Below are 144,179 nucleotides of genomic sequence, written 5' to 3' on the forward strand. Positions count from 1 at the left end.
CTTATGAATTATTTATTTCTGGAATTATCCAGTAGCATTTTGGGACTACAGCTGACCAGAGGTAATGGAAACCCCAGAAAGCAGAACCACGGATAAGGGGAATTACCGTATATCCATTTACAAACACAGCTCAAGTTAGGTTTCACTTACGTTTGCAAATGAAGCCAGGCTTAGGTCAGTTGTCAGGCCTGACTGCCTTCGTCTGCTCAGAGCTCCTTCAGGCCTGGTCTCCAGTTTAACTTGCCTTAGCAACAGTTTTAGCTCCAAGTACACTGACAGTTTAACTGGCCCGCCATAACACTCCTGGGTTCACCTTTACCTTCGCCTCTGCACTGTGACTCTTTTGCTTGCTTCAGCCAGATGTGATTCTACTTTTGCAGAAATTTGTTTGGAATGTTCTTTTGAGACTTCTTTAAAGCCTTTTTCCAACAAGCTGGTGACAGTCTCTACTTCCAAAAGTTCTGTGAGCTGTTTCTCCATCAAAAAAATTATATGAAGACAGGGATGGAGGATGGAGAGGCAGCCCCAAGAAGTAACAGCAAGACAGTGAGTTTCCAGAGATTCTTTCAGTTTACAGAAAACCTGAGAAATGGCCGTTGGTAACTCTTTGATGGCTGAAGGCATCTCTAAGATGCCTTCCACTTTATGAGCTTCCTACTCAACTTGAGGTGGAGAGTGGGGAATTGGGAAACACAGAGACTGCACCTTGAAGCAGGCTCAGCATCATGAGCCACAGGTCAGTCTAGAGCACCAGGACTCTGGGAAAAGCGTTGAGGATATCCCAGTCAATGCACAGGAAGATGGATTTAGAGTAAATGTGGGAAGATTACAAATTGAAAGTTTTGGAATTCTCCCAAATTCAAATTTAGCAATACTGTTAACAATAGGTCAGTGTCCACTTTTCAAAACCTCTTTACATCCTTTCTCGTTACTTCTCTCAATCACCATATGATGTAATTATTATTATTTGTCCCCTGTTTAATAAGCAAATTCAGTCTAAGAGAAACAGATTGCCTTACCCAACTCCACGCAGGAATGCAGAAAATGAGTTCTAACTGGGACCATCCCTCGTTTTCTCATGTGTCATTTCTGTTTTGTGACATTTTTCCCAACCTCAAGATTTAGAAAGAGGAAGCAGAGTCACTTTTCACATATCAACCATCTATAACTACATCAAAATCCATATCCTGTGTGATCCTAAATACTTACCTGAGGAAGGGACAGGAAGTCTCAACAATTGGAAAGCTGAGCAGTGAGATTGTTCTCGAAGGAAGAGCCAGTGGGAGACTCTGAGTGAGAGATTCCCAGAGGTCAGAGAGCTGGCCCACTGGCCTCAACACACAGGAACCAGCTGAATGATCAGGTAGGTACCTCAGTTTAGATCATAACTCTGGAGGTGATTATGTGTTTTGAAACAGTGAGCAAGGGAATCGGATTCTTCTAGCCCTAAGTGTAACTACCTCATTTTCCCTCCTGTAGCCCCAACTTCCAGCTTCCTTTCATTACCTCCTGCATCTTTGCTTCACTGCAGTACATTCCCACCCCGGGTCTCCCAGGACTGTACCTTTATGCTAGACCTGCACTGCTCAGCCCTCTACCCTCACCTTCATTTTCTTTCCAATAAAATGTTGGGTAAATACTACTCCACTTTCCTTTCTTACATGGAGAGCTTGTCCTGTCCCATACACAATGCTTCCCTTGCTCATATTGGCTTAGTTAATAATATAAATGTTTATTTAACTCATGCTGAATTCCAGGCACTAGATCATTGTAGCTCTAATCCTTAAAACCTACATCATTATATCCATTTTATACATCAGAATCTTGGAATTAATAAATTCAAGCGATTTTCATAAATAGTCACAGAATTCATTAGGAAAAATAAGAGGCCCAGAATAGCCAAAGCAATCCTTAGTGAGAAAAGTGAAGCAGGAGGCATCACAATACCAGTCCTTAAATTATACTTCAGAGCTACAGTAACAAAACGGCAGCATATTGACACAATGGTACAGAATAGAAGGCACAGAGGCAAACCCACATCAATGCAATTATCTCATATTAGACAAAGGTGCAAAAAACATACATTGGAGAAAATATAGCCTCCTCAACAAATGGTGCTGGGAAAACTGGAAATTAAACCCCTGTCTCTCGCTTTGCATAAAACTCAACTGGATCAAGGACTTAGGCATTAGAACCAGAGACACTGTGCCTACTAGAAGAAAAAGTAGATCCAACTATCTACCATGTTGGCTTAGGAATCACATCCCTTAACAAGACCCCTAAAGCACAAGAAGTAAAATCAAGAATCAATAAATGGGATGGAATCAAACTAAAATCTTCTTCACTGCAAAGGAAACAATTAAGAATGTAAACAGAGAACCTATAGAATGGGTGAAAATACTTGTCACCTGCACCTCAGATAGACAGCATTAATCTCCACAATATATAAAGAACTCAAAAAAAAAAAAAAAACCCTTAACACCCAAAACACAAGTAACCTGGTCAATAAATGGGCAAAGGAACTGAACAAGCACTTCACAGAAGAACTATAGTCAATCAACAAATATATGAACAAAATTCAATATCTCTAGCAATTAGAAAAATGTAAATTAAAACTGTGCTGAGAATTTATCTCACTCCAGTTGGTATGGCAATTATCAAGAATACAAGTAACAATAAATGTTGTCAAGGATGTTGGGGAAAAGGTACACTCATCCAGTGCTGGTGGGACTGCAAATTGGTGCAACCTCCATGGAAAGCAGTATGAAGATTCCTCAGAAAACTAAGAATGAAACCACCATTTGACCCAGCTATCTCACTCCTTGGCATATTTTATAGTTTGGATGTGAGGTGTTTCCCCAAAACTCACATGTGAGACAATGCAAGAAGATTCAGAGAAGAAATGATTGGGTTATAAGAGATTTAACCCAATCAGTTCATCAATCCATGATAAGGATTAACTGAGTGGTAATTGAAGTGGTAGTGTGTAGATGGGGGAGGTGGGACTTCTGGTGTGGCTTTGGGGTATATATTTGTATCTGGCAAGTGGAGAGCTCTTTGCCTCCTAATCACCATGTGAGATGCTCCCCTCTGCCACACTCTTCCACCATGATGTCTGGAGTCCCAAGGAATGAAGCCTGCTGTCTATGGTTGAGACCTCTGAAACTGTGAGCCTTCAAATAAACGTTTTCTCCTCTATAATTGTTCTGGTTGGGCTTTTTAGTAGCAGTGGCAAGAAAGCTGACTAAAGCAGTATACACCTAAAGGACTTAAAATCAGCATAGTATAGTGACACAGCCACATAAATGTTTATAACAGCTCAATTCACAATAGCTAAGCTATGGAGCCAACCTAGGTGTACTTCACAGATGAACAAATAAAGAAAACATTATATATATAATATATAATATTATATAAAATATTATAAAAAAGAATTAAATTATGGCATTTGGTAGTAAATGGATAGAACTGGAGACTCTCATGCTAAGTGAAAAAACACCAATGACCAGCTGTTCTCTCTAATATCTGGATGCTAACACAAAATAAGGGATGAGGGATAATAGAAGTTCATTGAATCAGACAAAGAGGAATGAAGGGAAGTGGGGATGGGAATAGGAAAGACAGTAGAATGAATTGGATATACGTTTCCTATGTTCATATATGAATACAAGACTAGTGTAACTCCACATCATGTACCACATACAAGAATGGGAAGGTATACTCCATGTTTGTATAATATGTCAAAATACACTCTACTGTCATGTATATCGAAAAAGAACAAATAAAAAAGAAAAATATCTAAAGAATCAACTTTAGATTATAATAATCCAACCACTCTAAAATAACTATAGTTATTTTTGGAATATTTACTTTTACTTTTCTTACTTCTATTTTATTAGTAATTATTTTTTTTATTTCAAAATAAGTTTAATTCATTGTAGCAAAGTTGGAAAATAAAAGCTCAAATAAATAATATACATATGAAATAGAAAATAAATAAATATTCTGTATATACTAATATGCAACCTAATCTTTGTTCTTTATATATTATGTCATTTCCCACTATGATCGTATTTTATGAATTTGGTGGCAATGAAAGCAAATACATACTTTTGTAGTTTGTTTTTCTGATCAGATCTAAGTGGATCATCTTTCTAGATTACTTTCTACTCTTATAGACATGACAGTATTAGTAATGCACTATATTAAAACATATGTATTTTTCCACTATTTAACATTTGCTTTCTTTCAAATTTTATACCATTTTAAACAGTGAGAGTCTTATTTAAATGCAAATAGTATTTTCCATATTTTGGACTGTTTCATTAGGATACATTCTGACCTCATCCAATGCCATCAATTTTTTAAGACTCCACCCACTATTTCTGCATTTAGACTGCAACATCAATCATCAGAAGTACAGAATAGTGTCAGGTACCACCCACACATCCTCATGGTGGCCAACCAGACAGTGTCTTCTTGAATCAGAAGTGGCTTTCCCTTAAATCGCAGCCGTAGGTATGTGTCAGGGGAGAAGGAAAGGTTTCTATTGAGAGGAGCACAGACTTCTCCCTCCTAGTACATCTCCATGATTTGTAAGGAAATTGGCTGTTGCCTGATCATTATTTTGTTTGTGAGTGGATGGAGAGACACAGGGACTAAGTCCTCCCGAGAGAAACTGAAGGTAAATGGTTGCCTTATTGAAACTGTATTCCTTGTCAATTGAAAGTCAACTGTTTGTCCACGGAGAGCTTCCAAATGTCAGATCCTCCTGTAGGCAGGTCTCCAACTTCTCCAGTTTGCTTCTACCAGTTCTCTAAAGCTGCTCCTTTACATAAGGCAAAGCCACAGACTGGGTTTTCCAGAGAAGGAAGACCAAGCCATATTCTAAGAGCCCTCGAGACAATGTAATGATTCTGAGATGGTCGGGAAAGTCGAGGGAGACATTGGCAGCGGCCCAGGCAGCACTGCCTCTGGGTTCCATTTCCCTACAGGAATAATCTGTGCATTCTCACATTCAACAAGTATTTACTAATTATATCACGTGATAAACTCCACAGTGAGGGGGACACAGAGGTGACTAAAACACAGCCCGGGTCCACCAGGAGGACACAGATTAGAGGAGGTCAGAGACCCAAGGAAACACCACTGCAGCGCATTAGACAGAGGGAGAATGGCGTGGTTCTGTGATGAGAGCCCAGTGCAGAATTTCTCTTTGAGGGCATGAGCGGCCTGATGTCAAATGCAGTGAGTTCTGTTGCTGGGGCAGGCCTCCCACCCCTCACTTGCCACAGCCCGGCAGCCCTGGGGACTGCCTTTCAACGTTGCAATTCACAAAAGGAATGTCTATCTGTGTGGACTTATTCAGAGAACTGCTATTAAATATAGTAAGTCAAGGACGGTCTCCTGGCCCAGTCTAACAGTAAGTAGTTTCAGACTGAATGTCCTGTCATGTGAAACCTCCACCTCTCTCCTTTGCATAATCTCTGCTTTTTTCAGCAGTCTCTAGTTCTATTGGCCTGAATGTCTGCAGCGGACAGGAAAAAAAAAAAAAAAATGATGATTGCAAAGAGGCCCTGGGAGCAGACTGCAGGATGTGGGGATGCAGTACACAGGGTCAAGGAAGGAAATCAAGAAAGGACATTGGAGACTCTGGTCCCCTGCTGCTCTTTTCAAAATCACAAGGCTTCCGACTTCAAAAGGCTTACTTCTCAAAGTCCTCCTTCACTGAACAGGCATTATTTTCCTTAGTAGAAGCAGAAATCTTTTTACCTTGAATTATACTTGGATTTGAGATGATCTCTTCTGGATCCCTTTCCTGGGGTTGGAAGCTCTTACCTCTTAGGGTTGCTTATCATCCAATCATCAGTAAATTTGGGATTAGAGAAGCCATACCGTGTTAATTTCTTCAAATGCATGTCTGTGTGTGATATATTAAGTTAGACAAAAAGTTAGACAAAAAACTTGAACCTCAACCTCTAATACATAATTACTATATTTGGGCCTAGAAGGGCTGGTAAAGAGGGAGAGGTAAAGCCCAGGAATCAGTATAACAGCGTTGGTGTTGGGGGTTAGGATCAAGGAGTGTGAATACCCAGGACAGAATTTTAGGTTTGCTAGGTTCATAGGAGCCAATTCTGAGTACCCTGCAAAAATGTTGGAAGCTAAGACTGAATATTTATCCACTTTGTAAAAATAAGGCGAGAAAATTTTTATGCAATATTCTAAGAGGTTTCCTGAAACCCTGCCGTGAGCTCACTAAGCCTTGTGCAGGTAGAGTATGCAGATTCATAATCACATATAAGATAGGTGAACTTCAAATAAAAGGATTAATTTAAAAATTGCCCTTGGATCTGTGAAATGCTTAAGGTTCAAGCAGAATCAAATCTGAAACCACCATCCAGGGAGATGTCCATAAACCCAACTCAAAAGACATTTACGCATCCAAGAATCTCACGGCTACCACCACCTACACACTGAAATTATCTAGTAATAAAAACATCACAAGAAGCATAAGAGAAAACTCAAAACATGAAAACAGTGGCAGGTAGAACACATGTGCAAATTAGTAGGCTGAGAATTGGAGATAATGCAACAATCTGAACACGGATATAATGAAAATAGGTTTTAAATAATCAAAGATACAAAAAGTAATTAAAACCAAAAATGAAATAAGCATATAGTAAGAATCAAAAAGGACAGCAAAATGAAATTCAGATCTGATTAAATCACACAGAATACAACCCACCAAGATTAAAAAAATAAATAAATAAATATGAAAGAGAGGTTAAAAGACATGTTGCCCAGAGTGGCATGGAAAGATCCGACATTCGTCTCATATGAGTTCCAGTAGGAGAGGTATGGGAGAAAGTTAGCATGCAAAAACAAATAGCTAAAAATGTTTTCAAAATTAAAGAAAGACATGAGATTTCAGACTGAGACTACTGTTGCATAAACAAAATCAAACCACACCTAGAAATATCATTGTGAATAAAAAAGTACCAAAGATGAAAAAGAAATGAGGAAATGACTAGAGATAAATGACAGATCACTCTTCTCTGTCATTATGTGGGATGCCAAGGTTTCTAGATGAAACAGCCGCTCCTTACTTCCCTTCCTCTGTTAAGACACTGAAAGAGAAAGCAACTTTCTCTGTCCCTGATTGTCTTCCTCATTAGAGCCTTCATCCCTAGCCTCCTGTCAATCAGGCACAAGGCTGTGTGTCAGGTACCAGGCATTCATGTCCTGATTTGCAGGGCATTCTGGTGATGCTTACTTTCCCTGTGCTGAAGGAAGCTTTTGCTAGCGGCATATGCTTCTGCATTCTGGTAGAAACAGGTCTACTACAACAACCTTGGGCTGGAACATCTCACTTGATAGCTGCTGGGTTTCAAGTTTGAGCTATGATGATTCAAACCCAAAAGATGGTGGAGAAAAGAGTTGGTCATTGATCATGAGATGCAAATAGAAAAAAAATAACATTTATAGTGAAGAAAGAGTTCAAAGAGTAGGATTCTTCATGAGGTTGCTTTGTTTCTTCTGGGATCAGCTGAAGACTTCAGGGTAGTAGAGAAATATTTACTATGAAGGTAGTTGGCTTTACAAATCACCTGACCCAACCCTTCATTTTATCCAACAACCAAGATTTGGATAAAATTTTTATGGTGAATGAGTGGTACAAACTATGGGCTGAACAACGCCATTGGCCTACCTAGTGAGTCTCCATAGCCAGATTCCCTTGCTGATGCAATAAAATTTTACTAGAACTTCTCTGTTCTGTTTATGCTTTTCTGGGATTCTCCTTACTTTCTGTTATCTTTTGATATTATAACTCTTAAATGTTTTCATTCTGCCTAAAAGCTACAGCATAAAAGGAAGATTTTGTGGAGTTTGAATGAATTGTGATTAGTTGTGATCCTATTAGAAAACAGTGAAATGATTAATAGACTGGAGAGTACCATTTGTTTGAATTTGTATTATTTCAATTACGTACTATGGTAAAGTGGGGAGACTTACTATTGTACAAAATTTAGGGAGAATGTATTATAAATAAATATCCAAAAAACCCTCCAAATCAAAGTTTAAAAGCTATTAACAAATTTTATCTTTTCTAGGGGGCATTTTCCTTGCCTCAGTCACAAGGTCATATTCAACATGTCAAAGAGAGGTCTTCAAGGTCATGAATATGAGTTACTCTTGGCCTCAGAAGAAAAGAGAAACCCAATGCTTCTGGCACAGTGAGATTAGACTTTCTGTGACAGGGTACTGAAATAAACTTAGAAATCTTTCATTTTGTACTTTCAATATGAGTCATTTTCTTCCTCCTGAAAATGATTTTCCTAAAGCCCAAATCAATAAATTTATACTAGCCGGTATTCTACAATGACCATAAACTTCATAAACTTCTCTAGGCAACGGGGCAGAAAGTCTTTTATATACATACATATATATAATTTCATATATATATTTTATAATATATGTACATATTATAAATTTTATATATTTTATAATTTTATCTCTCTCTCTCGATATATATATATTATATATATATATATATATAATATATATATTAGAAGGGAAAATGTGTACTCCTGTGCTCTTGTGCTAGCCTGAGTTAGTTAAGTCATATGACTATCTATACAGGCCATATTTCTATATTATGTTCACATTCATATTGCTTAAATATAAACATTAGGAATTTGAAGAATATTTTTTAAATGCTTTAAAAATATATGACTCATTTCTGTCTCATTAAATGATACTTCTTAAATATTTGGATTTAAAAACTACAATTAATCATTATGTTCTGCCACCTCTAAGTGCTAGACAAAATAACAACTTAATATACAAATAGCATCAAGTTTATTACTGTATGGGAGAAAACAACATGACAACCCATAAAGCCTTTCCTAATATTAATCTAATCCTCCCATGCTCTCCCTCCCTGTGGAATGTGATGGTCATCATTATACAAAGTACATGTATGAAGACTTGAATTGGATATCAATATACCTTATATACAGAGATATGAAAAATTGTGGTATATGTGTGTATTAAAATTGTAATGCAAAAAAGTACATGTATAATGGCATAAATTGGCATAAACATACTTTATATACAGAGATACGAAAAATTGTGCTCTATATGTGTAATAAGAATTGTAATGCATTCCACTGCTGTCAGCTGTCATGTATTTATATATATATAAAGTTCCTAATATTGCTTCCTGGATCTAGTCTTTGGGTCCCATCCAATGGGGAAATGTGCAACAGAAATGCATATGTAGGTTTTCCAAACACAAAAATAGCAATAGAATGCACCACAATCTCCAACTGAAAGTTACTCACATATCCATAAAGAGTGAATAGACAAAATATGTGATGTGTTCAGACAATAAAATACTACATAGCGACACAAATGAACAAAGTTCAAGTGCATGCAGCTCTATAGATCAGTTCCACGGCTTAATTTTGAGGGGAAGAAAAAGTCCACAAATAAAAGAGTACATACTGCATGATTCCATATGCATAAAGTCTCAATGCAGGCAAAACTAAAATATGGTGTTAGATTCAGGGCAGGGCTTACTTTTGAGGGTAGCCATTGGAAGGGGGCCTGAGAGCTTCTGGGTTACTGCAATGTTTTTTCTTGAGTGGACTTCTAATGTGTGTTCTCTCTCTCTCTCTTTTTTTTTCCTGTTATAATCAAATAAAGTTTTTAAAAAGTTACCTTTGCCTTCTTGCTACTGTCTAGTCATTGAACCTGTCACTCCTTCTTCATAGTAAAATCCCTTGTAAAAAGCCATCTCCCCAAATCCCCAGAGTCATCCCTAACCCCTCTACTTCTTTCCACACGATGGTGAACCCATCATTACAACCTGCTGGTCCTATTTTTAAAACACACCCTGAGTCTGATGGCTTCTCACCTCTTCCTGAGGACTCAGATACACTCTCCCCCTGGGATTAGTGCGATGATTGACCTACAGGGCACCCATACGTCTGTCTGTTCTCCACATGGCAGACAGCAGGAATTTTTTTAAGAAATCTAAATCAGACCACATCTTTCCTATGCTTAACTCCATTCTATTTTATTCCAAATAAAAGCCGGTGTCCTTACATGTCCACACAGGATCTGGCCTCTCAGCTCCTCTCTGACCACCCTCCTCTTTGCTTCCTGTGCTGTAAGCACATCAGCCTCCTCATGGTGGTTGGCATGCGCTTTCTTCAGGAATTTTACACTTTTAGGCCCCTCGGTCTATGACTTTTTAACAAGTACTTCCACTGCATGCTTTCTCACTTCTTTCGTCTTGTTCAAACTTTCACCCTCAATGTAAATTCCCCCGCCCACATACACAAAAATTGCAACCTTCTTTTCCCTTCCCTTGCATAGTTTTCTTCATAGTAATTACTACCACCTCACACTCGACATATTTTATGGATTTGTTATTGCATGTCTAGTCTCTCTTGTCCATAAGCTACACTAAGGCACTCACTACAGCCTCCTGAGGGTTTTCAGCTCTGATTTGTCAATTTGCAAATAGAAAGTTACTTAACCGTTTCCTTTCATGATTTTTATGTGTTGCTAAGTTTCAAACCCAGGGCCTCACATGGGCTAGGCAAGAGCTCTACCACTCAGCCACATCTCCAGCCCCAATTCCAGCCCCCATATTTCATTTTTAATCCTTCCCCACCCATTGGCCTCCTTCAGCCAGGTTTTCTTTCACAAATGGCATGACTATCTACTCAAATCACAAATGACTATCTACTCAAATCACAAATTTCGGAGTCGTTCTTGATGCCTTCCTCTACCTCACTAACTCATTCAGTTTGGAAAGCACTTAGCCAAGAACTATTAACAGGAAAGTCTAATGAGCTCATGGCAAGAAAGGATGGCTTCAACCAAGTCCAAGAAGGTACAGCAGATGGTTGATACATTTATTAGAACTACACATACACTGGACCTCTGAGTTCTGATTCTGGATTTTAAAAAGAAAATGCAGGTTTCCCAAAAAGGTAAACCAAAATAGCAACTGAATCACAGAAGCTCAGATCCTTGTCACAGCCTGTCTAGTCCTTACCCTCCCCTAGCCAACTCTCACTTGAATAATTTCCTCATTGGCCTCTTGAAGCAAGCAGCCACGTTGAAGGACTGAGGACATCCTCAGGACTGAGGACAGTCTGTAATTTCCAGGCAGCAACTCAGGGCCCTTAGTCACCTACCATAAGGAAACGGATCCTGCTAACAACCCAAATGTTTTTGTACATAGGTTTTTCCCAATTAAGCCTCCAGACGAAAATACAGCCTGCTAGTACCTGGCAGAGCCACCCAGCTAAGCCATGCCTCAACTCCTAAGCCACACCAATGTTAAAAACTGTGTTGTTTTTAGGTCATCGAATTCGTCGAAATTAGTCATAGAGTAATAAAAATGTAAGACTCACTGGGTTATTTCCTGGAATCTGAAGACAATAAAAGTTCACCTTTCAACCATGTTCCAATTTCAGCTCCCCCACTTACCAGCAGTAATGTCCTCTTGGTTTCCGTGTTTTTAAATGGCTTTGATGACAGAACCTGCCTCCCAAGGGTGTTGGGAAGGTGACATGGTAGCACAGGCAGAAAGGTAAGTTATTTAGAGCAGTGTAGCTGGGTATTAAGTGTTGGCACATTTGCCCAAGTAATGCTCTTTATCAAACTCAAGGAAGGGTGGTCTAGTGCAGTCAGAAAGTAGGAGAAATTAATATTTGTATAGACTACCCAGGAAGAACATAAATTAGTTCTACGAGTCTTTCTAAAAGTGAAAATATTTTCTATTAAAGTGATAACTCTATCTGGTAGTTTCCTCTACTGGTGATTTTTCACTTAACTTGAAAATGCAAAGAAAGTAAATCCATTTCAACCAAAGAGCAGCATCGTCCTTGTAGTTGTCCCACTTGAAGACACTCCCACTTCACCTCTCCGTAAATAACTTAACTCCTGCCTATGGTCTGAGTCTCCAGAGTGAAATAGCAGAGGGCCCATCTTTAAGGGGCTTGAAAGACCAGAGGAACAGGTGGAGCTGAAAACCATAACCTAGTCAAAGACATAAAATTAGATGCATTTTGGAGTATCCAAGATAGATTTATAGGCTTTTACTGCTTAACAGCAAGAATTTATTCCTCCAAACCAGGTATTCTGCAGGAAGACAGATCTTTCCCATCAGTTTGAAGGATTTCTTATATTCTTTTAAAGAATTCTTGCATACATTTTAAAGAATGCTTACATTCGGTTTAAAGAACATCTTATATTCTTATAAGAATATGTATATTTATATATACACACATACCTATATGCTATTATTCAACTCAATCTCCCATCCAGTTTCCTAACATGTAAGTAAGATAGCTATATGTGAATAATAAATAAATATGTCAAGTTAGAAAATGCTTAAAGGATAATTCTCTGATCACCAAATAAGCACAATGGCTGGTCAGGAACATGTGGCTTGGTAGCAGTAGGTAACTACAGCCCCTCCCGGGTGCACTTTTCCATGTGATTTTTGACAGTTTATTCATTCTGCTTAGACTTCAAATATAAAGTTGGCCCACAATTTTCTTTTTTTTTTTTTTTTTAGTTTAAAATGTTGCACTGCACCTTAAGAACACAAATTAAAATTTACCTGAATAAACATGGGCAGAAAAATTATGTATGGAGTAATACTTATCTTTTCTGAAATCTGGGTGTAGAAAGCAAAGACATATTCCATCAAGGGGAAGGAGAAAAGTAAGGAGGAAATACTTCAAAGATTTCTATATAGCAAACATTCTCAACCAGCAGGAATTTTGTCTCCAGGGGACATTTGACAATGTTTGGAGGAAAGTTTGGGTTGCTACCACTGGGTCAATGCCATTAGCTACTAACGAATAGAGGCCAGGGATGCTGTTTAAGCCTTACAATACCCGGAACAACTCTCTACAATAGAGAATGATTGGTTCCAAATACTAGCAGTGCAAAGGTTGAGAAATCTTGGTATCTACCATTGCCACAGCTAAGGAATACTTAAGATTATATTTGTATATATTGTTTTTGGTTATGTGAAACCATTTTCTTTCACGATTTAGTCATTAAAACCATAACAGTTTTAGGAACATAAAGAACTGACAGGGAAAGCAAACTTTCAAATAGCACATTATGTTGCTTTAATTAGTATTTGTATAGACTACCCAGGAAGAACTTAAATTAGTTCTACGTGTCTTTCTAAAAGTGAAAATATTTTCTATTAAAGTGATAACTCTATCTGGTAGTTTCCTTTACTGGTGATTTTTCACTTAACTTGAAAATGCAAAGAAAGTAAATCTTTTTTTTTTTTTTTTTTTTTTTTTTTTACTTTTTTATTTATTTAGTAAATCTTAAATGTTCTCACTACAAGAAAAAAAAACAATGTCAGTTGATGGCTATGTGGATGAGCTTGAGGGTGATCATTCTGCAACGCAGGCGTATGTCAAAACATCACACCGTACACCATATAATTTTTGTCAATTATACCTCAATAAAAGCAGGAAAAATAGAGTCACAGTTCAGTACTGAAGTATATGGTTAGACCATTAGACAATTATCAACTGAAAGTGGGAAACTCCCCTTGAAGGGGGATGGAAGCCTGATAAGGTAGTAACAATAGATTTCGGAATCAGAGAAGTAGAGTTTGCCTCCTCTTACTATCCCTTAGTATGTAGCCTTGAGCAACTTAACCTCTCCATTCTCAGTGTTAGCTCCATAGAACTATTAGAAGAATAAACACTAATGCAGGTTAAAACAAAACAAACTCTTGGGTGCCTGGAACACGGTGGATATGCCACAGGTCCCTTTCCACGTCACGAACTTATATAAGCCTTGTTTTTGCATAAAGCATCTATTTTGAGGTTACTATGTGTTTATAAACAAATTGATCCGAGAAAAAGCTTTCTTAAAAACTGTTTCCTTCTCCAAGAAGATAATGGGGCTGGCTATGTTCTAGAATCCTTAGATTCTATGACTCAGAGACTGAGCCTCTGTGGTTCTAGCATCTGGGCACAGTAGTCTCCCAGGGCTCCTTACTATGGACTCCATGTGACACCGGTGGAGAAGGTGTGGCTGCAATGTTCACTCAATCTCTTAATGCGTTCGACCACTGAACCATGGGGGAGTCATCCCAGGAGAAGAGAGGGGCCGATGTCATCACTGTACATCCAAACGAAACTGTATTGGCAGCACTTCCCTTCGGGCCTCATGTCTCTCTGCTGGATTTCCTAAAGGGAGAGCCAAAAATCTTGGGGGTAAGCTTTCTTCCATCCTGGGTCTTCCTGAAGAGGAGAAAAGAGTCCATTCTCCATGTACATCTGCAGAGGCATCATTGTGTGATGATTTCAAGGAGGGAGTCCATTCTGTTTTGTCTTCCCCCCCTCATCCTTCACCTTGGTGTATCCTTCTTGTTGAGTCTTGAGCAGTGCTTCTAGGGTGTTTGCTTGTATAAGGATCTGGATGGCCAAAATATATCATTATGCTATGCACACGTACATAACAACAAATCTTATCATTACGTGCAACTATAATGCACCAAGCAAATAAGTGTGGAAAAAAATAAATTAACTAATTAGTGAATTAATTATTTTGAAAAAGAATTGGATCATCAGCATAAGAACCAACATGTAGCCAACATATTTTGATAAATATGCAAAATAAAACTTTTATCTCAAAACACACAGTTTGTCTCAGGTCTTAGAAATGTTTTTGAGGGTTTGTTTAACTCTGAGAAATAGGTCTTTAATTAGCAACACCTCTAGTCCTGAAAAACCCTAGAGCTATTTCATGAGGAGTTGGCACTGGTCTTTGAATCCTAGCAGAGGGGAAGCAGGACATAAGTGCAATTTTTCTAAACATTCCTTGAGGAAGTGACCTTAGTGTGTGGTGGTGACATCTCCCTGGGAGTGAAGAAGCCATTAGAGGAGAGGTTAGACTACCCTTTGGGCTTGTATAGGTGTCCGGAGTCCTTTGAAAACTATATTCAAAGCTCTACAGTGAGATATAGATAAACATACACACAAGGAAAAAAAATCTTCATCATAAACACACCCAGGGAGAGTCGCATACATAGCCACATCTTGTCCAATAGTAAAGTCACTAAAGTGTGCTGCCAGAGAGGCATGGCCTGGGCACAAAACCACAAATAGTAGCAGAGAAGTTTGACCCCAAGAGGAGCCACTGCCCCTCTAAGACCACCATGGTATCCATCTCTCTGAATGTGCCTGAAAAACTAAGAGGGTTACTCTGACCTCTAGCCAAGCCCCTGGATGAAGGGGCGAGAAGACACCACATCACCCCAGTACATGCCACCAACTTCCAGGAAACAGGGATAAGTCGAACTCCAAAAGCATATACAAATGGCCCTTTGATACCTTCAGATCCCACAATCACAGATTCAGCCAGCCAAGGATTGAAACTACTCTGAAAAGAAAACCATTCTTGTGCTGAACCGGTGGACTTTCTTTCTTGCTGTCCCCTAAACCATACAGCATGACAACTATGTATATAGCATTCCTAAGTAACCTAGAGATGAGGAAGGTACACAGGAGGAGGGTGCAGGTTATCTGCAAATGCTACATATTTTGCCTCAGGGACCTGAGCGTCTTCGCATGATGGTGTCTCAGGTGTCCTGGAACCAATTCCCCATGGATACCAAGAGATCACTGCATTTAATGTGTGGAAAGATGTGAAAGGGCAGATGGTAAGGAAAATCATACGCTCTCCTGCTACAGAAGGGAGAATGCTTAAAGTAAACAGTTTGAAGTCCCTGTCCTCAAAGAGTGTTCAGTGTAGCTTTGGTCAGACATGTGCTCCAATCTGTCTGAGAGGAGAGAAATTTGTGCTACCAGGGAATACAGGAAACAATAAAGGAGACGAGTGATGGATTTGATTCCCAAGGACTCAGGCAAGAATGACGGGGGCGGTGGGGATGATTGAGCTGAGCCTCCTGGGCACCTGAGGGTGTGTATGTGGGGGGGTGCAAGTACAGAGAAAGGTATTCGGAGGAGGGAAGTACACCGTGGCTCAGGGACAGACCAGAGGGGCGGGGCACTGGTAACCTCGGGTACCTTTTTTCTTCACAGGGTATCCAGATCTTGCTTGCTCTGATCATGGTGGGCCTTGGAACTGTACTTCTATTTGGTTACATCAGTTTATCTAAAATCTTCCCCCTCGTTTTCCTCTCGGGATATCCGTTCTGGGGAGCATTTATTGTGAGTACTGTGGATTAGGATATTTGGAGAAATGGTTATAAAGATTGACCTGAAGTTATTTCAAGTCTTAGGATAATGGAGTTCAGAAAAAAAAATATGTCCCCTCCCTACTCCAGGAGACCATAAAAGGCAAGTGCCCACCACAACAAAGAAATTGAGTCCATTTGGACATTGTGCTTCCATTATCACAGGAATAACCCCCGCCCCCCAGGTGTTCACTGCTTACATTTCCAAAGCCCGTGGGTGTATAATAACATCATTTGCTCCTCACTCCCAATCTGGGAGGTTAAATGAAAAAAAAAAATCTTACTTTTTGGAGAAACTCAGTTTGAGATGAGGTACTAATCCAAACATTTATAGCTGGTGCTCTTAGAATCACAGACTCTCATAGCTTAAGGAGAATTTAAGATTATTAGAGCTTAACCTCCTTCTTGGCCCCAGAGACAACATTATGAATGCTACTCATGGAAGTAATCATAGAGATATCAATAATATTCTGAGTATATTATGGCTACCTCTAATCAATCTCCACAGCTGTGGTTCCCAATCTTGCACCACATAGTTAAAGACAGAACCACTAGAGCTTCGACACTGGGATATAGGTTCACAAGAGAGCAAGAACATTGTCCATTTCACTTCTTGTTATATTCTCAGAATCTAGAATGTTGCTTAAGGCAAAATATGCATACATGAATGAATGATTAAATGAATCAGTCAATGAACAGATGAAATAAGGAAAAAATGAGACCAGTGTCCATTGGAAAACCATGCTCTCTCTTTTTAAAATTTTTTTATTTGTTTTCATTAGTTATACATGACAGTAGAATACATTTATGTACTTTGATATATCATACATAGATGGGATATAATTTCTCATTTTTCTGAGTGTCGGTGTTGCAGAATCATATTGGTCATGTAGTCACATATATACATACAGTAATAATGTCTGTTTCATTCTACTGTCTTTCCTATCCCCATATCCCCTCTCCTCCCCTCCCATCACTTTCTTCTACCTAATCTAAGGTAACACTATTCTTCTTCCCTAGTGCCTCCCCCCGCTTATTGTGAATTAGCATCCACATACGAGAGAAAATATTCAGCCTTTGGTTTTGTGGGGTATTGGCTTATTTCACTTAGCATGATATTCTCCAACTCCAACCATTTACTGGCAAATGCCATAATTTCACTCTTCTTTAAAGCTGAGTAATATTCCATTGAGTAAATATACTACATTTTCTTTATCCATTCATCTACTGAGGGACACCTAGGTTGGTTCCATAGTCTAGCTACTGTGAATTGAGCTCCTATGAACTTTCATGTGGATTCATCACTATAAAATGCTTATTTTAAGTCCCTTGAGTATAAACCAAGGAGTGGAATGGCTGGGTCAAATGGTGGTTCCATTCCCAATTTTCTGAGAAATCTCCATACTGCTTTCTGTAGTGGTTGCACCAACTTGCAGTCCCACCAGCAATGTATGAGTGTACCTTTTTCACCACATCCTCACCAAAATTTATTGTTGCCTGTATTCTTGATGATTGCCATTCTGACAGGAGTGAGATGAAATCCTAGAGTACTTTTGATTTGCATTTTTCTAATTGCCAGACATGTTGAACACTTGTATTTCTTCAGTGAAGTGTCTGTTCAGTTCCTTAGCCCATTTATTGATTGGGTTGTTTGTGGTTTGGGTGTTTTTTGAGTTCTTTATTTATCCTAGAGATTAATGCTTTATTGGAGGTGCATGTGGTAAGGACTTTCTCCCAATCTGTAGGCTCTCTCCTCATGTTATTAGTTGTTTCCTTTGCTGGAAAGAAGCTTTTTAATTTGGATCCATCTCATTTATTGATTCTTGATTTTACTTCTTGCGTTTTAGGAGTCTTCTCCAGGAAGTCAGATCCTAGGCCAACAGGATAAAGATTTGGGCCTATTTTTTCTTCTATTAGCCACAGGGTCTCTGTTCTAGTGCCTAAGTCTTTGATTCACCTCGAGTTGATTTTTATGCAGGGTGAGAGAGGTTTAATTTCATTTTGCTACATATGGATTTCCAGTTTGTCCAGCCATTTGTTGAATAGGCTATCCTTTCTCCAGTGAATGTTTTTGGCACCCTTGTCTAGTTTTGATAAGCATAAACACAACATGTCTTTTCCGTCATTGGCATTTCAGAAATGACTGGTCATGTTCTCACTTTCCCAACACAAACAATATGATGTTGGGCATGCTTTTCAAACCACACATGCTCCACTGCAGAAAATCAAAGGGACCAGCTCCCCACTTCTCCATTGCACAACAGAATTCTGTGAGACTCCATATAATCTGCACACATGAGTTGCAATGAGGTTTTGGCCTGCTGTCCTTTAAATATCCACTCTGCATGGGAAAAAATGTTTTCTGAACACATAACTGTCTTCTTCATAGTGCAAAGGTTAGAGGGGTGGCATAGGTTATTATATTTGTGCTCAATGCTCTAAGAGAATTCCCAGGAGCTAGGGGAGATTTTAATGGAGAAATCATCTGGCCTGGGGATACCAGGTGCTGTCCACACAGGTACTCACTACTGAAATTGAAGAAAAGTGTTCCCGGGTAACAAAAAAAGCATGACCTGAGAGCTTAAGGCCAGGAAATCACCCCAAAGAAGACCAAGAGTCATGGTTGTCCAGCCTAGCTGAGGCCACACAGGAGCTGGAGTCAGGCTGCGTCTGCTCTTGTGGTCAGGTTAAGAATGGAAACTTCAATATGGAGAGGAAGGAAAATCCACTGGTTATTCTGAAAGGGCAGGGACATTTGCAGATATTATTGTGTTTTCTTAATGGGAAATAAATCCAAGAATGATAACAGCAAACCTGGGAGAATCAGTTAAGTGGAGATTGCAGTAATTCAGCAAGGGAAGATGGTACCCTGAACTAGCTGGACAGCAGAGGAGATAGACAGACAGACAGCTTGGAGGAGAACTTGGAGGCAAAGCTGACAGCTCTTGGTGATCTTATGGGGATGGGGGTGAAGCAGAGGAAGGCACCAAGGTGATTTTCTTATCTCATGGTCCTTGGACTCTAAGATCCAGGTAATCTCACAGGCCAATGTTAATTCCCACAGAGGAGGTTCTCCTTCTCTGAACATTAAAACAATAAGGGTCTCCACCCTGGGCGACAGAGTTCTCACTTTTCCTGGGTGGTACTAGACTCTTCATGCTTCTGAAAATTAAAAAAGTGGCTGGGTTGATTATACTAGGTTTCAGTCCCCATAACAGCAATTAGGGGGTCTTTTCTGAGAAAATCTCCTTTGCTACTCAGAACACACACAGCCTCTCCTCCCTCTTCCAGGCCCAAAGTCCAGGAATTCCTTTCTTTTCTGAGACCAGCTGAGCCAAATATCTGTGTGGTATCTTCTGAGCCTGCTTCTTCCAGATCATACTGGCAGAGAGCCTGTGTGGGTACTGAGCAAGTCCACCATGGATTATGCTTACATTGGTACCTATCCCCCATCTCCTTAACACTCAGGTGGAAAGACTGTAATGTCTGGGAGATTCACAGACAAATAGTTGGTAAATCCAAAGGAAACTGTATTGTAAAGTGGTCAGATACATCACCTGTTAACTTTTGTCTCCTGTCTTCTTGACAGTTTTTTCTTACAGGAAGCGTCACAGTAATCAATGAGAAATTAAAAAATACCCAGGTAAGTCACTTTTGTGATTTCTATCTAATTTATCTTCTATTCGCTTCTTTCTTGTAAATATTTCTAGTATTGAGATATGTCTCAGGAAGATATTTATACATCAAACTTGCAATTTCCATCATTCCTAGTTGTCAATGCCACCACTTAGTCCCACATTCGTATACTGGCTAACATTTCTCTGGTCAAGTAAACTCAAAATGTTGATTAATGGAAATCATTTTATACCTATGTAACTAAATGGTTCTTAACTGGGAGTAATTTTGTCTTTTCTCCACCCCCAGGAAATATTTCACAATGTCTGAAGACATTTTTGGTTGTCAAAACTGGGTAGGGGTGCCACTGGCATCTAGGAGGTAGAAGCTAGGGTTAGTGTCTGAGTGTCCCCAAAATGCCTAGGAAGCCTCCCATGCCAAAAAAAAAAAAAAAGAAAAAAGAAAGAAAGAAAGAAAGAAAAAAGAAAAGAAAAAAAGGACTAAAAATTCTACAGCACCAAGATTGAGAAAGCTTTCTCCAACCAAACCAACCAAGGAACCCAGTAATTCCTGCTTTCCAACCCCATCTCCACCTTCTATATGAACAGAGACTTTTCCTTCAAGATTGCCCAGGGTCCAGAGGTAAGGGTCTGGGCATTGATGCTGCATGATTCTAGGACTGAATCAAGGCACCCCACCCATGGCTGTGTCAGCTTGAAAAGAAAAGTACCAAAGTCTAGGGTTGTTTTTGTTCTGTTTTTGTTTGTTTGTTTAGGGTTAACTAGGATTTAGTTAAAGGCATGCTGATACTGAATATTCCTCTTCTTCCCCTCTAACCACTCTGATCTTACTTAAAGTCCTGGAGATGTGGGCTTCGCTTAAAGCCCTCTTATCTCTGTTCTTATGGTTCTCCACCAACTATTATAACTATTCCTATGGGAATAGTTATAAGCCATAGAGAAGTCCTAAGAGGATGAACACCCCCATCTCTTCCTGTGGAAATAAACACTAGCAATGCACTGAAGTTCCACGTGCTGTTCTCTTCTCTCAGTCTTGACTTATTTCCAGAGCTGAGAAATATATTAAGGTGAAGGTAAACTTATGGCTGACTCAAGGAGAGCTATGCAGATGGTAGGGCATGGGATGGCATGGGGACATCAGAGGACCTGGCTCTTCTAACAGTGAGATTACTCACAATCACTTAATTCTGAATCTCATTCATCTGTAAAATGGGAATGAGAGATGCAGCACCTTACACTGCAAACCTGTAATAAGGATCAGATGAGACTCAAACTGGGTGTGCTCTTTACAAAGCACAATACACATAAGGGTTTGCATATCCAGAGACCTCAGTCTATGAACTATCATATGAGAGCCAAAGAGAGAATGGAGAGCCTGGAGAGAATGGAGAAATGAAATTTGGGAGAGATGGCATATCTGTGTTAGAGTCTGTAAACAAGTCAGGATGGCGCCTGGCATTTTGCCAGAGAAATGTTAGAGTCTGTAAACAAGTCTGGATGGCGCCTGGCAAAATGCCAGGGGGAGTGGTTTGTGAAATAACGCCAGCGAGCCATTAAGAGTGGAGATTCCTTATTGGTTGATTGCTGTATCGAGTTTATGTTAATTAGATAAGCTGTGTGGAATGTATAAATGTATAAATACTCCTCCTGTCCTACTCCTGCTGTATCAATGTACACAAGTTGTTCGTCACCCCCCGGTTATTTTGCCCAGCCAGCCGGACTGCAGCATATCTGTATGTCCCTTTGCATTTTCTACCCAAATAAAAAAAGTTCACTTGCAATAAAAGTGACTTGGTAGACATTAAGTCATAAGTATGCTTTCAAATCTTGCAACACTAAGCCCCAGGAAGGGCATGATGTATAAGCGTATCAGCATTTCCCACCACAGCAGACACACACAATGCTATGAATACAGACACAGGAAATATCTGCCACATTTAAAATGAAAGTTTTGTTTTGGCCTTTAAAGGAACAAGATCAGTGCTGAGAGTGGGTTTGAAGAAAAGAATAAGATGCCCCCCTTTCTTTTGAAGGACCTCAAACGTATATCTCCTCCTCCCTCTCCAAAAATAATGGGCTTGAATAAAAGGAATTGAGTGAGACAATCTGAATTTTGTATGCCTTCTATAGCCGACGCTGAGATCAACAAAGGACATCTTTAAATCCCAGTTCAAACCATCTTCAAATATATGTTAGTGATTTAGTGGGTTATGTTTGAATCTCGTGGAGATTTCCATGTAAGCCCCATGATCTTTTGATCTCTGCAGCCTGACACATATTTGGATCACACTAAATATTTATGAAATAAATGAATAAATGCATACTACCCTAAAGGTAGGCAATGTAATTCTCATTTTCAAAGGTAGAAACTGAAATTCCAAAAGACTAAGTAATTCGTACAAGGTTCTTACAAAATGAGGATCCAAAATCAAGTCTAATTTCCAAGTTGAGATATTTTCTAACACACTACACCACTCAGAGATTATAAATGATGGTTTGCTGTGATAAAATGACCATTTTCTTCAACATAAACATAGAATATATCCTTGGCTGATTCTAAAATTGATTCATCTTCTGACTTTGTTCAATCAGAATTTATCTTATCAACCTTTCCTATCACCCTGACCTGCTAGAGTGATTCATCCCCTGAGGAGTGTCTAGAAAGTGAAAACCACCAAGAGTTTCTTCCAAGGTGTTTTTGGTTTGATTGGGTTTTTATTTATTTTGTTACTTTTTAAACTGCTTTCCAGATCCCAGGTATCGTTATCATGAATGTCATCAGTTCCGCGGTGGCAGTGGCCGGGATTGCTCTCATCCTCATCAGCTTCACACACCAACACAAGTTCTGCCAGACGCTTTCCCTTGATGGATCATGTGTCCTCGGTAAAACATTTTTCATTGTAAGTGATCTCATTTTGAATGAGGACTGTTCAATCTTATCTGAGCTGAATCCATGATGCAACCATGCATTGATTTTATCTATTTATTTTTTGGAGGTTATGGGGTACCAAAGATTGAACTCAGGGGCACTCCACCACTGAGCCACATCCCCAGCCCTATTTTGCATTTTATTTAGAGACAGGGTCTCACTGAGTTGCTTAGCACCTCACTTTTGCTGAGGCTGGCTTTGAACTTTCGATCCTCCAGCCTCAACCTCAACCTGGGATTACAGGCATGCTCCACCAAACCTGGCTGATGCACTGATTTTTATCACAATAATTGAAACAGTGCCAACACTTGAACTGACCTTTGAGAGCAATGGTCAACTGACCCATCCCACACTGTGAGATGCCTGTTAAGATGATTCACGATCAAATGTCTCTGGATTTTTAACTGTGGCTTTATTTCATGTAAGCCTATGACCTTGATCTAAAACGGTATTCTCTCTGAGTCTCAGTGTTTCTCATGTGGAAAATGAAGATAACAATGCCGACCATATGGAATTGTTATGAAGATTACTTAAAATAGTACCTAGTGCAGTGCCAATGGTCAATCATTTTAGGTATTACAATTATCATTTAACATCAATTGGATTCAATTTTGCCTTTTTAAAAGATTTACTTTTTCATCATCAATATAGAACAAAAATAATGAAAAAATTTTCCTAAGTGAACAATAAAAACAAAAAGCAGTTTAAAAAGTTGGGTATTTGAAGAGTGTTAGGATATACATCGTTTTATATAATTTGCAAGAATTTTATTTAATAAAGCAAATTAGATATATCCTTACCTAGAAACAGAGATACAATTTTAAATATTTACCTCATAAATAATTAGTGGAATTATTTTTAACCATGTCAAGATTCCAATAGGCCTTTCCCTGCAGTTTCTCAGGTAAGTCCTGAGAGTTCATCTTATCTCCACCAGCTGCGACCTGAAGGTTTGGGACTTAGAATGTTAAGGAGACTGGAACCAGTTAGGATGCAAGTGGAGTAATGCCATTGGAAGTTATCTTCCTCCCTAAGGAAGGAAAGAAAAAGTCATCCATTACTGAATGCAAGATCTTGGCCTGGTGGCTTTAGCTGTCACTGGATTGCTTTCCTCCGGGTTGATGGATCCTACTTGGGATGAATCCGGGGCCATCACGACTTGTGTGAGGCCCATTCTGAGAATGCCAAGCAGAGAGGAGGAGCCCAAATTAAGGAGAATCTGAGACATGCTGATGGGACTGCGGCTCTCTGATTCAGAGAGAAGGTAGGAGCTGCTGGCGTTCAAAACGTGATTCCAGAGGCGCTCGAGAGAGTGCGCATGCTCTGACTCCTAATTCAAAGAACCCTTCTCTGAAAGATACTTTGCTACCCTGAGGGAAATTCAGGAAACGAGATTCCAGCCAAAAAGATTCCTATCAAGGAACTGACTCTCAGAGATAATGGGAAAAGACGTGGATCTTGGAAGATAATTATTCTAAATATTCAGGGAAAGACTAAAATTAAAGGTTGTTTTTCTTAGAGCACATCATTCGTCATAGTGAAGATTTGTATGTAATAAGAACTTCACTCTTTGAAGACTTCAACATTATTGAAATGAAAAAAAGGAGTCACAATTCTCAAAAGAATATTTTTGGACCATCTATAAATCCTAATTTGTTCTTTATTAAATTATCTTAAAACATTTTTCTATTGTTGTCAAGTAATTTGGTCTTGAAACTAGCACCCTTTGAGAGAAGCTTTGTTTTTATTTGATCCAGGACAAAACTTGGTTAATAGTTCTCGATAAAGGATTAAATGCTGACGTTTGTGAAATAATGATTTTTTTTTCTTTTTAGATACAGCTAGTCTTAATGTGCACAAGTATCAGTTACCATAGTAAGTGGTTAAAGTTTTAGTTACCATAGTAATAACTGAAAATAGTTATATGAATTTTGCTGCTAGCTCTTTAGTTCACAAATTATTTTGCAAATAAAGGATGTACATCATGATCAGTGATCAGCCACTTTGCTTCTTTCAAAGGCTGATGGTAATCGGTCACTGAAAATTTATTTAGTTCACTCGCAGAGAGCAAAGTGCATAGTTTTAGTGCCTTCTTGTCTCCCAGAGACTAAACTCATTTGACAGTTTATAGAAATGGATACTCCAAAGAAGAAATTGGTCAACAAAGTTAGCAGAGCACAAAGAAATGAAAATTGATAACGCTGGAAGTGAAACTGGATGTCATTAGAAGATTCGAAAGTGGCAACTGCAAAGCAGAGACAGTTGAGATCTAGGCCTGCAGGAAACTACAGTGGGAAAGATGTTGAAGGTATAGTTAGTTGCTTCCACATCTTAATTTAAATTGTGCTAGGAACAGGAAGCCATTGACAGCCAAAATTGAAGACTAATCAAAAACAGATCCCAGTTTGGCTAGCTAGCATTCAGACCCAAACACTGAGGTTAGCTGTTGCACTGAAAGAAAGTGGTAATAACAATGAAACTGAAAATGAGATTTTTACTTCCAGTAAAGACTGGTTTCATTATTTCAGAAGTCTGCATGAATTGATTAATATTAATCTATTTGGTAAAGCTACAAGTTCAGATAAAGACACTACTATGAAATTTACACTCAGATTCTAAGATACAGGCATTTCTACTGTCCAAAAAATTGTGGAGGATTCAAATGCAGTGTTCTAGAAGATAGAGTGGGCTGGGAAGGAATTATGATACTGCTGCTATTCAAGAGGCCGTTCTAGAAAAGACAGAGGAACTTAGTGAAGGTGAACCTATTGGCATAAATGATAAAAGTGGTTGTGACAAAAGATGAACATACCTCAGAGGAAGTAGATGCCAATAAAAACCCTTCACATCAAACCCTCAGAGATACTTCAAGACCTTGAAAGCAAAACTGATAAAAATTTGGGGTTCCTAAGGCCAAGGTGTAGGAAAGATGCTCACTGCTTATTATAAGTAAGATGAAGGCAAATAGTGTTTAAACTACTCTTGATAAATTATTTACATTTTTAAAAACACTGTAATTTATAGATCTTAATGTTTTAACTGACAGTGAACTAAATACTAGTTTTACATTACAAAAAAAGTTACATTATATTGTCTTTACATTTAATATCAAATCAAGAATTTAATTTTTTTCTGTTTTTTTCTCTTTAATTTTTATTTTTTGTTCATGATAGTTGAATATAATTTAACTTATTTATACAAAAATGGAATACATCTTATTCTAATTAGGATCCCAGTCTTGTGGTTATACATGACGTAGAGATTCACTGTGGTGTATTCATATAGGTACATAGGAAAGTTATGATAGAATCATCCCACTTTCTCTCCTATTCCTTCCCCCTCCCCACTTCCCTTTGGAAGAATTAATTTTTGATTAATTTTAAGGTCACAGAACAATCATATATTTTCCCAAAGACTTAGATTGCATTGTGCCTGCATTAAAAAAATTATATATGTTCTCCTATCTGCTATTCTGTAATTTCTTGCTGCACACACCAGCCACTTCCTGCAATCTCACTCACCCAGGATCATAAGACCAGCTTCTTCCTGCTTTGAATGGTTTCAGTCTAGTGTTCACCCTGTTCTATCTACCTAATAAACTCACCTTCACACTTAAATCTCAGTTAAATCATCATTTATTTAAAGAAATCTTTCTTTACCATACCTCCACTCTCAGACCTGGTCACATATTCCCTTATAACCGTGTATGACCCACCATACTTCTCATAGAACCCACTGCAATTTACTCAAGCAATTATCTAATTAATTATTACTATTTGCCTCCTTTACAACTATGCAAGTTTCATAAAACCAGGATCAAATCTCTCATGGTCCATCACTGAATCCAATAACTTACACGCAGTAGGGGGTTAGGGATGTAGCTCAGTGGTAGAATGCTTGCCTAGCATGCATTGAGACTCTGGGTTAAATCCTTAGCACCATATACCAAAAAAAAAAAAAATGTATACAGTAGGATCTTCATCCATTTGAATTTTATAAACAAATAGTGAATATCTAAGCGTTGGGATATATTGCAAGGATACCAAGATTCAGAGAGGTTCATTCACCTGCCCAAGGGGAAGTGTAACCTTGCACCCAGTTGTATCCAGCTTTTTCTTTCTCAAGAGTTTAAACTTTTTGATGCCATACTCCACCATGCTGCCTCTCAATCTAAACATTCCCTTCAAGGGAAGTGCGTAAAATGTTGATTTTTGAGCATACTCAGCTTGCAGATGTGTTTTCTGTGACTGACACTGGTGAACAAATAACTGGAAAATCATTTTACTTCAAAAAGTGTGTATATATAGCTTCCTTAAAAAAGTTAAAAAAAAAATCATGTGTCACAGTGCCCAGATTTCCACATGGCAACAATTGGCTGGAATCGAGTAATGGATGCCTTCTCTGAATACCATTACTCCCTATTGTCTCCCCTCCTGTTTTGCTCAAAATGGTATCCTGGTCCCCATAGGTACTGGAATTTGTAACCACTGCCTTATCAGAAAGATATGAAAACTATGCAATATCTAATGGCTACAAGACCATCCAAGATATGAGTTTACCCAAACTTGTTTATAGAGGGTGTAAGAGATTCTGGACTTAAATCTTTAAAATGATACAACTTTCATTCCAATTTCCATTCATTTCTCCTCCTTATTTGCAGGGAATTTTGTCAATCTTATTAATTATCACCATGGCAGAGCTTGGCATCTCTGTGACTATCGCGTCCTTCAGAAGCAAGTTATGGACAAGTTCAGATGAGGTGCGTTTAATGTTGCTGTGTGAACAGAGTCCTGTGGGGACACTCTAAGGTGACTTCTGGTCTACTGGTGAGCAGAGTAGAGCTCAGATGCTGAACTGAAACTTGTAAATTTGGGAAGATCAGTGAGGGACAACCTTAGGATTGAAAGGCACCCCACCTTTAGGATGGCTCTGCTTTCCCTTCTTTCCCTATCTGCTATTCTGTCATTTCTGCTCCTACACAGTTCCTTATCTTCCTGCCAAAACATATAAAATGTCAGACTTCATGGGAACCCATAAATCCTGGGATACAGAAAGCTTACACTTGGTAATAAGAAGGTATGAGACCATTCTCTCGCCAGAGAAGTGGAAAAAAATATCGATAGCATTACCATTTATCATCATCATCATATTGACTAAATGTTTAATATGTCAGTCATTATCGTAATCACTGGGCATCAACTTAATTTTACTAACACCATGAGAACACCTTAACATTGGAAGGAACCAAGGTACCAAGAGGTTAAATAACCTCTCCAGGATCACAGAACTTCAAGAGTCTGGCTTGGGGATTCAGCTCCACAGCCCACTCTCTAAGTTATAAATACCAGACCAGGCTCTGTGTTTAGCAGGATTTTTTTTCTGTTTTTTTTTTTTAATCAACTCCATAGCAGTAGAATCTACAAAGATTATTCAGTGATCTTTGACAAACTGTATACACCTCTGTTGCTGCCATCACAATCAAGGCAGTGCAATCCTTTCGGCCTAAAAGTTTTACTTTTTGCAGTCGATGTCCTCAGCATCTAGATTAGTTATGAGGTTCCCAAATGTCATAGACATGAGAGCTCAGAGAATTTTCTCTGGCTGGCTACTCTCACACAGAAACATGCTTTTGAGATTCATCTATGCTGTTGCATCAATTGAAACCTTCTTCCTTTTTACAGATGGGTACATCCAAATTTGTTCATTTACCTTTTGTGAGGGGGGTGTACTGGGGATTGAATTCAGGGGCACTCAACCAATGAGCCACATCCTCAGTCCTATTTTATATTTTATTTGGAAACAGGGTCTCACTGAGTTGCTTAGTTTTGCCTCACTTTTGCTGAGGCTGGCATTGAACTCAAGATCCTCCTGCCTCAGCCTCCTGAGTAGCTGGGATTATAGGCATGCACCACCGTGCCCAGCTTGTTCATTTACCTTTGATAGATATTTGGATTGTTTAAGGTTCTAAACTATTATATCAATCAATTGCTATGAAGATTTGCATTCATGTCTATATGGACATATAATTTCACTTCTCTTAGAGTTTCATACCCAGGATTGAAAGAAAGTAAGAAGATGACTAACACATCTTCAAAACGATTGTACCATTTGTTCATTAGCAATACACGATAGGTGGAGTTGCTCCCTATCATTACAAACACTTGAATTTGTCAGTAGTACTAATAATTTGGCTAGTTTAGTGGATTTAACATGCCAGTGCTATGATTTTTCACAGCCTGTTGCTTGCCTTTTATCTTTTTAATGTTTTCTTCCAAGTAAAATGTGATAAAGTTCAATTTAACATTTATTTTTCTGGTTAGTCTTTTTTTGTGTTGTAACAAATACATGATAAACTTTATTTTGCATTTTCTTTTAGAAGTTTTAGTTTCAGCCTTTATGTTTAGGTCTATGATGCATTTGAGCTGACTTTTGTGTCCAATTGTGAGGTAATGGTAGAATCAATGCATACACCTTCTCATGGAGTTATCCAGTTGTTCTAACATCAATTTTTGGAAATGCAATTCTTTCTCTCCATTACTTTAGTCCCTTTGTTGAAAACTGACCACTTACTCAGTAGGTCTTTTTGGAAGTTCATTTTTTCCCACAGGTCAATATGCTTCTAGGTATTCTACATTGTGTATATATATACACATGCACACACACACACACACACACACACACACACACTGTTTCAATTTCTAGAACTTTAGAATAATTTATAATGGTAAAATATACATTACATAATGTCATTTAAATCATTTTTAAGTCTACAATTCAAGGCATTAAATAAATTCGTAACACTGTATGACCCTCAGCATTTCCTATCCCCAAAACTTTTTCATCATTCCACACACAAACACACTAGCTTTAAATCCCTCCTCTTCCCCTCCCCTCCATATCTTGGGTAATCTCTGTTTTATCTTATGAAGTTACCTCTTCTGGGTACCTCATGTACGTGGAATCATGCAATATTTATCCTCCTGCATCTGGCCTAATTGACTACACAAGTATAATGTTTTCAAGGTTCAGCCATGTTGTAATACATATGGAAAATTTCATTTCTTTTATGGCTGAGTAAAATCCCATTGTGCATATATACCAAATTTTGTTCAGCCATCCATCTGTTGAAAGACACATTTTTCCTGTTATAAATAATGTGCTATGAACATTAGTGTTCAAATATCAGCCTAACTCCATGCTTTGGAGATAGACCTAAGAATAGAATTGCTAGGTCATATGGTAGCTCTATGCTTAAACTTTTGAGAAAGTGCTCAACTATTTCCTACAGTGGTTGTTCCATTTTACATTCCCATCAGCAGTACATAAGGATTCCAGTCACTCCTAATTTCACCAACACTGGTTATTTTCTGTTTATTTGTCTTTATAATAGCCATCCTAATGGGTGTGAAGTGGTGTCTCACTGTGGTTTTGATTTGCATGTCCTTAATATCTTGTGATTTTAAGCAAATTTTCATATGTTTATTGGCTGTGTACAGATTTTTTTTGGAGAAAAATCTCTTATAGAAATTTTCCATTTTTTCATTGAGTTGTTTGCTTTTGTTGTTATTGAATGGTATTGTTCTTTATATGTTCTTACTATAAATCTCTTATTAGATATATGATTTTCATTTTTTTCTATATTTTAATTTTTTTTAGTTGTAGTTGAATGCAATATCTTTATTCTATTTTTTTTTAATGTGGTGCTGAGGATTGAACCCAGGGCCTTGCACGTTCTAGGCAAGTGCTTTACCACTGAGCAACAACCCCAGCCCTGATTTTTAAATATTTTACCTCATTTTCTAGCCTTTTTATTTTTATTTTTACTTTTTTTTTTTTTTGGTACTAGGAATTGAACTCTGGGGCACTTGGCCACTGAGCCATATCCCTGGTCCTATTTTGTATTTTATTTAGAGTCAGGGTCGCCCTGAGGTTGCTTAGCACCTTGATGAGGCTGGCTTTGAACTCATAATTCTCCTGCCTCAGCCTCCCAAGACACTGGGATTATAGGCATGCACCACCAACACCCCTGGCTATTTTTACTTTCTTGACAGTAATCTCTGATGCACAAAAATTAATGATTTTCATAAATTTGATTTATCTATTCTTGTGTTCATGGTTTTGGTGTCATATCCATGAGATCATTGCCAAATCCAAAGTCATGAATATTTCTCCCAAGTTTTTCTTCTTTGAATTTTATAAGTGTCACTCCTAAGTTTAGTCTTTGATCCATTTGGAGTTAATTTTTATGCATGTTGTTTGTTTAATTCATTCTTTTGCTTATAGATGTCCAGTTTTCCCAGCACTGTTTGTTAAAAAAGACCATCTTTTCCCTCCATGGAATGATTTTGGCATTCTTTTTGAAAATGAATTGGTCATATTTGCAGTGGTTTCTTTCTGGTTTCTCTCTTCAGTCCATTGCTGCCATGTGTGGGTTTACAACTGTGTGTCACTAGTCTTGGGAAATAAAGATAATAACCTCCTAGGGATGTTATAATGATGACTTGAGATGACTTTAGAACTTCCTCTAGTGCTTTGATCATCACTTAGTTATGCTTAAGAATGAGTCAATTTTAAATCATAACACTTAAGTGCTTGAATACATGGGATATTATAGTTCATGTCTCCAAAACTTTCTTTCAGCAAATTAAACAAAAATCTAGGTGGAGATTAATAAAAATACAGAAGTTCCATATATCCTCATACAAATAGTGTGCTAATAGAGATAAAATAAAAATGTAGAAAACAAATTGGGAGGATGGGTACTAGGAATATATAGAGTAAGAGAATGTATCGATTCTCATTCTTGGTCTACCATTAACCAACTAGGCCAACGTAACTCATTTAATCACTGAGCTCCAATCACTTCTTCATAGAACAAGTAGTCTATTCTGACTCCATGAACAACCTCAGAATGGGAGCGGGCTGATAAAAATCAGCAGGCTAGGTTGCAATGACAATTTCATCATCATCATAAGCAGTCGCAGCATATCATCCAGGAAAAGAATGGGAAGCACTGATCAAAGGTTGTATCAGGCCGTATCCCATAGCTGTTTAAAATACTCCAATAGATCTCTCAACCAGAGCAATGTATATACAGGCAACATATATACAAATCCTAATTCTCTAGCCTAGCACACCATCTGACAATATCGACCTGCCTCCCACATGCCATCACACCGTGCTCTGTCCCAACCTTCTGTTTTCATTATTTCTATGATCTGGATTTCGTCTCCTGTCTTACTTCATCTGTTGCTGGAGGAATCTCTACTCATCTGTCAAGATGTAGATTAAATATCACCTCTTCTATGAAGCATGCACTTATTCTCTCAGAATTAGGTCATCTTCTATGTTCTCATAAAGCACCAAGTGTCTATTTCTATAATAGCACTTGCTGAATGGTTTTATTGTTATCTACTTATATGTTGTTCTACCTACAACTGTGAGCACCTTAAGGGCCAAACTCACGTTTAGTCATTTTGATGGATAGCATTTAGTTCATCCATATGACCAATAAATCTTTATAGATTAAATCTTTATATGTGAAGATTGACTAGGTGATTTAAAATGTCTTAGAAGTTTGTAATATCAAGGATGGGGAAAATATTTGAAGAAATCTTAGTCAAATGGCCTGGTTCAGTATTTGAGATAATAAGGGGTTATCACTGTCCAAAACAATACTAATAAGTTGATGGTAAAGGTGGGTGGGTATTTGTTTGATGACTCCTCGTTCAGATGTAATTTCCAACCTAATATCTTGAGTCAGAGATGAAAGATAATCTAGAATGCCAAAATAAAATAACACCAAAGATGATTCTGTCTTATTAATGCTGCCAACTCCCCTTGGTTTTATAGGTTGTGTTTTTCTTACCTTCAGATGTTACTCCAAATAGTGAACAACTTGACCCAGAAGAAAATACTGTATTACAATTTGAGCTTCAAGAAGAATCTCCTGGGACTGATAGGACATTGAACAGACAAACTGTTTTCATTGGAGGCTATTCTTTCTTCAAGTTAAGGGTTTTAAAAAGTCCTTTAGTCCACCATTGCACGTTACCAACGTGTAATAAGTGTAAGGGTAGTAAGAGCACATCCTCTGCACCTGTTCCGGAGGAAGATAAGGTGAATGATCAAGACATGCAATATGTTATGACACAATCCACCCAAACAGAAACTCAGTTACCTCAGAAAAAAGCCTTACCCACCAAAGATTTTCTAGCCCCGCCCGTGCAAACATTCCAAGCTTTGCCTGCTGATGACTTGCCATCTCAGGCTCTACTAATAGAAGCCCCTCCTGAGCCGGTTATGCTATATGCAACCCCACGATCACATATCAGCCAATCTCTCGATCTGACATTTGAAGACATGCCCTCTCAAGATGTGCTCACTGAAGAAAGACCATCCCAAGACACAATTTTCCAAGAGATAACATCCACACAAACAACATCACAAGACACGGTCTACAATGCTCTGTCAGCACAAGCCACCCCATCCTACTCCATAAGGTCCTCTAAGATAAAACAGCCATCCCAAGATCTTGAACCACAAGGCATTCCCCCTCAACACCAGCAGTCTTTAGAAATGCTATATAGAGACATTCGAGCAGAAGTCATGGAACAGACCCGGGAATGGAAATCTCAGGACCAACACCCAAGACACTTTTTCTCATTCCATAAACCCAAAGATGGGAAGCACCACCGAAAGAGATTTTCCTTAGAACTGCCAGGAAAAGGCAAGCAATCCCCAAGGAGATATTCTTTAGACCTACAAAGCAAAGGTGGGCAGTCTCTAAAACGGAAATCCCTAGACCAGAAAATCAAAGCCTGGCTATCTGCAAGGAGGCAGTCTCTAAAAAAGCAAGCTAAATATACCCAAACCACAGAACAATTCTCAGAGGAGCCAGCTGAACATCTTCAGACAGAAAGGAAGCCATTCCCGAAGGAACAATCTAAACATAGAGAAGATAAAGAACAGCAGGTGGCTATGGAGCAAATCCCTAAGAAACAAACTCAAGTCAAACAAGCTGAAGATCAACAGGTTCAAGAGGAAGAATCCCCAAAGGAACAATTTCAAAATAGGCAAGCCAATACCCCGCAAGTTCAAATAAGGAAACCTTTAAAGCAGATGTACCAAGATTCGGACACCTCAAGCCAGGAACACAAAGATGGGCAATTCCTCCCAAAGCCATCTCTGCAATGTAGAAAACAGCATTGGCAAAACTTTAACCAGCAATCTGAAGACTGGAGAGGTCAAGGTAGGAGAAACAAAGATTGGATAGCACGAGACTGGCAATCAGAAAAGCAGCATGCCCTACACCAGAAGACCCTAGAGATTTTGGAGAAACAATCTCTAAAGCAGAAAGGTCTGTGCCAGGAAATCCTATCCCAGGGCACTTCAGCCCAATATAACCTAAGCAGGCAATTTCAAGGTAAAGACCAAAAAGAGACTCAATCCAAAGTTGCACTAGAAGAAGATAAGCCAATAAAAGACATCAAAGAAGGGAAACCAACGAATCTGCAACTAGAAGAAATGAACCCAGATTTCCAACCTTCTTCTAGCCACAGTTTAGTACAAGACACAGATTTAAACTATTTGTCCAACATAGATTCAGAACAAGAGGTACAACATTATGCTTCAGCTAGCTCAAACTCGTACAAAGATTTGAATATAACTTCTAGCTCATGTTGGTCAAAAGAACAACCGCAATCTGAAGAGTCTGACTAACAGGCAGAATCTACCCAACTATCACGCTGCCCCCAATAAGAGAAGCTAAATGAAGGAGAACAACAGAGTCTTTCCTATGTTCTCAACTGTGGTCGCCATCTAATTCGCTCACCAGAAGATGAAGAGCACGCAGAAAACTCCAAAGAATGCATTCTTATTAGAATAAAATGACAACAAATGACATGTTAATACTATATCGGAATTTTCTGGGAGTGAAGGAATAAATCGCATGTCAACTTTTGTCGTCATATTTAGTGTTTCAATTTATAATCGCCAATTCATTTTAGAACTTAACACTTAATAGACTCCTTCCTGCAGAGCCAACATTTTTTAGCCTCCTCCTTTGTATCCTAGAGAGAGTCAGAAAGTCAACTAGAAGTTTTCAGGATCTAGAGGTGTGCAAGAATCAGAAGAGTCAGGAATAAAACTCACCCCCATCCTTCCTGTTTTGGTGTTTCCAGTTCTCCCATTTATTCTCCTTCCCTGAATTTGTGTCAAGGATGTAGTCCCTAGGTCGACTCAGTGTTCAACCAGATGGAAGGTGACAATTAAGACAGGATGTGTGGAGGGGGGGGAACAACACACACCTAGAGACAGGAAGGTAGGGGTAAGGGAAGGGCGGAGGTAAATACAACCACCTGTAATGTGCTGAGTGTTGCTCTAGGTCCCTTTCACACACCTGTATTCACAGCCCAACGTAATCTCATTTCTGTGAAGAAAGCCATCAATTATCCATTTTTTTCTCTTTCCTCCTCTCAGATCTACCTGCCCTTTCCAATAAATATCTGGAAATATCCAGAGATTTGCCAGGTTGTATCATTATCATTCAGAGGAGAAGATCTAGATTTATTTGTAATTTAAATTTAAAAAAAAAAAAACCTAGAGGATTTGGGGACTCCTAAGCAAGTGGCAGTTGGTCCTCCAGAACTCTTCACTATGGAGATGGATCTTTTTAAAGGGGAAAAAACAGAGAAAGATGAGAAACTTAAAAAAAAAAAAAAAATGAACGCCAGCTGCAGTAAGATAGGAGAGAAGGAAATTAAAGAGCCTTTCTTGGAACTACTAGAAAGACTAATTCGGTTGACTGTGAATCAGAGACTGTGGTCTGATCATTTGGGACATCATAACTTCCCTAGAATAGCTAGTAGTAAGAAGTTTGAAATAAAACCTTGATTTGGAAAATTTTTTAAAGAAATACAAAGATATTATACACTTTTCCATAAACCATCTTCAGAGTAGAGTAATACCCATATAAAGAGTGGGTTTTGGAAAGTTGGAAAATAAGAAGGAATCTAAGGATTTAGGAATAAAGATAAATAGTAAACAAATTCATGTCATGTCATCCATTTGTAAACATCTAAGGTTTCATTAGCAGAAGCCTATAGAGTTTCACAGTCAATCCCAAATAGAAAAATGGGGTAAAATAGCTTCTAGGCTGGCATAGCGATATTTTCAATGTTCTTATAGTTAAGCTCCTGGAAATACCTGTTGCTGATAAAAGAAACCAACCAAAATGAACTTTGGAATGAAGAATTTGGCCACTGGGATTAGAATGGTAATAATAGAAATAATACTTATTGTTTTATTTTTTATTTTAGTAGAATTTATTTAGCATCTACTATAGTCCAAGTACTTTATCATTCACTCAGAATAACCTTACGAGACAATTATTATCCCATATAAGAAATTTAACAGGTAATATATACATAAGTTATTATCAATATGCAAGTTCATAGATAATTTAGCCTAAATACTATAACTAGAAAATAAAAGGACTTGGAATTGTGTCTAGACTTTTTTTTTAACTCCCAAATTTGAGTCTTACTGCATCACCAGAATTGGCCTGTATGAATTAAAACATAATAAATAAGCTATCTTTCTTCATTTGTCAAATACTATGAGAATGTTATTCTAGTCATCATGCTTAGGGAGGGGGGAAAATAAACCAGAAAACGTCTAAAGTGTTGTGGGGCAAGTGTCTCAGAAAACACACCAAGTCCCACTTTTGTCCAAATTAAAGAGTATTTATTTCGACCGGCCAGGACTGTTTCCTACAGGACCAAATTGTCTCTGCAGAAAACAGTCTGGAGCATCAACATTTTAGGGTATTTAAATGCAAAAACCACATCAGGGTTGGCATACCTGCAAGAAAGCAGGAGTACAGAAGCAGAATCGTGCAGTTAGCAAAACAATGCAATGGATACATTGGTATCTCCCACGGGACTTTCCGGGTTGGCATAGCAGCAAACATGCAGAAGGGAAGTAGGTCAAGATGACCCTAGTTGAGGACAAATTAGAGAATGGTTACTAATGTGTAGACAACCAATCTCTGACAGGGTACATTGTCCAAGAAAAATGGGAACCAAAGAGAGAACAATTTTACATTGTATAAAAATTGCCATTTTGTGTTGCCAAGTATGCTATGGTAGGTAACTATTAGTGGGTACAAAGATGGGGTTTTCCCATGGGAGAAGTATTCCTGACATGATATGGAGTCTCAAGGTAAAATGGAGTCTGTTTGGTCATTGCTCATATAGCCTGTCTGATAACACAGAGTACAGCTAAGCCATGGGTAGTAAGGGTAAAATAATACCTTTTGAAGTGTTTTGGAGGAGAGTTTGCTAAACTCAGAGAATACTAAACTAGCATCAGGTAGTTTTATGAAAAATGGTCACCATGAGGATTCCATGTCCATGGAAAATTGAATGAGTGAAGGGTAAATTCAAAGAAAAGAAATTTTAAGGGAATGAGCAGTGTTTACAAATGTTCTCACTAGTAAGTGCCTAGAAGTTGATCACATTGGTGACAATAGGAAATTCAAATAAAGATCTGATCTCTATGGGAAATACCAAAGGTGACAAGACAAAATGTAAAAAAAAAAAAAAAAAAAAAAGACACAAATTCTTTTATTTTATCCATATCCCTGCAATTTGACAGTGCAGCTCCTTCCACACAGACATGGGGTCTATGTCCTTACATTTGAACCTGGACGGTCTACACAGTTGTGTAGGCCAAGGGAACACTAGCATATGACTCAGATGAAAAGCATCTGTGAATTGGAAGAGAACCAGGAGTCTGCTGACTGTCCGACACATGACCGAGGACATCCTAATTCATCCAACTCTGGACACTCCATCAGTTGGCCACTCAAGTGTGGGAGAGGAGTTGGTAGAGATGAGCCGAGTTTGAACAGGACCAGAAGAACCAACTATGGCTCACAGAAGTGTCAATGAAGTAACAATAGTAGTTGTTGGAAGCCACTAGGTTTGGGGTAGACTTACACAGGGAAAGCTACTAAAAATCAGGTGAATAAAAGAAAAGAAAAACAGTGATAGGCTACAAGGATGCTATGTGTGCTTCCTAAATTGGCTAATTAGATCTTTAGCCTAAGAGACTTGGTCCTCCACCTGCAGAAAACGAGAAATTTTTTATAGTCGCCGTTTAGTTGGGAACTAAGATGTCTTTATAGGTCATCTGGTCTGATCTGGTCTAGAGAAACATGAGGAAGCTAAAATCAGCATAGGGGAATATGACTTTTCCATGGTGACAATGTGTTTCTGATCAAACCAAGACGACTAGTGAGTTCCTCAGATCCACAGTCCTGGGCAGCTTACTTTCTAACTTTCTTGGGATCTTGCCCAGTCCTGAGATTCTATGACTCTGTGACTCTATGATTCTATAATTCCAAGCCCAAGTAAACAATGCCAGCGCTCCAGACAGGCCTGGAACAGGAAAAGAACATGGTCTAGACTGAAAGACCAACTAAAAAAATTTTTTTTTTCATTTGAAAACACCAACAGTACCATCATGAACTCAAGGGATACACACAGTCCTGTGTTTCTGGTATTTCCTCCAGAGATCAACCAACCAGAATATCATGAAAATGTCCTCTCAGCCACCACCTACGCATCTCAAAACCTCTTGCAGAAATTACTTACTTCAAAACTGAAGATCTTAGGGGTAAGACTTGCCTCTCTGTGTGTATTCTACTAAAGGGGCAGAGGGAAAGAATAGAAAGAAATATCTGGTGGCACATGTTTTAAGGTAGGAGTCAATTCCAAATTTTATGTCCACTCAATTCAGAGAGTATGAATTATATTTCTATACCAATACGCATGAGATTCTGCAAAGAGGAGAATACAAGATGAATAAGTCAAGGTCCCTAGGCTCTTGAAATTCACATTCTCCATACTGACCAACTATTAAATTTTTCTAGTTGATTTCTGAGAGAAGAAATGGGAAAAAAAATCAACAAAAAGTCAACAGGACAGAGTCTATGTCTTGGATTATTGCAATTTTCCCAGTTTTATATTTTTTCCGATCAAAAATCAGAATTCAAAGCCTGGCATGAAAATTACATGTAAATTTGCATACAGCTGTTGCAGAATATCCTCTTAATACTATTAATACTCATCTCTCCATTCATCCAGCTAACCCATGCCATAAATATTAATTTTCTTTTTTTTTAACCAATCCCTCTTTAGGACAATGTAGGGATTCGGTTATGTTTGAGATTATAATTTGTCCATATCTGAAAACATTTGTCCTCTCAGGCCTCATCCTCCAAGAATAAAAAAATAGAAATTAATTTTTCAGAAAAAATATAATAGAAAAGTAGAAAAAGATGGTCAAGTAACATGAAGAAGAGAACCATCAATGTAAACTGCTTTAGCATCTATTCAATTATAATGAAGTCCAAAATTGTGCTAAACAATTCAAAGTACTTTTCAACGGAGCATCTAATAGGAGCTATAAATGGTGGTAGTGATGGCGGGTCAGATAGAGAACAGTTACTTCCAACTAAAAGGACAAGACAATTTTATGGCAATTTTGGCATTTAACATGAACTCTAAAGAAGTGATGGAATTTCAACAAGTGGAAATAAAAAGAGAGGAAGGAGGCAGGAAAGTCTAAATGGGAAGCACATCCTAAACAAATGCATATGGTAGCAGGTTAGGAATGGCAAAAGAGTGCTGGGAGAGGTCAATCAAGGCTTCAAAGACTCAAGAAGATTAAAAAATAGGAAGCAACCACCATGGACAAATAAAACCCACAGGATATCCACACCATGCAAGAGTATTCATTGGTAAAAGAAATGAGCTGTCCAGACAAGAAGCGACTCAGGGAAACTATAAAAACTAGGGTTCAGTGAAGGAGGACAGTTTATAAAGGCTACCTATTGTATGATTCCAACTATAAGGCATTCTGGAAAAGACAAAACTATGAGATAATGAAAAGATCAGTCAGTGCCACCCAGAGGTTCTAGGGGAGACAGAAAGGGATGAATAGGGTAGCTCAGAGGATTTTAAGGTCAAGAAAATGATTGTGTATAAAATTGTAGCACTACAATGGTAGACTTTTGCCAGAACTCACAGAATGTGCAACACAAAATGAAGTCTAACGTGATCTCTATGGACTATAGTTGATGAGGTGTCCATGTTGGTTCATCAGCTGTATCAGATGTCCCTCCATCATGTGAGATGGTGGTGGTGGGAAATGCCAGGATGAAGGGGAAGAGGCAGGAAGAGGAAGGGGAAGAGATGTAGGAAACCTCTTAAGTTTCTAATCAATTTTACTGGAACCTAAAACTTTTCTAAAAAATAGTCTATTGATTTAAATGAAATGCTAAATATGGTAAATGTCATGTATATTTTGCCACAATAAAAATCAGGAGATAACATATTTGTGTGTTTTGGTACCGGGGATTGACCTCAGGGGCACTTACCACTGAGCCACATCCCCAGCTCTTTATTTCATATTTTATTTGGAGACAATTGCCCAATTGCTTAGGGCCTTGCTAAGTTGACGAGACTGGCTTTGAACTCACCATCTTCCTGCCTCAGCCTCACAACCTGCTGGGATAACAGGCATGAGCCACTGTGCTAGACATGAAATAATACTTAAAAAATAATTTAAAAAAATTCAAAAGCAACCATGAAGGTACTTTGAAGACCCAATATTCAATAATTATATGTTCCCTCTTTATGAGATTTGATAATATAGACAATTAGTTTCCAACCTATAAAATTACTGAAACTACTTAAAGTGCTTATTTCATAAAGTATATAACAAGTTCCTATGCCTCAATGTGGAATCACTGACCCACATTTTTGAGGAGGAAGAATACTAGAAATCTGTTATCTTTAAAAACATTTCTCTGAGAGAATCTAATGCCCACAGGATTCAGGAATTACTATTCAAACAATTCTGGAGAGTAATATAATTTGGAGTTGTTTTGGAATTTTACTTTAGCACTGACTCAACATGTGGATAAACAAGATAGGTGCAGGAAAGCCAGTTAGAAAATCCTAATAATTGAGATGAATGAGTGGTGGCTATTGAGGTGAATGAACTTTCTAGATTCCAATAATAAGAGCAGTATTTGCCTCTATAATACTTACGATCTTAAGAAGTCAGAATGTGTCCTCCTAAAAGAGCTCACTCCCAAAAATGGAATAAAAGGGCTGGGGTTCTCTTTACCCAGTATTTTTTTAAACTTACCAAAGCTTCTGCAGAGCAAAGAAAATGATTAAGAGTGTGAAGAGAGAGCCTACAGAATGGGAGAAAATCTTGGCCAGCTACTCCTCTAATAGAGGATTAATATGGGCAGAATATATAAAGAACTCAAAAAAACTTAACAAAAAAACAAACCAAATAACCCAATCAATAACTGGGCAAAAGAACTAAACTTTTTTGAGAAACTTCTCAAAAGAAGAAACACAAATGGCTAATAAATTAAAAAAAAAAAAAGAAAATTCAACATCTCTATCAACCAGGGAAATGCAAATCAAAACTGCAATAAAATTTCATCTTTCTCCAGTCAGAATGTCAGGATCAAGAATAAAAACAATAATAAGTGCAGGCAGTATTGTGGGGGAAATGGTACACTTGTACATTGCTTTTAGGACTGCAGATTACTGCGACCACTCTGGAAAGAAGGATGAAGATTTCTCAAAAACTAGGGATGGAACTACCATGGTGACTCAGCTACCCTACTCCTTCATATCTTTCCAAAAGATTTGAAGTTGGCATACAGTGGTGACACAGCCACCTCAATGTTTATAACAGCACAATCACAATAGCTAAATTATGGAATCAACCCAGGTACTTGTCAATAAATGAATGAATTTAGAAATTGTGGTATACATATACAGTGGAGTTCTAGTCAGCCATAACAAAGAATGAAATTATGGCACTTACCAGTAAATGGAAGAAAGTGGAGAATATCATGCTAAAGGAAAATTAGCCAAACTCAGAAATTCAAAGGTTGCATGTTTTCTCTGATATGCAGAAGCTAGAGTAAAATAAAGGAAAGGGGAAGGGAGATGACATAAAGATAGAGGGCAGATCAGTAATGTAGAAGGAGATGGAGAAGCAGAGTGGAGGGATGGGAAAGGGGAGGCAATGAAGAATGAATTCTTTAAAAATCATAATATGTGCACATATAAGTATACCACAGGGAATTTCACCTTTATGCATAAGTAAAAAGAACCAAATATAAATTAATAGATGAGTGAAAAAGAAGTCTAGTAGAGGAAAAGGAACATGGAAGGGGAGAGAAAAGGGGGAGGGAAATGGAGACATCATGAACTGAAGTCTAAGTCCATTCATGGACAAGTTTGTCAGGATGAACCCAACTACTGCGTATGGCTATAAAGCTCTGATTTTAAAAAGTGTAGGTCTAGGCTTCATAAAAATGTTCTCACTTAGGGCTCTACTAAAAGTGATAGTTGCTAAGGCAGCAAGTGAGATCACTCAGACTGAGAAGGTGGACTGAAAGTAAAAGAGGGCAGAGGACACAGACTCCTGTTCTTTATGCCATAGTTTCTGTTCTTTATGTCACTTTCGCGGTCTTCCCTATCACTTGTCAAGCTGCTGCTTGGTGTTGCATTGCATCACAAGTGAGGCACAGGAGGGAAAACAGAACAAAATACAGAGTCCAAGAAAGCTGTAGGCCTGGGAGGGGGACAGTACTTGAGCAGGCTGAGCATGGGTCATAGGCAGGGGTTTTCTGACAGTCCACTTCTCCCTGAGGCAGGCTGGTGCTGCAGTTTAAAATTGAGTGCTCCTCCAACATTCACTCATATGTGATAAGGAGATGGACAGCTTATGAAGACACAGGTTTCTTGGTTTCCTCCTGGGGATTCTGATAAGTACAGGATAAGACTGACACTTTGCATTTCTGGCTCACAAGAGATGCCGAGGTTGTCATCCATAGGTCACATTTTCAGGAACATTGACTTAGATCATTTTCCCAATCGCCAAATATCACAGAGGAATTCAGCACATACCTGTGAGCATCATAAAGGGACTTTGACTATTATTTTATTTTTCATAAGAGAAGGTAAATTGCCAAATCTTTTTAATCAAAAGAAGATGTAAGTAGAAGGGAATCCCATCACTTTGGTTTTTTTCTCACTATGATTTTTCCCTCATTTACAGGCTACTCAGATCCTGATTGGAATTATAAACTTTTCTTTTGGAATTATTTTTCTTTTCACCTTGGTACCTCCTTACCCAAGGTTTCCTTTTATACTTCTTTCAGGATACCCATTTTGGGGCTCTGCTTTGGTGAGTATAATCAGTCAAGTTCAATTTGAAGCCATGCCACCCAGGATGGCAGGGAATTCCTGGTTATGAAATAAACTACATTCAGGAGTGTGATGGGCTTTGAAAAGAATGACCAAGAAAAAAAATTATCCTCAGTGAAATTACTTCCCCATTAAATTACCAAAATTACTGATTTCCCGGCTTGAAGTCTTGAAATTCCTCTGGGAAAATTTGGGTCTTGTAGTTGTTTTCTTTTCATTAATTTATCAAAATTTGTTGCTAATATAATCTAGATCCAAAGGTTAGTACAATGAGAGTCCTTCAAAGGACTCCCAGTCCAGGCCAGGGAGAAAACTTGTCCATGGATCACATGAAGGTAGTATGAATAAATGATCTCACACAGGTGTAGGAAGTACTCAGGTAAACAGAGGCAAAGGAACAACTTCCTCCTTAGAGAAATGGAGAGGCAGAGAGGGGAGCGTGGAGGATCTATTTAATAAATAAACGTTCAATAAACGTTACTTTAGCATCTAATTTAGCACCAGAGAATGAGTGGAGTTTAGGGGTTGCTTATACAGGCAGTCCCCAATCTCAAGGTCCCAGTTGAGTGGAGAGTCAGACAAATTACCATGGAGTGATGAGCGATGACAGGGGTCATAGGAAAAGCATCTAAAAGTGTAAGGGACATTGTCCAGAGCCACTTCCTGTCTGAGTTGTAAAGGATGTTGAAGATATATCCAGGGCCTTGGGAGCAAGGGATAGGAGTGTCTTGTTGCATGCCAAGGGGGAAATAAATGCAAAAGGCTGGAGGTGTGGGGAGCAAGAGTTTAGCACAGAGGGTGAGAGTGCAGGGAGGCCGTTGGAGAAATACCAGCAAGGAGGCTAGAAACTTAAACTTGGGTGGGCAGTAATGGGATTGGAAGTTTCCACTGGACAATAATGCTACCATATTTGGCTCACCTTCATGAAAATTCTTGGGATATGTTTTTGTTCAGAATTAAGAGCATATTAGCTACCAACCCCAGATTAGGTTGTAAGAAAGATGGAATCGGATCTTATTGGTGATAAGTTGATGTGACACCTAGTGTGTCATGACAGCAAAGCTGCGTCCACACAATAGCCGTAAAAGGAAGATGAGTGAGAAAGCTTAAGGTCCCCTAAGGTTAAAAGAAAATCTCATGCTCAAATAAGTAGCAAAGCCTGGAGCCAATGTCCAGTGCAGTGTTTTTGTCCTTTGTCCTGTGTGGACAGTCATCCAGACAGCTTCCCCTTCTCGGGCCTGGGAAGACCATGTGAACTCAGGAGGAGGATGCAAAGGGAATGTGTGGACACCCATCAGCTAACCATGGCCCTCATTAGGATATTTATTCTCTTTCACAGTTCATTATGTCTGGAGCCTTTCTCATTGCGTTAAAAAGGAAAACCACCGAATCCATGGTGAGTGATGTTTCCCCTTGATTAAAAACTTACAGCTTTGAAATTATTCATCCTACCCTTGAAAGTGAATTTTGAAAATCCCTAGGTGACCATAATTCCACAAACGGTCAAGTACTCATACCACAAAATGGCATTTGCTTCCTGCTTTCATGGAATCGTAAGCTCAGAGTGCCAGAATAGTGTTTTCTGGGTCACCAAGCCGAATTCTTATTCTAAATGTGAAGACGCTGAGGCACAGATATGTTAGGCAACTGGTTCAATTTCCTCAGTCGCTTAATGGTAGAATGCATCTCCATATTCCTGCTAGTCCATCACTCAGTCTTTCTGGATATTTAGTGCCTACTGCATACCAGACACTCTGACAGACACTTATTTGACCACAGGAAAGACATACTGTAGAAAACCTAATTAAGTCAGAAGTAAAATCTAGAAATCAAAAGTGTTGCTAAAGAATGTAAAATTATAACTTATAGATTCATTATATCTAGAATAGGTCTACCCAAAGATTCAGAGATATTAGATATTAATTATAAGCCAATAAATGATTTTTCTGAATCATTCATTGACTTATTAATAGGAGTAAATGTAAATATATAAAAAGAATATCTCCTATAAGTTTGTGGCTTGAAATAAAAATTGCAGAGAAATGCAATGTTCAGTTTGACACAAGAGTCTTGAAGTGAAAATGCAAATGGACCCTGAGGTCTAAATGCAGTGGAACACAGCTACCCCACAAAGCCCTGTGTCCCAGGGCTCCCATTTGAATGCACCCCTCCCCATTCAAATGGAAATCATCGTGGGTGCAGAATGTGAGGAGGAGGAATGTATTAAAAATTCACTGGATCCTCTTATTCTGTGGATGAGGGCTGAATCCCAAAGAAATGAAGCTAGCTTGTGACACTGTGACATTGACTAGAATCCTGCTCTCCAGCCACCCTCTCATTGCTTTGACAATAGCACAGGCTGGGCCTAAGTCATTGTGTTATGCTCTGATTCTATTTCAGGCCAAAGTGAGCCGGGTAATGAATTTTCTTAGTGCCGTGGCAGCAGCAGCTGGAATCGTTCTCCTCACATTTGGTTTCCTTCTAGATCGAAACTACATTTGTGGCTATTCTCCAGAAGGCATTGGGTGCGGTGAAATTACTGCCCTCTTGGTTGTAAGTATGCTGCAATTTTAGAGTAAAAAAAGATTTCTTAGCACCTAATTAGCACTATCCAGATAATACTGTGGATACACAGGTCTTGTCTTTTACTCATAAACATTCAGGAAATCCATAATATTTGATAAGACATTCTATGACGCATTATGGAACAGAACAATGAATACATTACAACACCCACCTTTAGGAATCCACACAGGTGGAAAAGAGGTAAAACATCTAGACAAGTGAGCAATGTACTAAAAGTGATATACTAAAAGAAAAATATAGGCACTGCAGTTTGGTTTTGGTTCATAGTCCTAGAAGTACATTAGAATTTTAAGCCAAATGTTCTTCTGGTTTTTGACTTGGCTTTAGTAACTTAGGTTAGGCTTCTGATAGAGCATGGTAGATTGAAAATGGGCACTTATTTCTGCTCTTCCCAAAATACTACTAAAGTTAGTGTAAAGGAATGTAAAAGGTGTGAATCCACCTGAAGAGAAAAAGGTAGTCAACACATCAAAAATGGTGAAGAGGGACAGAGATGTAGGTCCATGATGGAGTGAAGCGTTTAGCATATACGGGGCACTGGAATCAACTCATGGTACCCCCCAAAAAACTGCTGAAGACACTAAAAGCTACCCAAAGGAGGTCCTAAGAGAAGTTAGATGTTTCACATAGAAGAGTCTAGGAATACTGAGCTGGTGGATGCACTTCAACCACAGACATCAGGGCGGAGAACAGAAAATAGGGAGACTGGTTCAAGTAATGGTGGATTGGGCTGTTAGCATCAACTCTTCTTTAAAACAAAAATGCTAAAATCAAAAAGCAATCTAACAAAAACCATCTTAAAGGTATTAAAAAACCAAAAGTCAGCTGGAACTGCAGGGTGAGTTCTGTAGCCATGGAATGTTAAATAGCACCAAAGCTGCCATGTCTTCCAGCTGGTTTGTCAACACTGCCCATCTGGAATCTGATTCCCAGCACAAGCAGAGGGAAAGAGAAAGAAGTCAAGGCCCAAAGTCCACATGAGGTAGAAATACCTGGAAGAGACCTTCTCCACGTTGAACTAAGCCCTTGATGGAATTCTGTACTCTTCTTCAATCAAGGATAAAAGGACATAACAAAGTACCCTGTCCCATAATGACAGAGAAATCTTACTGCATAATGTACGTAAGGAACATATAGCCATAGATCAAATGCCCTGTCAGCCTCTTCCCGCACCCACTCCAGCTGGGATTTTAACTTCCAGTAGGGCATCAAGGGGGCAAGGCAAGAATTACAGACAGAGGAGAGAAAGAGGAAATAATGACGGAATATTTTTGGAACCAATAAAATGATTAACCCACAAGTCCCAGAAGCCTAGTGAATTCTGGACACCTGGACACATAAATGAAAATGTAAACAACAAGGGCAGAGAAAATTTCAAAGCAACAAGTAAAGAAGACCAGTTGTTTCCAAAAGATAGGTGATTTTTTTTTTTTTATCTTGGAGAAGATAGTAACTAGAAGGAAAAATAAGGGAGCTGGAGTCTCCAGAGTGTTGTTTCATCTTTACATGCCAAACAAACTAAGCCAAAACTATTCTGGCATTTGCTAATTCAGACCCATGTAATGCTTCACAGACTTCTATACCAAGGGAATGACCTGGATGCTTAAGTTTAAAAAGCTCACCTTCACCTAATGTTGAAGCACTCAACATCTTACCATCTATTAAAACTGAAATATGTAGATCTTAATGAGTTTTCCTAAAATATTTGTATATTTGTATACCAAGTTACTTTCCCTCTTTCTATACTGTGAAATCACTATGTCCAAACACCAATAAGAGTAGGGGGTTAAGTACCACGTCCTTGAGAGCAGAGGGTCTACATTTATTGTTTGAAATCTTTCTAAATGACTGATTTGCCTATTTCTCTCCCGTTTATTTATGTATTCACTCAATTGTGTATTTATATCATTATGGACTTGTATGAGTGTTTATTTAATACTTTGAGTTATAATTTAATATTGTGCAAATTAAGAAGATTTCAGCCACTGAGAACTCTTTGGATCCTGTGATCCTTGTACATTCCCCTATTTTGTGAAAGGATTTATTTGTTCTAACATTTCCATAGTTTCAGGCACTACAAGATTCTCTAGGTTCTTCTTGTATATTCCCTGCACAAGGCCTTAGAAGCACTCATTCATCCAGAGGAGCCCACATTCCTTCTGTCAATAAATGGTACTAGAAGCCAAGATCAGGTACTAGATGTGCTTGTTTTACTGAAATACTATTGTTTCGTAGACTCTCTCAGCTGACAGATAAGAAATACCTCTGCAAAAACCCAACTTATTCACATATCTATAAATATTTCTTAATGTGCTCAGAACTATCTATATTGAGCTGGACATGAGTTCATAATGATGCATTACCATGTGGATCATCTTAGCCTCCCCTACTGGTTATTTGGAAACTACCTCCCACTAGTGGGAAACCTGTCTCCCACCATCCTCCAGCCGTGCACTTATTTTTTCAATTATGTTCTGTACATGCAGAGTGGTGTCAGAATTGTTGACCGGAATCTCCATGCTGGACGCAGTGTTGATGAGCAGCACCTTTACATTCATGCTAATGGACTTCTTCAGCTTCCCACAAAACTCTGCTAAACACCTTTTACTCCTCACCCCTTCAGTGAGCTTATTTCATCTGCTTGTCATACAATTAAATGACTTTGCTACAGTCTACATTCTAGAGTCACCAATCTACATTCTAGAATCACCCAATCACCTAAAATATGTCATTTTTAAACTTGCATACATTAAGGTTCAGTCTTTTCAACAAGTTACTAATCTTCATGGAACCAACTTTTCTGTTTTTTTCTTGCTTGTGCTTTTTTTGTTGTATCTAAGAAATCATTGCCTGACCAAAGGTTAAGAAGATGTACTCTTATACCCTCTTCTAAGGTTTTTATTGGTTTAGGTCTTCCATTTGTCCTTTGAGTGTGTGTGTGTGAGTGTGTGTGTGTGTGTGTGTGTGTGTGTGTGTGTTGTGAGGAATGGGATTAGTTTCATTCTTTTGTATGTCATCTAAGCACCATTTGCTAAAAAGACTTGTTTAACCTATTTTATTCCAAGCCACATCGATGAATATCAATGGAGCATGACTGTAAGGGCTGATTTCTGGGCTCTAAATTCCATTCTATCACTATAGCCTACCCTGTGTCAGAACCACAGGGCCTCTATCTCCATAGCTTTGCAATAAGTTCTGAAAACAGGGAATACAAGTTCTACAACTTCATTCTTCCTTCTCAGGATTATTTTTGACTATTGTGGGTCCCTAAATTTTTATATGAGTTTTAGGCTCATCCTGTCAATTTCTGTCAAAAGAAAATTTCAGATGACATTTTTTAAGAGGTTGTGTTGAATTTTTAGACAATTTTGAGGGTTATTAGCATCTTAGCATGACAAGTTATATCATTATGATATATGATATTATATCATTATGATATATGATATATTATGTCTGTACTTCATAAACCATGAATCTGGGATATCTCCTTATTTCATTTAGTTTTTAAATATGCTTCACCAATGTTTTATATTTTCAGTATACAAGCCTTGCAGTTTTTTTAATAAATTCATTCCCAAGTATTTTATTCATTTTGATGTTATTATAGCTGGAGTTGTTTTCTTCATTTTGTCTTCTGAATATTCATTGCTAAGGTGTAGAAGTATAGTTAATTTTTTTTGTGTTGATACTGCATCCTGAAATCTTGCTCTCCTTTATAAGTCCTAAGAGTTCTTTTTAGAAGATTCCTTCAAATTTTCTATACACAAGATCATGTAATCTAGAAATAGCTGGACCTGTTGCTTTCCAAGCTGGATGGTTTTGCCTGCTTTTTCTGTCTTTATTCCCTGGTTAGAACACCTAGCACAATCCAGAATCAGAGCTGTAAAAGCAGGCATATTTGTCGTATTACTGAATTTAGGGGGAAGCATACAGTCTCTCACCACCAAGTTTGATATCAGCTGAGGGTTTCTGTAGGTGGACTTTACCGAGTTGAGGAAGTTCTCTTCTATTTCCAGTTTGTTGCATATTTTTACCATAATTTTTTAATTTACTCAAATGCTTTTTCTTCATCTTTTAGTAGGTTGCTTTTCCCCCCTGTCTTAAATAAACCTTGCATCCCTAAGATAAACCCCATCCTGTTTCAGTGTACAATCCTTTGTTGTTATATTGTGAGATTCAGTTTGCTGACACTTTGTTAAAGATTTTTGCACCTATATTCACAAGGAATATTGACACATAGTTCTTTTTTTTTGTGGTGTTGCCACAGCCCGGCTGGCTAGGCAAAATAACCCAGGGGGGGGGGGGACGAACAACGTGTGTACGTTGATACAGCAGGAATGGGAGCCGTTTATTGTAAGACAACAGAGGTATTTATACATTCCACACAGCTTATCTTAATTAGCATAAACTAGATATAGCAGTCAACCAGTAAGAAATCTCCACACTTAATGGCTTGCTGGAGTTACTTCACAAACCACTCCCTCTGGCATTTTGCCAGGCGCCATCCAGACTTGTTTACAGACTCTAACATAACATAGTGTCTTTGTGGTTTTGCTTGTGGTTAATACTGGATTTATAGACTAGTTGTAAAGTATTCCTTTCTCATGTTTTTTTTGGGAGGCTTTGTAAAGAAATGGTATCAGATTGCCTAGAAACATCTCATAAAATTCAAGATAGGCCTGGACTTATCTTTGTGAAAAGTTTTTAATTCCTTGACGTAAATATGAATTCTAATTTTCTATTTCATCTTGAGTCAGTTTCTAATAGTGTGTCCCTTATTGTCAAAATAAGTGAATGAAAGACTATGACAATATTGACTGTTCAGAAAGACAGTCATGAAGGTCCCATGTTCGTAGAGTTGCCAACCCATGATCTAGAAAGTTGAACTAGCAGAAAAGGGAGAAAATAGCCAAGAGACTAAACATATCACAACTGATGGCAACTGACCTTTTCAGAGGAGGCACTTTTGTTCCAATAGTTTTGAATGGAAGCATTGTAGCTGCTAATTCTGAGGAGCCAGAGCCATCTACCCACTGTCCCACCTTCTGAAATATCTGCTTCTAGACTTTCTAGAGGACCGAAGCCTGAAGTCTGTAAGAGACGTGGTGGTGGTGGTGGTGGTGGTGTTTTTGTGAGTGGGATCTCATCCATGAAGGCTCAGTGTAGTTCCTCTGATGCAAAATAGCCAGTTTCTTGCCTAACATCACCAAGATTTATTAGATTAGATGACAGGCAAAGGAAGATGGTCCATACCGATTAGTGGAAAACACTGACAAACTTATTATGTTAATCAGTGTTAACAGAACAGGGTAGAGTCGAATCATGCATTGAGATATGATATAATGTAGAATTTCTATGGATTTAGTCAAGGATTGACAGGGAAATAGGAAGATACTAAATATTGTGAGGACCTTGAAAAATTGTCCCATGCCTGCTGACGGAGAAATCAGCAGCTCCTCGGAGGTGGAATGTGGGAAAGAAGAGTCTTTTCTAAAGTCAATTTCTTAAACACAGAGAAGACTGAGGACAGTTTCTGTAAGGTTTTAATGCATAGCCTCACTATTTCTTCTAGAAAGAATATTGGTTTGGGAGGCATTTTACTTATTGGTCCTTGTGCCTGGCTAAGAAAACAGGATCATAAAATTGATACACAAAGGCATAGACAGAAAGGATGGGTAGAGGCAATGCTTTAGCAGACCTTCATGAGTCAAAACGAAACAAGAACAACTCTGAGAAGACGGTGAAGAACTTCCGGGGGATGTGATTCCTGGGGGCAGGAGGCAGAGGGGACAAACCCTGAGTGACAGAAAGTGCTGAACTTGCCCCATCAGCATAGACATGCAAGTCCCCACAGGGAAACTCAAGGGGCTTCCGTGGAACAGGTGCTAAATGAGCTCCAGGAGCAGGACCCTGATGGTGGGGGGTCTTGGCTACACCCCTGAGGCCTCCACAACCATCAAGCACCCACTCACAGACCACCAGGGAAATCTACAGCAGTTCAAAGCTGGGTTTATTAAATATGCGGAAGAAGACAAGAACGTAGGGTCTTGGGCTCAACAGGGGAAAGTAGAGCGGGTACTTGCAGGGTTTCATCAACTGAATTTATTCATAAAGAAGTTTTCAGGAAGAGTAACATTAGACCTGGTTAAAAACTGGTTAGAATTTACAAACTAGGGAGTATACAAGGCCAGTCGATGGTATTATTCTTGGAAAACATGAATTAACATGGAAAAACTGTTGCCTTATCTTTACTCTAAAAAGACATCAAATAAAACCTGGAACTGATACCTGGTTATACACATCATGCTTTGGTGCATTTTGTAAATTTGCTGGTTCATAGTATAGTTGTTTTTAAATTCATGCTTTCTGTTCAGTTCTCAGTGATCTTAAGCAAAACTAAAAAAAATTAAGAGACAATGGAAATTACAAAGTGGAAAAAGAAGACACAGCTAGATTGTCAAGTGACTCCTGTGTCAGCTGACTTCTAACAAGTGACAACAGGGGTCAGGAGACAGCAGAATGACATCAGTGTGCTGAGAAAAACAACCTTCAACCACTCACCCATTTTTTTTCCATTCTTGTAAGAATGTAGTTGAGAAAAAGAGATAAAGGATCTCAGAGATAGAAAAAAATTGAATCAACCTCCTGAAGACCTATTTAGGCATAAAAGGAATAATAAGGAATAAACTCTCTGGCTGAGGATATCGCTCAGTTGGAAGAGAGCTTGCCTGGCTTCAATACCAACACCACACACACACAAAAGAATGAACTCCAAATAGGAAAAAATAAAAACCAGCACAAGATGCAAGAAGGAACTAAGGTCAAGAAATGCCATGAATATGTGAACAAATGTAACTGGATATTGCTTACAGAAAGTAGTAACAATTACAAGTACTAAGATTAAACCGTAAGGACATGTTTAAAATAACAGAAAATACTAATATATAAGTAGAGTAAGGGGCAAATGGCATTTCTTCTATTTATATTTGCTAAAGGTAAACATAATAGTTTTATCTGAGCAGAGAATAAAGGTTTTATAAACTTTCGACTTGGTAAGCTAAGTATGTTTTAAAGTTTACAATATCATCAAAAGTAAAAACCTCATGAGCACATTGGCACACACCTGTAATCCCAGCAACTGGGGAAGCTGAGGCAGGAGGATTGCAAGTTCAAGGCCAGCCAACTTAGTGAGGTCCTATGAAACTTAGTGAGAACTTAGTGTTTTTTAAAAAGGGGTAGGTAGGGACTGGGGATATAGCTCAGTGGTAAGGAAGCACCCAGTACCAAAACAAACAAACAAATAACAAGACAAAAAAAATCATAGACCTAATATACTTAGAATACTATACTCAACATAATGCACATTTTTGTAGAACATACAAAAAAAGGAAAATAAGCACACATTAAATAAATAAAAACATTCTAGATCAACACCAAAGTTCAAGCCGAATAGTATATGTTCTATGCAATAAACCTTGAGCAATCATAATAACCTCAAAACCCCTATGTGACTATGTATTAAGATGCTTCCAAATGATGTGGGAGCCAGGGAAAAAGTCATAATGGAAATATGACAATGCTGTAAAGTGAAGGACCAAAAACTTGTGGGCAGGAGTTAAGCACCACTATTGAGGCAATTCATAGTATCTCAAAAGCTAGATACTATAAAATAGGAAATGTGTAAAAATTTATGGTCCAACTATTGAGAATTAGAAAAAAGACAGAAAATTACTCCCCCTCCACCCTACCCCTCAAAAGCAAGAGCATACATTAGCGAAAAAGAGAGAAAAGAAATCGTGCAAATACTAGTAAAGATCAAAACAATCAACAATGTTTTTTTTGGAAAATGCTAAAAATATGTAATTTCTTTTTTCCACTTCTGGTTATGATAGAGTATAATCAGGACACCTCTCTTAGGAGAGGTGTTTTTGTTTGTTTGTTTGGGGGGTTTTGTTTGTTTGTTTGTTTTGTTTTGGTACTAGGGATGGAATCCTAGGATGCTTTACCACTAAACCACATCCCCAGCCTTTTTTTCATTTTTTTTTTTTTTTTGAGACAGGGTCTTGCTAAATTTCTTAGGGTCTTGCTAAATGGCTGAGGCTGGCCTCAAACTTTAGATCCTCTTATCTCAGCCTTGCAAGAATCACTGGGATTATAGGCACAGTCACTTTAAAACTGATTAAGATATTAAAAACACCTGGCTGTTGGAATGCAGACAAGGAAACCACAGTGACTAGGATCTGAGGAGCAAGGATCATGTCAAGAATTGTCCACACAAAGCCAGTATTCTCTACCACTTTTCTCCTTGAGGTATTTGCTGATTCCTAAGATTTTCAGGGTACCTAATCAGAAGCCAGGCTGATAGGAAGCTAGGAGACTGCAAGGCCAAGCAGAGACTCCTGCAGTTGGGCATGGCTGGGGTACACAAGCATGTATTCAGGGTCCCCCAAGAAAGAGTAGGGAAGACTGGCAAATACCCCAGGATTTCATTTGTGAAAGAACAATACACCCTGAATCCAAGGATAAAGGAAAGAAGCCACTCTTCACAAAACTGAAATCAGACCACGCAGGGAAAAACAAATTTATAGAAAATTAAAAAGGATAAAGATAACAAAGATTAGATTAAAAACTAATGAAATATGAAACACACTAGACAGATCAATAAAACTAAAAAGACTGATGTTTTGAAGAGATTAAGAAAATTGATAAAACCTTGCTAATTAATCGAGAAAAAAAGAGAAAACTCAAACAATATCAGGAACTAACAAAGGTGCATCACAACAAACACAACATCCATTAACACATGAGGTCACCATGAACAATATTATAAAAATAATCTGACACTGCAGACGAAATTCACAAATGCCTTATAAAAGCCCAACGACCCAAACTATGTCAAACCCACCTGTCACAACAAAGGAGAAAAGAGAACATCTGATAATTCTTTAGTAAAGATTCAAATCTATAATTTAAAACTTTCACCCAAAAAAAGAAAGAAAAAGAAAATCAATCCAGGAGCAGATTAGTTCTTTCAAATATTTAGAAAAGGAGTAACGGTAACATGAACAAGTACTTATATGGTGCTGTCACAATCTTTGACACTAAAATATGACAAGGACATTGCTAAGAATAAGACAATTATAGGAAGTTCTCTTTTATTAACCTTGTGTAGACATCCGAAATAAAAGATGAGGAACCAAACTGAGTGATACACGCGAGAATTCATCACGGGCTACTCAGTCAAAACCAGAATTACAGTTGATTTCACATTCAAAAATTTAGCAGTAATAGACCTTAATGTGAAACAGTAAACTATAAAGCTTCTAGACGGGGAGAGAAGATTTAGGAGAACATATTCATGACTGGAAGTACTCAGAGTATGAAAAAGACTAACAAGAATAAATAAATAGGAATGCTTTTTTAAAAATTATTTTAAGTAAAAGGAGCAAACAAACTAAAACTTCTTCATCAAAGTCATCATTAAGAGAGTGGAAATCAAAGCACACAGTGGAGGTAATTTTCCCCAATATGTATATCTAACGAATGACCCAGATGTGGAATAGACTCTTGAAAATTAGTAATAAACTGGCAAAAATTTAAATTAGAAAGACTTTCATAAGCACATCAGAAAGAAGCTAGACAGATGGCTAGTGAGCATGTGAAAATGTATTCAATACCATTAGTCCTCAGAGAAGCACAAATTAAAATCACAGTGAGATACTACTGTGTATACATTGGAATGATCTTAATTAAAAATATTGGCAATACCAAGTGTCAGCAGGAATGTAAAGCAGCTGGAAGTCTTACATATTTTTGGTGGGGGGCAAAATGAGCTGTTCACCTTGGAAAACTATTTAGCAGTTTTTAACAAGGTAAAATACACCTATTTTATGTCTCATGCATGAGAATATTCACAGCAACTCTGTTCATCAAAGTGAAAACAGGAGAAATTAAAATGTCCATCAACAGCAAACAAGCTCAATAAGTGGTGATTATTCAAATAATAGAATATCTCTCAGCAAGAAAAAAGAATGACTTACTGATACATGGATCAACACGGATGAATTTCAATTCCTTATGGTTTTTTATTGGTTCTTTTTAGAACCATGACAGTAGAATCCATTTTGATGTAATTATACAAGCATGAAATATGTCTTATTCTAGTTAGGAGCCCATTCTTGTGGCTGTACCTGGTGGTGGATTCATACATGTTCATGGAAAAATTTTGTCAGATTCATTCCACTGTCTTTCCTTTTCCTATCCCCTCAATCCATTATGTTAAACACACAATTTCAGATACAAAAATGAACAGGCAAATTTAATAAATGATCTCAGATATTCAGAGGAGAGGATCTTCTAGGTGATGTGGAGGATTGACAGGGAGAAAACAGAGACCTTACTGGAGTGATGGCAATGTGTTGTATCTTGATATAGAAAGCAAATAGATAGATAGATAGATAGATAGATAGATAGATAGATAGATAAATAGATAGATAGAATGTACTTCTTTATTTGTAAACTCTAATGCTAAAAATATTAGAGAATATTTTAAAGCAGATAATAGTTTTATATTTTTATGTACAGAGTGCATATAACTCAAGAAAAAAGTCAAAAAACATTACTAAAAAGGGAAGGAGTTTACACAAAAACAACTCAAATTCACTAGTAATCAGGGAAATGACAAATGTATTAACAATGGACTAATATTTACATTCATTAGCCTAGAAATAATTAAAGAGATATCACGCTTATTACTGGCAGAGACATGGTGAATAGGATGATCTTATGTATCAGCAATAGAAATATAAGACGTTTATACCCTTTTAGAAAGAGAGGAGACAGCGTTTACTCTTATGAAAGATGCATATACCTTTTAACCCTGATATTCACCTCCACAGCAAGTAAACCACCTATAATTATGGGTTTTGTACATTATCTGGCCATTAAAAACATGTGGCTCTAAAATAGTCATTTAAAAATGCAGTAGAAAAACCTGGTTGAGGAACAGAATGTTATTGTATTAACCTTTGCAACTTCAGTGTAAGATTCAGCTCCCAGAAGACCACACACCTTGGCTGGCACAGCCCCCCCTGTGTCCAGCCTCTGGGCTATGACAAAGTGTGTGTCCCTCTTAGTCATGCACTTACTTGCTGTGACTAAAAGACCCAACTAGCACAATTATAGAGTAGGAAAAGTTAATCTGGGGGCTCCCAGTCTCAGAGGTCTCAGAGAGACAGCCGGCTCCATTCCTCAGGGTTCAAGGTGAGGATCACAGCAGAAGAGTGTGGCAGAGGGAAGTGGCTCACATGATGATCAGGAAGCAGAGAGAGATCTCCACTTGCTACAAGATATATACCCCTAAGCCATGCTCCCCAATAGCCACCCCTTTCAGCCACACCCTACCCACCTTCAGTTGCCACTCAGTTAATTCCTATCAGGGTATTAATTCACGACTGGGTTAAGGCTTTCTGGTTTTTATTCCTTTTGCTATCTCTACCACCTTCTTTCTTTCTCCTTTAATAGATCACTTTTTGGATATATTTTTGTATTTGATATATTTATGAAATTGAGTATTGCCTATGCATAATTTAGAAAATGTATGATTTATGCTATCCTGTGTTATGCTATGATGAAATAACTGTATACTCTCAGAATTCTCCGCTGACTCGATTCCAGAGCATGAGAAATGGTGGGGGGGGGGGGTTATTACATAGGCATCACTGCCTCATTCTAATCAGAAAAAAATAATATGCTAATCTGATGACTCTTGTTTATCTTCTGTGTTTCAGGGAATATTCACCATGTTGATGATCCTCAACGTTATCGAATTACTCATTTCTCTGTCTATCTCAATTTGTGGATTCCACTCAGAAGAAGATCACGACTTTTAGGACTGTCGTTTCTAGCACTGTGAGAATAAAATGTGTTACAATATTCCTGAGAGATGAGCTCTGCCCCAAAGGAACATAAAATCTTCAGGCTACCAACTCTGTGACTCAAAGGGAGGATGGGGGTGAGGACACGTTGGCACTCACACACTGCCTGCCTCTTGGCCAGGGCATCTCCCCTCTCCACACCTCGGTGCCATCAGCTGTCCTTCATGCATTCTTTCACCTACAGGACAGCAGAGTGCTGATGCCCCAAGACAAGCAAAGGTTCAAACCAAAGCCCCCGGTCAGGGTGACCAAGTTCTCTAACTTTTCTCGTTCAGAAAAATCTGCCAGTTTCTCTAAGGTTCTGTCCCGTGATTCCTACTCTATTTTGCGGGAAGATGAGTTAGAGGCAAAAACGGTTTGGCCCACAAAATATATATTGATGCTGAAAGATCATCCATGTAGTAAGCTGACCAACTAGAATGGTAACGATAAAAACAAAGAAAACAAATATTTATTGAGCCACTGTGGTGCTCCAGGATTCATGCTAGAACTTAGCATGCTTCACCCGTTGCTCATTTTGTCTCACAAAAGAAGAGAATTTTAATATTATACCCAAACAAGGAAGCTGAAGAACAGAAAAAGTATGTAATTTTCTCAAAGTCACAAAGCTTTCAGGGGCAGTCTGGCTGCAGAGTGTAGAGGTCTTAATCTGTACACCAATCTCTGCTAAGGTTTTTGGTCTCAGGATCACTTCATACCTTTAAAAATTATAAAGGAAATTAATATATTAGTACAAGTAAAATTTTTCCTAAAGTATATTTTTCAAACTAAAATAATTAGTAGGGAGGATGATATTGATTTCTGTTTTCAGTAAACTCTTTAATGCAATGGTTCCTAGACTCAATTGAATATTCAAATCATCTGAGGAACTTTCATAAATTCCCATTCACCAAATGCAAACACAAGCCAATTGGATCTGAATGTGGTGAGAGCCAGGCATCAGGCATCAGTCTTTTTTTTTTTTTTTTTTTTTAAGATTTACAAAGGATTTCCAATGCAGAGCAAAATTTGAAAACTATTGCTTTACTCTGGCACAATGGAAGACAACTGGATTCTCATCATGGCTTTTGCATTCACTCTGATGTGTGGGTTCTGGAGCCTATGGGGTGCCCTATTGCAATCCTGTGAACAATGGAAATAAGTTCTAGTATTAACATGAAAATAGCTTTGAGCTCATGGGCCCCCTAAAAGTGTCTTGAGGACCCCAGGAAATTCCCAGACCACAATTCGGGAATCACTGCCTTTCGCTGACAATATCTTCTGGACATGAGGGATCTGCCTGTGTCATCTCGATTGTCCTGACAGCCCCTCTGAGCTAGCTGTGCCTTTTCAGGGACGTAAAACCCACATTCTAAGTAGCTAACTTTTCTGAGATCACAAAGGGAGTATGTTTTAGAACCAGGATTTGAATCAAGATTGCCTAGCTCCAAATCCTATTATCTTATGCTCTCATGGGCTTTGAGCAAACAAAAAATTTAGCATACTCAGAGAAAATAAATTAACAGGCTTGTCTCTATAGGTATGGGTATAAAGGTGAAGAACAGGGAAATGGTAGGAGGAAAAAATGGTCCATTTTTTAAAAATTTTCCAGGAGGTAAGGATCTGATAAAAAATATTTTGGCAACTGAGTGATGTTCAGATGGGTGAGGTGTGAGAAATATTTAAAGTTTAACCCCTGGCAGGTAAAGATAATGATTTTTAAGTCAGGCCTAGATTTAAATATTGGTTTTGCCCCATAAAACTGTGACTTGAACCAGATATTTAAACTTTATGTGCTTTAAATTCCTAGAATAATATGCAGTAATAATAATGTCTACCTAGTGGGTTTGCTGTGACCCCTAAATGAAATATGTAAAGTGATTTCTATCAGTATCTAGAACTTAAAAATCGCTTCATAAATAGTAATTTTTTTGTTTTGTTTTGTTTTTTGGTGCTGGGGATTGAACTCAGAGGCACTCAATCACTGAGCCACATCCCCAGCCCTATTTTGTATTTTATTTAGAGATAGGATCTCACTGAGTTGCCTAGTGTCTCACTGTTGCTGAGGCTGGCTTTGAACTCACCATCCTCCTATCTCGGCCTCCTGACTACTGGGATTACAGGCGTGCCCCTCCACACCTGGCTAATAGTAGGTTTTTTTAAACACATAATTGTGATTATCCTGCTCTTGAAACGTCAGTTATTAGGTGATTTACTAACTGTGATTTGGGGCCAGTTTTCCTCTTTTCCTGAACTATAGTTTCTGCAATTATTAAACAGAATCTCTACAATACATGTTATGATACTTTTCCATGGGTGGTGCTTGGCATATAAGTAGGTATTCAATTAATGTTACGTACTGTGAACAATATAAAGTAGTCCTACAGGACAGAAGAACTATAAAGCTCTTAAATACTTGAATTTATACTTTCCTTAGTACGAATTATAAGCATAACATTGGGATTTTATGATCTGTAACTAAATTCTATTTTCAGTTAGGTATTTTGCCTCATTTTTCAGGGACCCTGTATCTCCCTTACCAATGCTCTGAAATAAAAACCTTCCAACAGCAGATACTCCTGGACGTCCAGGCCTTGCTGAGAAGTTGGTAGTATTGTTACTTCCTAATATTGAGTAGCCACAGAAGAGCTGTTAGTCTCATCATGCAATAGAAAAACTATCCTTGCTTTCAAGGGACATGGAGACCAAGGGCTGAGTAAGGAAAGGACACAAGTAATAGGAGTTAGGGGAATAAATAGAAGAAAAATTCATATCAGGCAAACACTAAATAAAACTGGTGTAATTTTTAAGTTAACTTCATGAAGTCGATCTTTTTTTTTTTAGGAATGAGAAGACTGGTAGGTAACGACAAGAGGCTAATTCAAAGAAATACTTTTAAATGTGTAATAGAATACTACACAGCAGCAAAATATCCTCAGACATTCAAAGGGAAGAAAGTGACAGATCCAAGAAGATGCTATTGATAAGCCCTGAGCGTAAGTGGGAATTTCAACTCACTCAAGCACTGCAAGGACCATCCGTCCAAACTAGCAACGGCAAAATGAAAGGCTTTGTTATTTGTTTAAAATGAGGTTCAAGTTCATTTAGGATGCACCACCCATACAGCCATCTGTTTTCTCATTGGCCATGAAGATCAAAATAACAAACAACCCAAGACCGATGGGGGAAGAAAAGGGCTTAACCAGAGGGGTAAAAAAAGTGCCAAAGACTGAGTTGCACAAACTAAACTCAAACCTCTTTGAGGCCACACATTGGCCACTTCCTGACCCTGATGGCACACTCCCTAAAATGAAGACACACACCTCTCACCAGCCGGCCGTCCTGGACTCCAACCTTAAGCCTCAGGATCATCCACAATTCGGACCCCACAGGCTGCAATCTGAATGTGTCCTCCAAAGTTCATGTGTTGGAAGATTAATCCCCAATGCAACAGTGTTCAGAGGTGGGACCTTCCAGAGGTAATTCGGTTGCAAGGGCTCAGCCCTCATGGACGGATTAATGCCATGATCATGGGAATGGGTTAGTTATTACAGGTGTAGGTTCCTGATAAAAGGATGAGTTCAGCCCCTTTCCACACTCTCTCTCACATGCATGCACCCACCCCTGCCCTGATGCCTTCTACCAGGAAATAACACAGACCAAAGGCCCTTATCAGATGTTGTAGGGCCCTTGACCTTGGACTTTCCAGCCTCCTAAACTGTAAGAAATAAATCTCTGTTTCTCATAGGCTACAGTTACTACCTCATAGTTTCAGGTATTCTATTACAGCAGCCTCAAAACAGATTCAGACATTAAGTAATTATCATTTCTATCACCAGCCTATACATACAGACCCACTAGGAATCTTACCCTATGTTCTAACCATCTTAAAGAAAAGAGATGAAGAAGAATGGAGAGAGGAATTAACCTAAAACTACTCAACAGCTGCCATATTTCAACACCTTAGATTAAATGAATAATTAGCTAACTATAGCTCTGTGTTTCTCATAAAATAAATATATACAGATATTAAAGAGTGACTAAAAATCCAACTTATGAACATAAAGATTATATTCGGATATGAGGGGTGATAATATCTTTAAGCAAATCTTTCCTTGATTCATCTCCCAAACGACTTTCCAATTTCTACCATTTCTCCATTTGATCTAGCACCAAGCTTGATGGCCATGCATCATCCTGAAAAAAGCCAGATCCATGCAAAAAGTACTATTTCAATTTATATCCACAAATATGGACTTAAGCTTCTGGGCACCAAATTATATTTTTAGGCCATTTCTGCTAAATTTGATATAAGATATAGGGTCTGCAAAAACCCTCAACGTGAGCAAATGAGGCCAATGTTTGGGAAACAAAAGTACAGCACTCCCAAGTGTACGTGCGCAATAATTCTTGATTCTCCGCATGGATACCTCCTCCCCACCTACTCACCGATAAAAGGGAAACATGAGGGCAAAAGGCAGCCCTAAAGCCCATCTTTGGAGAATTTCTAGAGCCCTTCTTTCCCTAGGGACCCACCGTCCACACCTGCTCACAGGGTGGGGGCTGCAAAAGTTCTTCTAATTGAGGTACCATGAAGGGTACCAGGCGGTCCCCTGGGGTGTTTTTCAGGAAGTGAAACCTCCTGGTGAAGCAGAAACTTTTTTTGTATCTCCTTTAGCTCTGGTCAGTTTATATAAAACCTAAATAATTGGAGCAAAACTCAAGGTAGCAGAAGCTACTGATTTCCTGTCACCTGATTTCTGTTAGAAGTACCACCCCCAGGCCTGGATTCTTGAGAAATCAAAGCAAGGATTGAACCCAGCGGCAGGCATTCACATCAGCCCTTGAGCCTGAAGAGCCAGGTAAGAAATCTGTTTCTTTGATTAAGTGACTACGGGGAGGTGATAAGGCATAGATGATCTTAAAGAGTAGAGATTCTGTTTTAACTCTAGGGTTTCTTTTGTCAGACTTCATCATGGCATCTTGATTTAAGCCAGGGTGATTTCAAGGCTTGCTGTTCGCCCACACCCTTAGCTACTCTCTCTCTCTCTCTCTCTCTCTCTCCAGAACTACCATGGGCAACCAACTCAGAGTCACTCTACAAAAGTGGCAGATTGGAGCATGTACCTTAAAGCACGGCTTCTAGCCTGCGGGGTTTAAGCTGGAGCTCTGCCTCCTGCAAGCCTTCTACCTTAGGCCAGTTGCTAAACCTCTATGTGCCTTGGCTTCCTCATCCGTAAAATGGGGCCAATAGAAATACTCCTCACATTATGAAGATTGGATAAACTAAAATACAGAAGTGTTTAGGACTGCCTGCTACCAAATAAGAAAATGATCAATCACAATCCTATGAAAATATCTCCATGAATTTTGCTTTAAATGCTTTTGTCTTCAAAGATATATTGTTAAATATTAGTACACTTTGGTGATGTTAAACCTCCTCAGCTAACATTTCTGCAGGGGATGTTGACTACAAAATCCCACCTCCAATCTATAACCTAAGAAGCCAGGATTAGGAGTAGGCCCTAGAGACAGGAGGAAGCTCTATTGACAGCAGCAAGTAATAATTTTAACATTGTCATAATGGTTTCCTGGAAGGGTGTGTGTGTGTGTGTTTGAGAGAGAGAGAGAGAGAGAGAGAGAGAGATTTCCTTTCCTGGTATCCCTTAAAATGACTTGACCTCACTAGTCACCTTTTGAACCTGCATCCTGAGCTTTTGCAAACCTGCTCAGAGGAAGTAACTGAATTTGATGTTCAGTTTAAACTTCACTGAGTTCACAATATGCAAGAAGCATGTTCCCTGTGTGATCCTGGTAGGAGAGATAATTCCCGTAGGGAATTCACACTCCATTAGAAGAGTTAGAATAAATGTTAGGATGAAAGTAGTGAGTGAGACGTGACAAATGCTAAGAGCTGTGGGCTCTGAAGGGGAAGTTCTTGCAATCAGGTGCAGAGAAAAAGCAATAGTCTCAGGGGATGTGAATGTCTACGGCAGAGTTTGAAAGAACTTGAAGAGGGTGGGAGGGAGGGAGAAGCATTTCAAAACGGAGAAGACCGGTGGCTCTGGTGTGGACATGAGCTTTGGAAGTCCTTGCAGCTGATCTGTAAAGCTCTGGAGAGGCCTGGAGAGGGTTTCTCTAGTTGGCAGTAACAGGTCAACAAGAGTTGAAGCTCAGGAAAAGCATGACTTGAGCAGAGATTTAGAGAATTTGATCTAGGAGCCTCTGAAGAATAGATTAGAAAAGAAAATGATTAGCATCTGCATATCAGAAAAAACATTTGGCCTTTAGGTTTTTAGATGGGCTTATATATCACTTAGCATGATATTCTCCAGCTCCATCCATTTACTCGCAAATGCCATCATTTCATTCTCCTTTAAGGATGAATAACATTCCATTGTGTATATGTACCACATTTTCTTTATCCATTCATCTGTTGAGGTTCCATAATTTAGCTCTTTTGAGTTGAGCTTCTATAAACATTGATATGGCTGCATCACTGTAGTTTGCTGATTTTTAAGTCCTTTGGGTATAAACTAAGGAATGGGATAGCTGGGTCAAATGGTAGTTCCATTCCAAGTTTTCTGAGGAATCTCCATACTACTTTCCAAAGTGGTTGCACCAATTTTCAGTCCCACCAGCAATTTTTGAGTGTACCTTTCCCCCGACATCCTCGACAACATTTATTGTTGCTTATATTCTTGATAATTGCCATTCTGACTGGAGTGAGATGAAATCTTAGGGTAGTTTTGATTTGCATTTCTCTAGTTGCTAGAGATGTTGAAAAATTTTTAAATATATTTGTTGATCGATTGCATTTCTTCTTCTGTGAAATGTCTGTTCAGTTTCTTAGCCCATTTATTGATTCAATTATTTGTTTTTTGTGTTCTTTATATATACTGGAGATTAATGCTCTATCTGAGGTGCATGTACTAAAGATTTTCTCCCATTCTGTAGGCTCTCTCTTCGCATTATTGATTGTTTCCTTTCCTGAGAATGTCTCTGATATGTGGATGATAATTCACAATAAGGGGCAGGTAGCTAGGGAACAATAGAGTTACTTTGCATTAGGTAGAGGGGAGTGAAGGGAAGGGAAGGAATATGGAGGTAGAAAGATGTATAATGTAGAACGAATCTGACATGTACCCTATGTACATATATGACTACACAACTGGTGTGATTCCACATCATGTACAATCAGAAGAATGAGAAATTGTACTGCATTTATGTATGATGTAACAAAATGCATTCTATTGTCATGTGTAAGCATTAAGAACAAACTTTTAAAAAAGGATTTAGGGTTTATTGCCTGAAAAAAAAATTTAAAAAGAGACAAAATAGGTAATTTTTTACTTAAATCTTGAATATACTCTGTTGTATTTTGCAGTTTGTTGCATCTTACATAAAAGTAAAAAAAAAAAAAAACAGGAAATGATTGGAATATGACTCAGTGGTAGAGCACCAGCCCTACATGAGGCCCTGGGTTCGATCTATAGCACACCCCCCCCAAAAAAAGAATTTTCTGCTAAATGAGAACCAAACTCAGAATATTTGAATAAAGAAAAAAGGTCCATATGCAAAATAACTTGCAGAGGGAGAAATGGCATGATTTGGACATTGGTTGAAAAGGAAAATGAAGGAGATGGAGTAAAATTTGGCTCCAACTTTTGAAACCTGGGAAATAGGGGAATTAAAGTGATCTGAGGCACGTTGCTTAGAAGGGACATTGACTTTGCCACACATTTTTTTTTTAAAAAAACAGAGAAGTTTCAGCGGAGTGACTCCAACAGAAACTAGTCACAAATCACTGAGGAGTAAGTGGTGAGGAAGCAGGAGGAAGAGAGCAGAGTGCAAAGATTGAATAAGCAGGGGTAAAGGAAAGGGAGATGGAGGGTCATGGCTGGGACACTGGCAGACTTAAGAAAGGGAGCTTTGGGACTGGGGGCAGGGTAGCCCATTTTAGTCATAAGAACAATCTGGTAATAACAATCGGTTTTTGAGTATTTGGTACCTTATCAATTGCAAATTATCTTATGTTCTCAAAGCAATAGTTTGAAAATGAGCAAGGTAGCTAATATCCTAAATTTATACAGAGATCATCACAACAATGACAGGCAACAGAGGTGAACCTGTTTCTGCAGCGTAACACCATAAATGGAGCAAGAGACTGTGGGTGCAAGGAAGAACCCATTTCTTGGAAAAGCAAACATCCTCGTGGAAGGAGATAGACAGAAGGGCACAGAGGGGAAAAAGTCAACGTGCATCCTCAGAGACAAGCACCCAGGCGGGCAGAAAGGACAAAAATGCAAAGCTATTCTGAGTGGCAGAGGAAGTCAGGTGGCTTTGAACTTCTCAGTACATGATGGAGTTAGTGGACCTAAAAGTCATTATGCAAACCAGACCTGCATTGGCTGTAAGATCTCTAGTGAATAGACATGGAAATGGCAGCACCTTCAAAAACCAGAAGAGATTTGCAGAAGTTGCTGTAATAAAATAGGGTAGTGCATGATCAACTGAGTCTCCATTTTAGTATCAGTGCTGATTATAGTACCTGTAAAAATAAAATCCTATTTTTAACACATTTTGACCAGTTTAGTTAGTAGCTCCTGCTAATCTACCAGCTGATCTTTTGGCATTACTGTGAGTTGGATACTATGGAAGTCATTAAGTATAATTATTTTAATGATAAGGCAAAGCTATGAGAATCTACAATATCCTTAGGAATAGGTGGACTGGTTCTAGTTTTATGAATATATATGGTCATTTTTTATATGGTGCTATTTTATAGTAATATTTGTTGAAGAATTTGTAAAAATAGAGTTGCCCTAGTGATATACTATTTAGGAGAAAAATAAAACATCTACCCATATGTGGTCACTGCTGCTGTTAGACATAGTCTTCATCAAGCAGCTGACAAGCAAGGAGAAATTTAAACAATGATAGTCAAATCATCTCCTTTGGTCCAAACAATTGATGACCTCTACACTTTATCTCCCCACTGTTACTCCTTTGGAGAGGACCATAATAACTTCCAGCTCATTCCATACTTGCCAAAGGACCTCAGGAGAATTGATTAATTTTCTGAGCCACCATTTCACAACTACAAAAAGGAGACACAGACCCTGGTATTAAGTTCAAGCATTATTATAGATACTGACCAAGACAGAACAAAATCTCTACTTTGCTGGATCTTACATTTTGGGGAATAGATACACAATACAGCTAGTCTCCCTCAAGGATAAAAGCCAAGAAGCAAATAAAACACAATGTGGTGAGGGAGAGAGTGAAAGAGGAGTATGCACTATAGGTTGAAGGTTCAGGGAAGGCTCCTCTGAAGAGATGACATCTGAGCTACATCTGCATGAAAAGGCACCTATTTGAGTCTTACAGCAATCTATAAAACAACAATTATTATTAATCCCATTTTATAGTTGAAGAACCTGAGGCCCCGAGAATTTAAAGGACCTGTTCAACACCTCAGAGCAAACAGGTGAATTAGTATTTAAACCCAGGCAATCAGACTCAGGAGGTTGCAGTCTTGCATGCAGCATCACAGAACCTTCTTGACATGACTTACTCAAGGTCACAGAGTTAGAGCCCCCTCCATATTCTAAGGACTGGGTTCTCTGGCCTGTTGCAACGTGCAGGGGAAACTAAGCAACAGAAGTCAATAGAAAGTACATTTTCCAATAGTGAAGCCTAAATAAAGGCATCCAGGACTGAGAGACAAACAAGTCGTGGATGGGGCTGGGGTGTAGCGTGGTGGTGGTGCCTGGCCTAGCATGCACAGGGCCTGGGGTTGAACCCCAGCACTAGGAAAAAGGAAGAAGAAGGAAGACCACTGTGACATGTGGACACACATGCATGAGCTTTCTTTTAAGGTAAAGTATGCCCCAAGCCAGGTTGTGGAGAATGCTGGCAGAGATTCCTAGGCCCATGTGTCCCAAGAGCCCCTGCAGATGGTTCTCAGAACCCAGTAGTAGGTCTTGCCTCAGATCCCAGGCCAACAGGGAGGAGCGCTGCCTACCCTCAAAGACACACAGAGGGAACGCTGAGAGAAGCCTTCAGATGCGTGATAGGAGATTGTCAAAGACCTTGTCTTCGCGCTCCTTATTTTATTACTGTTTTTAATTTTAGGAGTTTTGAGAACAAAATGACAACACCCAGAAACTCCTTGAGTGGAACTTTCCCTACAAAGGGCCCTATCTCCATGCAACCTGCTCCAAAAGTAAACCTCAAGTGGACGCTGCCGCTGGTGGGCCCCACCCAAAGCTTCTTCATGAGGGAATCCAAGGCTTTGGGGGTAAGTCAGTCACCCTACACTCCAAATCCTAGAGCTTCTCTGGTCTACAGAAGTGGATGCTACAGGCCATGTGTGGGATTCAGTCCAAAGTGAAGGGGTGTTATCCGACCTGGCATGCTCCCTATGTGACACAGCAGGTCCGCACAGAGATGTGCCAAAGAAGTTATCAACTGGGTCCCTGTAGGGGGTTTGATGTCACCATTGGTTTAGAAGTATGTAGCTTTAAGGGCCTTTCATCTCAGTCTATTGCTAGAATGCTTGTGTCCTGGAAATGTCCTCATATGATGGGAAAAAATGTATCTGAAGAAGAAAAAGGCAAAATCCTTGGCACCACTGCTACTTCCTATAGGCAACTGGCAGAGTTCCAATTTAGAGCCAAGGCTTCCCACCTTCGCTTGCCTGCCAACAGTGATGATTTCATCCACCATCCTCCTCCTCTTCTCTCCCAGGCTGTCCAGATCATGAATGGGCTCTTCCACATGGCCCTGGGAGGGCTGCTGCTGATCCCCACGGGGGTCTATGCACCCATCTGTGTGACTGTGTGGTATCCCCTCTGGGGTGGCATTCTGGTGAGTGAAAAATATAATGACCCCTTGTAAAATGGTGAAAAAAAATACTAAAAAAAATGTAGACCATTTGTGTACTGAGGAAAGTGCATGGGCAGGAAATAGATTATTGGTTTGGTGGGAAGAGAGGTTGGCTTAGCAGAGGGTTGAGGGTTAGTGGTCATGCTTCAGATGAGTTCAGAAAAAGATGCTCTGTGTGACCCACACTGGGAAGAAAGGGGGTTCCAAGCTGGACCTCCCCAGTCGATTCTGGAGGTGAGGAGGCACTCGATGTTTGGTGTTTGGGAAAGCCAGAGGCAGCATGTCCGCCCATCTGCTCTTCTTCCTTATAATTGTTTACTTACTATGGCACCTGGTGAAATTAGTCCCAACCCAGATAAATTTCCCTTTATGAGCTCAGCAACATTCCACTGGGCTGTGTCATTTGCAGGTTTTCCAAACCTGAAATCCCACCTGAGAATGGCATGGGGCATCGATGTTTATTTCCCCAGGGCACTTTTCCTGGCTGCCACTGTGAGACCAGAGTTGAGAATTTCAGAACAAATAGAAATGAGTTCGAATAAGAGCTTCCCACTGATTTGCAGCATGAACATTAGGAAAGGAAGATGAGAAACAACCACAGTTCTTTCCGGGGGCAGCTGACATATTAATGAAGTGCCTTCACATTCAACTCTTCCTTCTCTATTCATTCACACCTCATGGGCATCACTGTGGCCCCAAAGAACATTCTCACGAGTTACAAACACAAGGAAAAGAAAACTCCTCAAACTTTTTCTTTATACTGATATTCTCTCACCTGTGCTACATGGGACGTCAGCCCTAACTGTAGCTTGAAAGATGGTGGTCTGGGGCTGACTACAATCTACACCAATAATGAGTAGTGGTGTTATTATTGCTGCTGCTTTTTGTTTCAATTTGATGAAACAAACTAAGGCATGTCTATCTGCTTGGTGTACTGAGTAACAAGAAAATGTGGGTTTTCTTTGCCCTTACTATAGTCCAAGTTACACATTCCCAGGTGGTTGAATAACATGGACTGAACATAGGCAAACCTGAATAAGGAAGAGAAATGAATGCACTTGTAAAATGGGTTAATGGTTCAGCGAAAATGGCTGGAAATGTTCACGACTTCTTTACAACCAGTTCTCAATGTTAAAATGTGATCTCCCTCTCTCCCCGTTTTCCCAACTCTCCCACCCTCTCCCCCTCCCCCCCCCACCTCCTCACCTCTCTTCTTATAGTATATTACCTCTGGATCGCTCCTGGCAGCAGCAGAGAAAACCTCCAGGAAGAGTCTGGCAAGTAACCGTATGTCCTTCTTTCACACACATCAGAGAAATAGCTATTTTCTCAATTGAAAACAAGGAAGGACTTTTAAAGAGCTTTGGAATCACAGACTCTCCACTCTCAAAAGCAAAGGATCCTCCACAGTGCTGGCTGTCATTTCATTCCTGCAAAACCTGAAAGTGAGATCTACTTTATGCATGTCCTTAGAAGCACAGCTAAAGGCAGAGCCATGAAGACTGTGCTTACAATCTTGTCAGCGTTAAGTGCTGTGTGAAAATAACAGACCTTTCTGAAAGCCGTGCCATTTCTTCTAGACCAGCACTGAGGACAATTGTGTCATCAACATTGGGACTGATTCATGCCCTAGCTCAGTTAGAATCTTGAGTTATAATCTTGAGCAAGTCCATTTCTCTATGAACCTCTTGAGGTGTCACCTACTAGATGGAGATGGTACCATAGGAAAGGGTTACCATTCCTGTGTCTACTAGGGGAAATCAGTATGAGAATGGGATGGAGTAACATGTGACAGTATTTCAGAAGCTAGGAGCTTCCATGTGCTCTTGTTCTGATAACACCTACAAATTCACACCCAGGAAGACTCTCCCCTGAGGAGCACCTGATTCTGGATGGGTGACAAGGAGCTTACAGCCAGTTTCCTCTCAAAAAAAGCCTCTCCCAACACTTGCACTTACTAAGCCGAGTCACTTGTAAAGTCTGAGTTACTTGTAAAGTCAGTGAGGGGTTGCGTGAACTGAGATGAGTCCCCTCTAGAAGTGGTCTAACAAACTCAGTTTGGGGAGAACAACTATTCTATTATCCAAATGCAGCCAGACCCACTGAGTAGCCCTCTGTAGATCACATGGCCAGGGATAGAATGTGTGTGTTGTAAAGTCATCATCAACAATCCCATGCCACTGTGGCACTTGTCACATATATCTTCCTGTTTCAACCTTGTACCATCCCTGAAAGGCAGGACATACACATTGACAGTCTCTCACCTATACTACCCAGAGACACCAGTCCTAACTGTATCTTGAAAGATGGTTGACCAGGGTGGATTGAATCCTACGTCAACAGGGAGCAGGCAGTGGTGTCATAGCTGCTGCTGCTACTTCTTGCTTCTCTTTGACACCACAGTCCTGGAGGGTGCTATCTGCTCCTTCCAAACCTACACCCACAGTACCGTACCTAAGTGTAATGCAAAAATCTCTCTCCTCTGCCTCCTTATGCAGAGAGATAATCATCTGGGTGTCATTCATCTTCATGTATTCAACAAATATTTATCAAATACCTAGTAGGTAGGAAAGTGACCGTAAAATAAGTATAAGGTTATGCAATACAGGAATCAAAGATCATTCCTAGATACTTGGCTTGATAAACTGAATGGATGGTCATAGCATCAAATGAGATGGAGAAGACTGAAAAAAGGAACGAGATACTTGAGTTTTTATTTACATAAATACAGTATATGGATAATGTAGATTTTATTGATAGAGACAATGGGGCTAAAAACCAATTAGAAAAGAACTCTGGTAATTTTAGGTGTCAGAGAAATGACATCTGGGATTCCTCACTGATAATTCCCAAATGGAAGTTAAACATAGTTAATGGATCTGTTTATCTGTTTCAGGTCCAAGCAAAAGTAACAATGAACTCATTGAGCCTCTTTGCTGCCATTTCTGGAATAATTCTTGTGATCATGGACATACTCAATATTACGATTTCACATTTCTTAAAAATGGAGAGTCTGAATATTTTTAAAACTCCTGTGTCGTATATTGACATATACAACTGTAAACCCACTAAGCCCTCTGAGGAAAACTCTCCATCCACAAAATACTGTTACAGCATACAATCCATGTTCTTGGTAAGTGTGAAACTGGATTTCTCTCCAGGGAAGAAATATGTCATTTTTATTCCAATTATCAACTCCAGATCCATAATGTCTAAGTCTGCTAATTTTTGCAAATGTGGCTTGGCAAGAGTTTTATCTATACTCTGCCTCAGTTTCAACTGTAAGATGAGGATAGTTACAGCAGTCATTTTATAGCGTTTTCTTTGTTTGTTTGTTTAGGAATAAATGAGTTAATATATGCAAAGCACTTAGAACAGTGTATAGAATATAAAAAGTGCTAATTATTTCAATATTAATTATTAATATCATTTGTGGTGTTAATATTTATCATGATCATTAATATAAACATGGAAAAAATTCCTAAGATATCAGAGTTTGAGGGAAAAAAAAATGTTCATCCCTCAATTGTGGAGGGTTGCACCAAAAGCTGAATACAGTTTAAATTTAGGACTCGGCACTTACTATTTCCTACCTAAAACTGATTATTCAACTGACTGTTCTTCTGTCAGCAACATGCATTAACCATCTGCTATATGCCTGAAGTTGCGTTAAGGGTTCAGGTTATAAAGTCACTGTCTTCCATACTAATGGTTTTCCCAGCTAGTCATTACTTAGCTAAAGAACAGATCTTTTAATCATTTATTTGATTTTAGTTATCAGTCATTCACAGAACACCAAACATACTCTCTGTGCCATTATTACATTCTCACCTTCATTCTTCCATTGTTTTTCAGGGCGTTTTGTCAGTGATACTGATCTTTGCCTTCTTCCAGAAACTTGTGACTGCCGGCATTGTTGAGAATGAGTGGAAAAGAACCTGCTCCAGGCCCCAAGCTGTAAGTAGGAGCCACTGTGTCCATAACACCCCTCTCGAAAATTCACATCTACAAAGGATCATATGTGGATAATGTGATCCAATGAGATTCTGGAACTGGGAACTCCACACATACCAAAAAAAAAAAAAAAAAAAAAAAAAAAGGTCCTGCTGTATTTCTGGGGAGCAGAAAATACTAGCTACTAGCAATGAAAAAAAACTATCTTTGAAATTAGAAATATGTCTATAGCTAGACAGAAGGGATAGTTCTATAATATGTGAACTTTCTCACTAACCTTTTCTTCCACTTGCTGTCATGATTCCATACCTGATGTTTACAGATGGTTGAAGGTTAAATCACTAGTTCTTTGATTTCATTTCTCAGTAATCCTCTCTTCCTCCCACCCATTTCTCCCAGTTTCTCTTCCAAAATTGTAGGTAGGTCCAAAAAGGCTCCAAATTTGGGAAATATGAATATCCCAGTGATAGATCTAGTAACAGCTGCTTTGGAACCACAACCCATTAGACTTGGAACAGAACTTAGAAATCATTATTAATCCCTTTATTGTGCAGTTGTGGAAAATAGAATCAGAGAGAGAAAATTGCTCTGTCAGGACTGTAACCACTGAGGGCAAATTAGAACCAGGGTCTGGATCCTCTATTACTGCACTGTTCCTTTTCCCTGCTAGGTGATCATTCCAGGCACAGTGGCAAATGCCTGCAGCCCAGGGGATTTACTCAGACTTCAGTTTTGATAAGTGACTTGATAAGGATTTCACCACCTGGGAAATTAATCCTGGTGTTGGGAGGCATATAGTAAGCAACATAAGTAGCCTAAAAACTTGAAGGATTTTGAGAAATATGTATAGAGATGGTTGAGAGAGGTGCCAATGGTAAAGGTCAAGAAAAATCTGTTTGTGTTCTAGAAGGTGGTTCTTCTGTCAGCTGAAGACAAGAAAGAACAGACAATTGAAATAAAAGAAGAAGTGGTTGAGCTAACTGAAGTACCTTCTCAAACAAAGAATGAAGAAGACATTGAAATTATTCCAGTCCAAGAAGAAGAAGGAGGAGAAGAAACAGAAATAAATTTTCCAGAACCTCCCCATGATCAGGAATCCCCACCAATAGAAAATGATAGCTTTCCTTAAACTCTTTCTTCTGGGTTTTGCTACCTCTTTTAAGCATTAGTATTTAGCTTCTAAGAGACAATGTTACCCCATTTCTTAAGGCAGTCTGAACTGGTTCTCCATGTTTCCATCTGGTCTTGGAATGGAGTAACCACAGCCCCATCTCTAGCGCATTCAGCAAATGTGGGAATTGTAACACATTGTGATGTCATATTTCTTATTTGGGGAAACTTTCATACATTGGAAAAAAGCAGAATAAGTGCTGCAGAACATGATTTCCCACTAGATCTCCCTTTGGCTAGGCTTTTCAGTAGTAGTGCTTTGTGGTTGTTTCTTCCATTAGCAATAGGACGACTCAGCATCTGGTAGAAAAGATCCATGACTGACCCATGCCATTCCTTTAAACTATCTTTAACTCCTTCCCATCTACATTTTTGTTGAAGTTCCTTTTGTATCATTGTTTTAAGGGAAATAAAATGATAACGATAAGTAATAAAGAATCAATCCATCAATATCTCATAGGGTTGACGCCATGACATATTCTTGGAGAATCAGCATTCCATTAGGGAAGTTCTAAGTGGTCACTACCCAGTCCCTTAATTGTCCAAATGGTACAGCTTATATTTGAACATGTCTCTTAAAGTTCCCCAACTCCTACTCTGACCCTTGGTTACATTGTCTCCCTCCTTTTAACCTATAGGCAAAAGAAGAAAGAATGATTAGAGAAAATACTATGAGTACTCAAATCTCAAGTAATAATCAAAATGTGTATTTATAGAATGCTTTACAGGTGACTATTTCATAAAATTATTTCATTTAATTATCTATGTTCAAGAAAGAATGCTTATCCCTATTTTATAAGTAATTCAAAGAGGTGAACACATACCTGTCACAGTCACAGCTAGCAATCCTGAGAACCTTGTTTCATTCCCAGATCTTCATACTCAAATCCTGGTGATGTTCAAAGCAACAAGACTGCAATGTCTGCATAAATTACCAGAGCCATGTCATCAGTTGTTATCAAGAAGCTACTCTGACCAGAAGATGTTAAGAGAGTTACAAAGAGAGTCAGAATCAGAGTTTACCCCTTTGGATAAAAACCCTTAGAAATTCACAACAGTCAGAAAACTAGTTATGGCATAAGTATTTAATTAGCTGGCAGACTATATAATGCAGACACTAAGTACCATAGACATCCTCAGGAAGAAGACCATGTGTGAAAACAGCATAATTAAAGTGCCAAGTCTCAGGCAAAAGCCATCCTGCTTTTCAATTCCTGTTCATGTTCAAAGATACCAATACCTTACCTAGGAAGAATGTTAACTAGGAAGACACTGAGGTCATCCTTCAACCTAAAGCTCTAATCTACCAGTTCCAAATGTGGTAGGTGTATGGGACAAGGTAATTTTCATTTCCTGTGATATTTCCACTTTCTTAAGGACTATCTGTGGAAGATATTTCCTGTAATTACAATTTTAAAAAAGGAGATTAACCATTTTTCCATGCTAAGTTTTCAAAATTAGCTGTAAGTGAATAAAGCTTTGTGTTCTTGTCTAAAGTGGGTGATTCTCAAGTGAGTGTCTCCCCATCCTTCTTTAGTCTTGAAATGTCAGACCACGGGGGTTCATCATATTCACATACACTCAATCTGAACTGGAATGGTGAGGGGTCAGGTCATTAGTATTGTGACAGTACATTTGTAAATCCTGAGTAATATCTTCGTGGACTGTGTTGTTAATAATGTATTGCTCACTCCCAGCAATCACAGCACGACCAGAATACATGACCATCGCTCCTGCTTTAATTAGAGAAAAGGGAATGGCAGTGGCAGACCCATTGAAAACAATAATGAAGTCAGAACAAATCAAAAAAATACAAGATTTTATTTCTTATTTTCCCCACTTCTGAAATATACATGAGTACCCCACTCCAAACCCATGATTTACTTAGGAATTTTATTTTACTCATTTTTATGATCTCGAGTAATTGTTTTTACTGAATTCACATAACTCCTTATAAGACACCATCAATGTCCAAAAGAAGAATTAAAATTGTTGCCATAACCTTCTTCCCAATTATCCTTTCATTAATATGGAATCAAATGACATTGGCCAATAGAAAATAGGCTTTGTCCCAAAGTGAAAAATGTATTCTATAGCTTTAGTTTTTCCTCTCCATTTTTCTTTTAAAGAATTTTATAATTATAAAACAATTTTAGAAATTAATTGCACCCACTGATTAGGAGATTGACTTACCTTGTTTTTTAATAATCCTTATTCACAATAAGGTAATCAACCATCCCAGTTTATCCAGACCTGAAGGATTTCCTAGGGTATAAGATTTTCAATATTCAAACCAAGATAATCCCTGGTAAACTAAGTGGTTGATCACCATAGTTCATAGTTCTACATAATTTCAGCAAGTTACAATCACTTTAGTAGTTACAATATAATCTACTTTTTATGTGCAACAATGTATCATACTTCTCTTTATTCTCAAAAGCATCATTTTTAAATTGCAATTTAATATTCAATGAGTCAATCAAGATTAATTCAGTATTCTACTAGTTCACTATAATTGGCTACTTAAGGTGTTTCCTTTTTCTGCTTGTTTTCTTTTTTGGGTTGTTGTAAGTGTTGCAAATCACTGTTTGAGCTGCAGAAACTGAGTAAGATATGTATTGTCTCTTCTTGTTATTCAAAATGTGCCTTCATATTCAAGCCTTGTCCATGTCTACCAGTTGAAAGTATTGTCCTCTGTTAAAATCCAGGAAAACTCAATATAACAACTTTAGGTGCCTAATTCATGGAACTCCAAATTTTAATTTCAAATTTTAATTCCAAATTTTAATTTCAAATTTTAATTCCAAATTTTAATTTCACCGGCCGAAGTGAAATTCTCAAAGATCCAATACACAGAAATGGTAGCTTCAGATTAATTTCATGTGAATTCATGCATGGAATTTGACTTGTTTTAAATTCTTGGTGAATAACTTAGAACAATGATGGGGGCTCAAATATAAATTTTTTCTACGTTAAGTCTGCAATTCTTAAAGAGGCTCCCTTTAATTCAAACCTGGTTATGTGTTTTGAACTACAGAACCAAGCAATATAAAATGAATATGGTAGGATCATGTAATGCAAAAATCAAAGCAAATTTAGGATTATCCTATGGAGTCATGGTTGGCCCCTACTCATCTCTTCCCTTGTAATTTCCAGTAAAAAAGTATGCATTCTGCTGCAAGTGAGAACAAAATCCTAAAGGAAGACAGAACCCATCATTGAAAAATCATTAATTCATTTATTGAAACATATTTACTGATCACAGACTATTCTGAAACACAAAATGGTGAGAAAAAACAAGCAAATTATCTCCTGAGAATTTCTATCTGGGTGGAAAAAGAGGCATTAATAAAATATCTATCAGGCATCTACTATGGTGTGCTAATCAGCTTTTTGTCCTTTTGACAAAATATCTTAGAAAATCAACTTAAAAGGAAGAAAGCTGGGGGTGGGGGAGGGTCGTGGTCTCTGGGTTTCAATTCATGGTTGACTATTCCATTGTGTTTGGGCCTGTGCTGTGCCGCAGTCTGGCTGGGCACAAAATCACGAGCCACTCACAGCCAAGTAGATTCAAACAGCAATTCTTTATTCCCGAACTCACACCAGCACTCTACAAGCACGTTCTGGGGAAAATCCACACCTCCACCAGGCTCTGCATCCCAAAATACTCTCTGAATCCTACGAGAACTCAACTGGGAACTCAAGGAGCGGGCGGGTGCCTGAGGCAGCAGGATGCGCCCTATTCCCAGCAGGAATCACCTTAAACCTGGAACCGCCCTAAACCCGGATCCGCCCTAAACCCGGATCCGCCCTGGTCCTTGAGCAAGGTCACCTTTCATGCAATGTCACTGCAAATGACCTGGGTCCAAGGCAAGCCCATTTCCACAATGGAGAGTCCTCCCTCTAAGCAACATGGGGTAGGCTGACAAGGAAATTGTCATGCATCATTCTTACTTAGCTATGGCTCTCAGCAGTGCTGGGGCAGAATATCACGGTGGGGAGCATGTGGTAGAGGAAAGCTATTGACCTTATGGCATGACCTTCACCTCATGGTAGAGATGAAGAGTCCAGGACGCCAGTATGCCCTTCAAGTGCCCATCTCCAGTGACCTACTTCCATCCACTGGATCCCACCTCCTAATGGTTCAATCACCTCCCAATAGTGCCACAGGCACAGGGATTGGATCACAAGCTCTGAGTAGGTTAGTTCTATGGTTTTCGACTGTAGCAGGGAGATTTGCCACTAAATACTTCTCACACACCTGGATATGAGGCTTGGAAATCAGGAGAGAAAAAAAAGAATAGAATTAAAAATGAGTTCCATGAATTAGGCACCTAAAGTTGCTAGATTGAGTTACAGGGATAGACGAGTGTTCCCAGTGGACGGTGACACTTTGTTCAGGATGTCCCTTTTTAGCTGTCAGAGAAAGTGCAACTACTAAAGATGAAACCGAAGACATCTAAGGAAGTAGGAGAGGGACGTAGAGAGCGTCCTGTCTTGGAATCTGAGGAAGGGCAAGTGTCTCAAAGGACTAGGAAGCATCAGGGCAGTGATGTTGAGAAAGCCTGAAGAAGAACTGAGTAGAGACCACTGGATTCTGCAACTCAGAGGTCATTGCCAGCATTAGGAGAAACAGTCTGAGCAAGTGTTAGTGAGAGAAGACTGACTGTAACACACTGGAAAATGAACTGTGATGTGAAAGCATTCAAACTGTGAAAGCAGACTCTGCTTTTGAGATATCTGATTGGAAAGAGAAGGAAAAAAGACAATTCAGGGGTTTGCATGAGAATCAGGGCAAGGGATTACTCTGAATAGTGGGTGGTGTAAAACCTGCAGACACAGGTAAGTGCAAAGCCACATTCATTTAGCAAATTGACAAATATTTATTGAGTATCTACCTTGTAATACTATTCTGAAGGCAGAGGATATTGCAGTGAATAAGAGAATAAAATATCTGTATTCCTGGAGTTTATAGTATTCGGATCCATTAATCTGCATCTTACTAGCAAGTAGTCAAGAAGACAATGCAAAGTTTTGACACCTATATTCAGTTAGAGCTAAGGATCAGTCAGACCACGTCCAACTTATTAACATTCGAATTGTTAACAATTGCATCTTTTGCAGTGATCTTGATCTTCAAACCAATATTGCTCAGCTTTGAAAAATTATTAACAATTATTATGGCTAATATAGTAGAAATAAATTTGTAGGCTACAGAATCGATGACAAGAGCAAAATTACTCAATGGACCAAGTCAAATCCAGGAAAAGTCCAAGACCTTAAAGAGTCAAAAAGCTATTGTCATGTAATCATCTGGCACCATTTTTCATCAGCTTCTCGAGTAGAGGAACTACCCAGTTACCTATCTACAACTCTCTGTGCTTTTTATCTTTATAGGAAATGAAACTTGTTAAAGTTATGCTTTTACGTTTTGCAGGAAGCAGCTGCAATGAAGCCAAGTGTATGACAGGAACACTGTGTGTCACAGAAAATTTCATTAGCATTTATTAAATGAGACAGACACGAGATTTCTCTTTTAAATTAACATGACTTGTTGCTTGACAAAATACCAAGCTAAATTCTTATCTAGAAAGTATTATTCATAGACTTTTTGTTTGCCAATGTAGAACTGCAAGAGATGATTTTAAATGCCTTGTTGTCCTGAGTCCTCTTGAAAATGTATAATTAGGAAATCTCTGAGAAAGACAAATTCCAAAAGGGAGAAAAGGAGTAGATGTGAGCTTAATTATGTCATAGGGTGGGCATTTAAGCATTTTAGCCTAGCATGTATGACATTTTTCAAAACCAGTGGTTTTCAACAGCAGCTGTGCCTTGAAATGACCTATGGCACTTGAGTATTAACCCAGAGAGGCTGATACTGAAAATACATCTGGCTCAGCTTGGGTGTAGGTGTTTTGGGTTTGTTTGTTTGTCTTTAGTTCCATATGATCTCAATGTGCATCAGGTTGAGAACCTCTATTCTAAATTACTTGTACGGAGTACCAGACATTCCAAAATACAAAACCAAACAGGGCGGGATGACACTTGTCAGATTTTTCCTTCCCTCCTTCCCTTTTCCCTTCACTCTGTCTCTATTTGCTTTGCTTTTGTTGTCACTTTGTCTTGTCTTGTCGGCAACACCTTTAAAGAAAGTAGATGACATAATTTCTGAAATTGTGAAATGAAATAAAAAGAATACTTTGAGAAGTCCATTTAATAAAGAAATTAGAGTCCGTGACAGAAAAGATGCAATGAGTTAAAGAGGGTATGATTCAAATTTTATTAGAGAGAAATAAAAACTGGAGAGACAAGATTTAACAACATTCTACAGCTTCATCCAGGAGGAAGACTCCTAACCCGGGGGAGATCCTGGCAGAGTCAAACCATTTCCTTAAGATGTGAGATGACAGTTGCTCTTTTTGTGATCATATGTGGTAATCAATAAGCCAAGGATGCTGTTGCCTTCATGTGAAGGGTTCCCTCTATCAATCCCTGAGATCCACATTTCAGTCAGTAGGACAGGAAGCAGGACAGAGCAAGGAGACGTGGAGAGCAAGTCAGAGCAATGTTAAGGCCAAAGAACCTCCTTCTAAGGCTTCTCATTTTAGAATTGTGCCTGCACTTCAGAGACTCAGACAAGAGGAAATGTATTTAAATTGGTACAAGAAATGAATTGGTTTAAAATAAGAGGAAGAGAAACTCAGTTAAGCACACACTGATACCTATCATGAAATATCCAGCCCAACAAGCATCAGAGTAAGAACATTATATTCCATACTTCATTTATTCCTCGCCTCAAACTCAGTTGATGTGTGATTCCTTTTCTTTAAATGGAATTTGAAGAAATGTTACTTTCCAAGATCACATGGCTAGTAAGAAGGGGACTGGGATACAAACCTCAGCCTAATGACAAAATCTTCATCCTTTCTCCTCTTTCTTAAGACCAAAAGGAAAAATCTTTATATTTTTCATAAAGATACACCATATTACATTACCTCTTTACTGTTATCATCATTGAAATCCTACAGTATCATAAGTTAAGTAGCAGAGTTTTTCTTTCTTGCTGTTATATAAAATAAGGGTGCATTTTACCAACCATGACCTGAGAGATTGAATGTGACTGACCTGAGGGAAGTTCTTGCAGAGATATTTAAGAAATGATAATAAAATACTTTAGATTCATAGATTCACTCTTGGATGAAAGGCATCCTGGAAAAGAAAATCTCTAAGAGGTGGCTTCATTTAACTTATGTTCTTTAGTCTTAGTTTGATGGTGTTTCATTCTGAAATATTCTACCTTCCAATACTTGCTGGGGAGTGAGGGATCATTGTTTTTAACCAATCTTCTGTCTTGCTTATCTGGAAAAAAAGACTGTACCCACAAAAAAGAACCTTTCATTAACAATGCAAAGGTGTTTTTTGGAATATTCTGTAAAATCAAAGCATGATAACGGAGACGAAAACTTGTCCCTTATGAAACTGATCCCATGATACAGCCTCTAAGCCTCTTATCTTAGAGAGTAGGAACTAATGGGGAAGATAAAGTGAACAGGGGGTCTATCTGGTGGTGGAGATCAGGCCGGCCAGTCCTGTGTTCCCCAAGTTCCTTCACCTCAGGTTCCCAAAAGGAGGAGAATATAACAGGTGGACACCAGCCAAGACCAGGGACCTCATCCTTTTCAATGGGTGAAGCTTAGACCTGGGGAAGAGTTGATGAGTGAGGATGAAGAGGGAGCTCAGACCTGAAGTAGGGGCCAAATTTAAATGCAGCTACTTTTATAGTAAAGGTTGCTTCTGAGCCCCAGATACCCCACAGACCCTCTGTCTCAGAAGTCCTGCTCAGAGACAGCTTTGAGAATAATGGCACCTGTGAAACTTCACCCACCATGCACCCCACATGCTTCTCTGAGACACTGACTGGATTTCAGAATAACTGTGCATTTCACTGTCTACCTTGCTCAGCCTGATGGAAGCTTCTGGAAGGCAAAATGACATTTTTTTACTAACCTCAGCATCCCCAGTCCCTACTCAATCAATACTTCCTGAGTAGCCACTTTAGACTTTGTACTTTAAAACCCAGTGAAGTCATCCCCAACACAATTTCCATCAGCTACGGTAAATCCTCAAGACAGTGAAACCAGAATATAAGTAAATATGTGCTTTATCTTCTACCTAACTTTACTTCTCTTCAAATAAGAAAAATAGGGATGGATATGCTAATTAGTTGGATTTAATTACTTGATAAGGTATCAAAACATGGTGTTGTACACCATAAGTATATAGAATTTTTCATTTGCCAATCAAAATAACCATTTAATCTGGAGATAAATTCCAAGTACTTGACTCAAACGTTTTAAGAAGGGAAACACAGTTCAAATCACAATTTATAGTCAGTACTCTTGTCTTTATCTTTATAATGTCCTTCACTATACTAAGAGGTGCGTGTACTTATCCTGCTTCATCCTCACAGTAACCTTTGGCAGAGATACTGCTATTTTCTCCCTTTTCAAGACAAAAGCCCAGAGTGGTTGGCTAATATGCCTAGCATTGCAAGCATTGAAAGAGGGAGAACAGGAACCCGAATCCTTCTTTTCCTCCATAGGGTCTGCCTTCTATTTCTCTTTTCAAACAGTCTTTAAGCCTTACATTTATAACTTCACATCTACTTAGCTTTGTTATTGTTTAGTGTTTACATTTTGGGGGGAAGTAATTTTAGATTCACACAGAAGTTGCTAAAACAACCTGAGATGCTCCTGGGTACCCTTCTGCCAGCTTCCTCCTCATTCGCATCTTACATAACATGGGACAACTAGCCAAACCAGGAAATTGACATTTGTGGAACACTACCTACTAAACCTCAGAACTTATTTGGATCTCACCATCTCTTAAATGCACTCACTATGTGTTTGGAGGGGTGGTATTTATATCATGTGTAGAGATTCAATTCATGTAACCACCACCATCATTGGAATTCAGAACAGCTCCACCATCCCCAAAACACTCCCTGGAGAGAGTATATGTCTCCCAACACCAGTGACTCCATTATTATCCCTTTACAGTAGCAACCCTATCCCTAACCTTGGCAATCACTGGTCTGTTCATCATCATACATATTGTCACTTGAAGAATATTCTATGGATAGAATCATAGAGTATACAGCATTTTGAGATTGGCCCCTTTTACATAACATAATGCCCTTGAGATCCATCAGTTGTTGTATGTACCAAGAGTTTATTAGTTTTTCTTTGGAGTGATATTCCATTAAATGGGTGTGCAGTTTGCCTAACTACCACTCAAGAGTTTATTTTTGTCTCCCTATCCCTCCTACGGTTCTTCAAAATTCAATGATTTTCAAAATCCAACAGAAAGCCTTCCTTCAACTAGGTATGGGGTTAAAAATGCAGAATTCTGGGTCTCATGCCAGATCCACTCAATTTGAATATCTGTGGATATAAACCAGTGTTACAATATTTATAGTTCAAGTTCTTCAATGTCCATGATATAATATTGGTTGCTTTTTAGTTGCATTAAGATAGAAACCTATGTAGGTACGATTTTAAATCAGGAATGGTGATGATTAACTGACATTCTAATCACAAAACCTATTCTGCAGAGGCCCATAGTGGTGGTGTTCAAATTAGAATAGTAAATTCAGATTTTTTTAAAAATCAGGGTCTTATTATATGCCAATGAATTCTCTTTAGTGAAAGTAAAGATATTGATACATTAGAGACAGACCCCATTTTAGCACAGACAGGACATAAGTATGGAGCAATGTCTGTAGGTCTTACCCTTATGCCCCAAACATGCCAGATTTTCTGTCCATCTATGAACCTGGAGATGATTGGGCCCTATCTAGGAATCTTGGTTTGCCTGACAATTGGAGAACAGTATAAGTGGGAGCATTTAAAAGGATACATAACCTAGGGGTGTGGTAAGCATTCTTTTATCATGGTCACTTACGGATGCCTAACAGTGCCTAAATATTTTGTGAATTTTAAAATTGTGCCCTATTCTTGATAGTTTCACAGTGTTAGCCAGAATCGCAAAGCCAATTAATCCCTAACTAACAGAATTCAGGATCTTCAGTAGACAGAAACTTTAAGTTCACAATACTTGACCCAAATGGACATACTATATAAATATTGTCATAAGATTCCCAACCATTTGTCACTTTGGGGGTTGTATGGGATCAAGGAAGAAGCAAAGAAACACATTTTCATACCTCTCCTCCAAGATAATTTTCTGATATCTGAAAAGAGAGAGAGTAAGGAAAAGAAAAAAAATGTATGATTATAAACAAACAAGAAGCTAAAAAATAGAAGGAAAAGAAAGCAAAAATTTAGCATGAAGGACACCTGGTGGTGAAATCTGTCCCATCGTGTCACAACTGATATCACAACTTCTCCTCCACCCCACTCTGCCACTTAAGGCCATTATCAGGCTATGATACCACACAGCCTGTGGAAAACCACACCAGGGAAGCCTCATGTGTTTGTTCTCAAGCTCACTCCACCTGTCTCACCCCTGGCTGGCTCATATTTACCTGCGGGTGTCCCACTTTAGAAGAAGGAGTACAAGACTGAGACTCGAACATATCTGGACACAGACCCTCTGCCATCTCCTAATTTCATGATCTTGATCAAACTGCTCTCCACTCTGAAAAATGGTTTCCCTGTGTTTATACTGGCAATTAAATCAATTATGGAATTGCTGTAACAATTAAGTAATAGGAGATTTATATAAAGCCAAACATCACCCAATGAATGGCAATGGTATTGTTATCCCAGCTTGATATTGAATATACTACCATCCTTTGCCCCTTTAGTGACCAAGGTTTGGAATTTCTCTTATTTCCAGGACAGTATTTTCAATAATGTGTTGACTATAATAATTCCATGAAAAGAAGGACTCCAGCATGTTTTACAGTGGCACATAAGATCAAATGTCGAAAACAAGTGTAAGAAGAGAAGAGTGTTTGTTCATAGAAAGTGATCGCATATAGTTTAAGTTCACAACTAGTAGGGAAATGGTTGAGGATTTTGGTACGACATATCTGCAAAAGTCTTTACCAATCACCTTACACATTTTATATTCCATCAAAAGAAGACCCAAAAGTTTAAAATTAATGTTTCTGGAATAATTTTTTATCAAAAGGAAAGAAGTCATTCTATAGCTTTAAAACATAAATTGCTGGAGCTGCCAGGGTGGAGGCGAATGCCTGTAATCCCAGAAACTCTGAAGGTTGAGGCAGGAGGATTGAGAGTTCAAAGCCAGCCTCAGAAAAAAGTGAGACACTAAGCAACTCAGTGAGACCCTGTCTCTAAATAAAATTCAAACCAGGGCTTGGGATTGGCTCAGTGGTCGAGTGCCCTGAGTTCAATCCCCAGTACTCAAAAAAAAAAAAAAAAATTACAATGTCTATTATTAAAACAAACTATAGAAACAGTTTTAAAAACACATTATCCCCCACAAGTGGCTTTGCCATTGATTCAATTTAGTGTAAGGAAATTAATAAGCACAAAGCAAGCTCATTTAAGTAATGGAAAAGTTCAGTAGTGATATATATATATATGGTTCATTCCAAGAGCAAGTATAGACTTTCAATGTAGGAAGTCATTATTTCCTTTGTAACTTTTTGTTTAGTTACAATTGTGGAACACCAGAAAGTTATGGTTAGTAGTGATTATATTAATTACTGATCAATGTTTTCAGACTTGTAATTCTTTTCTGCTTTCCAAAGTTGTATTTGTTTATATTTATGAAGACTTTATGCCCACTGACTATAACAAAAACATGACAAGTTATTTTACACTGAGGAAATGGGAAACAGCCAACCAATTTTTGAGACAAAGTTGCCTTAGCAGTCAGCCCATCGTGCTGACATGCAATACCAGAAAGATAGTACTCTCTAAATTTTTGTGGCATTTTCTAAAAAAAGATCATACCACTCTCCTGATTCTTCCAGTTTTGAAGAAATCAAATAGAAATGGATCAATGTACTTCTGAAATGTTTCTGCAGTGACTATAGGAAAGCCAGTGAGACTGACTGCTTTCTTGCAATAATTATTCATCAAGAAAAATCAGATGTGCCATGTGCACAGTAGAGCGCACCTGTAATTCCAGTGGCTTGGGAAGCCGGGGCAGGATGTTTGCAAGTTCAAAGCCAGCCTCAGCCAAAAGCAAGGTGCTAAGCAATTCAGTGAGATCCTGTTTCTAAAAAAACAAACAAACAAACAAAAAGTAGGGCTGGGGATGTGGCTCAGAGGTTGAGTGCCTCTGAGTTCAATCCCTGATATCAAAAAAGAAAAAGAAAAATCAGATGTGCTGTTACCCTTGTTTCAGAGAAAAAGGATGGGGAAATATATTATGAGTTATTATGAGTTCATCTCTGCTTGTATACAAAGTATATTCACACCAATTCATGTCTTCATACATGTACTTAGAAAAATAATATCCATCATATTCCATGTCATCTATTTCATTGCTTGAAATTGATCTGATAGAGATAGAGGTGATAATAATTATATAAGAATATTTGAAATCTTGCTGGAAATTCATAGGAAAATAGAAAGGGCCCTTTCTTGTTGGTAAAAATAAAGTAACTTAAAAAAAATATAAAGCTCAGCAATCCTCACATCAGCATTTAATTTTCTTCTATGAAACAAAGAGATGTGATTAAGCAAGTAATAAAAGGAAATTTGGACTACAGTGTAGATACCCTGTTTTATTATTTTTTAATTAATGTTTTATTTTTATATGACAACGGAATGCATTACAATTCTTATTACACATATAGAGCACAATTTTTCATCTCTGGTTGTATACAAAGTATTCACACCAATTCATGTCTTCATACATGTAATTAGAAAAATAATATCCATCGTATTCCATCATCATTTCTAACCCCATGCCCCCTCCCTTCCCCTCCCACCCCTCTACCCTATCTAGAGTTTGTGTATTCCTCTCATGCTCCCCCTCCCTATCCCACTATGAATCAGCCTCCTCATATCAGAGAACACATTTGGCATTTGGTTTTTTGGGATTGGCTAACTTCACTTAGCATTATCTTCTCTAACTCCATCCATTTACCTGCAATGCCATGATTTTATTTTCTTTTATTGCTGAGTAATATTTCTTGTGTATATATGCCACATTTTTTTATCCATTCATCTACTGAAGGGCATCTAGGTTGGCTCCACAGTTGAGCTATTGGAATTGTGCTGCTATAAACATTGATGTGGCTGTGTCCCTGTAGTATGCTGTTTTTAAGTCCTTTGGGTATAGACCAAGGAGAGGAATAGTTGGGTCAAATGGTGGTCCATTCCAAATTTTCCAAAGAATCTCCATACTGCTTTCCAGAATGGCTGCACCAATTTGCAGTCCCATCAGCAGTGTATGAGTGTGCCTTTTCCCCCACATCTTTGCCAACACTTATTGTTGTTTGTCTTCATAATAGCTGCTATTCTGACTGAAGTGAGATGAAATCTTAGAGTAGTTTTGATTTGCATTTCTCTAATTGCTAGCGATGATGAACATTTTTTCATATATTTGTTGATTGTATATCATCTTCTGAGAAGTGTCTGTTCAGGTCCTTGGCCCATTTATTGATTTATTTGTTTTTTGGTGTTTAGCTTTTTGAGTTCTTTATATACCCTAGAGATTACTGCTCTATCTAATGTGTGAAGGGTAAAGATTTTCTCCCAAGATGTAGGCTCTCTATTCACCTCACAGGTTGTTTCTTTTGCTGAGAAGAAGCTTTTTAGTCTGAATACATCCCATTTATTGATTCTTGATTTTAATTCTTGTGCCAAATGAGTCTTATTAAGGAAGTTGGAGCCTAATCCCACATGATGGAGATTAGGGCCTACTTTTTCTTCTGTTAGATACAGGATCTCTGGTTTTATTCCTAGGTCCTTGATCCATTTTGAGTTAAATTTTGTGTATGGTGAGAGATAGGGGTTTAATTTCAATTTGTTACATATGGATTTCCAGTTTTTCCAGCACTATTTGTTGAAGAGGCTTTCTTTTCTCCAGTGCATGTTTTTGGCAACTTTGTCTAATATAAGATAAATGTATTTTTGTGAGTTAGTCTCTGTGTCCTCTATTCTGTACCATTGGTCTACCAGTCTGTTTTGGTGCCAATACCATGCTGTTTTTGTTACTAGTGCTCTGTAGTATAGTTTAAGATATGGTATAATGATGTCACCTGCTTCACTCTTCTCGCCAAGGATTGTTTTAGCTATTCTGGGTCTCTTATTTTGCCACATGAATTTCATGATTGCCTTTTCTATTTCTATGAGGAACGTTATTGGAATTTTGATGGGAATTGCATTAAATCTGTATAGTGCTTTTGGTAGTATGGTCATTTTGATAATATTAATTCTGCATATCCAAGAGAAGGTAGATCTTTCCATCTTCTAAGGTTGTCTTTGATTTCTTTCAGTTTTTAGTGTTCTGTAATTTTCATTATATAGATCTTTCACCTCTTTCATTAAGTTGATTGCCAAGTATTATTTTTTGAGGCTATTGTAAATGGGGTAGTTTCCCTTTCTGAGGATTTATCACTGATATATAGAAATGCGTTTGATTTATGGATGTTGATTTTATATCCTGCTACTTTGCTGAATTCATTTACTAGTTCTAGGAGTTTTCTGGTGGACCCTTTAGGATCTTCTAGGTATAGAATCATATCATCAGCAAATGATGCCAATTTGATTTCTTCTTTTCCTATGTGTATCCCTTTAATTCCTTTCATCTGTCTAATTGCTCTAGCCAGTGTTTCAAGAACTATGTTAAATAGAAGTGGTGAAAGATGGCATCCCTGGCTTGTTCCAGTTTCTAGAGGGAATGCCTTCAATTTTTGTCCATTTAGAATGATGTTGGCCTGAGGCTTGGCATAGATAGTCTTTATGATGTTGAGATATGTTCCTGTTATCCCTAGTTTTTCTAGTGTTTTGAACATGAAGGGGTGCTGTATTTTGTCAAATGCTTTTTCTGCATACTGAGATGATCATATGATTCTTTAAGTCTGATGAATTCCATTTATTGATTTCTGTGTGTTGAAACAACCTTGCATCCATGAAATGAATCCCACTTGATCATGGTTCATGATCTTCTTGATATGTTTTTGTATTTGATTTGCCAGAATTTTATTAAGAATTTTTGCATTTATGTTCATTAGAGATATTGGTCTGATGTTTTCTTTTTTTGATGTGTCTTTGCCTAGTTTTGGAATCAGGGTGATATTAGACTCATAAAATGAGTTTGAAAGTACTCCCTCTTGTTCTATTGGAATAAATTGAAGAGTATTAGTATTAGTTCTTCTTTAAAGATCTTGTAGAACTCAGCTGTGTATCTGTCTGGTCCTGGGCTTTTCTTGGTTGGTAGACTTCTGATGGTGTCATCTATTTCATCACTTGAAATTGATCTGATTAAATTGTGTATATCTTCCTGATTCAATTTGGGAAAATCATATGACTCTAGAAATTTGTCAATGCCTTCGATATTTTCTATTTAATTGGAGTACAAGTTTTCAAACTAATTTCTAATTACCTTCTTATTTCTGTAGTGTCTGTTGTGATATTTCCTGTTTCATCACATATGTTAATAATTTGAGTTTTTTCTCTCCTTCTCTTCATTAGCATGGCTAAGGGTCTGTCAATTTTATTTAGTTTTTCAAAGAACCAACTTTTTGTTCTGTCAATTTTTTCAATTGTTTCTTTTGTTTTTATTTCATTTGATTTTAATTAATCCTGTCTTCTACTGTTTTTGATGTAGATTTGCTCTTCTTTTTCTAGATATATTAAGTCATTTATTTGTTGACTTTTTCTTCTTTTAAGGAATGAACTCCATGCAACAAACTTTCCTCTTAGAACTGCTTTCATAGTGTCCCAGAGATTTCAATATGTTGTATCTGTGCTCTCATTCACCTCTAATTTTTTTTAAATCTCCTCCTTGATGTCTTCTGACTCATTGTTTATTCAGTAGTATATTATTTAGTTTCCAAGAGTTGGAATAGCTTTTATTTCTTATTTTATCATTGACTTCTAATTTCATTGCATTATGATCTGATAGAATGCAGGGTAGGATCTCTACTTTTGTATATTTGCTAAGAGTTGCTTTGTGGCATAGTATATGGTCTATTTTAGAGAAGGATCCATGTGCTGCTAAGAAGAAAGTGTATTCTCTCATTGAAGGATGAAATATTCTACATATGTCAGTTAAGTCTAAGTTATTGATTGTATAATTGAGTTCTATAATTTCTTTGTTCAGCTTTTGTTTGGAAGATCTATCAGTAATGAAAGATATGTGTTAAAGTCACCCAAAATTATTGTGTTGTGGTCTATTTGACTCTTGAACGTGAGAAGAGTTTGTTCAATGAACCGTAGATGCTCCATTGTTTGGGGCATACATATTTATAATTGTTAAGTCTTATTGGTATATGGTTCCCTTGAGCAGTAGGTAGAGTCCTTCTTTATCCTTTTTGATTGACTTTAGCTTGAAGTCTACTTTATTTTATGTGAGGATGGAAACCCCTGCTTGCTTCTGCAGTCCATGTAAGCGGTATGATTTTCCCAACCCTTCACCTTCAGTCTGTGGATGTCTTTTTCCTATGAGATGAGTCTCTTAGAGGCAGCATATTGTTGGGTCTTTTTTTTTTTTTTTTTGATCCAATCTGCTAGTGTTTGTCTTGATTGGTGAGTTTAGGCCATTAACATTCAGGGTTATATTATTGAGATGTGATTTGTATTCCCAGCCATTGTTGTTTATTTTTGATATTTAATGAAACTTAGTTTCTCCACTGATTAAATTTTCCTTTAGTGTAATACCTCCCTCTGCTGATATTCATCATTGTTTTTCATTTCCTCTTCTTAGAATATTTTGCTGAGGATGTTCTGTAGTGCAAACTTTCTAGTTGTAAATCCTTTTAACTTTGTTTATCATGGAAGGTTTTTATTTCATCATGAAATCTAAAGCTTAGTTTTGCTGGATATAAGACTCTTGGTTGGCATCCATTTTCTTTCAGAGCTTGGTATATGTTGTTCCCTGATCTCCTGGCTTTTAGGATCTGGGTTGAAACATCTGCTGAGATACAAAATGGTCTCCCCCTATGTGTGATCTGATTCCTCTCTCTTGTGGCTTTTAAAATTCTATCCTTATTCTATATGCTAGGCATTTTCATTATAATGTGCCTTGGTGTACATCTGTTGTAATTTTGTACATTTAGTGTCCTGTAAGCCTCTTGTACTTGGTTTTCCAATTCATTCTTCATGCTTGGGAATTTTCTAATATTATCTCATTGAAGAGATTGTGCATTCCTTTGAAGAGATTGTGCATTCCTTTGGTTTGAAACTCTGTGCCTTCTTCTATCCCAATAACTCTTATATTTGGTCTTTAGATGCTGTCCCATAATTCTTGGATGTTCTGTTCATGGTTTCTTACTATCTTCACTGTGTGATCCACTTTATTTTCCAGATTGTATACTTTGTCTTCATTATCTGATGTTCTTTCTTCCAAGTGATCTAGTCTGTTGGTTTTGCTTTCTATTGAGTTTTTTATTTGAATTATTGTATCCTTCATTTCAAGGATTTCTGCTTTTTTTTTTCAGTCTCTATCTCTCTTGAAGTAATCTTTTACTACCTGTTATTTGTTCTCTTATCTATTGTTGGAGTGATCAATTTTTACCTATAGTTGCTCATTTAGATCATTCTTTAATTCACAGATCATTTTAATTATGAACCTTCTGAACTCCTTCTCTGACATTTCTTCAACTTCGCTCTCCATGGGTTCTGTTATTATCATGTCCTGGTTTGTTTGGGGCACTTTCCTCCCTTGTTTTTTCATGTTTTCTATGTGTCTTCCTTTCTTGCAGTGTGGATCTGAGATATTACAGTTTTTTCCCTATATTCTTATAGTACCTATTCAGATTGTCTGTACCTCACCTTGATGTTGGGCTTCCAGACCCTGCTGGTGTCCCTTAATGTATGCTACTATAACTAAAGGTGGCAATAGCCAAGGTAACTCAAGATAATAGTTAAGGTGCCCCAAGATGGAAGCAATGCTTACAGAGATGGGGCTGAAAGGTGGGCCTCACACTCTCTTTAGACCTGTAAATTCTGAGATGCACCCGCCTCTATGCGCTGGCTGTTGTCACAAAGTTAGGGGCTACTGTGTGGGGAAGGCTATGGTGATGACTGCAGTGTCCCAAGATGGAAGTGGGTTAGGCTTAGGCTCCCGGGTGGGTGGGGGAGCAAAATAGGATCTACCCTGGACCTGGGTCCAGCGCAAATTGCTGTGGGTGGATCTGGGCTGGGCCGGGCTCCCTCAGTAGTCCTCTGGTTGGAAGGGGCAGCCCAGCCAGAGGCTGGGTTCAGGCATGTGCCCGCCAGTGGAGGGATGGACCCAGGCCTACTGTGAGCCTGGGTCCTGCACAGGCCAGTGTGGGAGGGTCTAGGCCTCCTGGCTTGACCTCCCCGGTAGTCTGCTGGTCAGAAGGGGTGGTCCAGTGTCGGAGGGTCAGGCCTACTGTAGCCTGGGTTCTGTGGTGTGGGCAGATCTGAGCCACCAGGCTTGACCTCTTGCCTAGTTATCCTGTTTTAGAAAGAGATTTCCATCCAAAAATGTTGACAGGAAAAATATTTGTATGCTGAAAGGGTTAATGCTCACTTTTTCTACAGAGCATAACTCAGTTTTGCAATAAGGGTATGAAAGGTGTTACATCCTATATAAAAGTGGTCTTTGTGGTACTTTATTCTTCAGCACTAACTAAATATATGATCCTGGGAAAGTTACTTTTTTGTAACTCACTTTAAGAAAGTTAATTGAGAACTAGGTCTGTCAACTTATATTTCCTTAACAAATGTTAGCTGTGTTACAATAACACAGTAGTAATAATAACAGCAACATGATCCCACACCCCTTCTTCGGTTGGAGGTTCCTTACCTGAAGCGTCATTTTCATGTATCTCTAGAGAGCTTTTCTAGTCATACAATCAGAACTCCATAGGATGTACCCAAAGGAATCACTTTTCCCAGCTAGTTAGTGAGATCACTAAAGGTTAAAAAAAAAATTCTAAAACATTTATAAATCCTGGTAGCCCATGTCTCAGAATTCTGAATAATGAGCTCCATACTTGTTTAGAAGAGTTTTCTCTCATTTTTTTTAATAAAAAGAAAGTAAACATTTTGTGTAAAATTTAATGTCAAATACCCTTGGTCACTTTTCATTAACATTTAATTCAGTTTTACAAGTAGGTTCCTATGCTAGTGATACAAAAAGAGATTGTGGAATGATGCTGTCTCCTGCCCTTTTGGAAGCCAGAAGTTGGCTGAAGAAATAAGAGTCAGTAAGGCAAAAGAGAACTTCAAGTCTAGAATGGGTTTACCTCTCCAGCCGATAGAGCAGAATGCAACAGGAACCCAAAAGCTAGACCAACCTCATTTTGATTTGGGTGCAGAGACAGGCAGAGCTGTATTAATGAACTTATTCCATTAATTTAGTATATGTTTATTGACATGAAAAGGTGTTATACATTAGGTTAAAATAGTATATGTATCTATATACAGATATACACATGCATATATGGTATAACCTAATTGGACAAAACCTTGTCTGTTAAATTCATATTTAAATACTAAATTTACAAGTCTAAATAGAATAATATTATTAATTATGCTTAGTGTTGGGATTATAGGTCCTTTCCCCGCCCCGCCCCTTTCTTAAGTTTCGAAATTTTGCTGTTTTGTTTATTTACTTTAAAGGAATTAAAATGCAACATGATATTCCACTGAAGAGTGTCAGAAAGCCCGGGGGGGGGGGGGAGGCGGGGAGGGGGCTGGAGAAATGAAGACTGACCTGTTGGAAGAGTCAAAACAGGCTTCTGACATAAATAGAAAGAGAGGGTGACAGTGGAACATGTTCCAAAATGTAAAAAAAAAAAACGGGCCTGTGCATTCAGTTGGGGTGAAACAGGGCAATAAAAGGACTTTGGAATTTACACAAATATGTGAGACAGGTTGATTAGAAGCAAGGAAGTAAAAGGTGCTTATAAAATCCAAGTAAATATCTGTGACTGGAACAGAGCGTGTGTCAGAGACCAAGAGAGAACACAGAGGGGCCAAGGGAACCCAGTTAGTCGGCTGAACAGCTCTGCCCGTCTCAGTGCCTCAGTCACCACGTAAGGTAAGGAGTCTCTGCCCTGGGGGGTTCTCAGCTGCATGGTGTGCTGCAGGCTGCAGAGGGAAGGCCAATTCTCGACTCTGCTGAGTCCAATAGATTCAATGAGCAGGACAGAAACAATGAGGGAAATGGAACAGGACAGAGTGAAATGGGAGAGGAATCAAAAGGAAGTCAATTACTGAAAGACAGATAAAAGGTATTTATAGAAAAAAAATGTCAAAGACTTGTCAAAAACACAGCAAGTTCAGAAGTATGCAGTTCCATGAATATTAACCAACAAGGGGAGGCATTTGATAGTAATGTGGCTATCACGGTACACAACTCAGTAGAAATAAGGTAGCACTTGGGTTTTAACACATTTTTTAACTAAGATGCTGCTTCTTTCTGGAAACAAAAATTAGGTGGGGAAAACCATTCTTTTTCACTAGGTCAGCCTGTTTACTTGTGGAAGTTCACAGACTTGTCTACTTTTGGATGTACTGAGTGACTGTGGAAACGATTTGGTGTGCTGTTTTACCATATACTGAAATATATTCTAAAAGATAAGAGTCCTTTTAAGTGTGTTAAAAGTAAAGTTAATAAGGAACGGAGGTCAAAAGAAGCTAGAAAAAAAGTAAAATTTTGCAATTTTGTTTGAAATTATCTAGTTCATAAAGCAAATTGGCAAGTTTTTCTCTTCTTGCTGTGGCTGTAAACTTTTAATCTTATTAGACCTTATAGTTGTATGTTCCCTGTGCTTAAAAACAACTGCAGTTGTTCTCATATTAGAAGAGAGATAACTGGAGGCAAGTATCTTGACTTGTCAAGAGAAAAATCATGCTAAATCAGTGGCCAAAATACACGAAAAGAGTCTCTTCATTGGCTTCTCTTTTCTTTTCATCATTTACAGGATTACCCTCATTTCAATTCCCTGAGCATTTAGCTATTTGCACAGTAAGTCGTTAGGACATAAAACAAAGTTATCAAAACAGGCTCTTTAATCTTTTATCTAAAACCATAGCTTGGCTTGGCAAAAACACATTTTGAGACTAATCACAATCTTTATGGAGCCAGGTGTTAATAATCTAGGTCTAAACAAAATGTATAGGTCTTTGTCCAGAAACTAAATAGCAGATAAAAAATGAGAAGTGGCTGATAAATGAAAGTCTTAAATTTTTCTTATCAATTTTCAGAAAGAAACAAAATAAAAATGGTCAACAGCAAGCAGGAAGGTAATAAGATCCCATACACAGAGAAACACAGGACAACCACTTAATTGTACATTTATTAAAAGCTCAAGATCATTCTGATTCTAGTTAACTACTGTACGCCCAACACCATCTCCAATCTCTTTCCTCCTAGCATTGACCTTCTGAAGTTTTCGCTTAGGAAAACTTTTCATATGCACAATCCTCTTCTTCAAACAAGAGAGAAGATTGTAGATTCTAATAAAAAAAATAATAGCTTAATACCCTTTAGAAGGTCAATGCTCAAAATGTGTTTTTGCCAAGCCAAGTTATGGTTTTAGACAAAAGATTATAATGCCCTATTTGAGCTTAATACTGCTGCAATGGTTTTATGAAAAGTGTGATTATTTGATCTTTGCACAAGTCTTTTCAAATAGCATCATCTGTCTTTATACAACAGAGACATGAGAACTAACAAGGATTTAGTTAAGAAAATCTCTCACAGCCCCAGAGTTAGTGAAGTAGCAGATTGCAGATAAGAAAGAGTTGGACCAACATTTATCCACAGACTCCAGAACATCAGGATTCATAACTCGTATTCTCAGCTGTTATGTGAGAGTTAGAGACTCCAAGAATCACAGAAAAAAAAGAACCTTTTTTTCCTTGTTTAATACATTTTTTTTGTGGATTACAATTTGTTCCCATTTTCAAAAAGTAATCTTTTTATAATCAGACATTTCAGAAGTGTGTTTTCTCCTTTTCCACTGAGTTTTCAACTGTTTTCTTGAATTCATGAAGTATAAAAAAAAAGTTTGCAGAGAAGGTCTCTGAAAAGGAATCTAAGGCTAACTGAAGAGAAGTTTTGGGGTGTCGTGATTGTTTTCAAGAATTAACCATGATTTTTGTCCCTGTCTAATTATGTTGACTTATTTTCAACAAAAATTCCCTCAGCTACATAGGGACTGAGATGCTCTAGGCTTTATTTCTTGAAGAACAGAAATGAAGAAAGAATCTCAAGAATATTTTCCTTAAAGAAAAGGAAAATCAACATGAGCGTCCATAAATGAGTCATCTACTTTTCCAGTTATGGATAATTTTAACCCTAGACTGCCTCCCTTACCATACAGCTGCATACCATACAACTGGCCCTGTACAATTTTCTAATTGTTGGTCTAACAATTATCACAAAGTTGGTGGCCTAAAACAATGTAAAATTTTATCTGGCCCTTCTGTAAGTCACTGGGTTATCAGCAAAGCGTCTGCAGATCTAAGGTTTGTTCTGGGGGCTCCCAGGAACGATCTGCTTCCTTGTTATCCACCTTCTGGAGGGATCCATCTTCCTTGTCTCATGATCTCTTCACCATCTTTAGAGTCAGCCTATCACATCCTGCAGACCCTACCTGCATCATTGCTCTGTCTTTTTTTATTTTCTTCTGCCTCTCTCAATTTTAAGGGTCCTTAAGACTGGGCCCACCCATTCTTCCTGTTTTATGGTCAACTGAACAGCCTTACTTCTATTTGCCACCTTAATTCTCCTGTGCCAAGCAGGCTAACATATTCCCAGATTCCCACATTAGGATGTGGACATCTCTAGAGGGGAGAAGGGACATTACTCTATGGACCCCAGTCCCTTCCCTCCTGCTATTCTTCAGAAGCAAGGAACTCAGGGAATGTGCACGGGTGCACGCACAACTAAATAGAAAAAAAACTACAAAATATATCCCTCTCTTCTTCACTTCCTCCAAACCACAGGACATACAAGATTCCAAAGTCAAATGAGAATCTCATTTATGTGAGCCTCCTTGCTTGTTTTCTGCTGATAACTTGCCCTCTTCCATTTGGATAGACAATTGACATTTGACAAGGTGTTTTTCAATTTCTTTTCTGCATTAATGTATTACCTATGTGTATTTTGTAATACTTAGGACATAACGATGTCATTCCAGGTAACAATGTACCCTGGAGCACGTGAAACCACCCCCAATCCTTACCCATCAAGCAGCTACGGGGCTCCTGGGTCTCAGCAACATCTGAGTCCAGTAATCCCAGGAAACCAAGTTCAAGGTGGGCAGCCTTACTTCGTTGCATCTCCGGGAATCATTCCTAGCAATCAGCTGGGTCAAGGAAACGTACAAATAAGTCCAGCTACAGGAACAGTACCAACAAACTTCAAAGAATCAAAGACACTGGGGGTGAGTCTATTTGCTACCAGAATTCTAATTTTTGCATTTGCAAGGGTTGGTTTGTTCTTATACTTGTAAGCTCTAGATGATTTACCATTCAATTATTAAGGAGCTCTAAACAGTATTCTGGAAACTATGTCCCATTCAGGTAAAAATAATCAATCTGCAAACAGACTTTACCCCAAGTCCACTTTTTTTCAGATTCAAGCAAGAATCTAATGGTTGACAGAGGACCCTCCCTCCCTAGCAGGGGCACTCGGTAATATTGAGACAACGGGAGCATCACTACTTCTAACTTGATCTCACTTTGTTAAAAAACTTTTTAGACAATCTCACTCTGACTTCTGGAATGATTATAAGCCTGGTGTTTGCATACAGGTGAATTCACTGGTGGTAGCTGCCCCAAAACGAGTGGAGTTACTAACAGGAAGTCTGGGGAAAGCTCAGGGTGAAAGAATTAGGAGGCGTATCACCTGCAGTGCTCCCTCACAGTACCCTTGAAAACGCTGTGGCTTAACTGATGCCTTATTTCTACAAAGGTTACTTTGAACTGAACACCCACATATGAAGTCTTATTTCCATAGACTTCAGAAAACATGCCCTACTTGGAGGTGAAGATTCCACCTGCTTAGGTAGAATTGCTAGTCTTTTTGCCAAGCATTCCAGAGACCTCTTTCAGACCCTAACACAATCCCACCAAACCGCATGGAATCTCCCGCTGTGCAGCTCCAACCTCTACAGCTAGAGTTGTCCATAAATAAAATTAAATCACCATTGCGTGCCAGAACTCCTCTAGCCATCTTACTACCTAGTTTAAGTCTCAGCCATTTTAAGAAATTAATAATGAGCCTCAGTCTCCCTCCAGCAGCCAATCTAAGCTGAGGAGGTGGCCCCTCAGCTCCTCCTCCTGCCAGATGGAGGAAATTCCCTTTTCCTGCTGAACACTGGGACAAACCAGCACCCCACAGAGGAGTTGGGATTATCATCCTCACGGAACCTACCACCTAGTGGGGGAATCCGCTGCACACATAATAAGGAAGTGGAGCATGGAGTGTGCTGGAAAGAGATAAAGGAAACACAGAGAATAAAGTGCAAAAGGGGTCAGAAGTACCAGGAAATGAGGGAGGAGCTATCTCAAGCTGGCCAGCCTGGGCTTTCCCTAGAACATGATATCTGAGCACAGAAGAGAAGTTAGGGGTGAGCCGTGCAGATATCAGGGCAAGAGGGAAACCAGTGTAAAGGTCTTTAGAGGAAAATGTGTGTGATGAACTTGATGGACAGGGAGGAGGCCAATAAAGTAGAAGAGAATGCAAGGGAGGGAGCGGTCAGAAGGAGAGGCAGAAACATGGTAGGGGCCAGACCTGGTGGGACCTGGAGGGCAGAGGCTTGGGCTTTTACTGAATGGAATGAAGTACCACTGCCTGGTACCAAAGAGGTGTGAAATAAAAGTACTTTTTAAAAGTGACTGCACTTGGCAGAAGCTACATCTCCATGAAGATTACACATCTGTGCCACTCGCAGCTCCATTCATGACAACTATGCAGGGGCCATGGCTGGTGGGATGAACAGCATCCACACAAGTCAGCTCAGAACTTTAGGTGGTCCAAAATGCAAAGTGAATTGAAAGCACAAAGGTGGTTAAGTTTAAGGCGATTCTGATCAGTACGTGGTACAACTAGGATGAAGATGGGAAGTTTGTAGACTATTGGACTGATGAGAAGAACTTGTGGAAATCAAAGATTAAAATCTCATGCCGGAGTTCTTCAACTGAGATGAATCATTCACTAAAAGAGGCTCATGAGCTCCCTGAGCTATGGGCAAAAGTGTGCCGTGCGTACATAGATGGGCAAGACTGAAAGGTTCATAGTTTTTATGAGAATCTCAAAGAAATTCATTATTCAAAAGTATATCAATCTCTTAGCTTTGCTTATGAAACGTTCCAATTTTAATTTAACTTAATTATATGCACTATTTATTGAAGACATAAACACAGAAGTGGCTGTTGTTTGCAGTCTTCCTGGTTAGATAAGACATGCACACTGGGAAGAAATGAATCATAGTATTCCATTGACTTTTGCACCAGTCTAGCAATTGCCGTTTCTCAGAAGTATATGCTTACTCGGGACAAAGAAGGGTGTGACAAGAGGTACAAAAAAGTACAAGAGGTGTCCCTTGCCTTTGGATATATGTCTCTTGACTGATAAGAAAATGGTTGCACAGCTGAAATTAAAAAAAAAAAAAAAAAGATATAAATGACTAGAAAGCCAAGTGAAAAGGTGTGTTTATATCTTAACATGCAACAAAAATGTTTGAGGGAGTTGAATTTATTTATTGCTTTAGATTCACATGACAGTAGGTTGTATTCTGACATATCATACATACATGGAGTGCAACCCATTCCAATTTAGCTACCATTCTTGTGGTTGTACATGATGTGGAGTTACATTGATCATGTATTCCTCTATGAGCATAGGAAAGCTCCACCCAATTCATTCTATTGTCTTTCTTAGTCTCATCTCCCCTCCCTTCCTTTCATTCCCCTTTGTCTAGTCCAATGAGTGTCTTTCTATACTTCCTCCCTACCCTCCTTGTTATGGGTTAGCATCCATATATTAGAGGGAACATTCAGTCTTCAGTTTTATGAGATTAGCATATTTCACTTAGCATGATAGTCTCCAGTTCCATCCATTTACTGCATATGTCAGAACTTCATTCTTCTTTATGGATGAGTAATATTCCATTGTGTATACTTGCCACATTTTCTTTATCCATTAATCTGTTGAAGGATACCTATATTGGTTCCATAGCTTAAGTATTGTGAATTGAACTGCTATAAACAATGATGTGGCTGTGCTGATTTAAAGTCCTTCGGGTATATGCCAAGAAGTGGGATAACTAGGTCAAATAGTGGTTTCATTTTAAGTTTTCTGAGGAATCTCCATACTGCTTTCCAGAATGGTTGCACCAATTTGCAGTCCCACCAGCAATGTATGGGTGTACCTTTCCCCTCACATCCTAGCCAACATTGAATGTTACTTGTATTCTTCATAATTGCCATTCTAACTGGGGTGAGATGGAATCTCAGTGTAGTTTTAGCAATTAGACAAAAGAAAGTAAAGGGATACGAATAGGAAAAGAAGAGCTCAAACTATCCCTATTTGCTGACTATAGGATTCTATACTTAGAACCAAACAAACAAACAAAAAAAAAACTCCACCAGAAAGCTTCTTGAACTCATAAATGAATTCAGCAAAGCAGCAGGATATAAAACCAACACCCACACATCAATTGCATTCCTATATACCAATGATGAATCAGCTGAAAGACAAATCAGGAAACCATCCCATTCACACCTCAAAAAATAAACTAAAATACTTAGGAATCCATCTAACAAAAGAGGTGAAAGATCTCTACAGTGAAAACTACAGAACACTAAAGAAATTGAAGAAGACCTTAGAAAATGAAAATATTTCCTATGTTCTTAGATAGGCAGAATTAACATTGTCAAAATGCCATACTATCAAAAGGGCTATACGGATCTAATGCAATTCCTATTAAAATTCCAATGATGCTCTTCATAGAAATAAAAAAAGCAGTTATGAAATTCATTTTGAAAAATAAAAGACCCAGAATAGCCAAATTAATCCTCAGCAAGAAAATTGAAGCAGGAAGCATCAAAATATCAGACATTAAATTATACTATAGAGCTATAGTAACAAAAATTGCATGGCATGGGCACCAAAACAGACATGTAGACCAATGGGTACAGAATAGAAGACACAGAAACAAACCACATAAATACAGACAACTCATACTGGATAAAGGTAGAGAAAAGATAGCCCCTTCAACAAATGGTGCTGGGAAAACTGGAAATCCATATGTAGTATATTGAAATTGAACCCCTATCACCCACCCACCCTGCAAAAAACTCAACTCAAATTGGATCAAGGACCCAGGCATTAGACTAGAGACACTGCACCTACTAGAAGAAAATGTAAGCCCAACTCTCCATTATGTCAGCTCAGGAACAGATTTCCTCAATAAGACTCCTAGAGCACAAAAAGTAAAACCAAGAATCAACAAAAGGTCTGGCATCAAACTAAAAAGCTTCTTCAAAACAAAGGAAACAATCAATGACATGAACAGAGAGCCTACAGAGTGGGAGAAAATCTTTACCACCTGCTCAGGTGAGCATTCATCTCCAGGTCATTCAAAGAACTCAAAAAAACACCAACAGAACAAATACTCAATCACTAAATGGGCAAAGGAACTGAACAGGCCTTTCACAGAAGAAGAAATACGAATGGTCAAAAAATGTATGAAAAAATATGTTCAATATCTTTAGCAATTAGAGAAATGCAATAGAAATTGAGAAAGGAAAGACAGTAAGTCAATTTGACAGGTGTAACCAAGAAGGCTTAGTGGAAGAGATGGACCTGCATTGAGCCTCGGGGGTGGGAGGGGTCAGTGCCAAAGAGTTCAAAAGTGAGCTCTGGAGTCAAATTGCTGCAGGAAATTCCCAAGTATGTCCCTCACTAACTGCCTGACCTTGGACACCTAATTTACTTATATTTCTTGTCTCTTTCAGCTGTTGGTGGGATTACAAGAAACAATAAGTATAAAGTGATTATAACATTATCAAGTAGAAAATTAATTACTCATAACTGATATTATCCAAGCAGAGAACTGTTCTATTTGCAAAAGAGAGCCACTAAAGTCACATGTAATGGTATTATTTTGTTCTGAGTGTCTTTGGCTTCCAGAAGATGCTAATGGATGCATCAGTAGTTGCGCTCTCTGAAGTACTCTCCTACAGCCACCCTGCAAGCCACCTCCAAAACCTCAAGCAAGGCTTTACACTGATACTTTTTTTTTTTTAAAGAGAGAGTGAGAGAGGGGAGAGAGAGAGAATTTTTAATATTTATTTTTTAGTTATCGGCGGATACAACATCTTTGTTTGTATGTGGTGCTGAGGTTCGAACCCGGGCCGCACACATGCCAGGCGAGCGCGCTACTGCTTGAGCCACATCCCCAGCCCTACACTGATACTTTTGCTCCCATTATTCTAGAGTCTATCAAAACGTTCACGTCAAACCCCTGCTTTACCTACATGCCCAAGTGATGCCTATGGAACCTGGCAAAGTGGTGGGTAAATGAACAGGAGCAGCAATGACCATAAGGTCTCAAAGGCTAAAAATGAAATAGTAATTGTAAAATTCCTATTTTCTCTTTCAGGGAATCCAGGTTGTGATTGGATCAATGCACATTGGCTTTGGAATTATTTTGGGCCTTTTGAGCTACACTACTACAGAATTTTTGGGTTTTGGCTCCTTGACTTTTCTTAGTGGATACCCATTCTGGGGTGGAATCTGTGTGAGTAGATGGCTAGGACACCTGTCCCTACCTGGGCATCTTCAGCCTACATGTAATATTAATATTATTAAGTTTTTAATAATCCAGGTATCTGAGGATGGGAGGATTTAGAGAAATAACATCTCTGGGCTTAAAAAAGAAGGGGAACATTGTTCCCCATTTTTTATTTGAATCTTAAAGTTTACTTAGCTCGAGTAATCTAACCAAAGTTTTAGGTCCCTATGACATTTTAGACAGAAAAGGGTGTGTTGGGTGGAGAGTGGCAAAAGGAGATAATTGGAAACATAATTTTTTAAAAAAGCAACATTTCAGGAAACAACATTAGGCAATAATCTCAGGAATCTTTGAATAAGGAAAGCTTTCAGGGAAATGAGTTCTTTATGTGCAAGAATCTTAGGGGTGGGGAAGAATCAAATCATATCACTCATAGTTACTCAAGAAAACTGAGAAAAACAACAGGCAATTTCGAGAACAAAATTAGGTGAACATAGACAGATCAACCTTCCACGTAAGGAGAAGTTCCCAGGCACAATCAGAGAATCCACCATTTGACAAATAAATTTTTCTATTTCTACAGTTCATTATTTCTGGATCACTCTCTATAACAACATTCAAGGAATTTTCCCCCTGCCTGGTAAGTTGGAATGTTTCTACTTTTTAAACCCCTTTAAAGATGAGTGGAGAGGAAAATTGAGGAGGCAGATTCAGAAAGTGTGAACAGGTACATTTTCTCAAAACATGTGGAAGAGTGGTCCACGCAATTTGCCAATTTAGGCAAATTGGAATGTCAGAGCTCCACTTCCTGACTCTTGAACTCACAAGGATGGGAAATGGGAAAGATAAGGATGGTTTAAGTTTTAACCTAAAGACTTTTTGCTTCAGTTGAGTCAAACTTCACCAGCAGAAGGCCACCCCCCCCCAAAAAAAAAAAAAAAAAAAAAAAACTCCAGGAACCAGGAAATACCTATTTTCCCCTCGATAAAAAGGTCTCTCATGTTCACTTGCCTGTTCTCAACTCTGCCTTATGGTTGTATGTGTGTGTGCAGATGTGTGTATGTGCATGTGTGTGTGTGTTTGTGTGTGTGTGTGTGCTTTTCTTGAGATTGGGTTTTTATTGTAGAATTCTTTAAATCAGGATTAAAGTAATCTAGCTCAGAACATAAGAAAAACTTATAAAAAAGATCTATGAGGCAGGGCTTTCAATTCCCTTGGTCACAGCACACCAATTTCCTGATTGAATTACAAACCAGGAGAAGGAAACTGACTTACCAAAAACTAAAGCAGAGGTAGTTTCAAGATCACCTTAATTATGTAATTAGGCACAAAGAGAAAGAATGGGAAAGTGGGAACATAAAATCCATTGTTCATGTTCCTCTAGACAAAACCAAAACACTATAATACAATTGAAGCTAGCCTCAAACTGATCAAACACTCTTTTTGTAATCCAGAAATAAAATAAAGCATCTTTCACGTGCCTCCTTAGCAATTCAGCTGAGCACTGGTTTCACAATTATCATGTCATGTGTCATCATGCTATTGTTAAAGCTGGGGCAAGTTTTTCACCCTGTCCATGTGCCAGTACTCACAAAAACCTAACGGGTTTCTCCTTAAAAACTTGGAGTTCATCATCTAGTCACTAGAGAATTGTTGAGGCTTTCTTTAATCCTTAAATCTATCAGCAACAATTTTGGAGGTATATACTTTCCATTCTACAGAACCAGATGCCATCGTATTACCTCATGACATGGCTGTAAGATTTCAATGTGACAATATGATTTTAAAAATTTAACACAGCACCTGTCACAGAACAATGCCCATTTAAAGTTTATTTGTAGCTGGGTGCAATGGTGCACGCCTGTAATCCCAGCGGCTTGGGAGGCTGAGGCAGGAGGATTTCGGGTTCAAAGCCAGCCTCAGCAAAAGCAAAGAGCTAAGCAACTCAGTGAGACCCTGTCTCTAAATAAAATACAAAATGGGGCTGGGGAGGTGGCTCAGTGACCAATGCCCCTGAGTTCAATCCCCAGTAACCAAAAAAGTTTATTTGTTCTTCTGTTTTTTTAAAGGGAAATAAAGTTGTTATTAAGCATGAGGTTTTTATACAAATAAAATATATCACTGACATTTTTTTTACAGCTTTTTAGAAGGAACTGACAATGAGGTTGCAGAGTGATTTTGGTGTTAATCACCCGTAAATGCAGTAAAAAGAAACAATTCAACTTCAAAAATTGCCACAGATGTCAAAGATCAAGAACTATATAACTGAGATTATTATTTTGTTTAATTTTATTTATCCTCTAATTTATTTTTTCTGTTGTCTCCATTAGATAAAAAGCAGCCTGGGAATGAACATTGTGAGTTCTATCTTTTCCCTAATTGGGGCGATTCTGTTGTTAGTGGACCTGTGCATCAATGGCCTCATTTCTCAGGCCTACTGGGCAGTGGTGAGTGTCCCATAATCTCCACATTTATGCTTTCTATTCCCACAGAATGAGTCTATGTCTTTAATCTCCTTGTTCTGTAGGAACACCAGTGGAAATCTCTTCTTCTATTCCAGCCCCATTTCTAGAAATGGCATTGCTGGGATGATAAAATGGGAGAGGTAAGCCTCTGCAGACAGACTAAAGCAGAAAGAGCATTACTGGTCCATCCCACTGTTAATTCCAGGAACTCAAGGGAAGGACTTGGATAGGCCCACTCCTCAGAATACCCCAAAATTATTTTCCAACAATTTGAAATTCTGTATCAACCAGAATGTGAAGCTATTGAGTGCTTCTTTATTTTAGGTTAAAATGAGGGACAGGAAAATAACAGTGACAAGGACATCCAATTTTTACTAAAAAAGCCCAGAAAGTGAAGCCATTTTGAAATGAAGCATATGTCTCTGAATGTGTTCAAATGCAATCATCCATTCATGATCTTTATACAGACCAAGCAAGGACTCTGACCCTAGGAGGAAACAGGTGGTCTGAGGGCCAGAATGGTTACCATAGATAAGTAATGCAGCAACACAGTAACACAATATATTTGTGTTTTGAATGCATTATTGTCTTTTGCAGTATAGAGAAAGGCATATAAGGCAAGAATAGGTAAGGTGATATCTTAGTCTGTTTTCTGTTGCTATAACTGAATAAATGAGGTTGGGTACCTTATAAAGAAAAGATGTTTCTTTAGTTGCTAATTCTGGAAGACCAAGAGCATGGTGTCAGTATTGGCTTCTGGTGAAGGCCTATTGGAAGACAGCATGGGAGCATGCATCCCATGCATCCCATGGAAAGAATGCACAAGAGACAGACAGACACCAAGGGCCAGGCTCACTCTTCTATAACAACTTGCTCTTGCGAAAATTATCCTTCTCCTAGAAGACCTAATCCACTCAGGAGATGAGCATTAACACCCTCACAAATGCAGTCCTGAGCCAATCACCTCCCACTAGGCCCTACCTCTTCATGTCCCACCACCTTCCAGTGCTTACGCCTGCCATGTAAGATTGGCCCATGCCTCCAGCATGTGAACCCTTGGGGTACAAGCCATATCCAAATATGGATAAGGGGACCTCTTGGTAAATAAGGTGGGCTTCAGCAAGAAAATGAATTTCATATTTTACAATGTCAAATGAAAAGAACAAAATGTTACTGAAAATTCAGTTTCAAACCTGAAATCCATGTACAGAAATAAATCCAATGTGACTTGAGATGGTGGAGAAAGCACAGCTCCTAGTCCTGGTTCTTATCCACTCCCCAAGAAGCCAAAGTGAAGAAAGAACAGAAGCCAAGAAATACAAAGAAGCCTTACCAATGTGCTCCCATCTGGAGTTGGAAAGACTGAGGTGGACAGCCGTGAGTTCTGAGAAGGAAGAAAGCAAATGATTCATGGGAGAAGCCCTCCTACAGCACTCAGTAATCCACGGGGTAGAATCCACCTCTGGCCATGGGGCAGGCACTGGAACCAGTCATTTAGCAGAGTCTCAGAGGAGAGAAAGTGAAGTTCATGTCTTAGTACTGGCCCAGCTCTCTATCTCCCGGAAACGGCTGCCTGGTAGGCATTCAGGGGAAAATAAAAACAATTGTGCCTAAAACAATTGTAGCCTTCAAGTCAAAGGCAGCAACAAGCAAAACAAATTGGATTCAAAGAGTGGAAATACAAATCAAGGAAAATTCACCCACCCTCCCTCTGAACAAATACAAGGCCCATATGGATCTGTTCACTTTAAGAATGAAAGGTTGAGAAAATGACAGGAAATGAACCAAACCCAATAGCGTCATTGAAAGAAGGAAGGAAGGAAGGAAGAAAGGAAGGAAGGGAGGGAGGGAAGAAGACTGAAAATTCAATCTGGTTGGTGAGTCAGTAGAAGCCCACAGACACACATTATCCATTTTTCGTAAAGGCATGATCCAGCTCATTAGGACACTAAACAATCAGATGATAAGAATGGATGTGAATTCATATGTCTTCCTTCTTCCTCATAAGATGTACCTTGGTTTGATGAGGGTGTGGGTCACATAAACCATAGGGGGGGAAAAAAACCACTGAGCTTCCTCATTCTTGTGGTTTAAATCCGGGAAAGCTATATCCACCATTTCTAATCCAATTGCCACTCCCAAGGAACGTCGAAAGTACACGGTGACTATCACAGGACTCAGACCCCACATCTTGGTTTCCAGGCATCTGTGTTAGGTTTTTCAACTAAACATAGAGCCTCTCTCTGACTCTCCTTCCCTCTCTTACTCACTATTTTTCCTTTCTTGCTGTCTCTCCATGTATCCATTCTTCTCTTTGCCTTGTGCCTGTTCATACAGAGCCAGAATAATAGGCACCCGGTGCTAACTTTGGTCACTTGAGGATAGTAGCATTTGAGATAATGGATTAGTTGCTATATTGCTGGCTTTTTGTGAATGACTTTCTTATTAAAAAAAAAAACGAGGAAACCATTGAAGGAAAAAAATTATCTCTTTTCTAATATTTCTAAGTAAAGCAGTCTACTGGCCAAAAGAAGTCTTTTGGTATTGTAAAAAAAGAAAAATCAAAATAAATCCATATTCTCCTGAAATAAGTGCTTGCTGGTAATGGGAAAATCATTTTCAGTTAAGCATGAGCAATATTGCATTTAATGAGCAATAACTTGTCAAAGCCCATGTGAGGCCCTCCTGATTAGTATTTATTTGTGATTTCAGATTTCTGGGAAAGGAATTTCAGCCATGCTGATGATTTTCTCCCTCTTGGAGTTCTGCATAACTTGTGCCACAGCCCATTTTACCAAGCAAATGGTCACCAACACCAGTGGGGTGAGTGGGGTCTCTTCTTTGTAAAATAGCCTGTAGATGTGCTGGAGAGACACAGACTTACTTACAAGGGCACTTTTTGTCCCTGTGTTGGACGGGGCTGGAGAAGGCCCAATAGGCTGTACTAACCGCACTGCTTGGTTTATACTCATTCTTTCTAGTCTGTCCTGGTCATTCCAGCTGTGTATGCAAACAACCCGTGACACAAGAGTCTTCCTCAGCTCCTCCGAGAAATGATGGGTACCCAGCTTATGCCCCTAAATATTAAAGAAAATGGGGGCACTGGGCCGATATCATGGGGGTAAAACTACTCTGCAAAAACTGCTTGTGAAGCTGGTCTTTACTGTCTACGATGATTGTGAATCTTCAGAGACTGCATTTGAGATTTGTGCATCACTAATGACAACCGTATCTCCCCGTCACTGTCTTGTACTTACCAGTACCCCACACTGGCAAGGGTGAAGGACCAGAGAACTGAAAAAACAAAACTTCAACTCTGAAAGCCAGATATTTTCCTGTTGATGTTACCTTTTCTGCAATAAAATGCCATGATGAACATAATCCCTTCTTTTTTTTTAAAGAGAGAGAGAATTTTAATATTTATTTTTTAGTTTTCAGCGGACACAACATCTTTGTTTGTATGTGGTGCTAAGGATCGAACCCAGGCCGCACGCGTGCCAGGCGAGCGTGCTACCGCTTGAGCCACATTCCCAGCCCATATCCCTTCTTTATTTTTTTTTAATTGTCTGATCTCATACTGGTTGCATAGTCACTCTGACAAAACCCTGCAAAGCAGACTGGCAGAGCTTTTCTGATGATGCTCTGCAGTGTGTCCAAGTGCCTGGAGATTCTTCACTCCTCCCTGCCTCCCCTTTCTGTTCAGAATGGACCAACAGCTGGGCAAGGCTGACACGTGCGGTTGGTGCTGTTGGTGTTGTTTCCATTTTGGCCTTTTGGTTCTGAAGTAGAAGAAACATTCACACATTTAAAAGCCAGTGGGAGACAGGCACAGTGGCGCACACCTGTAATCCCAGCAGCTCAGGAGGCTGAGGCAGGAAGATAGAGAGTTCAAAGCCAGCCTCAGCAACTTAGCAAGGCACTTGGGAACTCAGTGAGGCCCTGTGTCTAAATAAAAATAAAAAAGGGCTGGGGATGTGGTTCAGTGGTTAAGCACCCCTGGGTTCAACCCTTGGTACTAAAACAAACAAACAAACAAACAAAAACCAGTGGGAACAATTAAGGTAAGAGAGAAGGGATAAATGACAGTTTTAAGACATCAAAAGCACAAGTGGAGGACATGACCTAAGCTGTAGAAGGAGGAAGGGAAGATGTGATTGCTGCAGAAAGCCACAGGTCTGCATGAGGGTAGTGAGTACCTGAGGAGCTTCCAATATCATGGCTCTTGTCATCTCTGTCAAAGTAGAAGTGAGCTCATGTCCAAGTGGACAGCATGAATAAAATCAGAATATCCAACAAAATGGGTCATGGAAGTGGAGACTAAAATGGCAAGAGAAAGAGGAGGATTGCTGTGCTGTACTGAGGGCAAGTTTGAGGGGATGATCACAAACTTAGAGTTCAAACAAACTGCCCCAACAGAACTTGGGTGCTCAGACACAGATCCAGATCTAGCATTAGGATTATTCTAGAGAGGACAATAAAATAGCAAAGAGACAAGAAACCCAAAGACATCATTTAAAATATTATTAAAATAATGCCAGGTGAAATCTAAATTTGATAGAAGTGAGATATATACAAAAGGACAGATGAACTGATAAAAATAAATTGAGATATCTGCCTTTATCCTGTAGAGTTGTTATAAAGGACAAAATAGGTATTAGGTGAAAATGGTTTGAAAACAGCCAAGCATTACCAATTTTTGAAGTTTTAAAATTATTCAAGAAGTCAGATGAGGAAAAAAATATACAATGAATGAATAGGCCGAGAAATAAAAATCATTGGAGAAGCAGAAGAAAACAGACTTTTTGCATCTGAGAAAGCAGATATATTATGTCAGGGGAGAGTCACACCATTTTGAGGTTCTAGCCCTGCCTGGATCACCAGCAGCTCAGCAAAAGGGAAGGCATGTATTGTGTTCTTAGGGTCTAGAAACTAAACTAAACTAAGTTGCCCTTCCAAACGTCTGGGAGCATGGTATGTTGTATATCCAAGCACATAAAGCAAACAACTATAAAAGGAACACTTCCTTTAGGGACTGTGGCTATTCCCAGCAAAATTATTTTTAAGATAAATTTCTAACAAATATATCCTATTTTTCAATTTGTTTAAGTAATAGTAATTATAATAGTCAACTATTTAGCTTGCTCTAGGTGCCAGTCACATCCCAAACACTTATCTACATTAACAGATTTAATACAGCAACCCTGTGTGGTAGATGCTATTATTAGCTTCATTCTCAGATGAGGGAATTTTGACAGAGAGGTTAAAAAACTTGACAGGAAGCTGTCAAAGAGTACAGCAAGGATTTGAACCCCAAAAGTCTGATGACTAAGTCCCAGGCATTTCCTACTGTCTCAGATGTCATCAGAGATTTTTCAGCTTCCAAACAAAGACAAACAAAAGCATATTTCTCTATAGTAAACTTGCAGTGTGTTTGGAAAGAACTGCCTCACTCCATGATAGGTGGTAAAAGGGTTAGTAATATAACAATAACTGCTTTCAACACTTGCTTCCTAAAGTTTACCATTACCTTTGAATCACTCCTGGGAATCCCCTAACTGCACTTCCAGAGTGTCAAGTACTTTCTGCCAAGGATCCCCGCCAACTTCTCCTGTGACTAGATAGTCAAAAGATGCTGAGTTGGGCTCAAGCATCTAAAATTTTTATTTGAGGCTCTTTGGAATGCAAAAACTAAAATCATCTACTTTAGCAGTTTAAACAACACTATAAGCATAAAATTTTTAAACATTAGACTCGTGTTAAGCAATGGAATCAACTGGATTTTTATCCAGATAAGAACAATATTCATGCATTATTTGGTAAATATTTGTTGTCTATTCTGGACAGGGCAGTGTTCTATGTTCTTAAGAAAAACAGATAAAGATTCTATTTCCTGGAAGCTTACATTATTTAAGTGTTAGACCTCCTATTAAAACATAAAATCAAATGTTTTACTTAAAAGTTTAAAACTTGTAAATTTCCTGAAAATGTATCTATGATCTGACACCTGAGAATGTGACTGAAATAGAAACACTAGCTCAACATAGAGGTCATGTACCCACTATTGTTTGTGTTCTGACACATTTTTAAAAAGTGTTTATCTATTCATTAATTTCTCCAAAAAGTATAGTATACTACTGTTTGGTGACCAAACATTATTAGACTATTACATAAAATTTAGACTTTGAATATTTTCTGTTTGGAGTAATATAAGACAGAATGGAGTAAATGTTTATGTACTTTTTTCCCCACACACAAGTAACTAAAGCTGAATTTGAATACAAAATCTTCACCCAAAAATTATGACTTAAGCTACATACACATGTACTCACATTCATTCAAAATTCAAGTATCCTGTATTTAGTCTCTTCCTGCCTCAGAAAAGTATGAATTATTATCAGAATTCTAGGGTGTCTTCCAATTCTAAATTTTAAGACTTTAGTGAAGGTGAATAATTCAGTATAGAGTGCATGAGTTCAAGAGATTTCTTCTGGAAATCATAAATATATCTCAGGTACACACATATCTTTGATTCATGCTTGGCCAGTACAACATTTATGAACACTCTCTTTCCAAAGGTATGTTTTGCGTTTGTCACACTCCTCTAATAATCAATTATTCACAACTTTCCACTGACCAAAGAGCAGATGCTGACCAAACTTACCTTGAGTTTGGATGGTAGGGAGTGAGGTGCAGGGTCCTTAGACATCACTTTACAATTGAGAAAATGAAGTCAGAGTTGTACAGTGGAGTGTATGCAGCCAGAACAGGAGTTGGGAATCATCCCTAGACCTTTTGACTTTTTCAACAGCAGATATGTTGTCAAGTGGAAATAAACAATTTAAGGCACTCAAATGTTGCCTCAAGATAGTAAATTTAAAAAAGAGGAAAATATTTTTAAACTATTAAGTAGCATTTTATTAAGAACAGTGTTCAAGTGATAATGGTAACTATATGAAAACTAAAATCACTGAATATGCATATATGTCTTGATATGTATACATATACACACATACATTATACTCTGTACACACATGTATACACATACATTTTAACAATTGCATTTCTACAATAACCCTATTCTACACAGATTAATTTCCATTTTTCTTACTAGAACACACTGGTGCTTACATGAAGGAAGTATCTTTTTTTACACATAAATAAAATGAAATTCCTCAGAGGGATTGGGACATGGTATTTATCAAGCGCAAAGTCAATGCTGATTACAGTATTGCCTTAATCATCTCCAACAATGGTTTTTAACAACATTATAAAAGGCATGGTATTTTCAGTACATTTCCTCTTACTGTCTCTTATATTCTGGGAACCAATTCAAAGAAAATCCATTCAAATCAAAAACATGATCCACATGGAGGATTACAGAAAATAAAAAAAGAATAAAAAGTGAGTCATACTGGATGCCAAACTGACTGGTTGCTTCATCATTACTAAGGGATAGACACCATAGAAAAACCAAATGAAAAAAAAAAGTTAAAAAGAAGGGAATTCTAAATTTTTCCAATCCAGTTTATAGGTATAGAGAAAAATCAGAGTTGGCTTTATCAGAGGAATGAAGAAGTACTAAGGAACTGTGCTTGTTGCAGTTTGACTTCACTATTTTATTCCTGTCTGTGCTCATATGGAATCCACATTTTGGCCTCTGTAAAGAAAATGATCAAATCCATGTTAATTTCCAGACACTGAACCTTAACTGAAAGAAAAAGATACCAGTGGTAGTGGCCAGTTACTACAAAGGGTTATCCCATTAGAATTGGCTGTTTCCACTACAAATTCTAATATTATCCATAATCTTGGATTAATCTTGACCAGGCATTCAAGGTGGTTGTTCTTTCTACAGCACACAGAATGGCTAATATCACCCTAAACTTCTCTGCTCACAAATAAACAATAAAAATATAGAAAACAAAGTGTAATGTTACTTAAGAATAAAGTTAATAACTGCAATGATACACTGAACAGTTTAAAATGTAAAGACTATAAAGTGCCTGGGCGTTTTTTTTTTTTTTTTTTTTTTTTGTTGTTGTTGTTGTTTTTGTTTTCCTTTAATTTGAAAGGACTTTGGAGTCCCAATATAAGGAAGTTAACTGTACAAAAAAAAAAAAAAATCCACTTTTGAGTTGACTTTTCAGACTATAAAAAAGCTCACAAAATATCTTGGCAGCTTTAAATACTACTCATTTCTTTTGGTAGATCTAGCTACTACGGATGTTGGAGATACTTAGAAAATTTCTTTATAAGAGAAAATATTTCTTTCTGAATGTTTGACTCTCTAGCTTTCACTGAATATTTACATTGCAAGTCAAAATGTCAATTTAAAATTTCCAGGAACACAAATCAAAGTTCAAGGTATTTAGTAGCCTACAGAATGTCTGATCTCCAGATCACTTCATTAAGTCACCTGTAATTGCTTAACAAGATCTGTACTCACTGGGGCTGGGGTTGTGGCTCCGTGGTAGAGTGCTGGCCTAGCATGTGTGGGGCCCTGGGTTCAATCCTCAGCACCACATATAAATAAATAAAATAAAGGTATTGTGTCCAACTACAACTAAAAAAAAAAAAAAAATCTGTACTCAGTAGAGTACATTGTTTGCTTGAACCCCAACCCCACTCCAACTTCCTAATCCACCCTTCCAGATCTGAGGATCTGACTCTCTTCCCTTCTAGCTGTGGCTTCTACTTATCTTCATAAACATTGTTTTAACTACTGCCTACATCAAATAGAAAACTGACACTTTGTAGATGAGCTAAAATGTACCCAGCCCCTTCCCCAGTAGGTTGGTAAAAAAAATTATTCTGGCCTCTTGCTATTTCTTTTTTTAAATTAGGTATGGAGTGGGGGTGGGGCATGGGAAAAACGGAAGAACTCTGAATGCTATTTCTTTTGTTACTCATGTTTGCCTGAATGGGAGGTGAAACATAAACTAAGTGATTTGCCTTTTCCCCGTTTTACATCTCATAAAGTACATTTGTGATCAAAATTTTTGAGGACAGAATGGACGAAGGGCTGACTTTTCATCAACGACCTGGCCACTTTGCCGCGGAGACACCAAGAAGTGACACCAAGAAGCAGTACCTTGGAGCAGCCATTGCTGGAGATTCCCAGCAAAGGTTGGCAGGTGGACCGATCACGCGGCACCGGGCCCCTAGTGGGTCTGCGCACGCGTACTCCCTCCGCCCCGCCCGTACCCAAGTGTTCGCGCAGGCGCACGAGGACAGCGCCAGTGCCGTTGGATACCCTAGCCACCAGAGGAGCCTGAGGACCGGCTCAGGGCTGGACTCCGGGCTACCTCTTGATGGCCACGCAGCGGCATCTGGGGACCTGGCGCTGAGGCCGCCCTCGGCCGGGATCTGCCTCTTCAGCGGACCCGGGCGCTGGAGTGAGGCCCCGGACCAGGGTGACGGCCCAGGCGGGGGAAACCTTATCCTGGGCCTGGACCGGAGAGAGGGAAACTCGATCTTTGGGACTTTGAACAAGTAAAATGCGAGGTAATGATGTCGCTTGCTTTGCTTTCCCAAAGTGTCGGTAGCCATAACGGGACAAGGAGTCTGAGGCCCGCGCCCCACTATGCCTCGCCGCTGCAGGTTGGGCCTAGTCGCCCCTTGTTTGTCACTTCCTCCAGCTACCATCTCTGGGTCCTAGCCCAGGACATGCAAAAATGAATTCCTTGGCTTCTGGGAGCTCTTGCTGACTTAGGAGCCAGCCCTGAAAATCAGAAGTAGGAATTATGGACAAAATATTAGGAAAACAAGAATATCTAACAGACCTGTCAGTCACCGCAGGCTTCCCAAAGATTCCTGCTGCAGCCTTTAGACTGAAACCGGGTAGTGCCCCCACCCCCCACCCCGGAGGTAAAGGTGAGCTGGCTGGTGAAGGGTTTTTGAAAATTTTGGACATAAGTAGTGTTTCCCCACCCTTCCGCCCTCAATTTTTCTATTTATTTATTTGGGTTTTTTCCTAAAGACAATGAGGGTTTGCATCTCTACCGAAGATGTTTTACTGAAGATGCTAGAAGTGGATTCTAGTACAAGCTCTGTACTAGAAGAGAATTGTTGTAGAATTTCTGTATAAAGCAATCCTGGAGTAAGAGATTAGGGTTTGGAATATGGACTAGCAGACTTGTTCTTTTGGGTTCATGATGGAACCACCAGATAATAAAGAAATAAATGATTATTTCCATTTACATAAACATGATACATAAGTGGATTGTAGAGTAGCCAAATGTAGAATTTTTTTTAGAAAGAATTCCAATCAATTGTTCCATGAATGTTGGAATATTTCTTTCTTCCATCAAATAAGCTGAGGATTTTAAACACAAACACATATACACACATTCTTTTTTCTCATTAATATTTATTTTACTATTTCACTTGGGGTGGCTTAAGTGGGGGCCTGATAGAGATTATAGTGTTGCTAAATATTTTACACCCAGAGTCGCTTCATGTCTCTTCCACTGTTTAGCAGTGAGTGTAAAAAGAATTCCTCTAAATACATAAAAGGATTTATTTTTATTTTCCTCTTATCTGAAAAGTAGCAAATAATGATTTTTCATCATTATTCTATGTGAATTCTATAATTCTGTGAATTTTATTTAATTGTGACACAGAGATTTAACTTGGTTGCCTATACATCCAAAGCCGCCTTTTTTTACTTCTCTTTAATTGAATGTATAAGGTTTGCTTCAATTACTAACATATTGTTTTTTATCTTTTGTTATCAGTAGCTCTTATAAGCATTAAGAGACATTGAGAAAATAAATTTCAGAAACAAGGATTAATGAAAACAATCAAGCCATTAAATTTTAAGGGTATGGGATCATTTACTCAAAACTCCCTTCTTTCTGAAAAGATCAAGACTGAAATTTTAAAATCATCAGTCAGGTGTCATGACTCCTATGTGGCATACTAGCAGATGCAGAATTTCACTTCTACAAAAGGATACAGTCCTACAAGGGAATGGAATTATTAGCCAAGTTTTTATCTTAATACAAAGATGATCTAAACACTAGGAAGACTAAAGGGGAAAAAAAGAACAGGAGCTACTGTTAGGATTGCAGAGCAACTCCAGTAAGTTGTGTGATAGAAGAAAAGATTATAAAGAGAGAAGAACTAGGTAGGAAGTATGTGTCCAAAAAAAAAAACACAGTTGGCCAATTCAAGTATATGAAGTTATTTTTAAAAATGCAAACATGGCATTATGAATGATATTAAATTGATTATGAATTGCAAATGAATTGTTGAATGCTTTACTGTAAATTCTCTAATACTGTTCCTTAGGTGTCCCTTCTATTAAGTCACCTATAGACACTGCTTGCCACTAAAAGGTGATATCTGTAATATACCAGTATTTTTTAGTCACAAAGAGGCTTTTCAGTCATGGAGGCTGTCATTCAGAAGAGGTGGATAATGCTGATACCTCTAAGAATTGAAGCATAGAAAGAACAACTGTTGCTTCTAACTTTAGGAAGATGATTAAAACTGTAAAAAAGAATCAAACTTATGTATTTTTTTCTGAGGAAATCGTGTGTGTGTTTTGTATTGTTTTGTAGAAGTTTGCTAATAAAGCTATCACCAAAGGTTAGAAACAAAATCAAGTAGAAGAAATGCTTATAGTATGGCATGTGGGAACACCTCTACAGCAGATAGTCTTGTGTTAGGGGTAAGTAATATTTCACTTTGACTAAATTCACAGTCGTAAATATTTCAGTTTTGAGAAGAGTATTCTTGGATCTGGAAAGGGATAGCTTTGGTTAAATCAAAGGATAAGAATTTAATATTTTAAAAAAATGTTGATTGTCTTCTACAAATTTCGACTAATGTTACATTCCTAAACATTGACTAAACCAACACACACAGTATTAGAGAAACCCAAGGAATAAAGTTTTAAAAAGAGAGAGGGTATGTGTGTGTTTTAACTTTAAGAGAGACTATCATTAATTTTTTTTAATTATTATACAGTAGGATATGGTAATTTTGTCTTATTAAGTTATAAACCTGTGAGGTTAAAAACAGTTTACTCTTAATAAATACTAAAGAATTATGAGGATCATGCACTTTTACATCTAAAAGGAAGAAAACGTTTCCATTGACTGATTCTTCTTCTGAATTTGAATACTGTGTATGCCAGTTGTTTTAAGTCTTCTATCAGATTGTTAGCAGAGATCTTTAACCTCTCTGGGGTCAAAGACCACTTTGAGATAGAATGAAAGCCTGAATCTTCTCCCCCAGAACCATGGATATATGGCTGGTTTTGTACATTTTTTTGCTTTTTTTTTTTTTTTAAGTGGGAGAGAGGGAGTTTGACCTCTTAGAACCCACTTTTTGGTGCTGAATTAAGAACTTAGTTTTTATTTTCTCAGTTCTGGGGATGAAACCCAGGGCTTCCACACATACTAGACAAGTGCTGTACCACTAAGCTCTATCCCAAGCATTAAAAGCCATTTTTAAATAAGAAAACCTGCCTGTTGGCAGAGTTCTTTATAAGCTTTGACTTTGTAGATATTTCATAGTTTTCTATAGAAAAGCATCCAGTCATATACAAAGATACATTATTTTTCAAGCCTACTCCTTTTATCCCTGGCAAAGTCACATGGAATTAGTATTCTTGATACCAGTATGCTTATACAGGCGGTATTCACTGGGTGCCCACTCTGTGCTGGGCACCTAGAGACTGTTGATGCAATAAGGAAAAAAACAAAGTCCAGGCCCTCAGGAATTTTGCAGTCTTAGTAGATAATGTTTCTCCTCATTAAGTCCAAAAAACTCTGAAATGATATCATTCTTGTAATATGATGCAGTGAGAAAGCTTAAATTCTAAACATAAAGAATAGATAGGATTGTTATCAAAAAGGAGGTATCTAAAAAAAGAAAAATACATTCTCTACTAGCTAAGTGCATTGTGTTCCATAGACTACTTGCTTTACAAAGTACAAAAACTCTTAAAACATTAAATAGCTTCCTATTAAAGTTTATATGAAAATGAAAATAACACTCCATCATTTTTAAAGATTAATTATAAAAATCTATAGTATATGAATTATCAGCTCACATAAATTTGAAAATAAGTTTTCTGGGATAATAATTATATTTTTACAAGCTAAAGTTGAATAATAATTCTCTCCTGTTCTAACTTGTGATTTATCTAATGGAAGGATCTAGTGCAAGCATATCTGCCTAAGATATGCTTTATGTTATTGTATGGATTATGGTTTACTCTAGCATGCTTGTGAAAAAAATCCATACATACCAAGTATTCCTTGAAGGAAAAGATAAACCTTTCTAAGATTCAAAAGAACAAGAAAATGTCAAATATATGGCTTCCTGCGTCCAAGTAAATTAGCAACCACATTTTCCTACATACTGTCAATATTCTTTCCTTATACCATAACTTGACAGGTGGTATAATTGTTAACTTTCTTATGGGAGAAGTGGTCAGAGCTACTATTTTTAAACAATCTTTTGGTCTAGTATTGCTGATTCCTAATTGAGAAACCTCAGTCCTTCCTGAACAGGGCCTTCTTTCTGTACTAACCAATTCAGGAAATACATGGGTAGGTGTATTGTTGTTTTACCATCATCTTTTGTAAAGGTGTTGAATATTTCTTATAGTTAAAATTCTTTGGAATTGTGTGTTAAATTACATTTTTTCAGTACTAACAATATTCTCTTTTTACAGGCTATCCAGATTATGATTGGCATTTTTCATATTTTCATGTGGTATTTCCTATTGGTTTTGTATATGGGACAAATTAAAGGAGTCTTTGGGACATATGAACCTATAACTTATAAAACAGGATGTGCTTTTTGGGGAATTTTTGTGAGTATAATACATTTATATTGATTTCATTATAATATTCATTTCAGTAGTAGAAGATAGAAAAATAATGATAAAAATATTTAATTTTCATATAAAATCCAGATAATGATGCATGGTTGATAAGTGATGTACTGACTCATTAATAAATGATGCACTACTTATATATACCAAAGCATTGCCTTGGAAAAAGAATAAGAGAAAAATAATGAATTTTCAAATTAAATTTTCAAATTAAAAAGCTTCTGCACAGCAAAGAAAACTAGGGCATATGGAGAGAGCCTGCAAAATGGGAGAATATCTTTGCCAACTACTCTCTGACAGGGAATTAATATCTAGAATATATAAAGCATTCAAAAAGCTTAACACACATGCACACATACATACAATTAATAAATGGGCAAATGAACAAAGCAGACATTTTTCAAAAGAAGCACAGATGACCAACTAATAATGTAAAAATATGTTCAGCATCCTTAGCAATTAGGGAAATGCAAATCAAAACTACATTAAGATTTTATCATACTCCAGTCAGAAATGGCAGTCATCAAGAATACAAATAATAAATGTTGGTGAGAATGTGTGGAAAATGGTACACTCATTCTTTGTTGGTGGGACTGCAAATTAGTACAACCACTTTGGCAGAGCTTATGGAGAGAGATTCCTCAAAAGACTAAGAATGGAACCACCATATGACCCAGCTATCCCACTATTTGATATTTGTCCAAAAGAACTAAAATTAGCATACTGTAGTGAGAAAGCCACATCAGTGATTATAACAGTGCAATTGAAATTCACAATAGCCAGGTTAGGAACCAGCCTAGGTGCCCATCAACACACGAATGGATCAAGAAAAGGTAATAAAACACATACAAGGGAGTTTTACTCAACCATAAAGAAGAATGAAATTATGGCATTTGCTGGTAAATGGATGGAAATATAGAACCTCTTCTAAGTGAAAATAAACCAGACACAGAAAGTCAAGGGTGTAATGTTTTCTCTCATCTGAGGAAGCCAGGATAAAATAAGGGAAAAAAGTGGTGTGAGGGGGAATCCCATGAAAATAAAAGGGAAATCATTAGAGTAGAGGAAGGGAATTCAGGAAAGGCAGGAAGAGGAAGGAGACTCCAAGTACATTTCACCTTTATGTCTATCTATAAAGTACCAATTTAAAAAACAAATAAATGGAAGATCAATAGAGTAAAGGAAGGGCAAAAGATAGAGAGAGGAGGATAAGGAAAGAGGAAGTACTGGGAACTGAAATGGAGCAAATTAAGTTCCATGCATATGTGATTATGAGAGAGGTACATATTGCCTAAAAAAAACTTTTAAAAATAGCATATTAAACAATACATTTTTTAGAATTTCAGTTAAATGTAATTCAGTAAAAAAATTTTCAGGTTGCAAATTTTGAAAGGCATTTTATTAAGCAAATGACTTAATAATCTAGTTGGAGAGCACTCTCGTTTAAAATTCACAAGATATTTTCACTTTGATATCATGTTAGGTTTTCTCTTCACCATCTACCTCCTTAGAAATCTCAGCTTTTGTTACAGAAGCAAGTGTAGAATGTGTGATTTAAATTTACTCTTGTGGAATTTGTAAGTTTCAAATTTTGACCTTCTTAAATAAAGGGTGTTGCATGAATGCTGTTTTTTTTCCTAAAATTAGCCTTTGCTAATAAAACCACTAAAACAGATAAGGCAAGGAATATTTCAGGGGGTTGTACAGATAGATCACTTTCGAACACTATGGTATTGTTTTCCTGTTCTTGGAAATAAATATTCTCTCATGAAATAATGGGATCTCTTTTTGAAAAATCAATCAAAAGCATAAATAGCAGCTCTTACCCTCATAATTACTATAAGAGTTGTATTTTGTAAATCACAGTGTGAGATCAACTCACAAGCCATGTTTTTCATATCTGGACATGTACTCAGCCAATGCATCATCTCATTAGAAGCAATAGCACTAGAAGAAATAACTGAGTTATGTGTGAAATATTTTATGCACATATAATCAGACTTGATCCCAGATTCAGAACTGCCACAATTCACATTCTGTCCACACTCCCTTATATATTTCTATTACTGGTGACCCTGTGGTTATTTTTTATAACCTTTGGATAGCATCATTACTTCATGATGGATACTTATCCTGATCCCTTTAAGTTTTTTTTTTATTACTGTTTAGTATTCTAAAAATACATGACTTAGAAAATTTTAAAAATACATTTTAAGTTGGCAATCATTATCAGTAAATACTTATGTTTTTATGTTCAGTATATTGTGTCAGGAGCTTCCACAATAAGATCAACACAGAAATCGAGTCCATACCTGGTAAGTTGAAATGTTGGGATATCTCTAGAATTGACTATCACTATGCTTAACAATAGGTCTTAATGAAAAGATGATTCAGAATAATGAAGTAGTTTACACACCCTATAAAACAAATTAAGAAATTAAGTGAAAATCTAGGATCACATAAGTTAATGGAGACAAATATGTTGCAGTAGTTAAAGTCATGATTACCTTATGTTAAAGCTTATAAATTATAGTTTTTAGAGTTTTTTGTTTGGTATTCTACCTTTTAACATTATATGAATATCATGATTAGAAAGCATTTAACAGAACCTAATGCCTTTATATATAGATATTATACTGCTCTAAAATCTCATTTTCTGAAAGTCAGATTGTAAACAGGATTGTATCAAAGTTGGGCATTTGTCCAGGAAAAAGATCTGTGATATAGGATAAATAAATTTGATATCTGTTTAAAGTTATTGGTAAATGTTCCCAGATAATAAAAACCTATGATTAAAACTTAATTCCGTTTGATTGTATTTCCACAAACAGTTTTCATTTTCCATTACTTTTTTTTCTTCTCCTTTTTTAATTTTCCTTTCAGTTGAAACCCTTTGGTTCAAATCATGTTTTACAATCTTCTTACAACTGATTCACAAGATTGTAAAATACAATATTTTTGATCCCCAATGGAATTGGAAGATTAATGCTTTTATTTTATTTTTTTTTTAAAGAGAGAAAGAGAGAGAATTTTAATATTTATTTTTTAGTTCTCGGCGGACACAACATCTTTGTTTGTATATGGTACTGAGGATCGAACCCGGGCCGCACACATGCCAGGCAAGCATGCTACCGCTTGAGCCACATCCCTAGCCCAGATTAATGCTTTTTAGTTTGTTGATAATTTAATGTTTTGTCTACATTAACTGGGTTTTGTGTAAACCAGAAATATATTTTGCATGAGCAGCAAGTGTACAAATACTTCTAAAGCCTCACAAACTAGATCAAAGTTTTTAATTCGATGCAATTAGCAAGACAAACTGTTTAACCAAAGTGTTTATTCTGAATATAATAAATTTACCTTATGTCTCCTTTTCAGACCTTATGGGCTTTGATCATGAACATCTTCTCTGTAATTACTGCATTTATTGCACTATGTCTAACAGTATTTGAGTTGTCTACTTTTCATACTGTGTCATATAGGAATTATGGACAAGCGGTAAGTGGCCTGTTGTATAGGAAAACCTTAATTTAAAAATTATTATTTTCAGTGATTTTGAAAACTTAGGATATAAAACGAGGCTTGTATTGTTCCTTTATGTGGCAGTGAGGTCTTGATTGAAAGAGCTTAATTTTAAAAAATGATTCTAAGGTAATATTTTTAGTGCATATTAACAAGCCATTTGAATTCTTGATTTTCCCAATTAAAATAAAGCAAGTAAAAAATATAAAGACTTCAATGATAAGTGTCTTTGCATTAGGCACAAGGTCTCTGATGATTCTTTTCATGTAAGAAAAGCATAAACCTGGACCATAAAACCATTCCCAAAATCAACAAAAGAATTCTGCTATGTATGCATAGTTCAAATTTTAAATGCCTAGTGATTTCTCATTACACAAAACTTTTCATAGCAACCTGGTATCTTTGCATCTTATATGAATTTTGATTATATGAAATCACTATATTTCCTCCTAAGATATTAACTACATTTATTCCAGCTGTTCTGGCTTTAAATTTCAAATCACAAAATTAGTGCTGCAAAAGACTTTAGCAATGCTTATAAAAAAATCTCCCACTTAAAATGAGGAAAGGTTGCAGGAAGGGCTGGCCAACAGAACAAAAGAAATAACAATTAGTATAAAATAATGACTATAAGAGTAACTGTAGGAGAGGGATATGACTTTCTCTCCTTCCCTATACACTTCCTCTCTTTACCTGCAATATAGTATGTAGAGGATCATCAGTGGAAATAATTCAGAGAATAGAAAACAAGACTGTGTGGCCGGGTGCAGTGATGCATGCCTGGAATCTCGGTGGCTCAGGAGGCTGATGCGGGAAGATCGTGATTCCAAAGCCAGCCTCAGCAAAAGCAAGGTGCTGAGCAACTCAGTGAGACCCTGTCTCTAAATAAAATACAAAATAGGGCTGTGGATGTGGCTCAGTGGTCAAGTGCTCCTGAGTGCAATCCTCAGTACCCCTCTTCAAAGAGAAGAAAGAAGAAAGAAAGAAAGACCATAGAATAATAAAAAAATAATTGAAAATACAGTAATACCCCAAAATAGATGGTGTGTAATAAATGACTTAAATAAGCATGCCCAGATTTCCCCTATAAATTCTAAGAAAAATCTCCAATATCTGGTGATTCAATATATAGATAACTTCAATTGTGATTTTGTTTGCAGAGAATAAGAAGGGTGTACTTAAGTTATTAAGTGTATGATTGTTTCAGGGTACTTAGGTCACCATTCTTATTCCTAAATTTATAATCCTCAATTTAAGATAATATTACATAATTGTCAAGACCTTCTATATTAGTCTGTTTTTTCAAAGTTATAACAAAATAACTGAGATTGTATACTTACAAGAAAGAAAGACTGAAAGTCCCAAGATGGGTAGCCCTGTTTGACCTCTAGTAAGGGCCTAATGGCAGATAATATCAAGGGAGAAAATACCTGACAGGGTCTACAGGTAAGACATGAAAACAAAGATTGGGAAAGGCTCAGTCTTGCTCCTTTATAACAACGCTTTCACAAGATTTAGCTAGAGTCTCATGAGAACTACATTAATTCCTTTTAAGAACAGCACCTCCAGTGACCTAACAATCCCTCCTCCCATTTCCATTTCTGAAAGTTCCCTGCCACTTCTTAAAATTACCAAATGAGAACCAAGTTTCCAACACATGAACCCTTGAGGGGCACACTGAAACCTTGTCCAAATCACAGCACCTGTCTTTTTCAATAAATATTAAGAACCACTGTTGACTGTACTTATCTGAACTCAGTACTATTGATTTTCCCCAAAACCACAAGTTTTATCTTTGTTTTCTGTGATTAGTTATACAAAATGAACTTGTACATTAGACATACATTTCTTACCCATGGGCTTTTCCCCGTGGCATTGTTGAGTTATGTCTACATTTATTAAGATAGCCAACACTTTACAATATTTTCACATGCCCCTTTTATAGCATAAGAAAGGTGTTTGGCTACATAAGAAAGTCATCCAAGTAATTAGTGTTCCCAGGAACACTATCATCTGTCCCCCAAGTGCATACCTCTGAAATATGTCTCCCATAATACAACATGGTTAGTGGTATAGACTCCAGAACCAGGTTGTATTGTTCAAATACTATCCTTATACCTGCTAGCTATTGACGAAGTTTAGCTTCCTGTTCCTTAGTATCCTGATGTGTAAACAGGAAAATGTTCTAATTCATGCCTGTTAGCTAATTGTTTTGTTCTTTCTCTCAAACTCCAAGCCTATTAATCTGGTGACTAGCTTGACTTTTTTACTTGGCTATACTTCTATCATCATCTCAAACTCAAAAGATATAAAATAGAAATTGCTTACTCACTTGAAAGTACAGTACTGTAAGACCCCCTTGTTGAAATTTTCTAGACCCCAAATCTTAACCTTGGCTGCTCTCTTTCTACTGGCTTTCCAAATTACCAAATATCATTTATTCTTTATTTAACATTTTAAAATTAGATTTCTCTTAGGTTTAAGTCTAGAAAATATAATGCAAATTGACCTTAGCAAAAAAGAGCCCTTGCTGATTTAAGCCTGGTTCATAAGCATAGGTTATATTTCAAGAACTCATATTCTCTCTCTTACTTTGCTATTTGAGCTGCTCCATCAGACATCTTGCCGCTTTGAGGGAAGAGATTGACAACAACACCAACTTACAAATAAAGGGATGTAGGCAGAGTGATTTTTTAACAGTATTGCCAGTGAAGAGGCCACAAATAATTTCCACCTGAAATTTTATGATTTTGTATTGCTGCCAACAAACATAAATTAGAATTAAATCCTTCAATCTTCCTAATCTTCCTGTTCATGTCATACATGATCAAACACTGTTTCATTTAAAACTTCTTTATCATTCCTCAAACATGTTAGTCTTTTGTGTTGTTTGCTTGTGTAAATACACTAGGTCATTGTGATACAACTCCATTATTCATTTTATTTTATTTCTCTGTTAATTATTTTGTCACACTTTTAACTTATTTGGGGGAGGCTATTTCTTTTTTCCCACTTTTTTTAAATTAGTGCATTATGGTTGTACACACTGATGAAATCTGTTGTTACATATACATACCTGCACACAATACACAATATAACAATATAATTTAGCCAGTATCACTCCTCTGCGCTCCCCACCCACATCTCCCACCTCTTGGCCTCTTTCCTCTACTGATTTCCCTTAGATTTTCATGAGATCCACCACATCTTTCTTTTCTTTTCTCTTCCATAGATTCCTCATGAGAGAAAACATGATGACCCTTAATCTTCTGAGTTTGACTTATTTTGCTTAACATGATTGTGTCTATTTCCATCCATTTTTCTACAAATGCCATAATTTCATTTTTCTTTCCGGCTGAATAACACTCCATTGTGTATAAATGCCAACATTTTCTTTATCCATTCATCTGTTGATGAACACCTAGGCTGGTTCCATGGTTTGACTATTATGAATTGTGCTACTAAACATGGGTATGCATGTATCACTGTGGTACGATGACACTAATTCTTCAGGATGAATACTGAAGAGTAGTAGAAGAACTGGGTCATATGGTGGCTCCATACCTAGTCTTTTGAGGAGCTTCCATACTGATTTCCATATTGGTTGTACTAATTTACAGTCTCACGAACAGTGTAAAAGTGTTCCTTTTTCCCCACATCCTCTTCAGCATTTATTATTATCTGTATTCTTGATGACTGCCTTTCTGAGTGGTGTAAAATGAAGTCTTCAGTGTAGTTTTGATTTACATTTCCCTAATTGCTATGATATTGAACTTTTTTCATATACTTGTTGGCTGTTTGTATTTTTTTCTTTTGAGAAGTGTTTGTTTAAATCATTAGCCCATTTATTAATTGGGTTATTTGATTTTTTTGGTGTAAATTCTTTCTGAAAAAAGACAGGTTGCAATGAAACAATAAATAAAAATTGAAGCTGCCTAAAATTCTGCTTTCTCCTTCCTTTTTTTCTCAGCACTACCCTTATTTCAAAGATCCTATCTCTTTATGAAGCCTTTTTAGATACTAGTGGCTTTGAGTGAACCTCCTACTGCCTATAATTATTAAGCATATTTTTATCCATTTTGACATATTAACCTTACCATATGTGACTTATTCTCCGTCTTTTCTACTTGATTATAAACTCTGAGAAAGCAGAAAGTTTTTATTTGTCACTGTATTCTCATTATTTAATCCCTAACACTTAACATTTTTTCACATATAAAAGATATTAAATAGAACCAACAAAGAAAAAGGAGAAAGAAGAAGAGGAGGAGGAGAAGAAATTGAAGGGAAAGTGAATTATGTTGCTATTTCGTTTAGGTCTGAATATCCTTATTTACATAGCCAGCACAAAGACTGCTTATTCAGGAAGAGCTCTGTTATGATTTGCATAGTTCACCCATAATGTATGTAGTTGAAAATATTTCCAGTAACATCAGAAGAGATCTGTTTTATTTATCCTGGAAGTCACAATCACTTGTGCTTTCAAGTAAAATGTTTGTTGAATTCTTTCTTAATTTGCTCATCATTCTATGCTATTACAGCAGTATCTCTGAGAAATTTTTATCACCACAAATGTAAGTTTAAGTAAATTTGTAGTTACTAATAGCTGTCTTAATAAACAAAAATAGCTTGTTAAAAAACCTCTGGGTTGCCATCTAATCCTTAGAAATAGAAGGGCCAAATCTTACTAACTGGAGACCTTACATAGCAAGTTGTGCCAGGGACTCTAGTGAAGACAAACATTAATTAAAATTAAATAAAAAGTTTTAAGAAGTGTAACAAGAATGCTAAGTGATGAAGATCAAGGACGAAAGCTACATACAATGAATTGGGAAGACGTGTAGCATGAAAAATTAAGAAGAAAGCAAAATAATAAAAATGTCTAGGGAAATCACATTGGGAAAAGGTCCATTTATTGTTTTCCTTCTTTTCCTTGGTTCTTATACTACAAGCTCATTCCAAGAGCTTGTTTGTGCTTACTAAAAATAATAATGTAAGATTTCTCCCTATTTCCTGATTACAGAAACTAGGGAGGGAAGTTTCACGTATTTTATTGGCCTCGTACCTCTTGGAAATTGGTATTGCACTTGCACATTCAATCTGCTGCTGTGCACGGTTGGTAAGTGTTTACTCAGGCAAATCAAGAGATGTTAAGTTTCTAGAAAGCATATTCTGTAAGGTGATAAAGCACAATATCCAGTGTTTAGAATTAATAAAATGGAATATATTATTTACTTTTCCCCCTTCATTTAATAAATAGAAAACATAAAATGACAAAAGCAATACATGAAACTACATATCAAAAAGTATAAAGTGATTTTTTTCACTTAATATAATCTGCATTACATCCACACATCCAAATCTACATAAAAATGTTTTTACTAATTGTATGATCATTTTCTCATTATCTTGTTACATGTCTTTTTTTGCAACTATCATAAGCATCTTTTCATTAAAAAACACATCTAAAGAAAACCTTCTTATAACTTATTTTTTATATATTTTGCATTCCCTTATTTACTGTATATTTAACTTTGTTCCCAGTTTTCTTAAATTATAAACAATGATTCAATAAATATTATAATACAAATATTTTTGCAAACAAGAGACTATTTCTGGAAGTGGTAGATTCCTAAAAATGTGGGTGTAGGGTCAAGTTTAATATTCCAAAATGCTGGAATAATTCATAATACCATAGAAATATATGAGAATGTCTATTTTCTCACAAGCTTAAAATAACTAGATACCTAACATTCATTCATGGTTTTTGCAAATATTCATGAAGAATCTACTATTTGCTAGGCTTTTTAATAGGCACTAAGGATGACTAACAAGACACTGTCTCTGTCATCAGGGAATTTGCATTCAAGTGGAGAAGAAAGATATTTATATATAAAATGGTCATATATGTGCATATATACTATATATAATCATGATAGTAAAATGTTATGAAGTAAAGGCAGAATAAGGAGGTAAGGCAAAGGTATTTTATATACAATGGTCAGGTAAGACTTAGGGACTGACTGAAGTACACAAACTGAGACCAGAAAAAGGTTTTGGGCCATGTGTGTGCATGCACACATGTGCACATGTGTGTTGATATGTGTTCACATTTATAGAGATAAAAAAAGAGGACTAACATTTTTGAGAGGAAAATGTTAAGGAATAATATAATTAATGTAAAACCATATGTATATAATCTACATAGATATGTTTAATTGGTGTGTATTATATAGAACAGTGGGTTTCATCGTGGCATATCCATACATATATGTGACATAATTTGGTCAGTTTCACTCCTCAGTATGTCCCCTTGCTCTATTCTCCCCAGGATCCTCTTTCTCTATTCTGATGGCCTCCCTACTTTCATGAGATCTAGTTTTAAAAAAAATACAGAATGAATAGAACTTACAGAATGACTAAGTAAGCACATAGCAACTATTCCTAAAATTATTCTGGAAGTTGATCAATGTATACAACAAATTATGAAGTATTTGTGAATATATACTGGATCTAAATAAAAATTCGTCTCTGATATGTTAGCTTGGGGCTCACTTTGATTTCTTCAACCTCCTTGGTTTTGTTATGCAGAAATTTACCTTGGTGATTCACACTGTGAGGACCAACAGTTTGCTGCTTGAGAGTTAATTTTATTTGAGGTACAACACAGAAATTTCCATGACTAGCGTAATTAAACCAATAGAGATAACAGTCACTCCTAGACTGACTGAGATTACAATATTGTTGGTCAATAAATTGACTAGCAACCAGCCAGAAACTCAACACAGAGATTCAGAGAACAAGGCAGCCAACATGGGATATTTACCTTGATAACATTATGTTTATCCCTTATGATCTGGAAGAATACAAATATGTGCAAGAGTGTGCTCACACTAAGGAAACTGGGAAGAGCTCTAATGAGCTACTCACCTCTAGCTAAAAAAAAAAAAAAAAAAAAGAAGCCATGCAAAGTAAAGTAAAAGCTGAGATAGACTTATAAGTAGCCTAAACTTTGGAAATATTCTTCAATTCAGAACGAAACAGAAGATCAGAAGACCCCACGTCGTAGCAGCTCCCTGAAACTGAACAAAAAAACCAGTTCTGCAAGGGCAAGTAAAGGTAGGAAGGCTATAGAATAACATTTACCCCTTATGGTCTGGAAGAATATAAGTGTGTGCAAGGGTATGCACACTATGGAATCTGGAGAGAGCTCTAGTGAGCTAGTCACCTCTAGCTAAAAAAAAAAGCCATGCAAAGTAAAGTAAAAGCTGCAATAGACTTATAAGAGGCCTAAACTTTGGAAATATTCTTCAATTCAGAACAAACAGAGGATCTGAGGAAACCACATTCTCGTAGCAGCTTCCTGAGTCTGAACAAAAAATCCAGTTCTACAAGGGCAAGTCAAGGTAGGAAGGCTATAGAATAACATCTAACCCTTATGGTCTGGAAGAATATAAATATGTGCCTGGATATGCACACTATAGAAACTGGAGAAAGCTCTAGTGAGTTACCTCTAGCTAAAAACAGAAGCCATGCAAAGTAAAGTAAAAGCTGCAATAGACTTATAAGAGGCCTAAACTTTGGAAATATTCTTCAATTCAGAACAAACAGAGGGTCTGAGGAAAACACATTCTCATAGCAGCTCCCTGAAACTGAACAAATAAACTAGTTCTACAAGGGCAAGTCAAGGTAGGAAGACTATAGAATAACATCTCTTATGGTCTGGAAGAAAATAAATATGTGCAAGGGTATACACACAAAGGAACTGGAGAAAGCTCTAGTGAGCCACTCACCTCTAGCTAAAAAAAGAAGCCATGCCAAATAAAGTAAAAGCTGAGATAGACAATTAAGTAGCCTAAGCTTTGGAAATACTTTTTGATTCAGAACAAAATGAGGATCAGAGGACACTAAAAACTCATAAGAGCTCCCGGAAAGTGATCTAAAAACCAGTTCTGTAATGGTAAATTAAGATAGAAAGACTGGGGAAACACTGGTAGACAATACAAAGCTAGCAACCAGATGAAAACCTGAAGTACTGGTTTCTAGTCTATAAAAAGTTAATAAAAGGAGGCAGTACTGGTGGGCATGGTGGCTTGGTGGTGGAGGGAGCTCTCCCCTCCAATAAGCTGAAAGACATTCTCCCATCAGTTTTAGACAGAGAGGCTGAGCTGGCATGGGAGAACTCTCAGCACTCTGCAGAACAAAGTTAGTGAAAACAGGGAAGTGGCAACAACTTTGGTGCCAGATACTGGAAATCCCTGCAGTTTACCTTTATTTTCCATATTTCTCTATTTTTCCCTTTATTGCCTTTTTCTAGGCATACTTTCTTTATGAATATTCAAGACCAATCAGTCACTTAAGCTTTATTTTTCACTGGATCATTGGGTACCCATGCACCAGTGCTGTGAGTCAGTCTGGGCACAGGAAGGAGACTAATATCTGGGAGAAACAGTGATTGAAGGAGCCATGACTGCTTTTCTAGGGCACTTTAATTTGAAATTGACACTCTGAACTCTGGATAATGAACATGACTGACAAGGTGGAACTGGGACTGATCATGGTTAGGTAAAAAGCAGCAATTCCACGACATCCTACTTTGGGCCCTGCACCACCTCCCCCATGTCCAGAAGGATATAGAGAATAAACTGGTACATTCCACAACTGCCTACACCCCCATCCACCCACCCACTTCCCACAGACTGATGTTCTCAGACAAAAGGGTACAAAACAATGCAGATTGGTCTACAGGTACATGGTTGAAAGGGTTAGCCAACAGAGCTGCCAGATTTACATTCCCATCCCTGGTCACAATAGCAACCATTTTGAGAATGAGATCTGCTCTGAATCTTACGGTACTTCACTAATCGAAGCTATAGGCAAGGAGGGAGTAGACTTAAGTACGTAATACTCCTCTTAACAAGTTTGGCCATTTTGACTCAGAGCTGACAAAAACAGAACAATAAGTCTATCAACCTTCCTCATAGCTGGGAGAGTCTAAATTCAAAACTCTGAAAAGTCAGGTCTCCAACTTTAAAATCCCAACAAAAAGAAAAACAAATTCTTTGTCAATTAATTGGGTCCTCTCTCAATACTTCTTTATTTTGCTCTTATTCTTTTCTCTCCTTCATCCTTTATTTATCTTCTGTTGCCCCAACATACTTTTCTCTTTTTTTCTTTTTTTCTATTTTTTATTCTTTCTTCCACTTCAATTTAGTACACTATCATTAATGCTTAATATTTCCAGAACATTCTATATTATTTCTCACTCTTCTCTTTGGTCAATACATTGTAGAGATCATTTAGAATAACATAGGATATGTTGATATAAAGTTTACTTTTAAATTTCCTCTGTTACCAGCAGTTATTCTCTCAAAGTTGTACTGGTGGTTGAACTTAACACTTTGATTATGCTGAAGCTAAGATATCCCCAGCCCAGGGATGATTATGAGATAACTACTCACTAAAGGACCCCCACACAAAAGGAGAAGAGGAATTCAACTCAATGGATGTACAAACATATGACCTCAGAAAACATAGTCACCTCTAATAGTTTATAACCTTCCAATAATTAAATCAAAAGATACTGAAGTAGATAAAATTCTGAAGACATTTTTGATAAATTTTTAAATGATCAAGGAACTATAAGAAAATCTTAAGTAATGAACTAAGGAAATACAGAATATATAGGATGTGAAAGAGCATTTCAATAAAAATATAAAGAAACCGAAAAAGAAACAGAAATCCTGGAACTATGAGACTAAAAATCAAATGAAAAATTTAGTTGAAACTCTCATTAACAGATTAGATCATGTGTAAGACAGAATTTCAGACCCTGAAGACAAAATATGTTAACTTGAACACTCAGTAAGAAAGAAAAAAAATAATCATGATCAGAATATGTAACAACTCTGGGACAACATTAAGAGACCAAACATAAGAATCATTGGATTTAAGGAAGGAATATAGATATAGACAAATAATAATTAAAACATTTTCACTGAAATAATAGAAAAATTTCTAAACATTGGGAATTAGATGGGGATCCACATACAGGGCATTTAAAACCCCACACAGAAAAGATTTTTTTTTTAAAAAAAAGGTCTCCATGATACATTATTTTAAAATACCAAATATATAGGATAATGATAGAATTTTAAAAGGCTCAAGAGAAACACATCAGATTATATACAGAGGTAATCCAATCAAAACAATATCTGATACCTCAACAAAAAACCTAAAAATCAGGAGGACTTGGAACAATGTGTTTCAAACCCTGAAAGAAAATTCCTTTAAACCAAAAATGCCATATCATGCACAGCTACCTTCAGAATCAAAAGAGAATGAAAACCTTACAAGATAAGCAAAAGAATCCAAGAGTTAGCCATCATTAGGGAAAATACATCAAGAAATCCTCACAGAGAAAGTTAAAATCAAATACCAGAACTCAGGAAAGGGTGAATCTCATTGGAAGAGTAGTTAAGTAAATGAGTAATAGGTTCAAATTAAACATATTTATAATAACACTGAATGTAAATAGTCTTAATTCTCCAGCCAAATAACAGACTGGCATATTGGGTTTTTTAAAACAAGGTCAAACTGTATGTTGTTGGGAAAAGACATACCTCTCTCAAGCAAAGACATCCACAGCTGAAAGTGAAAATTTGAAAATTGATATTCCACGCAAATGCAGCCCATAAGCAAGCAGGAGTAGTGACTCTCATATCTAACAAAGACAGTTTCAAATTAGAAGGGATAAAGAAGGTCACTTCATACTGGTGAAGGGATTTAAGTCAACAAGATGATATAACAATAGCAAATATGCCGGAAATGAATAAAGTAAATCAAACACTACTTGAGAAAATGGCTGTCATAGAACCCAATAGAATGATACTGGGTGATTTTAAACGCTTTTCTTACCAACAGATTGGTCAGCCAGGTATAAGTTCAGTGAAGACACTTCAAAATTTAAAAAATATATATTATAAATTAAATGTACCCAACACATCTGTAGACTATTTCATCCAACAATAACTAGGTTTACTTTCTTCTCAGCTGCTCATGGAACTTCTCCAAAAAAAGACCACATTTTAGGTCACAAAGCAAGTCATAAGAAATACAAAAATATCAATATAACTAGGGTCTATTTTGAAAGCTTATATTCCTATTCCAATAAATTGGAAAGTCTAAAATAAATAGACAAATTTCTAGACATGTATAATCTACCAAAATTGAAACAAAAGGGGACAGAAAACCCAGACTGGTCACAATAAGTGAGATTGAAGAAAAAATAAAAAGCCTTTCAACAAATGCCCAGGATTAGATGGATTCACATCTGTATTCTACCAGACCTTTAAAGAACTATTGCCAATGCTTCTCAAATTACTCCAGGAAATATAACAGGGGATAACACCTAATTCATTATATGAAGCCAGTGGAGATCTTGATATAAAAACCAGATAGCTACACATTAAAGAAAGAAAAACTACAGGTCCCTAATCCTTAATAAAATACTAGAAAATCATATTCAAAAACACACTAAGAATATTATACATGACTGAGTTGGTTTCATTCCAGGGATACAAAAATGGTTCAACAAAAAAAAAATCAATAAATTTAGTTCACCACAAAATAAAATTAAGCACAAAAGTGGGCTGGGTTGTGGCTCAGCGGTGGAGTGCTTACCTAGCACATGCGAGGCCCTGGGTTCGATCCTCAGCACCACATAAAAATAAATAAACAAAATAAAGGTACTGTGTACAACTAAAAAAAATAAGTATTTTTTTTAAAAAAAGAACAAAAATCACATGATCATCTCAGTAGATATTTTTTAAAAATCTTTGGCAAAATTCAGCACCCATTCTTGATAAAAACATTAAAGAAACTAGGAAGACAAAGATCTTACCTAAACATCTTAAAGACTACATGGGAGCCACTATAATACTAAATGGGGGGAAACAAAGCATTCTATCTAAGATAAGCATGTATATATACCTTTACCTCTCCTATTTAAGATGGTATATGAAATTTTAGCCAGATCAGTCAAAGCAAGAGAAGCTTAAAAATGGGGTACCAATAGGAAAGGTAGTTAAATTATCACTGTTTGCAGATTTTATGATCCTGCACTTAGAATATTTACATTACTCAATCAGAAAGCTTCTAGATCTGTTGAACAAATCCAGCAGTGTAGCAGGATATATAATCAACATATGAAAATCAATAGCTTTTCTATGTACCAATAGTGAATATGCTGAAAAAGAAACTAGGAATCAATTTCATTCCCAATAGCCTCAAAAAAATAAAGTATCTAGGAATAAATCTAACCAAGGAGATGGAAACCCTCTACTCTACAATGAGAATTATAGAATATTAATGAAAGAAACTGGAGAAGACACAGAAAATGGAAAGATCTCAAAATTCTTTTTAGGCAGAATTAATATTGTTAAAATGGCCATGCTACCAAAAGCAAAACACAGATACAATGTGATCCCAATCAAAATACCAATGACATGTTTCACAGAACTAACTAGAAATGAACTTTCTTAAATTCATATGGAAAAATAAAAATACCCAGAATAGTCAAGACAATTCTGATCAAAAAGAACAACCATAGAAGCATCACTATACCCAATTTCAAATTATGCTACAGAGCTTTATTTATAATAACAGCATGTAATTGGCATAAAAATATGTGTGTAGACCAATGAAATAGGATAGAAAACACAGAGACAAATCCACACAGATGCAGTCATCTGATTCTTGACAAAATGCCAAAAACACACGTTGGAAAACAGGCAGCCTTTTTAACCAATAATGCTGTAAAACTGGATATCCATGTGTAGAAGAAAGAAACTAAATTCTTATTTATCACCTTGAACAAAAATCTATTCAAAATGGATCAAGAACCAGGGATTAGTACAGAAGCACTGCAACTGCTAGATAAAAACTTAGGGTCAACACTCCAACACCTTGGTGTAGGCATTAACTTCCTTAATAAGACTTGTTAAAGCTCAAGAAATAAAAACAAGAATCAATAAATGGAATGGCACAGCAAAGGAAACAATAAGAATGTGGAGAGCCTACAGAATGGGAGAAAATCTTTTCCAACTACTCAGAGAATTAATATCCAGAAATTTTTTAAAAACTCAAAAAACATCACCTAAAAAATAACCCATTCAGATGTATGCTTTTTATCATATGTGGAAGATAGAGAGGAAAAAGGGTTGCGGCTTGGGGATGTGTGGTTAGATCTCATGAAAATCAAAGGGAGATCAGTAGAGAAAAGGGAACAATAGGTGAGAACTGTGGAGGGAGGTGGAGAGTGCTGGGGAGTGATATTGGCCAAATTATATTGTTATATTGTGTGCAGGTACAAATATGTAACAACAAATCCCACCATCATGTACATATATAATGCAACAATTTAAAATGTGGGAAAAAAATGAAACTTACGCTCCACCAATCACAATGGTCAATAGGACTTTAGTTTTATTATCTTCAACTACTCCCTGAGATACTCCAAAGGCAACAGTTCAAACTTTAACCAATCAAATCATTTCTTTGTTCTATTTGGCATTCACCCTATAAAAGCCTTCCTCCGGGGCTCCTTTAGCAAAGCCAAAGCACTTTTGTATTGGAGCTGCCCAATTCATGTATCGTTGACTGCTTAAATAAATGAACTAAATAACAACAACAACAATAATAATAATCCATTAAACAAGATGAGACAAATAGCCAACACATGCATGGAAAAAATATTCAACACCGTTAGCAATCAGGAAAATGCAAATCAAAACTGTAATGTAATTTCTTCTCACTCCAATTCAAATTACAGTCATCAAGAATACAAATAATAATAAATGCTGGCAAACATGCAGGGGAAAAGGAACATTTACACACCCCTGTTGGCACTGTAAATGGGTACAACTACTATGGAAATCAGTATGGCAATTATTTAAAAGAGTAGGAATGGAACCAACATGTGATCCAGCTACACCACTTGTTGATATTAGTCCAAAAGAAAGTCAGCATACTATAGCAAGTTATAGAATCAGCCTAGATGTTCATCAACAGGTAAATAAATTTTTAAATGAGCATGCAAACACACACAGACACACACATACACACACACACACACACACATACACACAATGAATTTAGTCAGTCATTTGCAGAAAAAAAAAATGGATGGAAATGGAGAACATACTGTTAAGTAAAATATGCCAGACCAAAATCACAAGTGATGTTTTCTGAATATTTGGAAGCTATTGAGATAAAACGGGGATGGGAAATCTCATAAAAACAGAAGGGACACCAGTAGAATAGAGGATGAAGTTCAGGAGAAGGGGAAGGAAAGGGCACATACTTGGGAGTGAAATTGAACAAATTATGTGCATGTACAAATATATCACAGTGAATCCCACTGTTATGCATAATTATAATGTACCAATTAAATTTTTAAGAAATAATAAAATTAAAAACTATATTTTTCAAGCTGAACTAGTTCCTCAGAAAAAGGTAGAAGTCTTTCTATCTTAAGGAGTATAATGCTTTGCTATTGCTGAAACATAGCAAAGTACCACAGACTATGTGGCTTGAACAACAGAAATTTATTTTTCTCACAACTCTAGAGGCTAGAAGTTCAAAATGAAAGTGTTTATAATGTTAGTTTCTTAGTTTAAGGCCTCTTGCATAGCTTTGGATGACTGTCTTCTCCCTGTGTATTCACATGGTCTTCACTCTGTTTATGTCTATGTCCTAATTCCTTACTGGATTAGGGTCCAACTAAGCACATATTGTAACTTCATTACACTTCAGAGACTTAATATCCAAGTATTGTCATATTCCAAGATACCAGGAGTTAGGACTGTAATGTATTAGAGCTTTGTGGACAAGTGCAGATCATAACAAGGTGTTTAAGTATACCCTCTGACTAGTCATTGGCTGAGTACTTAGGCTGACCCAGAGAGAAGCCTAGGAAGCTAGTCTTAAATATAAAAACCAAGAATAAAACAAAATGAAAAAGTGAATAGATATATTACAGGCCACACACTGCAAGGGAAATAGAATCCATACAATCAGTGCAAACAAGTTCCTAAAGCAATAACCACTGCCCTATAAGAAAATTAAGCCAATGGAATCCAAAGTTGCTTTACCATGTTATCTAAAATGTCCTATTTTCAGCAACAAGAAATACCTGAGAAGCAAAGTATAATGATTTGTACCCTGAAAAGACCACTCAAGATATATTCTCATCCTAGAAGGGGAGGGGAAATGGTAGAATTAATGAAGAATGATATAAAAACAAAAACAAAAACAAAAACTAAATAAAATGTTTGAGTTAAAAGATGACAGCATTGACTAGCAAATAAGACTATTAACAAAAGACATAATAAAAAATGGACATTCTGGATTTTAAGAACACAGTTACTGAAAAGAAAAATTCACTACAGAGCCTCAAGAGTATATTAGAGTGGATAACATAAAATCAGCAAACATGAAGAGAGTACAATGAAAATCATTTGGTCCTAAAAACAGAGGAGAAAAAGAAAGCCTCAGAAACCACTGGGACACCAGTAAGTGTATAATGGTGGTCCCTTAGAAATTGAAGAGAAAGGGGGGAAATGAAGAAATAATGGCCAAATATTTCACTAATTTGACGGCAAATATTATCCTATACATTCATGAATTTGCAACTACAATAAACACAAAGATCCATTCCTAGATATCTCAATCATAATTATGAACAAAGGGAGACATAAAATCTTGAAAGTAATAAGAAAAATATTATCCTTCATAAACAAGGGAATGACAATAGGGTTAACAGTTGACTTCTCATCAAAAACAATGGAGAATAGTGGGATGGCATATGAAAGTGCTGGGGGAAAGAACACTTAAGCAGGAATTCTCAATCCTTTAAACTTATTCTTCAAAACTGAAGATGAAATAAAGACATGCACAAATAACTGCAGAATGTGTTGCTAGCAGAAATACCTTATAAGAAACACTGAAGGAAGCTCTTCATATTAAAAGAAAGTGATGTCAGATGAAATTCAAATGCACATGAATGAATAAAGAGCACCTCGAACTTTTAGCATGAAAGCATATGTGGATAATACATAAATAAATGGCTATGCATTTTTTTTCAATAAAGTTTTGTTCCCAAAAATAGGCAGTGGGCCAGATTTAATTTATATGTCATAGTTTACCACCCATGATCAATAGGTATAAAATTTTATTTTATTTTTTTAAGGAAAGAGAGAGAGAGAGAGAGAGAGAGAGAGAGAGAGAGAGGGAGAGGGAGAGAGGGAGAGAGAGAGAGAGAATGAATGAGAATTTAATATTTTTAGTTTTCGGTGGACACAACATTTTTATTTTATGTGGTGCTGAGGATCGAACCCAGCGCCCCCTGCATGCCAGGCGAGAGCGCTACTGCTTGAGCCACATCCCCAGCCCGGGTATAAAATTTTAAAGATAACCTTATAAAAACAATAATTGTACCATAATATTGTTGAGTATGTAATGTATGTGGATGTAACATATTATGATAATAGCGTAATGAAAGAGAAGGATAATAGAACTCGGAGAACATGTTGCTATATCTTACTGGGATTGGCATTCATCTGAAATAGATTGTTGTAAATTAAGATGCATATTAGCAACTAACAAAACTCAAAAGTAGTTTAAAATAAAAGGTATTAAAGTATTTTAAATACTTTAATAAAGTATTTTTTAAAAATAGGGAAAGGAGGAAACAAAATGAGATCTATAGAAAAAAGTAAGATGTAAGACATATGTCCAACCACTTAAACAATAACATTATAATGAAAACTAAATGAGAGTAGATGTCAGAATAGAGAAGGTCACTTTCCTGGCTTCCCCATGGCATGAAACTAAGGAAGCATATAGAGAGTTTCTCAGCAAGGTGAGTGGAGAAAAAAAGGCAGGAAGTACTTTACTAGAATTTAATACTGGATATTCAAAGCATATTGGGGACTCAGGAGGTTGGATATAAAAAATAAGGAAGAAATCCCAAGTGCCACAGCCACTCCTGTGGCTGGAGGCACTGGCTAGAACAGTTCTTCCATGAGCAAAGTGGAGGGAAAAGAGAATTAAAGAAACCCACATTTTTAGGATGCCTGAGGCATGTGTGGGTACAGAGAGCTTAGAGATCAAAAATAGTGTCTGACTACCATGAAAGGTGTGCTGCACAATATTCTTGGCAGGAAAGAAGCCACATCTCTCCCAGCTGGGACAGATGGAAGGAACCATTTTGCAGTCCTGATGGGGGTGGCAGCAGCTGGGGAACTGATTCCTGGCAAACCTGAGTTTGGCCCAAAATACAGGCCTGAAAAACCAATACAGCATTACATAGAGTGACCAGGAGAAAATAAAATGTGGAGAGAGGTTTACACAGGGATCTACTGGTTGTAGAAACCCACCTAGATCTCCCCCACCACCTACAATCAGCTGCTTGCAAAATCACCTGGGAAAGACAAAATGGCTGAGAATTCGAAATGGCAGGTAGAGAGATTGAGATTGAAGACTGAACCAGAGACCAGGAAATGTGGAATCTGCAGGTGATATAGTGAACTAATAATTGGTTCCTCCACCACACGAGAGAGATCCATCAGAGATCCTTGAGGAGCAGTCTCCAGTGTGGACCAGCAATTGCTAGATCCTAGAGAAGCAGGGATTACCTCTCTCACTCTAGTGACCCCACCCTGAGGGTGGAGCAAGAATCACATTCCAGATGACCTCAGCTAACACTCCTGGGAAGGGAAGCTGAGAATCTTTTAAACTCCAATAGAAATAACTCTAACTTTTCATCAGACATTTTTATTTTCTTTATTCATTTGTGAACTTAATGGTTTATAGAAATTAATACATATTCATATTTGTTTTTTTCTCATTTCTATCATTTTTAAGTCAATTATTTTTCATGGATCAGTATTTTGAGGATTAGTATGTTTGATTAGTATATTTCAGTTTTGCTTTTTATTCTTTTATTTTTATTTTTAATTTTTTAAATTATTACTTCATATATATTTTTTCTCTCACTAAAATGTTTCCCATGATTCTCTTTATTTTCTGCTAACAGCCAATCTCTATTTTCTCTCTTTCACTTTTCCTTTAACTTTTTACTTCTATCTTTGCTCCTCCTCCCTCAAAATCATCTCATCTTATATCACTTCTGTTCTCTCCCTGTCAACCATTTGAAAGTGTAAACCCTTTTGTAAAGCTACTATTTTTATTGTAGGCAATAACTGGTCATATCATTTGTTTATTGTGATAATTAATATTGTATACCTAATAACAGAAACTTTTTGATGAAATGCTGTATATGTTTGCATTTGTTGTTGTTATTATTTTTCTCCTTCCTAAACAGTGAAGAACTGGAAACCTTCAGAGACTCTATAAATTCATGGGGTAGAAACTCTACTGACTCAGATCCATACTGTCAGAGATAGAGTATAGATCCTAAGGTAAAGGATGATGTAAAGAGTGAAATCAGAGAGAAAATACAGGAGTGAAAGATTGCTTCAATAGAGATTGTGAAAAAAAAAATCAAGCAGAAATCTTGAAATAAAGATATCAATAAACCAAAATAAAAATTCTGTAGCATCCCTACAGATTAGACCACTTGGAAAATGGAATTTCAGGCAATTAAGACAAAATATATAATCTTGAAAATAAAGGGGACCATGGAGAAAAGATGTTAAGACACCATGAACAGAATTTCCAAGAAATATGGGATAACCTGAAAAGATCTTATCTGGATAGATGAAGACTTGGAGATACAAACCAAAGGAATGCACAATTTTTCAATAAAATAATACCTGAAAATTTCCCAAACCTAAAGAAAGAAATGAAAAATCAAATACAGGAGGCTTACAGGACTCAAAATATACAAAATTACAAATCCACATTAAAATACCTAACATACAGAATAAGGATAGAATATTAAAGGATGCCAGGGGAAAAAATAGGTCACATTTAGAAGGAAACCAAACTGGATTTCAGCTGATTTCTCTACTCAGACCTCAAAGCTAGGGGGTCTTAAAATAATGTATACCAAGCTGTAAAAGAAAATGGATGCTAGCCAAGAATACTATACCCAGAAAAATTTGTGATGAAAAAGAAAAGATTATGACAGACACTACTGAAATACCAACAATAATAAGATACTCTTTTGAAAATTTATATTCTAATAAAATAGAAAATCTTGAAGACATCAGCAAATTTCTAGAGACATATGTCCTATCCAAATTGAATCAGGAGGAATACTTAAATGGATCAATTTTAAGCAAAGAAATTGAAGATGCCATCAAAAGCCTACCAACAAAGAAAGGCATAGGACCAGATAGCTTCTCAACTGAGTTCTACAAGACCTTCAAAGAAGAATTTACACCAATACCTCTCAAATTATTTCATGAAATAGAAAAAGAAGGAACCCTTCCAAACTCATTCTATGAAACCAGAAAAAGATCCATCAAAGAAAGGAAACTTCAGACCAATATCCCTGATGATCATAGATGCAAAAATTCTGGCAAATTGCCTACAAAAACATATTAAAAAGATAGTGCACCATGATCAAGTGGTGGTTGGTTCAACATATGTAAATCAATAAATGTAATTCATCACATCAAACAGATATAAAGACAAGAATTACATGGTTATCTCAATAGATGCAGAAAGGGCATTTGACAAAATACAGCATCCATTCTTATTCAAAACACTAGCATAACTAGGAATGGTAGAAACATACTTCAACATTGTAAAAACTAAATGTGTTAAACCCAAGGCCAACATCATTCTAAAATGAGAAAAACTGAAAGCATTCCCTCTAAACATTCAAAGACAAGGATTCCTTCTTTCACCACTATTATTCATTATAGTCCTTGAAACTCTAAGCAGAGCAATTAGATGAAAGAAATTAAAGGTATAAGAATAGGAAAAGAGGAAATCAAACTCTCTTTGCTGGCAAAGGTTTCTATATTTAGAAGACCCAAAAAACTCCACCAGAAAACTTCTGTATCTCATAAATGAATTCAGTGGGGGAAACAGGATGTAAAGTTAACATCTATAAATCAATTGCATTCCTATACATCGGTGATAAATCAACTAAAAGATAAATTAGGAAAACTATCCCATTCACCAGCAATGTATGAGTGTACCTAGTCCCCCACATCCTAGCCAACATTTAATGTTACTTGTATTCTTGCCATTCTGACAGGAGTTAGATGGGATCTCAGTGTAGTTTTAGCAATTACACAAAAGAAAGAAATTAAAGGGATATGAATAGGAAAAAAAGAGCTCAAACTACCCCTATTTGCTGACTACAGTATTCTATATTTAGAACCAAAAAAACTCCACCAGAAAGCTTCTTGAACTCATAAATGAGTTCAGCAAAGCAACAGGATATAAAACCAACACCCACACATCAATTGCATTCCTATATACCAATGATGAATCAGGTGAAAGACAAATCAGGAAACTATCCCATTCACCTCAAAAAATAAAATAAAATACTTAGGAATCCATCTAACAAAAGAGGTGAAAGATCTCTACAATGAAAACCACAGAACACTAAATAAAGAAATTAAAGAAGACCTTAGAAAATGAAAAGATCGTTCATGTTTTTGGGTAGCCAAAATTAATATTGTCAAAACGGCCATACTACCAAAAGTGCTATACAGATTTAATATAATTCCTATTAAAATTCCAATGATGCTCTTCATAGAAATAGAAAGAGCAGTCATTAAATTCATTTGGAAAAATAAAAGGCCCAGAATAGCCAAGCAATCCTTAGTGAGAAAGGAGAAGCAGGAGGCATTACAATATAGACATTAAATTACACTACAGAGCCATAGTAACAAAAATGGCATGGTATTTGCACCAAAACAGACATAAATACCAATGGGTACAGAATAGAAGACACAGAGACAAACCCACATAAATACAGTTATCTCGTACTTTACCAAGATGCTGGAAACATTCATTGGAGGAAAAAAAAAAAGCCTCTTGAACAAATGGTGTAGGGAAAACTGGAAATACATATGTAGTATATTAAAATTGAACCCCTATCACCCACCCTGCACAAACCTCAAAGTGGATCAAGGACCTGGGAATTAGACCAGAGAAACTGTGCCTACTAGAAGAAAAAGTAGGCCCAAATCTCCATTATGTCTGCTTAGCAAAAGAATTCCTCAACTAGACTCCTAAGGCACAAGAAGTAAAATCAATGAGTAAATGGGATGGTATCAAATGACAAAGCTTCTTCACAGCAAAGTAAATAATCGGAACATGAGGAAAGAACTTACAGAATGGGAGAATATCTTTGCCACCTGAACCTCAGAGCATTAATCTCCAGGTTATATAAAGAACTCAAAAAACTTAACAACAACAACAACAACAACATGACCCAATCAATAATTGGGCTAAGAAACTGTACAGGTATTACCCAGAAATGAAATATGATCATATAAGAAATATAATAAAATATAAGAAAAAGTGTTCAACATTACTAGCAATTAGAAAAAATTAAAACTACACTGAAATTTCATCTCACTCCAGACAGAATGGCAATTATCAAGAATACAAGTAACGTTAAATGTTGGCGAGGATGTAAGGAAAAAAGTACACTCATACATTGCTGACAGGGCTGCAAATTGGTGCAACCACTCTGGAAATCTATATGGAGATTTCTTAGAACACTTGGAATGAAACCACCATTTGACCTAATTATCCCACTCCTTGGCAAACTGCCAGCATACTATAGTGATATG

General features: G+C 37.6%; 5 protein-coding genes across 9 annotated transcripts in view; all 5 read left to right on the forward strand.

Annotated features, from left to right (window-relative positions):
* The first annotated feature begins 14,144 nt into the window (after window positions 1-14,144).
* Window positions 14,145-34,552, forward strand: Ms4a14 (membrane spanning 4-domains A14). The gene is made up of 6 exons (XM_076842924.2): window positions 14,145-14,282; window positions 16,113-16,241; window positions 19,857-19,910; window positions 22,653-22,802; window positions 27,492-27,590; window positions 32,684-34,552. The coding sequence occupies exons 1-6, from the start codon at window positions 14,145-14,147 to the stop codon at window positions 34,550-34,552; spliced, it is 2,439 nt and encodes an 812-aa protein (XP_076699039.2).
* A 3,807-nt stretch (window positions 34,553-38,359) lies between these two features.
* On the forward strand, window positions 38,360-57,620 carry Ms4a5 (membrane spanning 4-domains A5). The gene is made up of 5 exons (XM_077108609.1): window positions 38,360-38,512; window positions 42,995-43,123; window positions 44,483-44,539; window positions 45,544-45,696; window positions 57,519-57,620. The coding sequence occupies exons 1-5, from the start codon at window positions 38,360-38,362 to the stop codon at window positions 57,618-57,620; spliced, it is 594 nt and encodes a 197-aa protein (XP_076964724.1).
* Window positions 57,621-62,410: 4,790 nt separating this feature from the next.
* On the forward strand, window positions 62,411-74,417 carry Ms4a1 (membrane spanning 4-domains A1). Of its 2 annotated transcripts, none has more exons than XM_076844660.2 (7): window positions 62,411-62,506; window positions 67,782-67,947; window positions 68,397-68,516; window positions 69,755-69,811; window positions 71,431-71,667; window positions 72,390-72,491; window positions 73,396-74,417. In XM_076844660.2, the coding sequence occupies exons 2-7, from the start codon at window positions 67,798-67,800 to the stop codon at window positions 73,615-73,617; spliced, it is 888 nt and encodes a 295-aa protein (XP_076700775.2). In that variant the 5' UTR covers window positions 62,411-62,506; window positions 67,782-67,797; the 3' UTR covers window positions 73,618-74,417. The 2 variants fall into 2 exon arrangements, with proteins under 2 accessions (XP_076700775.2, XP_076700776.2); XM_076844661.2 differs by having other exon boundaries at window positions 73,399-74,417.
* A 22,522-nt stretch (window positions 74,418-96,939) lies between these two features.
* On the forward strand, window positions 96,940-108,108 carry Ms4a12 (membrane spanning 4-domains A12). Its single transcript, XM_076842926.1, is given in 7 exon segments — window positions 96,940-97,197; window positions 102,424-102,561; window positions 103,139-103,195; window positions 104,886-105,002; window positions 107,733-107,843; window positions 108,002-108,038; window positions 108,041-108,108. Coding segments are annotated over 7 exon segments (786 nt in total).
* A 6,157-nt stretch (window positions 108,109-114,265) lies between these two features.
* Window positions 114,266-144,179, forward strand: part of Ms4a13 (membrane spanning 4-domains A13) — a 55,735-nt gene continuing 25,821 nt past the window's right edge. For 2 of the 4 annotated variants that reach the window (XM_076847299.2, XM_076847300.2), the window contains exons 1-5: window positions 114,266-114,524; window positions 116,585-116,694; window positions 118,711-118,851; window positions 121,131-121,187; window positions 122,251-122,370. In XM_076847299.2, coding sequence (XP_076703414.1) covers window positions 116,650-116,694; window positions 118,711-118,851; window positions 121,131-121,187; window positions 122,251-122,370 — 363 coding nt within the window. In that variant the 5' untranslated portion in view covers window positions 114,266-114,524; window positions 116,585-116,649. Of the gene's footprint in view, window positions 114,525-116,584; window positions 116,695-118,710; window positions 118,852-121,130; window positions 121,188-122,250; window positions 122,371-127,417; window positions 127,514-144,179 lie in introns of all 4 variants that reach the window. The other 2 variants (XM_076847297.2, XM_076847298.2) reach the window with 2 other exon arrangements.

Source organism: Callospermophilus lateralis, chromosome 2, assembly GCF_048772815.1.
Source record: "Callospermophilus lateralis isolate mCalLat2 chromosome 2, mCalLat2.hap1, whole genome shotgun sequence".
Lineage (NCBI taxonomy): Eukaryota > Metazoa > Chordata > Mammalia > Rodentia > Sciuridae > Callospermophilus > Callospermophilus lateralis.

Excerpts from the sequence above, each read along its gene's own strand:
- Ms4a5 (XM_077108609.1), top strand. The coding sequence starts at position 38,360 with ATGAACTCAAGGGATACACACAGTCCTGTGTTTCTGGTATTTCCTCCA. Across the intron at positions 38,513-42,994 it reads CAAAACTGAAGATCTTAGGG|GCTACTCAGATCCTGATTGG; the intron begins GTAAGACTTGCC and ends CCTCATTTACAG. Across the intron at positions 43,124-44,482 it reads CATTTTGGGGCTCTGCTTTG|TTCATTATGTCTGGAGCCTT; the intron begins GTGAGTATAATC and ends TCTCTTTCACAG.
- Ms4a1 (XM_076844660.2), top strand. The coding sequence starts at position 67,798 with ATGACAACACCCAGAAACTCCTTGAGTGGAACTTTCCCTACAAAGGGC. Across the intron at positions 69,812-71,430 it reads AAACCTCCAGGAAGAGTCTG|GTCCAAGCAAAAGTAACAAT; the intron begins GCAAGTAACCGT and ends TATCTGTTTCAG. Across the intron at positions 72,492-73,395 it reads CCTGCTCCAGGCCCCAAGCT|AAGGTGGTTCTTCTGTCAGC; the intron begins GTAAGTAGGAGC and ends TTTGTGTTCTAG.
- Ms4a14 (XM_076842924.2), top strand. The coding sequence starts at position 14,145 with ATGGGGGAGTCATCCCAGGAGAAGAGAGGGGCCGATGTCATCACTGTA. Across the intron at positions 16,242-19,856 it reads CGTTCTGGGGAGCATTTATT|TTTTTTCTTACAGGAAGCGT; the intron begins GTGAGTACTGTG and ends TCTTCTTGACAG. Across the intron at positions 22,803-27,491 it reads TCGGTAAAACATTTTTCATT|GGAATTTTGTCAATCTTATT; the intron begins GTAAGTGATCTC and ends CCTTATTTGCAG.